The sequence below is a fragment of the Mercenaria mercenaria genome, chromosome 18 (assembly GCF_021730395.1).
Source record: "Mercenaria mercenaria strain notata chromosome 18, MADL_Memer_1, whole genome shotgun sequence".
Classification (NCBI taxonomy): domain Eukaryota; kingdom Metazoa; phylum Mollusca; class Bivalvia; order Venerida; family Veneridae; genus Mercenaria; species Mercenaria mercenaria.
The window spans coordinates 29,575,618-29,719,796 of NC_069378.1; the positions used below are offsets into that span (position 1 = coordinate 29,575,618).

At 35.4% G+C, this 144,179-nt stretch overlaps 8 protein-coding genes across 9 annotated transcripts; 1 reads left to right on the forward strand and 7 right to left on the reverse strand.

Moving 5' to 3' along the window:
• The first annotated feature begins 16,254 nt into the window (after positions 1-16,254).
• Positions 16,255-20,621, forward strand: LOC123537752 (uncharacterized). Its single transcript, XM_053529654.1, has 2 exons — positions 16,255-16,607; positions 18,631-20,621. Exons 1-2 carry the CDS (start codon positions 16,255-16,257, stop codon positions 19,955-19,957), a joined length of 1,680 nt encoding a protein of 559 aa, XP_053385629.1. The 3' UTR covers positions 19,958-20,621.
• Positions 20,622-42,190: 21,569 nt separating this feature from the next.
• On the reverse strand, positions 42,191-45,179 carry LOC128550535 (uncharacterized). Its single transcript, XM_053529757.1, has 2 exons — positions 44,839-45,179; positions 42,191-43,526 (listed from the first exon to the last, which is right to left on the reverse strand). The coding sequence occupies exons 1-2, from the start codon at positions 45,177-45,179 to the stop codon at positions 42,191-42,193; spliced, it is 1,677 nt and encodes a 558-aa protein (XP_053385732.1).
• Positions 45,180-48,989: 3,810 nt separating this feature from the next.
• Positions 48,990-51,279, reverse strand: LOC128546137 (uncharacterized). Of its 2 annotated transcripts, none has more exons than XM_053529662.1 (2): positions 51,095-51,279; positions 48,990-50,661 (listed from the first exon to the last, which is right to left on the reverse strand). In XM_053529662.1, exon 2 carries the CDS (start codon positions 50,181-50,183, stop codon positions 49,341-49,343), a length of 843 nt encoding a protein of 280 aa, XP_053385637.1. In that variant the 5' UTR covers positions 50,184-50,661; positions 51,095-51,279; the 3' UTR covers positions 48,990-49,340. Both variants share the same exon structure in this region, with proteins under 2 accessions (XP_053385637.1, XP_053385638.1).
• Positions 51,280-55,136: 3,857 nt separating this feature from the next.
• On the reverse strand, positions 55,137-59,465 carry LOC128550760 (tripartite motif-containing protein 29-like). The gene is made up of 2 exons (XM_053530493.1): positions 59,093-59,465; positions 55,137-57,947 (listed from the first exon to the last, which is right to left on the reverse strand). The coding sequence occupies exons 1-2, from the start codon at positions 59,443-59,445 to the stop codon at positions 56,921-56,923; spliced, it is 1,380 nt and encodes a 459-aa protein (XP_053386468.1). The 5' UTR covers positions 59,446-59,465; the 3' UTR covers positions 55,137-56,920.
• Positions 59,466-69,240: 9,775 nt separating this feature from the next.
• On the reverse strand, positions 69,241-69,645 carry LOC128550536 (uncharacterized). Its single transcript, XM_053529758.1, has one exon. It carries the CDS (start codon positions 69,643-69,645, stop codon positions 69,241-69,243), a length of 405 nt encoding a protein of 134 aa, XP_053385733.1.
• Positions 69,646-69,702: 57 nt separating this feature from the next.
• Positions 69,703-72,013, reverse strand: LOC123537753 (uncharacterized). The gene is made up of 2 exons (XM_053529759.1): positions 71,689-72,013; positions 69,703-70,567 (listed from the first exon to the last, which is right to left on the reverse strand). Exons 1-2 carry the CDS (start codon positions 71,769-71,771, stop codon positions 69,703-69,705), a joined length of 948 nt encoding a protein of 315 aa, XP_053385734.1. The 5' UTR covers positions 71,772-72,013.
• Positions 72,014-76,484: 4,471 nt separating this feature from the next.
• Positions 76,485-78,537, reverse strand: LOC123537751 (uncharacterized). Its single transcript, XM_053529760.1, has 2 exons — positions 78,197-78,537; positions 76,485-76,635 (listed from the first exon to the last, which is right to left on the reverse strand). Exons 1-2 carry the CDS (start codon positions 78,535-78,537, stop codon positions 76,515-76,517), a joined length of 462 nt encoding a protein of 153 aa, XP_053385735.1. The 3' UTR covers positions 76,485-76,514.
• Positions 78,538-82,898: 4,361 nt separating this feature from the next.
• Positions 82,899-115,909, reverse strand: LOC128550782 (uncharacterized). Its single transcript, XM_053530545.1, has 2 exons — positions 115,581-115,909; positions 82,899-83,847 (listed from the first exon to the last, which is right to left on the reverse strand). Exons 1-2 carry the CDS (start codon positions 115,637-115,639, stop codon positions 83,085-83,087), a joined length of 822 nt encoding a protein of 273 aa, XP_053386520.1. The 5' UTR covers positions 115,640-115,909; the 3' UTR covers positions 82,899-83,084.
• Between the last annotated feature and the right edge of the window lie 28,270 nt (positions 115,910-144,179).

Genomic DNA, 144,179 nt, shown 5'->3' on the forward strand with positions numbered 1-144,179 from the left:
GATAAGCAATGTTATTTGGAATATAGCTGGGTGAAAGGTTACTTGTTACGGCCATTTTCAAATAAAAATCTAGCAGTTTGATTTCTAATACCTATTTTTCAGGTTCCGTTGATAATTTGTTACTTATGTACTAAAACTAAGATCTAAAATTGTTGCAATTTCAGTAGAAAATTGTGGTTTCTTGAATTTAATTGATGTTACCATGGAAACGAACCCCGTGACCTATGTATCTAATGAAAAAATTTAAAAGCGTTGACACTGGTCTATTTAAGAAACACGCTTCGGCTTTTTATTTTCATTTCAACAATATTCATGAGAATAAAAGCCATGCTGAACGATTTTTCCATGAAAATTCCAGAGAGGGGTAAACGCTGTAAGTATTCTAAGCTGTGAAATTTGTTTGAATAAATGCAAATAAAAACGAAAATTAACTTACGTTAGAAAATATGTTTTAAAGCTACATCAACCAGAAAGATAATCTTTTTCAATACTTTTTATAAAAAAACTTTTTATAAAAAATTAGGACAAAAGCAAGATTAAGCTATTTTAAACATCTCTGTTGCCATGGTTATTTTAAAACTTTAAAAAAAATAGGGTACCATGTAAAGTGCTTAGTATTTTGCTGAAAAAATTTACCCAAATATTCCAGGTTGGTCATTAACAGAATTGCACTGAGGCCGTCGAAAACCCCTATTTTTTACATAGTTGTATAAAAATGAAGAAAATGCGTTACCATGGAACACGAGCCCCGCGACATATACATTTTAAGCTTATATTAGAAAGCAAAACGTGCATATTAGTAAAATTATCAATTATGCAACTTTTTACGGATATCGATGAAACTAAAATACACTGAAAAGTGTTAAAATATCCGTATTTTCCTTCTTCTTTAAATATGAAGTACCTTTGGGGGGTCATGTTTTTAAAACCCTGGAAAAAAAAATTAACTGAAGGGACAGAGACAAAGAAATGAGATTGTAGCAGTTAAAACTTCATATTACACGATATACAAAAGAATGCTGGGGTTCAAAATTTGAATTACCCTTGTAAACAAGGTAACCTACCTCCTAGTCAAAATGAAGAAAAACGTCTTACATTTTAAAAATTTAATTTTCTTGACAGTGATGTTAGATGTTGGATCTCTTTACATTTAATCCACTTTGATGTTATTGAAATTCTTTTTAATCTTAATAGTTGCTAAACTATATTCCTCAATATAAGACAGTTTCAATATAATGTCCCCAGTACATTTTTTTATCATAGAAATATCGAAGTATCAATTGCTTTCCCTTTCAGCTACATTTATTCATTATAAATCATCATCATTATTATCATAATCACCCCCTCGTTCTTCTTATTGATCTTCTTATGTTGCTTTATTATCAAAATCACACCACCTGCTTTGCAACATTAAAATGTGTTTGTTCTAAAAAAAAAAACATTTTTAAATTTTTGAATTAGTCAATATATCATTAAATTGAACTTTTCAGAGCATCAAAGCAGTCCCGAAAACTCAACCCTACCTTCATAAACACCATTGGAGCAATTCTCACGGCTCCCAGGGGGGGCCAGCTTAGCCCTTGGCCAGCACCCTACTGCAAATAACAAGTTTGGTCATATTCTGATACCTGTCCTGAGCTCTGATAGCAGCATTGGACTTGTAAGTAGCTTAATTGTAAAGCTAAGACATCTACAAACATTTTCATATATGGTTAGGTGGGTTTTCCTGGGTTGTAGAGACTCGAACAGGAGTCAAATCTAACATAGTGTCATTATCAGCTGAAATTCAGTATGAATTTAATACAATATCGTTCCTCCATGTATTACCTCCCCTGACACATATGGCTCACACAGGTTTTCGAACATGGTCTTAATCCGTAGCCAGGACCCATACCTAGTCGACTATGAACTACAAGGGTACAGTTTTATGTCAAAGGGCCCCAAACTTGGTCGAAAACCTTCCAGATATAGTCCAAAAAGCCTTTCGATCCTACTTCGTTGCGTAACATGGCCTTATACCTAATAATAAATGTATTACAGTTAATTGTAACTGTGTAAATAAAAAACTGGCGGCACTTTAGCAACCTACCCTATTTGTTAAGCATGTTACCAGAAACAAACTTTTTTGCCTAACCTTAAAGGCCATACCTTCACATTCACGTCATTTTTTCAGCGTCGAAAAATGTTACTGTAGTGATGCTTAAAAGTTATTATAGCCACAAAACGGCACGGTAAAACCTTCTGCTTTTTACTACATATTTACAGGACGTATTAGTGTAAAACATATTCAGTTTTGGTAAAAAAATTACGAATGGATTTTTCTTAATGCTGAGCGAAGCTATTTTTTGTGGAAAATTTAGGTTATTATAAAAGAAAACTCATTTTTGGCTCTCATTTTATTACGCGAAAATTTAGAGCAATTCCGATTAGATCATCGTCTGAAGTTTCATGTCAGCTTCATTTCATGTATAATTTAGGGGTTTACGTTAAAAATATTCCCGGGTACAAAAATTTTCAAGGCAGATTTTGTCCCCGTATATCTGACGTCAAAAGTGGGGGAAGTGGTCATTTTTGCAACGTCGTGGAACGTCACTGATGCATTAAACGTAAAAATATACCAGATTAAATCAGAAATATCTTCCAGTTTTTGTTGGTACAGTCAATAACGTGGGCTCTAAAATAGTATAGTGTGGTTCCTCCTTAACGCCGTTTTTCAACAGTATTTCAGTCATATAACGGCGGGCAGTTAACCTAACCAGTGTTCCTGGATTCTGTACCAGTACAAACCTGTTCTTCACAAGTAACTGCCAACTTCCCCACATGAATTATCAGAGGTGGAGGACTAATGATTTCAGACACAATGTCGTTTAGCAAATAGTCACGGAGAAAAATACGCCCCGCCCGAGGATCGAACTTGCGACCCCGCGGTCCGTAGACCAAAGCTCTTACCTACTGAGCTAAGCGGGTGGCTGTTTGAGCATTGTAAGCTCATTTGTGTTAAACCTATACACATATTTCCAGAACATGTTTTTGAAGTATAATTTTATTTTTCAAAAAATCATTTTTCCCTACGTTGTCAAATCTTCCAGCAAAGGGTTATGTCTTTCACTAGATTAAAATATTTAGTATTGTAATAGAGGTATCTTCTAAGCCATGTTATCTTCAAAGCTGACATGAAAACCTCCAGATATACCATTCGGAGTCCTCCATATTCATATGACTGAGTTATGATATTTATAGATTATTAGCTGTGTATCGGGAAATATGCACGAGTTCTTCAGCGGAATAATTGCGCGACTTCAGGAGCGTAATATTCTTTCGCTGAGGAACGAGTGCATATTTCCCGATGCAAAGATAATAACCTTTTTATTACATACGCATCTATACGTATAAATATTACGTAAATATCGTAAATATGTTCAATAGCCTGAATAGGATCGACAATACTGAACTAAAAGAAAAAATAGTGCAACAATAACACACACAGAATTACGTCACGCACCCGATATGAAATTCAGGCGTCAGTGTATGGAAAAATATTGACGTTTCCGGTACCAGTGTAACTGAACGGGGAATATAAGCGAGTATGTTATAATACGTTTTAATTTGTCTGGGCTCCAAGACCACAAACATTTGAAAAACATATTTGAGCCGTGCCATGAGAAAACCAACATATTGGGTTTGCGACCATCATGGATCCAGACCAGCCTGCGCATCCGCGCAGTCTGGTCAGGATCCATGCTGTTCGCTTTCAAAGCCTATTGCAATGACAGAAACCATTAGCGAACAGCATGGATCCTGACCAGACTGCGCGGATGCGCAGGCTGGTCTGGATCCATGCTGGTCGCAAACCCACTATGTTGGTTTTCTCATGGCGCAGCTCATTTTGAGTTGTATTGACAATTTCATCACTAGGGTTTGGTAGAACTCATAATTTAGGGGGTTTATTTTTGGTAATGCTAAAGTCTTAATCACCACATTTTGCCCAAAAAAGCGAATTATTTGAAACCACGAGTATAGGTGGAAGTAGCCAGCCAGACGTTTCATTCGGGTTAGATGGGTACTTTAATGTAGGACGTTTTGGCCAGCGGACGTTTTGACGCGTACGTTTCGGCCTAGGATCTTTCGGCCTAGGATGTTTGGCCAGGCGTTTTTTGGGGGTAGGACGCTTTGGCCAAAAAAAGTTTTTGGTTCCATACGTGCAAAATAATGGTCTGGGAGAAATTTTTCTAAAGAATGTTATAGTATAACTGAACAAATTAAACTGATAATAAAACATACTCATGGGGAATTTTATTTTTATTTTTTTATAATATTTTTATATGTATACATATAAACATATACACATTGTTGTGTTTGTGTATGTGAAAATATTTGCCCTTTTAAAACACGCCCAAAAGAGTTATGAACATAAATTTTATTCACATTTCTTTTTTAAAAACAGAATGATCAATTATTCTGTAAATATGATAACATATTAATGTCCAGATCATAATTTGCATGTAATGAAATAATTTTTTTTTGGGGCCCCCAAAAAATCCTACCTCAAAAAAATTTTTTTGGGCCCAAAAAGTCCTAGGCCGAAACGTCCGGGCCAAAACGCCCGTGGCAAAAACGTCGTCTTCTATGTTACTCGTGTAACACCGTAGTAAAAGGTCACGGGGCAGGACTACGGAGAAAAAAGTCTATCGTAGGCTCTTTCGAGGAGAGAAAGAAGAGAGTATCCTTCATAACTAGTCTCCTTTATTAAATTTGGGGACTGGACAGCGGGGATTAAATTTATCATCCGAGGGCCAGAAGATAGTTTTAATTATTGACTGACTGGCCATTTAGTAAGTGCTTTATTGCATGACATCAGGAAAAAATCAAAGATTCATTTCTAGTATTAGCAGTCATGAATTTGTTGACTGTAGCAACCTGTTACGGTTCGGTAATTTGGTATCAACAGCTATGTAAAAATCACATGACATCCCAGCTAACCAGGGAAGCTTTGGAGAAAAAGTCACACACAGTGGCAATCATGCTCAAGACCTGAAACCGTGAGCTTGACTGACCCGTTTCAACTCTGATGTGAATGTTCTTAACTGAGAACGTCAAATCAAACACATGTCAGCATGTAACCTAGGCTAAATACGCGTAACTCCTGGTAAAAAAATAAATAATAGTTTTTTTGTATCAAAGTCATACAGTCTTCTTACACTATAAGTTTTAGCCGTATTCATTAGTATCGCCATACATTTTTGCCAAACTCTAGTAAATATTAAGTAAAAGTATCTCTGTTCGTTTTGATAGTTCTTAGGGAGAATAAACATTTCATAAAAACAAAGAGAACTATGTTTTTTAGCTGGAGTAGAATGTGAGTGTGTAGTGTATGAAAAAGTACATATGTGAGGTGCACACGTCCGAGTTCAATATTGTCAGCTTTCCACTAAAAGTACACGTACCTCAGCGTGCCGTAATTGAGCTCATTCGTGAAATTAATAGAAATGGGAAACGATTATTCGATTAATCGTTCGTTTAGGCCGATTAATCGATCACAAATTGGAAGTCGATTAACGGAACAAAAAATAATTAAAAATCGTTTTTACCCTATTTCATCACAAAAAAAATCTTGGTTAAAAATAACTTAGACGTTGCTGCATTCAATACAGAAAGAATATCAAAACACCGACACGACTTGCTAAAACTTGTTTTTTTCCCGCAAATTTGTTTCCCATGAAGTGTCCCCTGACTGATACACATTGTCAAAGCGCATTGTTCCAATTGTAATTATGCCAGCACCAATTTAACTTTTCGATTTAGCAGTGAAAGGTGACGGTAATAGGTCCCTCCGAAATCCGACAATTCTCCTACGAGGGGGGTCAGGAAATAATAGCAGTTTTGGGTCGAAAATTTCGACCGATTTTTTGGCATCAATGGATGCCAGGATTGTCCTAGAGCCAAGTCACCAATTAACTTTTCGATATAGCATGAAAATGACGGTAATAGGACCCTCCCAAATCCGACAATTCTCCTACTGAAAAAATATGATTGTTGAATAAATTAATCAATGATCCCAACAATTTCTAAATCATTTAATTCAGTATCGATATAGAAGATAATTCAACAAGAGAGATTTTTGCTTGTTTATTTGTTTTGAGTAAGCGTCTTTTTTAAGTGCATTCATTATGTAACAGCGTATAATTAACCTTACCTTTATAAACAGATATGAATGAGAAAAAATGAATTGTTTTAATGTATCTCATATATATTAATTTCTGCTTTGTTATTATTTAACAGGTCTGTAGAATTATACAAACAAACAGGTAACATATTTGTATGTAGCCATAAAAAGAACAAGTTAAAATGATTAATAAAAAACACAAAGAGTGAGATTTTTCTTGTTTATTTGTTTTGGGGGTGGACTCCGTTGTTTCACTTGTATTTCCGTTATACAATAACCTACCAGTGTCTTGAATTTTTGACCAGTGCAAAACTGCTCTCCGCAAGTATATGATAACTTCCCCACATGAATCGAGATATCATGACGACAAAAAAAAATTGCAACACAATACTTTTAATAATAACAGGATAACATACGCTCTACCTCGGGGCTCGAACTCACGACCGCGCGGCTTTACCCTATAAGCTAAGCGAGATGCATGAGAAGGAATCTTTTTTCTTATCTCCCTTGATGTCCTGTCACTAAAAACGCAAGTAAGGGAATTCGATAATAATGTAGCATAGTAATAGTTTCGAATGGGCACGGGCACTGTATCTAATAAAAGTCGAAATGAAATTTACATGCATTGATATACACGTAGTTAATATAAAAAGGACTGAACTAAGAGAGCGAAATAGTGACAAAAAAATATGATAGTTACTGACATTCGTTAAATAATTTGTCACTTACTCGGTAGGCTTCTAAGTCTGAATCCGGAAACGGTTTTCCCAAAATAATACACATATATCCCTGATTTGTTATCTAACTATTAAGTTTAACCTTAGTAACATCATATATTTCTTTTGAATTGACATCAAACTGATACTGGTTTACTGAAGACAAATATGTTAACGTCAATAGTATTGGATTTATAAAAAAGGTTGAATTTTGTGTTCGTTTTTTTGAGTTTAATATTGATATATGTCAAGTACTAAACTGTGCCATCTATTTATAGAATGGAGCGTGTGCATGCATGTTGGAAATAACAGACGTAAACCGAGATCCGGAGTAAATCTATTGATATTTGCGAGTTTTTGTTGCGATGTCAAATCCCAAAACTGTAGTCTGAACGAGCTGGCGTTGTAGAGGGAGTGGACTCACGCCACGCCCATGTGGCGGCCATCCCGAGAAAAGTTCATAGCAATGGTTAGCTATGGTTAGCTAGCGGGTTTGTCCAGGCACATTTTAAAATGCATTAAGGTATCTAAGGCATCTAGCAGTAGATTCCGTGGCTATACCTGTAGAAGGAAGGGAGAGACACATATCGTTTCTGCTTGACTCTGTACCGCTGCGCTTCCGGAAGGCTGAAACGAATTGACCACGGCGTATATCTTAGGTCATTGCATCCCGACTTACTAAGGCTCTCATTATCGTTGAGTCCTCATTTTACGTAGTCCCTATGCGATAAGCTTTGTGGAAGCTCTAGTAGCACCCACACCGTATCACCATATTTTTTCATACGCAGCGTATAATAAACATTGCCGGTAAATATATGATTTACTCCGAATTGATACGTCACCCTTCCTAACCGTGCACCGAATCGCCATGTAACCCCTCAAAATGTAGATCAGAACATTGCCCTTCAAGGATACCATCCGTTCTGGGAGGGAGAGACACATAAGCCACAGCAGCGGCATTAAAACACACTTGTAATGCGATTATCGTTCTGCCTTGACCGTGTACCGCTGCGCTTTCGGAACTGAAACGAATTTACCACTGGCGTATATCTTAGGTCATAGCACCCGACTTATCTAAGGCTCTCAGTATCGTGGAGGTCCTCATTTAATCGGTTGAGTCCTATGCGATAAGCTTGTGACGCTCCTAAGTAATCACCCAGCACCGTATCTCTTATTTTCATATGCACGTAATAGAAAACATTTGCTCTGTAAATATATGATTTTTAACTCCGAATTGATACCGTCACCGTGCCCTAAACCAGTGCACCGAATCGCCATGGTAACCCTCAAAATGTAAGATTCAGAACTTTTTGGGTTTTGCCTTCAAAGGTAATACGGTCCGTATTCTGGAGGGAGAGACACATAAGCCACAGCAAGCCGACATTAAAACACACTTGTAATGCGATTTATCGTTTCTGCCTTGACTCGTGTACCGCTGCGCTTTTCGAAGGCGAAACGAAATGACCACGGCGTATATCTTATCATAGCCAGCCCGACTTACTAAGGCTCTCAGTATCGTGTGAGCGCTCATTTACGTTGATCCTATGCGGATAGCTTTGTGACAGCTCAAGTAATCACCAGCACCGTATCTCTATTTTCATATCAGAGTAATAGAAAACATTTTGCTCTGTAAATATATGAATTTTACCTCCGAATTGATACGTCACCGTGCCCTAACCAGTGCACGAATCGCCATTAACCGCACAAAAAGTAGATCAGAACATTGAGCCTTCCAAAGGTTACACCGTCCGTATCTGGGGGGAGAGACACATAATCCACAGCAGCCGACATTAAAACACACATGTAATGCGATTTTACGTTTCTGCCTTGACTCGTGTACCGCTGCGCTTTTCGAAGGCGAAACGAATTGACCACTGCGTATATCTTATTCAAGCAGCCCGACTACTAGGCTCTCAGTATCGTGTGAGGTCCTCATTTACTTGACATCCTAGCGGATAAGCTTTGTGAAGCTCTAAGTAATCACCCAGCACCGTATCTCTATTTTCAATATTGCAGCGATAATAAACATTGCTCTGTAAATATATGATTTTAACTCCGAATTGAGACCGTCACCGTGCCCCTAACCAGTGCACCGAACGGCATGTTAACCCCTCAAAAATGTAGATCAGAACATTGCCTTCAAAGGTATACCGTCCCCGTATCTGGAGGGAAAGACACATAAGCCACAGCACCGACATTAAAACACACTTGTAATGCATTTTCGTTTCTGCCTTGACTCGTGACCGCTGCGCTTTCGGAGCTGAAACGAATTGACCACTGGCCGTTAATACTTAGGCAATACCAGCCCACTTACTAAGCTCTCAGTATCGTGTGAGGTCCCTCATTTACGTTGATCCATGCGATAAGCTTGGTGACAGCTCTAAGTTAATCACCCGCACCTAATCTCTATAATTTTTCATATGCAGCGTATAATAAACATTTTGCTCTGTAAATATATGATTTTTTACTCCGAATTGATTACCGTCACCGTGCCCTAACCAGTGCACCGAATCGGCCATTTCAACCCCTCAAAATGTAATCAGAACATTGCTTCAAAGGTATACCGTCCGTATCTGGGAGGGAGAGAACACAAAAGCCACAGCAGCCGGACATAAAACACACTTGTAATGCATTTTTTCGTTTCTGCCTTGACTCGTGTACGCTCGCTTCGAAGGCTGAAACGAAGGTCCACTGGCGTATATCTTAGGTCATATCAGCCGACTTACTAAGCTCTCAGTATCGTGTGAGGTCCTCAATTTACGTTGAGTCCATGCGGATAAGCTTTGGACAGCTCTAAGTAATCACCCAGCACCGATCCTCTATTTTTCATATGCAGCGTATACTAAACCATTGCTCTTAAATATATGATTTACTCCGATTGATACGTCACCCTTCCCTAACCAGTGCACCGAATCGGCCCTGTACCCGCTCAAAATGTAGATCAGAACATTGCCTTCAAAGGTATACCATCCGTAATCTGGAGGGAGAGACACCTAATCCACAGCAGCCGACATAAAACACTCTGTAATGCGATTTTCGTTTCTGCATTGAATCGTGTACCGCTGCGCTTTCGGAAGCTGAAACAATTGACCACTGGCGTATATCTTAGGTCATAGCAGCCCCACTACTAAGGCTCCTCATATCGTGTGAGGTCCTCATGTACGTTGATTCCTATGCGGATAAGCCTTGTGACAGCTCTAAGTAATCCCCCAGCACCGTATCTCTTATTTTTCATATGCCAGCGGTATAGCAAAACATTTGCTCTGTAATATATGATTTTACGCCGAATTGATACCGTCACCGTGCCTAACCCGTGCACCGAATCGCCATGTAAACCCCTCAAAATGGTAGAATCAGAACATGCCTTCAAGGTAAACCGTCCGTATCTGGGAGGGAGAGACACTATAAGCCACAGCAGCCGGGACACTAAAACACACTTGTAATGCGATTTTACCGTTTTCTGCCTTGACTCGTTACCGCGCGCTTTCGGAAGATAAAACGAATAGACCACTGCGATATCTTAGGTCATAGCAGCCGACTTACTAAGGCTCTCAGTATCGTGTGAGGTCTCATTTACGTTGAGTCCTATGCGGATAAGCTTTGTGACAGCTCTAAGTAATCACCCCACACCGTATCCTCTATTTTTCATATGCAGCGTATAGAAAACTTTGCTCTCTGTAAATATATGATTTTACTCCGAATTGATACCGTCACCGTGCCCTAACCAGTGCACGAACGGCATGTAACCCCTCAAAATTAGATCAAAACATTTGCTTCAAAGGTATACCGTCCGTATCTGGGAGGGAAGAGACACCTATGCCACAGCAGCCGGACATATAAAACTCACTTGTAATGCCATTTTCGTTTCTGCCTTGACTCGTGTAACCGCTGCGCTTTCGGAATGGCTGAACGAATTGACCACTGGCGTATATCTTAGGTCATAGCAGCCCGACTTACTAAGGCCTCTCAGTATCGTGTGAGGTCCTCATTTACGTTGATCCTATGCGGATAAGCTTTGTGACGCTCTAAGTAATTCACCCAGCACCGTATCTCTATTTTTTCATATGCAGCGTATAATAAACATTTGCTCTGTAAATATATGATTAACTCCTATTGAATACCGTCACCGTGCCCCTAACCAGTGCACCCGAATCGGCATGTAACCCCTCAAATGTAATCAAACATTGCCTTCAAGTATACCGTCCGTATCTGAGATAGACACATAAGCCACAGCAAGCCGACATTAAAACCACTTAATGCGAATTTCGTTTCTCCTTAACTCGTGTACCGCTGCGCTTTCGGAAGGCTAAACGATTTTGACCACTGGCGTAATATCTTAGGTCATAGCAAGCCCGACTTACAAAGGCATCTCAGTATCGTGTGAGTTCCTCATTACGTTGAGTCCTATGCGGATACGCTTGTGACAGCTCTAAGTAATCACCCAGCAACCGTATCTCTTATTTTTCATATCAGCGTATAATAAACATTTGGCTCTGTAAATATATGGATTTTACTCCGAATGAACCGTCACCCTTCCCTAACCAGTGCACCGAATCGCCATGTAACCCCTCAAAATGTAGATCAGAACATGCCTTCAAAGGTATACCGACCGTAACTGGGAGGGAGAGACACATAAGCCACAGCACCCGACATTAAAACACACTTGTAAATGCGATTTCGTTTCGCCTTGACTCGTGTAACCGCTGCGCTTTCGAATGCTGAAACGAATTGACCACTGGCGTATATCCATAGGTCATAGCAGCCCGACTTACTAAGGCTCTCAGTATCGTGTGAGGTCCTCTTTACGTTGAGATCCTATGCGGAAAGCTTTGTGACCGCTCTAAGTTATCACCCACACCGTATCCTTATTTTTCATATGCAGCGTATAATAAACATTGCTCAGTAAATATATGATTTACTCCGAAATTGATACCGTCACCCTTCCCTAACAAGTGCACCGAAATCGGCGCATGTAACCCTCAAAATGTCGATCAAACATTGGCCTTACAAAGGTATACCATCCGTATCTGGGAGGGAGAGACCCATAAGCCACAGCAGCCGGACATTAAAAACCCACTTGTAAGCGATTCGTTCTGCCTGACTCGAGTACCGCTGCCCTTTCGGAAGGTCTGAAACGAATTGACCACTGGCGTATATCTTAGGTCATAGCAGCCCGACTTACTAATGCCTCTCAGTATCGTGTGAGTCCCTCATTTACGTTGAGTCCTATGCGGATAACTTTGTGACAGCTCTAATAAATCACCCCAGCAACCGTATCTCTTATTTTTTCATAGCAGCGTATAGAAAACATTTGCTCTTAAATATATGATTTTACTCCGAATTGATACCGTCACCGTGCCCTAACATGCACCGAATCGCCATGTAACCCCCTCAAAATTGTAGACATCAGAACATTGCCTTCAAAGGTTATAACCGGTCCGTATCTGGGAGGGAGAGACACATAAGCACAGCAGCCGGACATTAAAACCACACTTGTAATGCGATTTCGTTTCTGCCTTGACTCGTGTACCGCTCGCTTTCGGAAGGCTGAAACGAATTGACCACTGGGCGTATATCTATCATAGCAGCCCGACTTACTAAGGCTCTCAAGTATCGGTTAGTCCTCATTACGTGATCCTCTATGAGATAAGCTTTGGTGACAGCTCTAAGTAATCACCCAGCACCGTATCTCTTATTTTTTCATATCACGTATAGAAAACATTGCTCTGTAAATATAATGATTTTAACTCCGAATTGAATACCGTCACCGTGCCCGTCTAAAGAGTGTTTACAAGATTTTCCTTTGATCTGACCTAGTGACCTAGTTTTTGACTCTATATGATTCAGTTTCGAAAATGGCCTAAAGATCAGCAAGATAAACATTCTGACCAAGTTTCATGAAGATAGATTCATAAATGTAGCCTCTAGAGTGTTAACAAGCTTTTCCTTTGATTTGACTGGGTGACCTAGATTTTGACCTCACATGACCCAGATTCGAACCTGGCCTAGAAGTCATCAAGACAAACATTCTGACCAATTCTCACGAGTTTCAAAATTAAAATGTGGTCTCAAGAGTGTTAACAAGAATTTCCTTTGATCTGGCCTGGTGACCTAGTTTTTGACCCCACATAATCCAGTTTCAAAATTGGCCTTAAAATCAGCAAGATAAACATTCTGACCAAGTTTCATGAAGATAGGGTCATAAATGTGGCCTCTAGAGTGTTAACAAGGCTAATGTTGACGGACGACGGACGACACACGACGGAAAATGACCAGTCTCAATAGCTTCGTGCTCTGGTGAGCTAAAAAATCTGTCTAATGACAGCACGGATTGACACATTTCTTAATTCGATAGTAAATATCTCATTCGGTATTTCACATGTTACCGTAGAGGGATCGATCCCAATTTTCGTCGCTACGCTAGGAATTTAAAAGTAGATTTTGGAATAAAAACAACACTGCCAATATTGTATTGTATTACAGGTAATTTCCGCCCCTCAGATAGGCGCACCCACCGGAGAGGTATATCTATTTATATGAACTGTGCTCACTAGGTGATTTTATTTACAAGTATATATACCATATATTCATACTTGTACTGATGTGCAAGACGTTGCGGTTCGGACAAGTTATGTGGACGCTTATCAGGTACATGGCAAAAACGTATTCTTCCAAAAAATCCGAAGTCAGACGCTCTGTGCACGTGCCGGAAGTACACGATTTTAATTCGATAGTATATATCTCATTCGATATATCGCATGTTACCGTAGAGGGATCGATCCCGATTTTCATCGCTTCGCGACGAAAATTGATAGGATTTATTCCCTATGAAGTTTGAAGGCTTTGTATCAGGAAATATGCACGAGTTCTGCAGCAGAAATGTTGCGCGACTTTAGGAGCATATTTCCCAATGCAAAGGTAATAACCTTTTTATTACATACACATCTACACGTATAAATATAATGTAAATATTATGAATTTGTTCAATAGCCTGAATAAGATTGAAAATACTGAACTAAAGAAAAGAATAATGTAACGACTCACATTGTATAACGTCACGCACCCAATATGAAATTCAAGCGTCAGTGTATGGAAAAATATTGACGTTTCCGGTAACATTGTAACTTAACAGGGAATAGAAACGATTATGTAATAATATAACGTTCTACGTAAGTACAATGGTATGGGAAACGTCAAATTTTTTCTATACACTGACACCTGAATTTCATATTGGGTGCGTGATGTGAGGTAATGTATCAAACCATTACATAAATAAAAAGGGGCAATAATTCATGAAAAATTTCTGCAAGAGTGATGCACCACGAGTCATAGCATGACGCTAATAATGTGGAACAACCATTTTAAGTTTGAATCAAATTAATTTAGTAATAATTCAGTTGATTAATTTAGTAATAATTGAGATAGAGCAAAAGTGCCTCACAATTGAACCCGAAATTCCAAGTTTTGTTTGTTTTGGGTTTAACGCCGTCTTTCCACAGTATTTCAGTCAAGTAACGGCAGACAGTTAACCTAAGCTGTGTTCCTGGAATCTGTACCAGTACAAACTTGTTCTCCGCAAGTAAATGCCAATTTCCCCACATGAATCAGAGATGGATGAAGAATGTTTTCAGACCCAATGTATTTTATCAAATCATCAAGGAGAACATACGCCTCGTTCGGGGATCAAACTTACGACCCCATGAACTGTTGAGCTAAGCAGGCGAGCCTAAAACTTAAGTTAAAAATTGGGCATATCTCGTAATAAATTGAGGCCGGCGTCATGAAGTTGTGTCATATGATGTGGGTGACGATCCGGAACAATCATTTTAAGTTTGAATCAAATTCACATTATGTCTCGTGCGATACCAATTCAAATGCCAATTCGATTCCCACTGTTTTTGCTCTTTTTTTCATATTTATAACCGTTACACGGGTTTGCAGGGTAGCAAGATAAATACAAAAACTGATTAAAAATATGCTGCAAATATTCAGTGATGACGCAAAGGAATAAATTTATGTCTTTGACGAAATAAAGATTAAGTATGTAAGCTTCGCCTATATATATATCAAAGAATTTTCCTGTATTCCCTTAATATATGCATACAATTTTATAACTTTTCCGATGTGCGAATTGATACTATCAGCCGAACTGCGATTTGTCGCTATTCGAAAATGCAGAAAGCATCATTATTTCCGTTTAATTTGGAAGATATGATGACATATTATGTGCAATGCTCTTCCAAATGATGTGATTTATTTGTACTTGAGAGACTAGGCGGGACCCTATTTATCTACTCGTCCGTATGTTTTTACTCATGAACTGAATACACATAAAGGGCCCTTAATAGATAAGATGTATATCGAGATAAGATGTGGTGCGTTCGAGATGATATGTCGTGCGCATAAGATGATATGTCGATCGCACGAAATCAGATGTCGTGCGCTCGAGATAAGATGTCGGTCGCACGAGGTAAGATGTCGTGCGCACAAGGTAAGATGTCATTTTTCCGGCATAAAATATTTAACCTGAACTTTAAGCACTTATTTTATTGACACGTAACGCGTAATCGCCTTCTCAACACTTTTCATCAGAGTTTAGATAAGATAAAATCTAACTTCCATAAGGCATAACATTTTCTAACATTTGTAGTAGCTAATTATTAAATCTTTCCATCAAAATATGGTGTTGCAATGTTGAAACAAAAATGATTTTCATTTTTGTTTACAAATTGAAAATGTTAATATTTCTCAAAACCTTCCTCGTCATCTTTTGTAAAATAATCATTTTCCTGCAAAAGTTGAAAAAAAAAGCATCTACTTGTTAAACGTTTGAAGTTGCCTTGTCACTAGTGTAAATTATATTAACTTGTAATTTACCATACCCTGCGTATACAATGGTTGTCCATAATAGGACGTATTATTCACTAAAATTCCTGGTAGAAGGGTGGAATTCGTAAAATAACCCCAGCCCATTCCGTGAAAAGCAGAAACAAAATATCATATTTACAAAGATTTAGACATTTTCTATACTGTTTAAATATTCAGCGTATAGTATTCTTCAATAATTTTAACAAAATCTGTATAATGCCTCATTTAGCCAATGTCGGCGTAAAATTAAAATACGAAATGCATTTAAGATATAAATATAAATGCACACACGCACCTTGCAATTTAAAAAAAAAACGGCTACTGGAGATTCTCCATGGATGTCAAGCAATAAGATTTTAGATGTTTATTACATGCATAAATTTGTTAATTTAAAAGGCACATTAATTCAGATTTTGCGCCTTGTAAAACATCCACGAGGAAGTTTAAATAATATCAGGTCATGTTTCAAGTACATTGTGTAGATACGTGAATCAATACACCCACAAAATGGCTGCCGGTAACGATTTCACAAAATCTATCGCTGAAGGATCAGAGGAGATTTTCGACACGTGTTGTTCACCGTGTTCAGAATCCGGAAGGACAAAAGAAGCGGATAAATTCTGTGTTGACTGTGGATCATATTTCTGTGCTAAATGTCTGCTGGATCATAACAAATTCCCGGCGTTAAGATCGCACCAGATTTTAGACAAGTCCGGACAAGACAAACAAAAGGAAAACTACGAAACTGGAGTGAGCCTGCCGACAGAGCGATGTTCAATCCACCATGGAAAATTGGTTGATAAGTTCTGTAAAGATCATGACGAAGTGTGCTGTGCAGCTTGTATTGCTATAAAACACAGGTAAACAGCTGAGAACATAAATATATAACCCGTTTCGAAGGTCACATTTTTGTTAAATAAATGCTATAAAAAGATATTTTGAAAACAAAGAATGCAACCGAGATTAGGTGATGCTGAGCCTGTTCATGTCCGTTCATGAGAGGTAATGAAAAGTGCATCACCCCTCTGTACTGGCTTAAGAGGAATTCTATTAGTCTATTATTCTATTAAATAGATATTGAATGGACTCCATGATTCCAAATGACCAGAAAATATCCCAACACGTTCGCTATTGTTTTTGTCGAGTAATATTATCCTTTGCATTGATGGTAAAATGTAATTATTTGAACGCATTAGTGTGCAAAACCGAAGACAGGAACCGACAATGAATGATATATCAGTTAGGTAATTCAAGGTTCTGCAATGCAGTGAATTCGGCAATCCGATCGTCAAACGAATATCTATTTCGGACTAACATACATGGTACATACTAAATGTTCAAAGGCACTTTTGTACAGATGTTATATACTGGTTGGGAAGCAGTTTCCGGACAAGACCAATTTCGGACACTTGCAATATCCGCTTTATTTCGTTGTTATTCACGTGATTGTTTCATCTAGATCATTAAGATGTTTGTTCTTCATGTCTACAACAAACCACTATATTACAAGGCTGTATAATGTTGTGTTTTATCATGATACCTTACCTGTGTTTACAAAACAACTTTATGTCTTAACAGGGCATGAAGATAGCATTGCGCATGCGCTGTAGTTTACACTTGTCGAGGTATCAAGTGGGGAAAAAATAATTAAACTACATATTGATTGTCTGCTGATCACATGTGCTACTTTTAATTTCATGGTAATTGTTATATAAAATGCAGGTCTGTCAATTTTTGCACTAATTTTATTCTATATCTATTGGAATTATCAAGAATTCGTGTTAGACCAAATTCGAGGTTTTAATAGTCAATCTCGGTTTGATTTCGTACTAAGCTGCTATTGAACGACGGGTTATGTTTCGTGTGAATTTTTAAAGAGATTAATGATAAAACAATGTGTAAAAATAGTTTAATTACACATTTCGATATCAAAATAACAGCAAAACATCGTCAAAAATTTGTCCGGCTACTAGTTTACCTCAAGGGGAAAATAACTTCATTTAGTGACCCCATTTGAGGACCCATGGAACCCATATTTTACGTCACAACGCGATGGTGATTACAACATCGGATGCAGAAGGAGCTGAAGTTTGTGCAGTGTGGCCTTCATTTATGTCAAGTACTTTTTTTGGGAATAATGGAGCCGAAATATGAAAATGTGTCCGGGAAATGGTTCCCAACCAGTATAGATATTCATTTGAGAAGCATAACATATACTTCTAATGTGCATGACTTATTTCGAAGAGGAAGCATCAAACTTCGTTTTCAAAAATATGTCCTTTTCCCCGTTATGTTAATAATTATTGTGAAGCTTACACGGTCTCCCTAAATTCATAGTGTTAAATATTTAACAAAGCATACACATTAAATTATTTCTAAGTTTTGCAATATGAATGAAAAAAAATGTCTAAATTACGAAATGCTGCTTTATCTCAAATAAAGAACAAATATACCATTTTTTATTCCTCGTACTATCTAACCGGTATATTTTAGACAAACGGTTATAACAATCAAAGTATATAGACAGACAACACTGAGCTAAATATACGCAGAATCGTTATGATGGAAACTTTTATACATTTATTCTTCGTGAAAAAAATATTTTTGAGAAACTTGTAAGTGGCCTAATTATGACAGTAATGAAATTATAATATGGAAGAACAAATATGGTATGGCAAGACGTTTTACGGACGCCAAACAACACTTACAAACTGCAGTTGTATGGTTGATAAAATCTTTAGAATATTCTATGAAAGCCTTGTTCTTAAAGCCTTTCTTTAAAACGCACTAAACAAAATATTTATAACAACCGTGTTTGCCTTTGACACGTCTTTCGATCTAACAGTAAAATCGATGTTTATCAATTGCTAATTTCATTTTCAGGGCATGTGTAAATATAGACTATCTTACCGACATTTCAAAGGGTATAAAAGACAGTGCTGAGTACAAGGACACCAAACATTCACTTCAAAATATTCTATCCAAGATGAAACAGGAAAGAGAAGCAAGAAACAATAAACTGAATGATCTTGAGAAGCAAAAGAATAAGTTGTTAGAAGACGTAGACAGCTTCAAAGAAGAACTGATCAAGAGGATAAAAGAGCTTGCAGAAACTTCAAAGAAGCAAATACGTTCGAAGTATGAAGGATGTAAGAACGTCATACAGTCAGATTTAGATACTTTAGATACTGTTATTTCAACAACGACAACGAGTGAAAAGAAATTGTCCAGTAAAAACGAAGCGCAATTGTTTGTGAATATTAAAACGAGCAAAGTTTCAATAAAGGAGTGCGAAGCACTTTTGAGTGACATGTCAAAAGTTAGGACAAATGAAGAACTGAAGTTCACGTTAAATCAAGGCCTGAAGAAAACTCTGGATTCGCTGGGATGTGTAGTTGATGCTGAAGAAGATATTAAAGAATACAGAGCAACATTGTATGGAAAATTCAAGGTTGGTCCACAGCGCTGTGAAATAACTGGTATATGTACCATGGATGACGGAACATTCGTGATTGGCGATTGGACACATTCAAAACTAAAGAGACTGAACGAAAGCTTCACGGTCGAAGATCATATTCAGGTTGATGGGAGGCCGTATTCAGTATGCAGAACAGGTACAAACGAAGTCGCAACATTTCTAGATGGTAAGAATAAAATACAATTTGTGTCTTTGGGACAAAGAATGGAACTGAAAACAGCATTTAATATCGACAGTTCAGAAGTCGGAGTTTCCTATGATGTTTTACAAGGTTCCTTGTTGATTTGCGGCGGAAATCAAGTTTCTGTTTATACAAAATCAGGAGTATTGTTACAAGCATACAGTAAGGAAGAAACTGGTGACAAAATGTTCGTGTCAGCTAAACAATTGGCGTTTAATACACAAAATTTGTACATGTTCGTCACTGATGATAGTGATGGAAAAATTAAGGCTTTGGTCAAGGACGGTAAGACCATTTGGACATTCAGTGATCCCAAGTTACAAAGGCCATGGGGAGTGTGTGTCCTGCCGGGTGATATTATCTTGGCGAGTGGATTAGCTTCCAACAACGTTTTACAGATTGACAAAGATGGCAGAAAAATTGGAGAGTTGCTAGGAGCTTCAGAGCAGTTAAAGTATCCGTATGCTTTAGCTTTTGACAGAAAGAACTCTGGACTACTAATAGGAAGCAGTTCAAATAAAATACACGTGTACACATTATCTAGAATATAAGGTTTGTAATACCTACGCACAATCAAAACTAGTACATCATTGACCTTATGCTAATGAACACTGACTTCTTAGGATGGCAAACCATATTTCTGCAAAATATTATAGGCAGTTTTGTTTTCGACAAAATGAAGTTATTTAAAAATAGGAGTATAGGTCTAAGCAGGTTTAGCCAATTCGTCATATCATATCAAATGAAATCTGTAAAATGATCCTTCGGAAGCAAAGAATGCAACCAAGAAGAATAATAGCAGACTCGGTTTGATTGAAACAGTGGCATTTCATTCTCTTCTTCGAACTAGACACACTATTTTCTGATGTATAAACTTTTGATTATTTTCATCTAAAATGCAATAATTACAATATGATTTCGATGTGTAAATAACGACCATAACTGCATATATATCAGAATACACAAGTTATATTTGTCAATACTTTGTCTCTCCGAGTTTCTCTCATTTTTAAACATATGACATTATAGACACTGGTATTATTCTGGTATTATTCCTGCTCAAGTCTTTCTAAAGACCTAAGACAGACAGACAGACACAGATGAACTAAATTATACGCTCATTTTAAGACTGATAGACTTAATTCTTACAAGGGTTGGGGAACAAACGGTCTTTGATGAGCTTGCTGTCAAATAACTGGGAAATTAGTTGATCAACTTTGTATATAAATTTCAGCCATGTGTTACGCATTGTGCAGTAGGCTACACAGAAGTTAAATATGTATTTGTTTGTAAAATATGAATCCCTCCTCCGTGGTGGCTGCGCCCTCGTGAAATTATTACGCCCAACGCATAACCACCATCGTGCATAAATAGTATTAAAACACTCTTTTGCTATAAATTATTTAAGAAATAATATATCTCATTTAGTGATTCGTCGTTGAATAAATCATTGTTTGGAGTTCAGATGCGAAGGAATTATATCACGAGGACGCAGCCCGAGTGATATAATGATACGCATCTGAACGACAAACAATGATTTTATTCAAGAGCAAATCACTAAATGAGATATATTATTTCGATTCTAACATGTTACCAAGGACTTTAAAGTACATCCTTGACGGCATTCACTAAATATTTGCCCGTTTTCAATCGGTTTCTTTTCCAGCGCCGTTTGACGCCATGACGTAATAATTGTGACGTCAGAACAGTGATTTGTTGTATAATAATTCACTGTTTTCTGCCTTCTTTGTTTAATTGGAAAATGAATCGGATCGTGTTAGAAATCTTAATTAATGTAACGACGTTACGCACACGATGTGAAATTCAGGCGTCAGTGTATGGGAAAATATTGACGTTTCCGGTAACATTGTAACTTAACGGGGAATAGAAACGATTATGTAATATTCTAGTGAGTGAGTGAGTGAGTTGGGTTTTACGGCGAATCGACATAAAATGGTCATATATCGCCGAGAAGAAGTTTTATTGAAAACGCCAATTGTAAAGCATACCTTAAATCATTTATGTAAAAATGTAAAGCATATCTAAAATCATTTAATATGTAAAAATGTAAAGCACATTATGTAAAAATGTAAAACATATCTAAAATCATTTATGTAAAAATGTAAAGCATATCTAAAATCATTCATGTAAAAATGTATATACGTATGTGTTAAAATATCAGCTGCAAACATAATAATATTGCAAAAGATGTGAATAAAAATATGAAATGTCAGATTTTTTGATAAATTCTAACACGACTTGATTCATTTTCCTATTAAACAAAGAAGGCTGAAAGTTGTGTGTTATTTACAACAATTCACTGTTCTGACGTCACAATTATTACGTCATAGCGTCAAACGGCATAGCGGCGCGTTGAAAAGGAAACCAACAAAAACAGACAAATATTTTGACGGACGTCGTCAAGGATGTACTTAAAAATTCTTGATAACGTGATAGAATTAAATTGTTATATAAGCCTAATTCCTTCGCATCTGAACTCCAAGCAATGATTTTATTCAACGACAAACCACTGTATCAGATATATTATTAGAGTCTACATACCTAAAATTATTTTCCATTGAGTTTCAATGGACCGCGATCGTGCAGTATTTTTCCATATTGACGTGGAACGCTTTCATATCGGACGTGGAATGTTTTCTTAACGTTGTAATGGAAAGAATCACGTGACGTCCATGGTGTCCACGCACACGTTGCGACAACAAGTTTACGTCATTTTCGCAGAAAATATTAATGCGCGTCAGTTTGATTTGTTTATTACATTTTCGGAGAAATTCTTTTCGTATTTTCCTGTCCTTTCTTTCCGAACGATAATTTAGACATAAATTAATTATTTGATAGTAGGTATGTAATAAAAAGGTTATCAACTTTGTATGTGGATATATGCACTCTTTCTTTCGCAGATAATACTGCGCTCCTAAAGTCGCGCAATATTACCGCTGCAGAAATCGTGCATATTTCCACATACAAAGTTAATAACCTATACTTATTTCTAGCGTTCTAGGTAAGTACAAAGGTACGGGAAACGTCAATATTTTGCCATACATTGACAACTGAATTTCATATTGGGCGCGTGATGCAAGGTGAAGTGTATCAAACCATTAAATAAGTAAAAATGGGCATTATTCATTGAAAATTTCTGCAAGAGTAATGCACCACGAGTCATATTATGTGGCTAATAATGTGGAGTTTGAATCAAAATTGAGATAGAGCAGAAGGGCATCACAAATTGAACTTGTTGTGAACTTGAAATTCTAAGTTCTGTCTGTTTGTTTGTTTTAAGGTTTATCGCCGTTTTTTAACAGTCTTTCAGTTATGTAACGGCAAGCAGTAAATCTAACCAATGTTCCTGGATTCTGTTTCAGTACAAACCTGTTCTCCGCAAGTAACTGGCAACTTCCCCACATGAATCAGAGATGGAGGACGAATGATTTCAGACACAATGCCTTATATCAAGTCATCATTCACCCAGGGATCAGAATCACGACCCCACTAAATCTGCGCTCTCCCTATTAAACTAAGCAGGCGAGCCTTAGTTAAAAATCGGGCATAACTAACAACATATTTATGCTAACATTATGGACCTTGTGTCATATGATGTGGGATGATCTGGAATAACAAATTTACGTTTAAATCCGATTCATTTAGTAACAACAGAAATATGGCAAAAACAGCTTCAAAATTATACTGAAATTAGAAAATGCTTTTGCAGAAAAGCGCATGTCTCCCACAATGCATAGTCGTATAGACAAGAAGTAAATAGGGGACATGAGCGAAAGTCAAAGAGGGGTTGGCTGCAAGAGGGATCATCTACTTGGCATGTCCAGTCATCCCATTAAGTTTCAACATTCTGGGCCTAGTGGTTCTCAAGTTATCAATTGGAAACGGTTTCCCTGTTCAGGTCCCTGTGACCTTGACCTTTGATAGAGTGACCCCAAAATCAGAAGGGGTCATCATCTACTTGGCATTTCCATCCAACCCACTAAGTTTCAACATTCTCGGTCAAGTGGTACTCAAGTTATTGATTGAAAAGAATTGTCCTTGTTCAGTCCCCTGTGACCTTGACCTTGGATAGTGGCCCCAAAAACAGTAAGAGTCATCTACTCTGTAAGTCCTATCACCCTATGAAGTTTGAAGGTTCTAGGTAAATGGTTTTAAAGGGGTCATCTACTCTGCATGTCCAATCATCTTATGAAGTTTCAACATTCTGGGTCAAGTGGTTCTCAAGTTACTGACCGAAAATGGTTTTCCATGTTCAGGCCCCTGCGACCTTGACCTTTAACAGAATGACCCAAAAATCAAGAGGGATCATCTACTTGGCATGTCCAGTCATCCCATTAAGTTTCAACATTCTGGGCCTAGTGGTTCTCAAGTTATCAATTGGAAACGGTTTCCCTGTTCAGGTCCCTGTGACCTTGACCTTTGATAGAGTGACCCCAAAATCAGAAGGGGTCATCATCTACTTGGCATTTCCATCCAACCCACTAAGTTTCAACATTCTCGGTCAAGTGGTACTCAAGTTATTGATTGAAAAGAATTGTCCTTGTTCAGTCCCCTGTGACCTTGACCTTGGATAGTGGCCCCAAAAACAGTAAGAGTCATCTACTCTGTAAGTCCTATCACCCTATGAAGTTTGAAGGTTCTAGGTAAATGGTTTTAAAGGGGTCATCTACTCTGCATGTCCAATCATTCTATGAAGTTTCAACATGCTGGGTAAAGTGGGTCTCAAGTTATTGATTGGAAATGATTTTCCATGTTCAGGCCCTATGACCTTGACCTTTGATGGATTGACCCCAAAACAGTAGGAGTCATCTCCATAAGCCCTGCCACCGTATGAAGTTTGAAGGTTCTAGGTCAAATGGTTCTCCATTTATTAATTGGAAATGAAGTGTGACGGACGGACAGGGCAAACAATTATTCTAAACAAGAGCTCGTTGAACACGAAATGCACCCTCCCCCACCCCCTCAACTTGATGCATTCAGTAATTGCACAAGGAACAGAAATAATTTTGTCACTGTACACAAAAGTTCTACTGTTCTGGGTCAATGTGACCTTGATCTTTGATCTTTTGACCTCAAAATCAATAGGGATCGTCTGCTGGTCATGATCAACCTCCCTATAAAGTTTTGTGATCCTATGCCCAAGCGTTCTCGAGTTATCGTCTGCAAAATGGTTAAACTGTTCCGGGTCACTGTGGCCTTGACCTTTGGCCTACTGACCTAAAAATCAATAGGGGTCATTTGCATGTCATGACCAACCTCCCTATCAACTTTCATTCGTTCTCGAGTTATCATTCTGGTTTCATCCAGAAACCAGTGTTCCTGGATTCTGTACCAGTACAAACCTGTTCTCCGCAAGTAACTGCCAACTTCCCCACATAAATCAGAGGTGGAGGACTAATGATTTCAGACACAATGTCGTTTATCAAATAGTCACGGAGAACATACGCTTGTCACTGTGACCTTGACCTTTGACCAACTGACATCAATATCAATAGGGGTCATCTGCTGGTCCTGACCAACCTCCCTATCAATTTTCATGATCCTAGGAACAAGGGTTCTTGAAATATCATCCGGAAACCGTTAAACTGTTCCTGGTCACTGTGACCTTGACCTTTAACCTACTGACCTCAAAATCAATAGGGATCATCTGCTGGTCATGACCAACCGTCCTATCAACTTTCATGATCCTAGGCCCAAGCGTTCTTTAGCTATCATCCGGAAACCGTTTAACTGTTACGGGTCACTGTGACCTTGACCTTAAATCTACTGACCTCAAAATCAATAGGGGTCATCTGCTGGTCATTTCCAACCTCTCTATCAACTTTCATGATCCTAGACCCAAGTGTTCTTGAGTTATCATCTGGAAACCGTTTAACTGTTCCGACTCACTGTGACCTTTTCCTTTGACCTACTGACCTCAAAATCTATAGGGGTCATCTGCTTGTCATAAACAACCTCCTTATCAACTTTCATTCGTTCTCGAGTTATCATCTGGAAACGGACTGGTCTACCGACCGAACGACATACCGATTGACCAACATCTGCAAAACAATATACCCCTCCTTCGAAGGGGGGCATTATAAAAAAGGGTATAATTCATGAAAAATTGGTGCACGACTTAAATCCCTTGTCTCAAATTATGCGGGTGATGATGTGGAACAATTATTTCTAAGTTTTAATCAAATCCGTTCGATAATAACAGAGATAGAGTGAAAGTGCACCTGAAATTTTAAGCACAATTCTTGAATTATTTGTGCCACTGTTATAGTACGTTGTTCAAATGATGTGGGTGATGATGTGGAACAATAATTTTAAGTTTGAATCAAAATTTCACTTTTGTAATGACAGATATAGTGAAAATGCATCAAAATTAACCTAAAGTTTCATGTAAAAAGGGATATAATTCATGAAAAACTGGTGCCTCAGTTATGGACCTTGTGTCATATGATGTTGGTGATGATGAGGAACTACTGTTGTAAGTTTGAATCAAATCCATTAAGTAATAACCGAGATAGAGGGAAAGTACATCATAACTTTAAGCTGAAATTCTAAGCAAAAAGGGGGAAAATTAATAAAATATTGGTGCGAGTTATGCCCTTTGTGCCATATGATATGGGCGATGATGAGGAATAACTATTTCATGTTTGAAGCAAATCCATCATGTAATTACAGAGATAAAGTGCATCAAATGGAGTTCTTTATAGAAATAGTATACAGAGAATGGATCAAACATTCCTAAAAGCTTACTAAGCGCACTAGAGTAGTAGAGCTAAATGACTGGAATAAACTAAGAGCTGATCAAGCACAATGCCAGTGCACTTGACTATTTCGATGCTGGATAATGAAACAAGAGGGCCATGATGGCCCTATATCTCTCACCAGAGTTGATCAGGCTTACTGACCTAGTTTTTGATCCCACATGATCCAGTTTCGAACTTGACCTAGAGATCATCAAGATAAACATTTTGACTGAGTTTCAGAACGATTGGGTCACAACTGTGGCCTCTTATAGAATGTTAACAAGTTTTTCCTTTGATTTGACCGGGTGACCTAGTTTTTGACCCCACATGACCCACATTCGAACTTGACCTAGAGGTCATCAAGACATTCATGCTGACCAATTCTCACGAGTTTCAAACTTAAATCGTGGACTAGAGTGTTAACAAGATTCTCCTTTGATCTGGCCTACTGACCTAGTTTTTTACCCCACATGACCTAGTTTCAAACTTGACCTAGAGATCATCTATACAAACATTCTGACTAAGTTTCATAAAGATTGGGCTACAACTGTGGCCTCCAGAGTGTTAACAAGCTTTTCTTTGATTTAACCGCATGACCTAGTTTTTGACCTCACATGACCCAGATTCAAACTTGACCTTGAGGTCATCAAGACAAATATTCTGACCAACTCTCATGAGTTTCAAAATTAAACTGAGTGTTAAAAAGATTTTCCTTTGATCTGGCCTACTGACCTAGTTTTTGATCCCACATGACCCAGTTTCGAACTTGACCTAGAGATCATCAAGACAAACATTCTGACCAAGTTTCATAAAGGTGGCCTCTTCGAGTTCTTAACAAGGCAAATGTTGACGGATGACACACGACGGACTCCAACGGACGCCGGACAATGACCAGTCACAATAGCTTACCTTTTTCGTGCTCTGGTGAGCTAAAAAGGCCTTGTAATATATGATAGATGTGGGTACATGATGTGGAGCAATAGTTTGAATCAGATTCATTAAGTAATAACAGAGTGGCAGAGCATCAAAACTTTCACCCGTGATTCCAAGGATAAAATATTGGTGATAGCTATGGACTTTATGTCAGATGTGTGCGATGATGTGGAACAATTGTTGATGATAAGGAACAACTGTTCCAAATCTGAAGCAAATCCATTTTGTAATTACAGAGATTAAGTGGAAATGCATTTAACTTTACCCAAATCTAGATGAGGATGTGGATGCAATGGTAAGTAGGATGGCTCCCCATATACTTTATATAGTAGAACTAAAGGAAAGGTAGAAAGTATGGACCAGTCTTCAACCTGTCTGTGTACATGAATGGTGAAATCCTCGCCAGTAATCACGATTTCATTAAGAGCCTAGAAGTGACTGGTAATCAACCCTTATTATACTGGACACAACTGAGTCTGCCTTTGCAGCCAGTGTACATCATGATCAGCCTGCACATCTGTGCAGTCCAAAATTGGCGTGGCGTGAGTCCACTCCCTCTACAACGCCAGCTCGTTCGGGACTACAGTTTTGGGATTTGACATCGCAACAAAAACTCGCAAATATCAATAGATTTACTCCGGATCTCGGTTTACGTCTGTTATTTCCAACATGCATGCACACGCTACCATTCTGTAAATAGATGGCACAGTTTAGTACTGAAATATGTCAAAATAATAAACTCAAAAAAAAAACGAACACAAATTCAACCTTATTTTATAAATCCAATACATATTGACGTTAACATATTTGTCTTCAGTAAACAGTATCAGTTTGGCATGTCAATTCAAAGAAATATTTGATGTACTAAAGGTTAAACTTTAATAGTTTAGATAACAAATCAGGGATATATGTGTAATAATTTTGGGAAAACCCAGTTCCGGATTAAGACTTAGAATGCCTACCGAGTAAGTTGACAAATATTAACGAATGTCGTAACTATCATATGTTTTTGTCACTATTTTCGGCTCTCCTTAGTTCAGTCATTATAATAAATAACTACTTGAATATCAATGCATGTAAAATTCATTTTCGACTTTTATATAGATACAGTGCCCGGGCCACAATTCGAAACTATACTATGCTACATTATTAATCGGAATTCCCTACTTTCGTTTTAGTGACAGGACATCAAGGGAGATAAGAAAAAGATTCCTTCTCATGCATCTCCGCTTAGCTTAATAGGTAAAGCCGCGCGGTCGTGAGTTCGATCCCCGGGTAGAGCGTATGTTATCCATGATTATTTATTAAAAGTAATTGTGTTTGCAATTTTTTGTCCTCCATGATATCTGATTCATGTGGGGAAGTTATCATTTACTTGCGGAGAGCAGTTTTGCACTGGTACAAAATCCAAGAACACTGGTTAGGTTAATTGTATAACTGAAATACAAGTGAAAAAAGGAGCTAAACCCAAAACAAATAAACAAGAAAAAAAACTCTCTCTTTGTGTTTTTTATTTAACATTTTAACTTTTTTCTTTTATGGCATACATACAAATATGTTACACTTGTTTTGTTTGTATAATTCTACAGACCTGTTAAATAATAACAAAGCAGAATTAATATCTTTGAGATACATAAAACAATTCCATTTTTTCTCATTCATTTCTGTTTATAAAAGGTAAGGTTAATTATACGCTGTTACATAACTGAAATGCAATTAAAAAAGACGCTTAACTCAAAACAAATAAACAAGCAAAAATCTCTCTTGTTGAAAATATCTTCTATATCGTATACTGAATTAAATGATTTAGATAATTGATGGGATCACTGATTAATTTATTCAACAATCATATTTTTTCAGTAGGAGAATTGTCGGATTTGGGAGGGTGCTATTACCGTCACTTTCACTGCCTATACCGAAAAGTTAATTGGTGCTTGGGCATCTAGGACCATCCTTTCATCCATTGCATGCAAAAAATCTGGGTCCGAAATTTCGACCCAATACTGCTATTTTTCCTGACCCCCCTCGTAGGAGAATTGTCGGATTTGGGAGGGTCCTATTACCGTCATTTTCACTGCCTATATCGAAAATTTAAATTGGGTTTGGGCATCTAACCAACCCGGGCATCCATTGCATGCCAAAAATCGGGTCCGAAATTTCGCCCCAAAAAACTGCTATTTTTCCTGCCCCCCCTCGTAGGAGAATTGTCGGATTTCGGAGGGCCCTATTACCGTCACTTTCACTGCCTATATCAAAAAGTTAATTGGTGCTTGGCATAATTACAATCTGGAACAATGCGAATTTGCAAACTCGTGTCATCAGTCAGGGACACTTCATTGAACAAATTTGCGGGAAACAAAACAAGTTTTAGCAAGTCCGTGTCGGTGTTTTGATAGTCCTGTCTGTATTGAATGCAGCAACGTCTAAGTTATTTTAACCAAGATTTTTTTTGTGATGAAATTAGGGTAAAAACGAATTTTTAATTATTTTTTTTCCGATTAATCGACTTCCAAATTTGTGATCGATTAATCGGCTAAACGAACGATTAATCGAATAATCGTTCCCATTTCTAATAATTTCACGAATGAGCTCAATTACGGCACCGCTGAGGTACTGCTACTTTTCAGTGGAAAAGCTGTCAATATTGAACTCGGACGTGTGCACACACATATGTACTTATTCATACACTAACACTCACATTTCTACTCCAGTCTAAAACATAGTTCTCCTTTGTTTTTATGAAATGTTTATTCTCCCCTAAGAAATATCAAAACGAACAGAGACTACTTTTACTGACATATTTACGAGGAGTTTGGCAAAACTTATGGCCGATACTAACTGAATAGGGCTAAAACTTATAGTGTAAAAGACTGTATGACTTTGATACAAAAACTTTTAAATTTTTTAGGAGTTAGCGTATTTACCCTAGCTCTACATGCTGCAATGTGTTTGATTTGATGTTCTCAGATAAGAAACATTCACATCAAGTAGGAACGGTCAGTCAAGCTCACGGATTTCAGCGTCTTGAGCAATGATGATTACTGTGTGTGACATTTTTCTCAAAGCTTCCCTGGTTAGCCTGGGATGTCATGTATTAATTACATAGCTGTTTATACAAATTACCGAACCGTAACAGGTGCTACAGTCAACAAATTCATGACTGCTAAACTAGAAAATTAATCTTTGATTTTTTTCCTGATGTCATGCAATAAAGCACTTTCTAAATGGCGTCAGTCAATAATTAAAACTATCTTCTGGACCTCGGATGATAAATTTAATCCACCGCTGGCAGTCATCCAATAATAAAAGGGAAAATAGTTATGAAGGAATACTCTCTTTTTTCTTCTCTCGTAAGAGCCTAATGTAAGACTTTTTCTCCGTAGTCCTGCTCCGTGACCTTTCTATACGGTGTTACACGAGTAACATAGAAGACGGAAGTTTTTGCCCCGGGCGTTTTGGCCGGACGTTTCGGCCTAGGACGTTTTGGCCAGAAAATTTTTTTAGGTAGGATGTTTGGCCAAAAAAAATTATTTTCATTAATGCAAATTATGTCTGGACATTAATATGTTATCATATGTTACAGTATAATTGATCATTCTGTTTTTAAAAAAAGTAATTGTGAATAAAATTTATGTTCATAACTCTTTTGGCGTTTTGTAAATGGCAAATATTTCACATACACAAACACATACAAAGTGTATATGATTATATGTTTTCAATATAAAAATATTATAAAAAATAAAATAAAATCTACCATGAGTAAAGTTTTATTACATTTAATTTGTTCAGTTATACTATAACATTCTTTAGAATAATCTGCAGACCATATTTTGCACGATATGGAACCAAACTTATTTTTGGCCAAAGCGTCCTACCCCAAAAAACGCCTGGCCAAAACATCCTAGGCCGAAAGATCCTAGGCCGAAACGTACGCATCAAAACGTCCGCTGGCCAAAAGTCCTACATTCAGTACCCATCTAACCCGAATGAAACGTCCTGGCTTGGCTACTTCCACCTATACTCGTGGTTTCAAATAAATTCGCTTTAATTTGGGAAAAGTGGTGATTAAGACTTTAGCATTACCCAAAAATAAACCACCTCATTATGGTCTACCAACCTAGTGATGAAATGGGCAGTACAACTCAAAATGAGCTGCGCCATGAGAAAACCAACATAGTGGGTTTGCGACCAGCATGGATCCAGACCAGCCTGCGCATCCGCGCAGTCTGGTCAGGATCCATGCTGTTCGCTAAAGGTTTTGTCATTGCAATAGGGTTTGAAAGCGAACAGCATGGTTCTGACCAGACTGCGCGGATGCGCAGGCTGGTCTGGATCCATGCTGGTCGCAACCAAAATGTTTGGTTTTCTCATGGCACGGCTCAAATATGTTTTTCAAATGTTTGTGGTCTTGGAGCCCAGACAAATTAAAACGTATTATTACATACTCGCTTATATTTCCCGTTCAGTTACACTGGTACCGGAAACGTCAATATTTTTCCATACACTGACGCCTGAATTTCATATCGGGTGCGTGACGTAATTCAGTGTGTGTTATTGTTGCACTATTTTTTCCATTTAGTTTTAGTATTTTTCGATCTATTCAGGCTATTGAACATAAATTTTCGATATTTACGTAATATTTTATACGTATAGATGCGTATGTATAAAAAGGTTATTATCTTTGCATCGGGAAATTGCACTCGTTCTTCAGCGAAAGAATATTGCGTCTGAAGTCGCGCAATTATCGCTGAAGAACTCGTGCATATTTCCCGATACACAGCTAATAATCTATAAATATCATAACTCAGTCATATGAATATGGGGGGACTCCGAATGGTATATTGAGGTTTTCATGTCAGCTTTGAAGATAACATGGCTTAGAAGATACCTCTATTACAATACTAAATATTTTAATCTAGTGAAAGACATATACCCTTTGCTGGAAGATTTGACAACGTATGGAAATGATTTTTTTGAAAAATAAAATTACTACTTCAAAAACATGTTCTGGAAATATGTGTATAGGTTTCACACAAATGAGCTTACAATGCTCAAACAGCCCACCCGCTTAGCTCAGTAGGTAAGAGCGTTGGTCTACGGACCCCTGGGTCGCAAGTTCGATCCTCGGGGCGGGGCGTATGTTCTCCGTGCTATTTGCTAAACGACATTGTGTCCCGAAATCATTGTCCTCCACCTCTGATAAATTCATGTGGGGAAGTTGGCAGTTACTTGGAAGAACAGGTTTGTACTGGGACGAATCCAGGAACACTGGTTAGGTTTAAATGCCCGCCGTTAATGACTGAAATACTGTTGAAAAACGGCGTTAAGGAGGAACCACACTATAACTATTTTCAGAGCCCACGTTATTGACTGGTACCAACAAAAACTGGAAGATATTTCTGATTTAGATCTGTGTATATTTTTACGTTTAATGCATCAGTGACGTTTCCATGACGTTGCAAACATGACCACTTCGCGCACTTTTGACGTCAGATATACGGGGACAAAATCTGCCTTGAAATTATTATATGAAGGAACAAATGAAAACAAAAAAAACAGTAATTCTATTTTATAAATACATGCAATAGCAACGTCTATGTTGCAGAATCAATTAAGTTCGAAACGAAATTTCGTTTTATTGTACGTCAGCTGAAACTATAAATATATACCTTTATTGTCTTGCCCAATTAATATATTTTTGTTGTTTCAGGTGATTGAAATGGGATAGATCTGAGTCCGCTTAAGCCCGTGCTAGGGGGCGTGCTTGTCGGTTGTTGCACTTTTCGCTTCATAAATCAAACAGGGTATGCTATTATATTGCTGAGTTGCATTCGATGCTTCCAAACAATATTTTTGTTCTCTAAACAATCAAACGTGAAAGCATAGTTTCCTTTTTTTGTTTGTTTCAAAACAATGAAGATACTTATTATTTATGATACAGACATTAGTTTAGAAACCAAAACCATGCTCTAAAGTCTTAAACTTATACATGGTGTGTTATATGAATACAAAAAGTTACAGCTGTAGCCAGGCGAAGCGCATAATCTTTTTTTTTTTTTTTTTTTTTTTTTTAATTTTAGGTTGTAATTATGGTAACACATATTAAACTAGAAAAAAAAACAACAACAAACAAACCAAAAAAAACAACAAAACAACAACAACAACAACAACCAAAAGAAAAAAAAACCCTCAAAATGTCCCAGTTATGTTGTATCGCCACCATATACAAAATAGTTCACTGTAACATCAATCGGAGGCCTATCACATTTTCAATATTGTTTATAATTCAAAGAAAAATGAGAAAATTATGATTGTATGTTTGTACTTTTTTGAATTTTACTACTTAATCGAAAAAAAAAAAACATTTTAAAATTTTTAATACAATTAACCTTTTAAGTATGGCTATAATGTTATAGCATTATTGACACTTAAAATTATTATTAGAAATTCTTCAGTTCTCTTTAAAAAGACCCAAGTACTTGTGTGTAAATGTTTTATCCATTTCTCCAAAGATATAAGATAATACCATTTATATTATACAACATTCAGAACACGGGTGGTAGTAATAGGAACTCGTCAGATTTGAAAATATCTTAGAAGTTTTGCATTTTGTATCCAAAAAGTATTTTGCTGACTTTTTCCACTGTAAATTTCAGTCACGTCTGACAACAAAATATTTTTAAAATTCAATTTTACTTTATCAATTTAGTAAATTGATTGGTATTAATCTTTCAGACTGAGTTGATCTTATTTTATACATTATTCAACACAAAAGCAACATTCAATTTAACATGTTTGTTATCTTTCCAGAAATATATATTTTTTTTTCAAATTTGTAGCGTTACTAGATTTTAAAAATGAAAAATATATTTTTTTGCCAAACACTTAATATATAAAACAGTCCAGAATGATCTTGATCTTGTGTGTGTGTGTGTGTGTGTGTTTTTAAGTTAAATTCATTTAAACAAAATTACGTAAAACGGACATAGGCCTAACTAAACTAAAGAAACCAGCGTGGGAGCCATCTGGTCTAGTCGCGTAATGGCTGCCAGGTATTTGAACACTAATTTTTCACTTGGCATGGCAACAGAGGTCTAAATTAACGCTAGTTTCTGTTTAAATGTCATTGTGGATGTATCTGTGTCATTTTGGTAGGAAAAATGTGAGAGCAGGTTGTATTTGGTGAAGAGAATCTCAGTTGTAGTATGAGTAGTACTTCCAGGTCACAGCACTGTGATTTTTATGTCAGTTTACAGTAAGCAAATGTGACCAGAGAAATCTCTCTTAGAAGATACATGAACCCTACTTTTTTCTTCATTTTATATCAGTTTTATCACAACCCTTTAAAATGAGGTAAGGATTTGTTCTCTGAAATGGGTCTAGCTATGTTTAGTAGCTCTTTAAAAATGTCAGTTTTATATAGAATATATAGGGAAAACTATTCAGCTGGTTGTGACCTATATGATATTTCTAACTTTTTATTTTGAAACCGTTAATGCGGCACGCATTATATAGGATTACCTAAATGAAAAATAAATTTTCCTTTTAGAAAGGAATGGCTTGGCTAGTAGAGGTAAACAGCAAGCATTTAAAATACCCCTTAAAACAGTAAATGGAACCGTCACCACGTTTAGCGCATTTTTAAAAGTTTTGTCAGAAACTGTTACCCCGATGTTAACCTTTCACAAAGACTGTTCCAATTATTCCATTCTTCAAAAATGACTGCCAGAGCTAAATATAAAAAAACCAAGAAAATTTACTCCTGAGCAGTTGGTTAGACTTTTAAAATTAAAGCCAGACATGTAGCAGAATTCAAATGGATTAAAATTTACAGTCACCGTTTCCGTTCGGCTTAAATGATAATATTTATCAGGAAGGTAATATCTCTAAAAACCCCGATATCGATATCTTTTCTATTTTAGATATTAGGAAACGGAAATCCAGGTCTCATGGAATTAGACGAAATGGTAATGTTAAGCGCAAATCTAAAGTCAATACATTTTTGTATATCTGTTGATAGCTAAAATGCGAGTATGAGCGCATGAGTAATAAAGGATCTCCGTAATATTGCTACCAAAATGTCAAGTATAGGTCAACAATGAAGAAAAAACAGGAATGACTTACATTAAACATAAGAATGCCAATTTAATTGGGAAAATAATTGAGGATCTTTATGATCTGGGGAGGGCCCTAGATAATGTTGGAATAACTTTTGGACCAACCCATTTGTATGTATTTAATTTAATGCTTGTATTAAATGTGCTGTATACATGTGTGAATATATATATATATATATATATACAATAAAATATGATTAAACTAAAAAGGATCTTTATTCTTTCTGCCATTATCCGGAAGTGCTGCCAAATATTCATTTAGTACTATTTAGTACTATTGTTCCTATATGAAGTTTCATTTGAATGAGTGAAAACTTTAAGAGGAGCTGAGTATGTATTAAAAGTGTGACGATCGGACTGATGGGCTGACTGGCGAAGGAGCAGAATGCATTTTCCTGAAATAGTAATGCTATTGTCTGCTTTTCTGGAAGTTTTAGATAGTCCTCAAAATTATTAAAACACGCGTAAAGTGTGCACTGTTGCCAGAAAAACTTTTCTGCGTGAGTAACGCATTTTGAAGTAAAAAGGAGTAATTGAGCTGGGTTGTGTAAAGAAGTCACTTGTGTAATAATTGTTTTGATGTTAATCTGGATGTACACATCTTTGGGACTATGAAGTTAATTTTAACTTAAATACGGTTCACAATTACTTTTACATCCATGAAAGAATCTTTATTTATCTTCTGCTGATTCCTGCCTATGCCTAGGTTTCTAAGCCATTACATTTACAAAAGAACTGATCGAGCTTAACGATTCCGATAGGAAGATGTCCATTTTTTTTTTCAATCTTGAACTGTTTTACCCAGGGAAAGATTTTTCACTAAATCTTTAAATGCCGCTGTTAAAGGTGGCTATAACAGTTTTATAATGTAGCATTTGCTAAAATCGCGATTATCCGGGAAATCAAACGTTGCTTATGAATTCACATATTCTTAAAAAATCTTATTACCACTAGCAGTATGAACATTTAAGCTCTTTTAAAGCATTCTCGGATACCAGAAGTCTACTATAGTTCGTGTCGGATTTTAACGAACCTCTGATGGATGAGTAAGGTCTCTGTAATGTTCAATCTATATTCTGATCAAATAGAAATACCCCTTTCTTGCAAACCGGATTAACCCTATCTGGAATTGGTGACTGCTTTAATGTTGTGCACCCGTAATGACATTCGGCAATTTTGGTATGGTTAGGTATTTCCGTCAGGCGATTCGGCATTCTTCGGACTACGGACACATAATTTTCTATACTGAAACCGGAAATTGCCGAAATCCTATATATGGAGAGTACGTGATTTGCAGATTCTTATTATGGCTCCACTACTTGAACACACACATAGTTGTGATATAAGGCTATATACCAATAAAAGAAATTGGTCTTTGTTTCATATAAAATTCAGCTACTTCAGACCAATTTTGTTACAGTTTCTAGATTTTCACTCCGTCGTAGACCTATTTTCCACAAGATATCCATACATTTGCTTCAAGAAAACGAAAAGAAAAAGGGGTGGTTTGAATAGTATGCAGTGAAATGCAAGTCAACTGAAGTCAGGTACCCTCATATTACCGCATTTCAGAAAGCGGTCCGCAGAATAAACACCCTACTTTCGTTTTCAAGTTAACAACTCGAAAACATGCGAGTATTAGCATGAAACGTGTCCTATTTTATGTAAAATTCATTCCACGAGTGAAATAATGCCCATTTGGCTCCCGATTTACGCGCAAATGCGCGAAAAATGGAAAAATTAGGATCTATTTATTAGGGACTTCTTTCGACTACACCACGGAAGCACATTTTGGACCGAATTACTGCATTATAACCTATAAGGAGGAACATTAGCTTGTTACTTCCCTTGAATTGTTGAATGATAAAGCGCAAGGATAACCAAATATTACATTGGTCCCTTTCAGTTGGATTCCTCTGACGTTTTTCGTTATAACCTTTATCCAAGATGTTGCGGTTGGTCAAAATTAATATGCTTTTTATGAGTAGGTTCTAAATAAAATGGTAAATCCAACCTAAATTTAACATGAGGCCATAAAAAAACCTGTCCTTAATAATTTTCTAAGCAAGGCAATTCAGTTGTTACCTGACTGGCATGGCAATCCAGCCCAGGCAGCTTTCTTAATGAATATGCGGATGCCTTTTTTTATATAGTTTCTTCGCGCAATAGTTTAGAATATTGAGCGGTAAATCATTCAATAAGTGTAATGAGATTACAGAGTTAGGACGAAATTTTCCCGCTGTATCATGCTCTTTTTATTTTATGGTACACGGGAAAAGTTTCGCCTGGCCCGCACCTATGTGTAAGATCTGTGAAACAGATAAAAGTAATTGGTCAGAGCCAAAATCTTTAAAACCCCAAATGTTTTTGGTTTTACACATTTCGTCTGCTTTTAACACGGAAGCTAAAGACTTGCCAACTGATCTAGCGAAAAACGTAAATTAAGCCAAACATTTGCGACATCAGTGAACCGTCACTTGAGCACTTCGTAACTTTCTTGGGGAAAATGTAAACGTCAACCTTCTACACATATGCTCACCCTTTGTGAATTAATCAACGTGCAATTCAAGCATATGTAGCTATGGGCTATGTTTATTCACAAGTTGGTTCATTTAGCGCGGGGCTTTCACTCGACTACATGTATATTGTTATGTTAGCAGACAATACAGGACAAGTAGAAAAAGGTTCGCACATTCTTTGTACCTTCTTGTTTATTTTTTTCATTAATTTAATTCCTTTTTTCATTTGATTGATATTTTCTGCCTCTCTCTATTCCTGTAATGTACATTTGTCATTCAGTTTGGCGCTTAAATTTTTCACAAATATTTAGACGGCTAACCTGAAACGCAATAAAAAGGTATGCAAAAAGACTCAGTATCAAATCTTTCATTTGCAGGTCCAAGTGTAGACCACGCTGTATGGTGCATGATATTGAACCTCCAATAAGATTAGTCGCAAGTCGTCACTCCAGGCACAGCAGCTCTCCAGTGTTGACTTTTACTAATACATTAGACAGACCATAGAACATCAAAAAGTAAATAATTACTAACTTATTCATAGACATTATCAGACAGTCGGTTGCGATTTAGCAAATCGGAACTTTTTCCTTTTTAAGTAACCTTTCACCTAATTGTTGTTTTTTTGTTGGATTTAACCTTCGCACCGACACAAGATAGGTCATGGGGCGACTTTCCAGCTTTAATGGTAGAGGAAGACCCCAGTTGCCCCTCCGTGCATTATTTCATCACAAGCGGGCACCTGGGTAGAACCACCGACCTTCCGTAAGCCAGATGGATGGCTTCCTCACATAAAGAATTCAACGCCCCGAGTGAGGCTCGAACCCACATCGATGAGGGGCGTGTGATTTTACCTGACTGTTGTTAGTCTTCTTAGCTACATATATAAAGAACTTTTGCTTTTAAAATCAGCTTTAAGAAAAGCTTTTATGTTGCTAAATAATTCAAAATCCTTACTCCAAAATATTAATTTGACTGAGAAGTTGATCTAAATGAAATATAATGTGGACGGGACTTTCAGAAGCTGTAACAACTTAAATACGTATAATTTCCTTTATGAACATAAAATACATTAATTTCTTGTTAAATCCTATTTTTGACCGCTGTGTTCTAATATTTGTCAATAGGCTGAATATTGCTGTACATGATAGAGAGTTTATACCAAATCTGTTGTTTTCTATTACCTCCCTTTACGGCTCTTACTGTATAACTGTAATTTAAAATTTAATGTGCAGTATTAAAAGGAGCGTTTTTTTTATCACGTCATTATGCGTAGCATCTTTTTGGACAATTTTAGCTTATAATTTAAAGCCTTGAGGAAATTTAAAAAGAAAGTAGCAGATATTGTAAACCTGCACAACGTTTTCTTCTCATTTTCAGTTATGCTAAAAGGCAAGATTATTGTGAAGAATGGCAATGATGATGATGATGATGATGATGATGATGGTGTCGACGACGAACTCTGACGTGTCTTGGCAATGTTCAATCAGTGTATACAGATCTACGATGTTTGCCTTTGTTTCAATCATAGAAAAGAAAACAAGAATGCTTGTCTTAAAGGTAAACTTTTGTTTTGTAAAATCGGCCTGAACCAATGTTTTAGTATAGTCCGTTTTATTTGACCTTACAGGGCGGAGTTAATTTCTGGCTTACGCAAATAATGAAAATCTCAAAAAATTGGCAAAATAGGTAGATCTATAGTATGTAAGGTAGTCGGCAAGTGAAGAAGAAATCAGGTTGCCGAATATTCTACATATCCTGCATAATAATGCAGTGGACCGTCGCGAAACCACGCCCCGCCAGGTCGATAAAATGGACTATAACATATTACCTGATAGCTACCTGTTAGGCTACTAAATTGGCTTATAATTCGCTGATGCTGAGAACATGTCCAGCATCCCTCACAATGATTTCACACGTAAAAAGTACCAATAGAAGTAAAACCGCGTGATTATGATCATCTTATATTTATAGAAATGTTGACCTTTGAGCCTTCTTGATACATGTAATAGTTTAATATAAAGAACGTTTACATAAGTAGAAATATTTCATCCTAAACTTAAGGTAATGTAGCCTTTTGAAATACTATATTATAAACGTCATATTATAAATTAATGGTGTCATTAAACTTATTTTTTGAACACATTTTTTCATCCCGTATAAAAGCAGTTCGGCAAAAGACAAGTCAATATTGTAAGCTGGTCTATTGTTTGTCTTAAATTACTGTCGAAAATGTCAGTACTGTTAATGTTAAATCACTGTACTGTACTGTGCTGTGTTGTGCGCTGCACTCTATTCTATTCTATTCTATTCTATTCTATTCTATTCTATTCTATTCTCTTCTCTCCTCTCCTCTATTCTATTCTATTCTAAAAGATATTCATCATTGAACGTTTTATTGCGGATAATGTTAATTTCAAAGCCAAATGCAAAGTTCAATAGTCGACTGGTACATTTTGCAAACACATGATAATCGTTATGCATTTTGTTTGTGCTTAAATTTATTTATAGTCACCAGGCACGGGGGCTAGAACTCATGACTTCAAAAATGTGGTCCCCTTATACCCATTTACACAGGAGGTACTATTCACACATATATTGGGGGTCTTATGTTATGAAGGCCATTTTCCAAACTTTTAGCATGTGCAAAGACAGATATGGAAGGACAATAAGGCAAATAAGTATAAAGTAGCATTATTCAGAATATCACTATTAATTCAAATAATGTCTTGTAAACAATAAAGTATTAACCTAAAATGATATGAAAATTTTATTATTAATAAATGTCTCATTAATGTACATAAATATACTTAAAATTGAAACAGCACAGATATAACAAACTACGGTTTGTTCTGTTATCACATATGCTTCATCTGTATGGGGTACCGAAACGTTTACATACATAAATGCAGTTCAGAACAGAGCAAATAGATATTTTTCAAATATTGGTAGATATACCACAAATGCATCGGTCTGTTTGATTGATTGATTGATTTATTTCAGTACTAGTAATATAAAATACATGGTATGGTACAACACAAATTAAGAATTTTAAATATCTGTGGGGATATAGGATGCCCAGTAACAAGTTTATGTTGGAAAACTATGAAATTATATTGTTGTAAAGTAAATATAGATGGGACAAGGTTAAACAGGAAAGTTGTTAGATGGGCAAATAATAAAACTAGCAATAAATGTAAAAACTGGAATTTCCTTGTGTGTCAAAGATTTAAGAATATAATTATGACAGGGTTTTGTGATATTTGTTAATAAAAGTGATATTTTCGATGTAATCTTACCTTAGGCTACTACCTTAAATGAATTTGTAGAACAATTGCATTGTGATGTAAATCGTAATACTGATAGTAGCGATGTAGGTGGAAATAAGCTTAGACTGTATTATACATTTAAACAGAATAATTCTGAAGTAGAAAAGTATTGTAAGATTGTTTTATAAAAATCATATCAAGGTGCACTTGCTAAGTTTAGGAGAGGTGTATCTCCAATACATATAGAAACTGGAAATGGTAGGTTAATGGTCTTCCTGTTACTAACAAAGTTTGTTTTAATTGTTCCACTACAGTTGAGGATGAACTTCGTGTTTTATTACATTGTTCATATCACAATGCTATTCGTACAGAATTACTGTTAGAAGTTTGTAGAATCAATATAAATTTCACAGCTTTAAATCATAAATGATACTGAAAAAGTAGCATTTTGCTGACAAATCCAGAAATCACTTTATCATGTGCCAAAACCTGTTTCAGTATTTCAAGTAGAAGGAGAAATCTTTTATATCATTGATTAATTATAAATGTGTAAATACGTATGTAGGAAGTACTAACTTGGTCCTACAGTTTTAACAGAATTTACTAAAATGCTTTATGCTTATAAATGTAAATAGAAGAGAATTTTTAAGATGTTTTTACTAGTGAATAGATTAAGCAATGATAAATATCCAACAGAGAATTCCAAAGTCAAAGAGTCATTTGTTTGGGGTATTTCTGTCCTCTGATATTAAACACTCCAATGGTCGACTTGTAAAATACTAAGTCGGAACTGTACAACAGTTCAAAAAAACCTTGACTGACCATTGGACTCGGTACACAGTGAATTATTCTGATATTCACTGTTAGAAAGCAGCACTGAACAAAAGCTAAAATACAAGATGTACTATTCAGTTAGTTTAAGTAATCTTTAGATTAAAACGTATTAAATTGCAAAAAGCTGTCAAGAATGTGAACAATACTAAGTGGATGTAAACCAAAATTGTTACATGACGAATTGGCTAAACCTGCTTAGATCTATATACTCCTATGTTTAAATAACTTCATTTTTACGAACACAAAACTGCCTATAATGTTTTGTAGAAAAATGTTTACTATCAAAAGCAGTCACTGTTCATTAGCATAATTCAATAATTACCAGTTTTGATTGTGTACAACGCGGCATAGGTACTACAAAACATATTTTTTAGATAATGTGTACACGTGTATTTCATTTGAATTGTTTCCTATTAGCAGTCTAGCGTGTTTCCTGTCAAAAGTTAAAGAGAACGGTTGGTTTAATTTCTCGGAAGCTCCTAGCAACTCTCCAATCTTTCTGCCATTTTTGTCAATCTGTAATACATTGGTGGAAGCTAGCCCACTCGCCAAGATAATATCACCCGGCAAGACACACACTCCCCAGGGCCTTGTTAACTTTTGATCACAGAATGTCCAAATTGTCTTACCGTCCTTGACCAAAGCCTTAATTTTTCCATCACTTTCATCAGTGACGAATATTAACTGATTTTGTGTATTAAACGCCAACTGTATAGCAAACTTAAACAGTTGCTCACCAGTTTCTTTCTTTTCGTATGTTTTCAACAAGACTCCTGCTTTTGTATAAACAGAAACCTGATTTCCGCCAAACACCAACAAGGAACTTTGTAAAATATCATAGGAAACTCCGACTGCTGATCTGTCGACATTAAATGCTGTTTTCAGTTCCATTCTTTGTCCAACAGACACAAACTGTATCGTATTTATACCATGAAGAAATGCAGCAATTTCGTTTGGCCCTGTTCTGCATATTGAACAGGGATTTCCACCAACCTTAATATGATCTTCAACCTTGAAGCTTCCGTTCAGTCTCTTTAGTTTTGAATGTGTATAATCGGCAATCACATATGTCCCGTCATCCATAGTACATATACCACTTATTTGACAGTGCCGTGGATCAATCTTGAATTTTCCATACAATGTTGCTCTGTATTCTTTAATTTCTTCTTCAGCATCAACTACACATCCCAGCGAATCCAGAGTTTTTTTCAGACCTTGATTTAACGTAAACTTCAGTTCTTCATTTGTTCTAACTTTTGACATGTCACTCAAAAGAACTTCACAATCCATTATTGAAACTTTGCTTGTTTTAATATTCACAAACAATTGAGCTTCGTTTTTACTGGACAATTTCTGTTCACTTTTTGTCGTTGTTGAAATAACAGTATCTAAAGTATCTAAATCTGACTGTATTACTTTCTTACATACTTTATACTTTGAAAATACTTGCTCCTTTGAACTGTCGACAAGCTCTTTTATCCTCTTGATAAGTTCTTCTTTGAATATGTCTACGCCTTCTAATAACTTATTCTTTTGCCTTTCAAGATCATTCAGTTTATTGTTTCTTGCTTCTCTTTTTTGTTTCATCTTAGTTAGAATATTTCGAAGCGAATGTTTGGTGTCCTTGTACTCAGCACTGTCTCGTATACCGTTTGAAATGCTGGGAATATAGTCCACATTTACACATGCCCTGAAAATGAAGTAAGCAATTAATAATTGTACTAATAAATCGAAAGATGTGGCTGCAACCCACAAATATATACACTGAAACAAATGACAAAATATTAAGCAACTTTCTTTTTTCTGTTACATTTCGGCCCTGGGAACAAGGCTGTATATATCTTAATTAGAGAAAATTATATCTTCAAAGGGAAACACAATTGTTATAAATATTTTGTTTACTGCGTTTTGAAGATAAAAGGTTTTTAGAACAAGACTTTCATAGAATCATCTATAGATTTTATCAACCATACAGCTGCAGTGTGTAATGTTGGGTGACGTCCGTAAAGCGTCTTCCCATACTTGTGCTTCCATATTATAATTTTATCACTGTCATAATTAGGCAACTTATGTTTTCCAAAATTGTTTTTTTTCACGAAGTTTAAATGTCTAAAAGTTTCCATCATAGCGATTCTTCTTATATTTAGCTCAGTGTTGTCTATATACTCTGACTGTTATAATTTTTGTCTAAAATATACCGGTTAGGTAGTGCGAGTAATTAAAAATGATGTATTTGTTCCTTATTTGAGATACAGCAGCATTTTGTAATTTAGACATTTCTTCTATCATATTGCAAAAATTAGCAATAATCTAATTTGTATGTATGACTTCCGGGAGATCATGTAAGCTTCACAATAATATAAACATAACAGGAAAAAAGACAAAAAACAAAAAGCAGAAAACAAAGTTTAATGCTTCCTCTACGAAATAGGCCATGAATTTTAGAAGTATAATTATGTTATGCTTCTCAAATAAATATCTGTATATAACATCTGTACAAAAAGTGCTTTCTAATTCTTTCGAACATGTATGTAACATGTAATTAATATGAAGAGCAGTTGTTCATAAAGTATGTTAGTCCAAAATAAAAATTCGCCTGATGGTCGGGTTACCGGAATCACTGCATTACAGAACCTTGAATTACCTAACTGATATATCATTCATGGTCGGTTTTGCAAAACACACCCCTTCTAATGCATTCAAATACATTTTGCTTTACTCAAATATAAAAGATAATGTTACTCGACAAAACCATAGCGAACGTGTTGTGATATTTTCTAGTGTTTCGGGACCGCGGAGTCCATTCAATATCTTTTAATAGAATTCCTCTTAAGCCGGTGTTGAGGGGTGTTGCACTTTTCATTACCTCTTATGAACGTACATAAACAGGCCAAACAACACCTAATCTCGGTTGCATTCTATGTTTTCAAAGAATATTGTAAAAGATTTTATTAAACAAAAACGTGATCTTTATCAGTTTATTTATTTTCTCAGCTGTTTACCTGTGTTTCATTGCAATACAAGCTGCACAACACACTTCGTCATGATCTTTACAGAACATGTCAACCAACTTTCCATAGTGGATTGAACATCGCTCTGTCGGCAGGCTCGTTCGAGTTTCATTTCGTTTGTTTTGTCCGGGCTTTTCTGAAATCTGGCGTGATCTTAACGCCTGGAATTTGTTGTGATCCAGCAGACATTTAGCACAGAAATATGATCCATAATTAACACAGAATTTATCCGCTTCTTTTGTACTTCCGGATTCTGAACACGGAGAACACGTGTCGAAAATCTGCTCTGGTCCTTCAGCGATAGATTTTGTGAAATCATCAACGGTCGCCATTTTGTGGGTGTCTTGACTCGTTATCTACAATTTATCTGCTTGAAATATAACCTGATATTAATATAACTTCCCTTTTGATTATTAGGAGTCACTAAATCTGAATTACCTTGCCTTGTTTGGTAAATTATTTACTAATCAATATTCGCAAATTTGTACTAATCATATGTGTTAAAATACCCGATAAATACAGTCTTTTGACTTTTAATTAAACTGATACGTAAGAAAACAGACTGATTAGATAGAAAGTATACAGCTTTCTTCGTTGTGTATTATATTCGTTATTAAAGTCTCATCCATATACATTCAAGTTAAAATAACATTATAAGACATGCACAATGTATATGGCCATTCCAATCGGTATTACAAGAGACTATTATATACATACATAAAATTATTAGATGAGCTCTCATATTTTACACAGCAAACAACATTTAGATATGCAGATATTTGGCACGGCAAATGTCCAATAATTACGTTGACCCAGGTTCACGTTCGAAAAACAAGGATTGACGATCGATATACTAGGTTTTTCGAAAGTAAAACCAGGTTTTTTTGAATGCTAACTTATATTTTCGAGCGAAAACCAAAGAGGCGTAAAATATAGTTTACGCTCGTGCATCCAGGTTTACGTCCGATAAACTAGGTTTGTCGATTGAACTATAAATTTCGGTTGTTATCCTAAGTTCACGAGCGTGAACCTATATCTACGGGTGTAAACCTGGGTTAACGAGTGTAAACCATAGTTTACGAACGTGAACTTATGTTAACAACTGTGAACTTGGGTTTACGATCATGAACATAGGTTCATTTGCTCGTGAACATAGGATAGAGACCGAAAATCATAGTTTTGTTCGAGAAACCTAGTTTATCGAACGTTAACCTAGGTTCACGTTTGTAAACTATGGTTCACGGTCGTAAACCCAAGATCACGGTCGTAAACATAGGTTCTCGTTCGTAAACATAGGTTCACGTCCATAAACTATGGTTCACGGCAAGGCAATTATCAAATAATTACGTTCTTGGTCGGAAAACTAAGATTATCGAATACTAACCTATATTTTCAAGCGAAAACATAGGTTAATGGGCGTAAACCTCAGTTTACGCTCTTGAACCCATGTTTACTTTCTATAAACCAGGTTTTTCGATTGAGTAAGAACCTATGGTTTCGGGTGTGAATCTGGGTTTACGAGCGTGAACCATAGTTTACGAATGTGAACTTAAGTTTACGACCGAAAATCATAGTTTTGTTCGAGAAATCTAGTTTATCGAACGTAAACCTAGGTTCACGATTGTATACCCAAGTTCACGGTCGTAAACATAGGTTCACGTTCGTAAACATAGGTTCACGTCCGTAAATTATGGTTCACGTTTTATTATCCTAATGTATCAACCGTAAACCATGGTTTACGTTTAATAAACTAGATTTCTCAATTGAACCGCGAATTTTGGTCGTTATCCTATGTTTACGCTCGTGAACCCAGGTTCACGCTCGTGAACCATATTTTACGAACGTGAACCTATGTTTACGACCATGAACTTTGGTTTATAAGCGTGAACCTATGTTTACGAGCATGAACTACGGATTATGGCGTTATCCTATGTTTTTGCTGGAAAATATAGGTTAGTTTTCGAAAAAACTTGGTTTATCGATCGTTAATCCTAGTTTTTCGACCGTGAACCTGGGTTCACGTAATTATTCGACAATTGGCGTGCCATATATAAACGTACAGATTAGTTAAAGCCTCACCAAATTAAAAAGTTGTTCATCGGATTTGCCGCTCGTATATTTTCAGAAACACAAAAACACAAAAAAAATTTTTTTGTTTGTTTTTTGCTTGCGCTCGCCCCATTGAAAAAAATCAGTCTAAAAGTTTTTGGTGCGCTACTTTTTACGGACGTAAAAGTGTATAAATGCTTTTAATTCCAGTCCCAGATTGTTCTCAAAAGGATTTTAATCAAAATAAATACATAAATAAATTAACTTGAGAAAGTCACATTTGTTTTCTTTTTGTAATTATGCATCAATAATATTTTTGTACCTGCAGGTGTAAAAAATACATAGAATTTTAAAACTCCTTGTTTTATCTATTTACTTTTGACCTAAATGGGGAGTCGTCATATGTGATCTGTCGGTTAGCTGATTGGTTGCACCTTCATACATTCTATGATAACAATGAAGCATATTGGCATTATTTGGTACATGAGACTATGGCCGGTTATGACTGCAGCTTCAAAACGTATTGTGCACAAGATAAATAAGCAGGACGTTATTAGCACTTGGATTTTGGCATTTTTTTAGCCTCTGACAATTAATTCTAGTTGTTTTAATGCGTGCTTTTTCCATTTTATATTTTTCAAATTTTGTTTTAATTATGTAATAACCATTAAAAAATATGAAATATGTGCTTCCTTTAGTCGCTTGTTCTTTATGACTGCAGAAGTATGCTGAACCAAAGAGATAACCCGACATTTGGTATTTTGCTAATTAAATAGTAAGTACATTTCTTAAATTAAAGGGACAGTTAGATCGGTCTATCAATATTAACATATCAAAATACCAATGGTATTAAATTTCGCAAAAACATAATTTTATTCATTTTACTACTAAAGTCACATGAAAGATGCGTTTCTAGAAAATGAATATATACAATTAATAGAAATAAGCAAGTGTAGATTTTATTTTTTTTAATTGGAAATCTTTAAATTTCATACACATATTAAAAGCTCTTTACGATAGGAAATGACAACGGCATTTTTCTGTTTGTGTTGTCATTTTCTTCCCTCATAACACTTTTCATTAATTTGTAAATTGTAGATATTTTAGTGTATTTTGTGACGTTTCAAGGATTGGTAAAATGGGCTAATGTATATGATATCATAACTTGATTTTATTTAATCACTCATCAACAACACATTGTTCTAAGCGTTGAATTAATTTCAAAATTTTACGTTCAGTAATTTTAAAATTACTCGCAAAAGAACTAATGGCGGGTTAGCTGTTTTATCCAGTATATTTATTTTGAAATTATTTACGTTTCAGTAAAGCACTTTTCTCCGACTTTGTGTCTAAATTGTATTTTCCTTATTTACACAGACTGTATGTACATACTTGACAGTTGTCTATGGTGGTTGATTTAGAGCATTTAGTTTTGTCGCGTTGGTTTGCGCGTGGTTTATGTAGTACATTTCGTACAGTCATCCTTGCACGCGCCCCATCGCACCGTTATAAAATATTGAGAGATTTTTGTGTTGTTTTGGCGCGCGCTCCAACGCGACAAAAACCACACACAAAACTTTCAAAATTTCGTTTTGGCGCATTTGCGCGTGCGGCATGTTGACAGAATGTGCTATAAAAGACGTGCGCACTTCAGAGCGACATAATGAAATGTTCCAAATCAGCTACTATAGTTATCGACAATCTGTCATAAAAAAGAAGCCTATGTTAGAATATATTCTATTAGTGATCTAAAGTGGATTTGACCATTTCAAGAGACAAAACAGAAATCTTGGTTAGAACTAGGAGGATTTGACCATTTCAAAGGACAGTATGGATAAAGGTATTTGATTAAGAAATTTCAAATGTAATTGGAGATATTGTTCAGTACATGATTGTGTATATTTGTCTAACTTGTATGTGCCTTACATGATAAACTGCCTAACTGGTTTGAGCAGGAGGTATCCAAAATCAAATGATATTACTATCAGGTCGCAACGTATTATACTTTACAACTCCCGTTTAAAAATGTTTATGAAATTCTTGAAGGAGGTTAGTTTATATCATGAAGGAGACAAGTTCAAGTGAATAGTAAATAAAAAGTTATGTTAATTTTATATAAAATACCAATTTTATATGAACACCAAATCACAGTCAAAGCTTTAGACGTAAAAGTGAAATACATGTAACCGAAGATTCATTATCTTTTAAGCAATAAAATGACTAAATTATTCTGATGCTGAGAAATTAAAATAACTTACAATCTACACAAAACCGCTTATAACATTTAGGATAGAGATTCTTCACCAAACACTCATATCATTTTTGTTTGATTTAACCATATTTTATTGCCTATATATACATGTAAATAGATATATGAAATTACAACAAAACAGAAGCAAATTCATGCTACATACTACAGTAATTTCCTGTAAGTACTAAAGTATTTATTTTTTAGATAATATGTACACGTGTATTTCATTTGAACTGCTTCCTATTAGCAGTCTAGAGTGTTTTCTGTCAAAAGCCAAAGCATACAGAAATGCTAATTTCTCTGAAGCTCCCAACAACTCTCCAATTTTTCTGCCATCTTTGTCAATCTGTAATACGTTGTTTGAACCTATCCCGCTCGCCAAGATAATATCACCCGGCAGCACACACAGTCCCCAAGGTCGTCTCAATTCAGAATCACTGAATGTCCAAATGACCTTACCGTCTTTTGACAAGGCGGTTAATTTTCCATTTTCATCGGTCACGAACATGGAGTGATTGGATACATTTAACGCTAATTGTCTAGCTAACGTAAACAACCTATCACCATTTTCGTTCTTTTCGTATGTTCTTAACAGCACTCCAGACTTTGTGTAAATAGAAACTTGATTACTGTGACAAACAAACAATGAATCTTGCGTTGCATCATAGGAAACCCCGACTGCTGAACTGCCGACATTAAATTCTGTTTTCAGTTCCATACATTGTCCAACAGATATAAACTGTATTTTATTTATACCATAAAGAAATGTAGCAACCTCTTTCGGTCCCACACTGCACACCGAAAACGGGTGTCCGCTAACCTTAATGTGATCTCCAACAGCGAGGTTTCCGTCCAGCCTCGTAATTTGTAAATCTGTATAATCGGCAATCACATATGTCCCATCATCCATTGTACATATACCTGTAATTTCACAGGGCGTCGGATTTATCTTGTACCTTCCATACAAGATGGCTTTATATTCTTTGACAACTTCAGCAGTAACTACAAAGCCCATGCTTGTTAGGTTTTCTTTCATTTCTCTATTCAATACAAATTTCAACTCTTCAGTTTTCTTTCCTGTTGTTTGCTCTCTCAAAAGTGTTTCACAATCTTTTATCGATAACTTGCTTGTTTTTACATTCACAAACAATTGGGATTCATTTTTGCTGGAAAGTTTCTGAAGATTTGTCTTTGTTGTTGAAATTGCAGTACCAAGCGTATCCAAAGCGGACTGTACGTCTTTTCTTATATCTTCATACTTAGATGATATTTGTTACTTTGAAGTTTCTGCAAGTTCTTCGATCTTCTTGATAAGCTCATTCTTGAAGTTTTCTATTTCTGCAAATAACTTCTCCTTTTCATGATGAAGCGTCGTCAGTTTACTTGTCTTAATTTCTTTTTCCTGTTTCATTTTTGTCAGAACATTCTCGAGTGCTTTTCTTGTGTCGCTGAGCTCCGCACTCTTCTGTATTCCTTTAGCAACATCAGGTAAGTAGTCCACATTAACACATGCCCTGGAAAGGAAATGAAAAAACATTAGCATTTTGTTACGTAGTATAATGTACTAACTATTAAATGGCTGATTTTCTAGACATGCATAAATGGCCCTACACAATTACAATGACATACCATTATCAACAGGAATAAGTTACTAGTATGATTCTTCATACAGTCCTGAAAGCTGTATTGCTTAGGCCCAGGAGCCTGTTTTACAGTAGGTAAGTTTTATCCTTATCTCTTTCCTGGCTATCGTCTTTTAAAACGCATATTTTACTTCGATATAAATAATACGAAAGTTAGTGTTATTTCATGCACGTTTAGTAGTTAATCAGCTTGATAGTTAAGTCAAAGATATGCAGTTTGACGCATAATAGAATACGTTTAGAAAAACTAGAACACATAGTGACCTATCTCTCTTTCTATATATTTATATTTTAAACGACGTACCTGTGTTTAATAGCTATACAAGCTGGACAACAGACTTCGTCGTGATCTTTACAGAACATGTCGACTAATTTCCCGGGATGAACTGCACATCTTTCTGTCGGTAGGCCGGCTGCAACACCGTCGCTGTCATTTCGCCCGCTTTGTCCGGACTTGTTTAAAATCTGGTGTGACCTTAACGCCGAAACTTTGTTATGATCCACCAGGCAGTTAGTGCAAAAATATGATCCACAGTCAACACAGAATTTATCCGCTTTTTTTGTTCTCCCAGAATCAGAACATGGAGAGCAACAGGTATCGAAAATCTCCTCTGATCCTTCATCAATAGATTTTGTGACATTGTCACTGGTCGCCATTTTGTGGGTGTATTGATTCGCTTATCTACACAACGTACTTGACCCGACATTATTTTAACTTCCATGCAGATCTTTTACAAATCGGTACGCATTTTAAATATAATCAACATTTAAAACCTTAGCGCATTACATCTATTCTCTCGTGAAAAAAAAAAAAAAAAAAAAAAACAACAAAAAAAACGAGTGATGTGAAAATGGGGAAGCACCTCCGCATCATAATTGTAAGGTTCGTGTGTGCATTTTCACACGATTGACAGTATTTTGCTAAAGGAAGGCATTACAAAGATAATGCCAATGGTTATTTAAGAATATTATACGCCGAACATTTAAACAGTTAATAAAACGTCACAAAAATGTGTGAATCTTTGTAAAGATGAGATTTTATTTTTTGTTTTTCACGGACGGGATGGTTATAGGGTTGATGAGGGGCTGGGGTTAAACTCCATTTATTTTTTAAACAAAAATGAAAATTATAACACCATATATTAATGGTAGCTACTACATATGTTAGCAAATGTTATGTCTTTTATCTTAACTAAACGCTGATGAAAAGCGTTGAGGATGCGATTACGCGTTACAGGCCAATAAGTTAAGAGATTAAATGTCAGGTTAAATATTTGATACCTGAAAAATGTGTCACCGAAAGGTCCATTTAATAACCATACCAGCCTAATTATCTCGAGCGCACGACATCTTATCTCGTGCGACCAACATCTTATCTCATTCCCTCGACATCTTATTTCGTGCACATGACATCTTATCTCGTGCGCACGACATCTTATCCCGAGCGCACGATATCTTATCTTTATATATTTGGACCCTTTGCGTGTATTAAGGACATGACTAAAACATACGGACGAATAGATAAATAGGGTCCCGCCTATTCAGATGTTAAACTTCTCACAAGTGTATCACATCATTTGGAAAAGCAGTGCATTTAAGTGGTCATCCTATCTTCAAAATTAAACGAACATAATGGTGCTTACTGCATGTTAGAATAGCAACATATCGCAAATCGACTTATAGTATCAATTCGCACAATGTCAGAAAAGTTATAAAACTACATACATGAATTAAGGGGATACAGGGAAATTCTTTGATATATGGGCGAAGCCTACATTTGTCGAGGACATAAATTTATTCCTTTGCGTCATAACTGGGTATTTGAAGCCTTTTTAATCAGTTTTGTGTATGTAACTTGTTACTTACCTTGCAAACCCGTATAAACTTAGGTGGGCCGGTGGTCTAGTGGTAACACACTTGACTGTCAATCCAGACGTCCGGGGTTCGAATCCCGGTCCAGGCACTGGACATTTCTGAGATGCTCTTAAGTGTCTCCCCCTAACTAGAGGCCTGTACTGGTTCTTCCTTGGAAACGGCTTCGTGTGTATCGGTGCTATACACCGGGCACGTTAAAGAACCAGACTGTCTATTCGAAATGAGCTAGGCTAAGTTAGCCGGACACGTCTGTATCTGAAAAATTCTCTCTGTCTATTCTGGGGACTTTATCTCACTCTGTCCCTCTGGTCAGATCGCTCTGTGTCTGTACTAGTAGAGGATGATTCGCGCCCTGTGTTATAATAATAATAATAATAATAATAATGATAAACAAAACAAAAGCAAAAACAGTGGGAGTCGAATTGTACTGGGACATAATGTCGAGCGCTCAAGATAAGATCTGCGCACGAGATAAGATGTCGAACGAACGAGATAACCTGTCGTGTGCTCGAGATAACATGTCCTGCGCACGGGATAGAATGTCATGCGCACGAGATAAGATGTTGTGTGCATGAGGTAAGGTGTCGTGCGCACAAGACAAGATGTATTTGCTTGAGCTTATCTAACGTGTTCATACGAAAGAGCATTAGTGCCACGTGCTTGTTATTTCTTCACTCGAAATTTCAAGAAAGTATGTCGAAAATTCGAGTAGAGTGAGTCAAACTTTTGATTGTATCAACATTTTATCAAAATTACTCTACTATAAATCCATGTATAACCTATGTTAGCCTCTAGAGTTACTCCAGATTTCAAACTGTACCTATATGTCCATGTGGGGGTCTCCGAGGCCGAGTGGTTAAGGTCGCTGACTTTAAATCACTTGCCTTTCACCGATGTGAGTTCGAGCCTCACTGGGGGCGTTGAAATCTTCAAGGAAGCCATCCAGCTTGCTTACGGAAGGTCGGTGGTTCTACTCAGGTGCCCACCCGTGATGAAATGATGCACGGAGGGGCACCTGGGGTCTTCCACCACCATCAAAGCTGGAAAGTCGCCATATGTCCCATAAAATCGGTGCGACGTTACACCAAACATAACAAACAATTTATGTACATGTAAAATATGGATATATGTTCCCGTCTTAATGGGCTTGAACCAGAACTATTCGGCCATCTTCTACGACCCTCTATGGCCGCCCAAGGGCTACCCAAGGTACCTGATTTTAGCCAGGACCTATATATCTACCGTATATATAGCAGTAGGTAAGCCGAAGTTTAAAGGCCTAGATTTTGGCAGTGGGCCAAGGGATTTCTGTCTTCACCAGCACAGTTGGGGCCTAATGACCATCACAGTATGGGCCCAATAAACAAGTGTCATTGTTTATTGGAGAGTCAGTCTACCTTACAAGTGTATCAGTTAGTGAGACAGGGAAGCAATGTAATTTATTTTAAATTAATGAATAATTGATAACATTTAAAGTTATACAAGTTTCTTTTTGGCATTTTATGTAAAGAAAAATATTGTTGATCAAACACAATATTAAGATAATCAGAAACTTATTTTTACAATAATGAAAAAATGAGAAACTTACTTAAAATCGAAATATGCAAGTTTTTATTTTTTGTCAAATTCTGTCAGGAGAATTGTGATATTTCAGAAAATGTGACTTTCACTCATCTAAAGCTGGCAGAATACTGTAAATAACATTTGTCTAAAATTGAAAACAGTATGTGCATTTCAAAGTTACAAAGCCAAGCATGGAAAAAGTCACTTTTGGCAACAGAAAATGAAAATTGAGTATAGATGGAACACAATAATTTTATATTATATTGTTTGTTAGCATAAACATGACAAAGAACTCATGAAGTTTTCACTATACTTGTGTTTTTTATTATCATTATTATTTCCAATATTATTACTGTATCTTTTATCATCCTATATGTAATATAATAATAATAATAATAATAATTATTATTATATTTATTATTATTATTATTATTATAACATTAAAGTAATAGTTATTATCATCTATATAATATCAAAATAATAATTATTATTATTATCATTCCACATTCACTGAAGAAAAATTTATTTATTTCAACTCCACTGCACACATCTTCATGGTCAAGTTGGGGTCCCTGCTGTGCTAACTGCCCTCTAATCAGTTACTGTTACATAATCGCTGATAAGCAGCAGATAAGATGGGAGTTGTATATTGGATTTGGGGGTGGGGGGGGGGGACACTTATATAGTAGTGAATCTAGGCCTTTAAAGTCTTTCAAGGAAGAAAGTCAAAATGTTAAATAATAAAGTGCATCTGGCCCCGATCTAACGAACATACTTAAGTTTGTTAATTGATTTATGTACGTTAATTTAAGTTTTTACTTTTTTAAGCAAATTAATGTATTTTAGTCAATTAACAAACTTAAATATTTTCATGAAATCGGGGCTGTACGTTCAAGAATCATTAGGGTTTGAATTATTTTTTGTAAGGACTAAATACTGTCGATTTGCGCAAGGGGGTTGGTGGTTTTATCCGGGTGGTCGCCTATAATTATAACGATGCCTTGAGGGACACGAGGGTCTTTCTAAATGAGAAGGCATTTGAAATTAGTTGGTAATTTAATTAGAAACAAACAAAAAATATAACTAAAACTAAAATGTATTGAATGAAGTTCCATTATAAGTTATATATATGATATTTGCAATCATTTTACATGTTATTTTTCATAATGACACGAGATGCAGCTGATTTATCGGAATGGGTGCCGTCTGATTAATTTCATCAGAAATATGTTATATACTTTCCGTCAAAGATCAACTATGAATTACTAAATATCGCGAAAACTCAGATCCGTATATAATCTAAAACTGGTGTCCTTGATACAGTTACTGAGTAACCTCCGCGGGTCAGTGGGTAGTCTCACCCTACCTTATGTTTTTACATGGTAAACATGCAACAATATGATTGTATCATATGTTTCAAGTAAAAGATGACTTAAGCTTTCAGGAACTTTATTAAAAACAAAACATTTATAAGTGTTTATAAAATGACATGAAAATTGCATGTTTCTCCTAGTTTTCAGGGATCATATAAAATTCTAAAATTATCCAAAACTTCACAGGAACCTTCATACAAATATGAAGTACACAAATCAACCCAGTTATCTACCAAGTACGTTTTCAGGAACTTTTAATGAAAAAAAAAAATTCTTCTCTGTCATTTTTTTTTCCATACGTTTAATAAATTCCTTACTTTCTCTGGACAGAAGAATGATCAACACTTTAATGTTCTCAAATTTAAATGATTTGTTTGTCAACATCCACAAATGTTAGTTTAAAGAAAAAGACAACAAAATGTTCCATCGGTGTATTGGCCCTGTTTTGTTCTGACAGTGAGGACTAACACTAGCAAATCAAGAAGCACTTTACGGGACATTAAAAAATTGTTTGTGGTCCCAAAGCCTAACAGACGTAATATTCAGCAAAATATTACCTGTACAATTTGTATTTGTTCTGCATGCCATTATGTTTTCCCTGTAAAATATCACTTTTTGAAAAATCAGTCTGTTGAATATCTACATTACCAAAGGATAACTATAAACATATTACATATAGAATAAAACTTAGACCGTATGCAATAACCCTTCACATGTAAAATTAAAAAATAAACATTTGTAGGCAATACAGACAAAAGAAACGGTATCAAATACAATGGTCTCCCTGATCTCCCTGTATATAACGAGGAGGAATGATAAGTGCCAAAGCCTTTAAAACTTTATAAAGTATCGTTTATAATTTGTTAGCCGTTATTTGAACTAAAATCGCAAACTAATATGATGTCACCAGAAAGGACGCAAACGTCTTTTTGTTCCTAGTGACATGGGTCACTAAATGTCCAAAGCAAAAATAGGTGTGCTGATATATTTTGCTATTTTCTACATGTTTCTATTTTTTAGATAACGAGTACACCTGTATTTCATTTGAGCAGTTTCCTACTATAAGTCTATAATTTTCTTTGTCAAACGCTAGGGCCAGAGGACGTGGTATCTCTAGAAAGAGACCAATTTTCTTTCCACTGCTGTCAATTTGTAAGATGTTATTCGACCCGTAATCACTAACTAATATGATGTCACCAGGAAGAACGCAAACGTCCCTTAGTTCCTTCAAAAATGGGTCTGTAAATGTCCAAACCGCTTGGCCGTGTTTGTTCAATGCTTTCAGTTTTTTGTCCCACTTCTCGGTGACAAACATCACATCATTGGATGCATTGAATGATAATTGTGTTGCGGACGCAAACAATGCTATCGCCATATTCGTTCCAGTCGTATGCTCTCAACAACACTCCCGATTTCGTATAAACAGAAACTTGATTTAGGTTACAAACAAATAAAGCATCTTGCTTTGCATCGTAGGAAACCGATGCTGCTTGTCCATTAATAACAAATGTGGTTCCGGGTTTCATTTTTACCCCAACATCTACAAAAAGTACTTTGTAGTTGGGGTTCCATTGACTGTATAGAACTGTAGCAACTTCGTTTGGCCCTACTTTGCATGTCGAATACGGTTTTCCCCGAACATCAATACCAACCTCGACTGCGAAGGTTTCGTTTAGTTTCTTCAATTGTGAATTTGTATTATCTGCAATCACCAGTGTCCCGTCATCCATCACACATAATCCAGTTATTTCGCAATATTTTGGGTTAATAAGGAATCTTCCATATAATGATGCATCGTATTTCTTCACAACTTGAGCTACCTCATCAGACGACTGTACGAAACCAAAAGAAGTAAGGTTCCTTTTAATCTCGTGATTCAACACAAACTTGTACTCTTCAGTTGTCTTTCCAGCAGACAGATCGTTCAGAAGTGCTTCACAATCTTTTATTAACTCTTTACTTGTTTTAACATTCATAAACAACTGGCATTCGTTTTTGTCTAACAAGTTTTGCACACTGGCTGTCGCTGTTGAAATGACATTTTCCAGCACATTTAAATTGCATTCAATTTTGTTCTTGCATCTTTGGTGCTGCGAACAAATTTGCTCCTTTGAAGTTTTAGAAAGCTCATGGATCTTTCGAATGAGCTCTGTTTCGAGGGCATCTATGTCTTCTAACAATTTATCCTTTTGCTGATCAACGTTTCTAAGTTTATCTTTCCTTGTGTCTCTTTCCTTTTCCATTCTTGTTAGTACATTCTGCAGCGAAGTTTTGGTATCTGTATACACCTTACTGTCCTGTATGCCTTTAGCTATGTCTGGCAGAGATTCAACATGTTCACACGCCCTGCAAATGAATTTATAAATATATTTATTTATTCACGCTGAAACAAATATGTACACAACAAAACATGTTCTTAGTTTAGAATAAGAAACACTTTTGGCTTGAAGGTGCACTGTTGTTGGGTACTACAAATTTTTACTACAACCGCATTCGAAAAAGATATTGTTGCTAACACTGTACAGAATATACGTTAGAAAGGCAGACTGCTATATTTTTTTGTTATCTTGAATACAAATGGACGCAAATTGATACGAAGTAGAGTACACTTTCGAGTCAATAAAATAAGATTAAAATAGGGTAAGATAAGATCTGATGTTATCTACCATTGTCTGTGCAACTATTCAGGTGATCAATAATCGACTTGTACTAAAAGCTATTTTTTATCATTTTTTTTTATTATTTCAAACTGTAAGGTAATTTTAAACGGTTACAATTATATTGAATCGGTTATGCAGCGGTGAACAAGGATAAGCGAACGCTTAATATAATTTGTTAATTTATATTCACTAGAAAGCAAAAGGGCGTTTATTTTCGTACTAAAATCTTAAAGGACGTTTTTTTTTTCGCGAGATTGCACGCACAGTCTAGCTTCATTCACGAGAGAAACATGAGCAAAAAGCGTCTTCGAAAAGTCTTTGAATAGTGGTTACTTTAATTAAAAATCATCAACAACAACAACAACAGCAATAACAACAACAAGAACAACAACAAAACATTGAATTATAGTTTAAACTATTTTTTTTTCAGATGGTAACGACCGGAACTGAATCTACTCGACTGCATGTTTTTTTCATGGACTACGTTTCAAATCTAACGATATTTAAGGAAACAAACAACAACAACAACAAAACAAAAACAATGAGCTGTAAATTTATCGGACTGAAAGTGGGCGGGTCCCTTTGACTGTTATATTTAAATGTTGAAAGGTTCGATATCCATACATTTATTTTGATGGAAAGAAAACCACTTATTTTTGTTGCAAGCTACCATAAATATGTAAATTAAGCATTGGTTAATATTTCTATGCATTTATAAATACGGGTATAAACCACATTGAAACGTTATGGCAAACATCCAACAATCGATAGAGCAATACGGTTTTTACCTGTATAAATGTACATACATCTTCATTGTAAAAACAAACAAACCTGTGTTTAATTGCGACGCAAGCAGAGCAACACACTTTGTCGTGATCTTTACAAAACATATCAATCAACTTTCCGTTGTGGACTGAACATCTCTCCGTCGGCATATTCATTCCAGTTGTTTCGTTTTTAGTCCGTCCGCTCTGTCCGGTCTTATCCAAAACCTGGTGAGATCTTAACGCCGGAAATTTATTATGTTCTAGCAGACACTGAGCACAAAAATGCGATCCACATTCAACACAGAATTTATCCGCTTCTTTTGTCCTTCCAGACTCCGAGCATGGAGTACAAGACGTGTTTAAAATCTCCTCTGAACCCGTTTCAACAGAAATTTTGAAGTTTTGTTCCGTCGCCATTTTGTGGTGGTATTGATTTGTATTTTGCATTGCGCACTTTAAAGCGCAGAAGTTTAAAACGATCTACATTTAAATTGTCTTGTTACATATCAAATTACGTATTGAAAACTACTATATCTATACTATTATATGAAAGAAATCTTACATACTTTAAGTTTCGATTTAACATCTTTGTGCGTACTGGTTTTATGCACATGTAAGCAAGTACCTCATAAACCTATGTTATCGTAAGCTAGTTACTTATAATCATATATATAATCACGTGGCCAGTGCCTCATTAGTATATGTAATCCTGAAGCAAGTACCTCATAAACATATATAATTACTAAACCATTACCTTATGGACATATGTAATCAGGAAATCAGTACCTTACGAAGATATATTTTACCATGTGGCCCGGACCTCATAAACATGTGTAAACATGAACCAATACCTCATAAACATATGTAATCACGGAGGCAGTGCCACATAAAACATATGTTATCACAAGCCGGTACCTCATAAACTTAAAATCATGGAACCAGTACCTTATAAAAATATGCTACCATGTAGGCAGTATCTTTGAAACATATGCAATTATGAAACTAGTACCAACGTCACCAATATAACCAAGACCGACAGATCTGTGAAGTACATGATTATGCTATAAGATACCAGTAGTAGAGCAATACATCATATGGTCTACAGAAATGGCCACAATACTTATATGACGTTACTTCAGAATTCCAGAGGAAATACATCAAAAAATGTGCCATGACATTCTCGAGGTACTTTTTTCTGTGTTTCATTTCCTTACATACTACTGATTCTACACCAAAAAGAAAAATAAATCATGCTGAAATTAATTTCATTCCAAAAGTTAAAATGACCAGTCTACATACCAAAACCATGGTTAGAAAGTTTGAAATAAAAAATATTTGGGAGGTGCTTGTCACGCGTTTTATTCATAGTCAAATGTATTTTGGCAATGATACAGCATGATGTCATAAATACTTAAATATTTTGACTTGCACGATTTTACCTGACAATTGATAAGTATATAACGTTTACTCTACAATACTTAAAGACTTGAAACAATATGTAATTAATTATCCATTCATTTATGAAATATTAATGATTTTAACCTTTTTAAGATCTGATTATTTTAAAATGCAATGCCACTTACAGTATTCAAACTCACAGTGCCTCACACTTTTACTAATATATAAGAGGACGTGGAGCCACCTAGTACTTTTACTTTCGTTTATAGCTATCCTAACATAGTCTCTAGGTGGGAACTGGGGCTTGGGGCATAATACGTCAGTTAATTAAGGTAGACTCGTGGTAAGTCGATCGAACCCCGACTAAATTGAGTAATTAAAACAACAAAAGGCAATAGATGGCTTTAACTCACGCAGTATCAAACTTTGTACTTTGTCAAGCAAGCTGCATAGGTGAAATAATAATTAAGGTGATTATGCACATTTTGATAAAACGGAAGTCATGACGTGATGCCATTATTCCGGATAAAACAGAATAAATGTTGAACCCGGCGTACGGAAAGGAAAACCATTCTATGTATAAGTCTCATGCTGTATATACGTTTATAACATTACTTTCTTTCAAAATTGTTGACACATGAAATGATTTCAAATGATACCTTCAAATCCAGGTTTTTGGACCTTTTAGATTATGGACACATGTCGTAAAAACATGCACACAAGCCTATATTTTTCACTGGAATACCTGGAGCATATAATACTCAAAGTGTCGATTTATAATTTTGAAAAATCGTTCTATTAGCTAAAGGTCAGCAAAACTGTGTACTAATATGAAACCTTGTGTGTGGTCGAGTCACATTCTACACTGTAGAGAATATGATCCGAACGAGCAGAACTACCTTTTAAGGATGTAGTCTACACAAAAGTTTAAATTTGCGCATGTCCAATCGGAAGCAAATGTTGAGAATTTACGACAAGGAAAAATAAAATATTCTTCATCGCAGCATCTGAACGCGAAATTCGTTTGCTTAATGCCTCATGATCACTCTACTTTCAAAAAGGTCATCATTCATCCATGTTAACATGATAGTGTTTCATTTTTTATGTCACCTCAGTGACTTCAAAGGTTAACTGCATGGACATAAAGAAACAGCAAACCATTTTTGTACTGATGTGACATTTGTGCTAATGTACTCAGAAAGAACTGTAAAAGGAAGATAATTGATTTGATCAAAATCAACGACAGTAGGTTAAATATAACATGGAACTGTAGATATAGTTTGAAGTATATATTGTAGGCTGAAAATTAATTTCTTCAACAGGTAGCGGACCTACCTAAATGAAAAAAAAATAATGTATGAAGATAGATATTTAAGAGAACTTAAAGGTGTCTTATATAATTTTTCATGAAATGTATAGTTACCTACTTGTACAGCCGGATAGTAGCATTTCTGCAAAATAACCGATAATTTTCACTTGATGGATAATAGGACGTAACTCTTTATAGTGAGTTTCGCTTGAGGTATTGTCTTTCTATTGTCAGTATTCTCTGGAAAAGGGATTTTATTTCACCTTAAGAGTATAGTTATTTTAGCCAGTAGGTTATTGAATATTTTCTGTAAATTCCTGCAAAACAAGCTCAAAATTTGTAAATAACGGAATACTATTTCCTAGTTCTGAAAAACTTAAATGATAACTGTGTTGTATGAATTTATCTTTTTTTATGTGTGCATTATTTCTTTGTTAATAAACCTGCCTGTTATGTTATGTTTTAGAATACGGTTAGTAAATTTTCAGTGTCAAAGTTTTACATCCCTTTATTAATAGTATTATTATTGTTTTTTATCTTCACATAATTGCCCCCACTTTATTCTTTAAAGGTTATTTGTATAGGTCAACTTGTTTTCTTTTATAAATAGTTTTCTCATATTCTCATTTATCAGGTGATTGTAAGTATATTTCAGTGTAATTTTGTAAAATTTGATAAACTGATTAGATTTAGAAATAAATGCTAGTGTAATAAAAAATCTGCAATGTAATTGCCATAATGAATAATTTGATATCCTATATACATTATTTCTGTGTCACTGATATTGAATTTAACTGGTTTACCTCGGGGGAAACTGCAAACATTTCGCATTTAAGAAAATCATATTTCTAAAACTTTCCATGTTTATAAGGTACTAGTGACTGCTAATCCTGATTTTCACTGGTGAGTTGGCTTTGTTGCTTTTAAAGTTTAATCATGTGTAGGTTTGCCATATTCTATATTTTGTTCACACAAAAGTACCCATGTATCACTGGCTGTACAAAATTAAATTTCTCACTTCATTGTTAGTTTTTTAGTGAGATGAAATATCAATCTATGCTTCTAGGAAAGGACTTCCACAGCATTTTAAGGTTTGGATGTATTTAAAGAACTTCCTTGAGTGAACTAGCCTTAATTTGTTGATTTGCCCCAAATATTTACAGTCTGGATTTCAGGAAATACCACAATATGGGTCAGATGAATGTTTTTTTTTCAGATACAGCTGTGTGTAAGAGCTTTAGAGCACAAATTCATTATTTGTTAAAGGTCATTAGATGCCACTGTTCTTATACCAGTGTATAAAATGTATACATTGTATATAACTTACATATTTTCAAGTCATTTTTGTTTTTTGATGTGTTGTAAATACTGTATTAAATCATGGCATTGATAAATTCAGAAGTTAACTTACCTTAAAGTTGTGCTGTTTCTTTTATATCATTTTTGAAATATTGTTTTAATTATGTAAAATAAACACTAAGAAATATATAATGTTTGTTGCTTTCTGTTTTGTATGTAGTAATTTTGCCTGAAATGACTGTAGAAAGGTTATACAAAGTATTTATAAATTTTGAAATTATTTACCGTTTTGTAAATGTTTAACCCTAATCCTGCTAAATTTCTGTAATGTACTTGTCCATCTTTCAATTTGGACAGTACCATTAACTGTTAAAGGGGTGCTTACCAAAAGGAAGCCTGCCCGCTTAGCTCAGCTTATTTGTGACAAATGTACCAGTGGGGGCACACCCTGTGTCCTACAGACACATTCTAGTTACCATTGCGTCCACATCCTTCTCTAGATTTGGGTAAAGTTAGTCTCTGTAATTACAAAACGGATTTGCTTCAAATTTAGAACAGTTGTTCCACATCATCGCTCGCATCATTTAACATACAAAAAATGTATATAATTCCAGTATCCAGCATCGAAATAGTCCAGTGCACTGGAAGTGTGCTCGGACAGCTCTTAGTTTATTCCAGTCATTTTAGCTCTCCTGGCCACAAAATGCTCTAAGTGAGCTTTTAGGAATATTTGATCCATCATCTGTCTACTATTTCTGAAAAAGAACTTCCAAACCACCAAGCCAGTTTCACATGTATAGGTTTTAGGATTGTAAGATTGACTATACAAAGTATATGGAGAGCTGGTGTCCTCATCGGCGTCTTTTTGCGTCTACACCTTTGTGAAAGTTTTGATGCACTTTTTTTCTGTAATTACATGATGGATTTGCTTCAATCATAAAATAGTTATTCCTCATCATCACCCGCATCTTATGGTACAAGGGACATAACTCTCGCACCAATATTTTATTAATTTTCCCGTTTTGCTTAGAATTTCAGCTTAAAGTTATGATGCACTTTCACTCTGTCTCAGTTATTATGCCCCCCTTCGAAGAAGGAGGGGTATATTGTTTTGCAGATGTCAGTCGGTTGGTCGGTCGGTCGGTCGGTCGGAATGTAGACCAATCCGTTTCCGGATGATAACGCATGAACGCTTGGGCCTAGGATCATGAAAGTTGATAGGGAGGTTGGTCATCACCAGCAGATGGCCCCTATTGATTTTGAGGTATGTTTGTCGAAGGTCAAGGTCACAGTGACCCTGAATAGTAAAACGGTTTCTGGATGATAACTCAAGAACACTTGGGCCTAGGATCATGAAAGTTGATGGGAGGTTGGACCAGCAGATGACCCCTATTGATTTTGAGGTCAGTATGTTAAAGGTCAAGGTCACAGTGACCCTGAACAGTGAAACGGTTTCCGGATGATAACTCAAGAAAGCTTAGGCCTAGGGCCACGAAAATTGATAGGGAGGTTGTTCATGACCAGCAGATGACCCCTATTGATTTTGAGGTCAGTATGTCAAAGGTCAAGGTCACAGTGACCAGGAACAGTAAAATGGTTTCCGGGCAATAAATCAAGAACGCTTGGGCCTAGTGTCAGGAAAATTGATAGTTAGGTTGGCCATGAATAGCAGATGACCCCTATTGATTTTGAGGTCATTAGGTCAAAGGTCAATGTCACATTGGCCAGGAACAGTTAAACGGTTTCTGTTCTTCTTGTCCAAAACCATAGGGCCTAGGGCTTTGATATTTGGTATGTAGCAAAATCTAGTGGTCCTCTACCAAGATTGTTCAGATTATTTCCCTGGGGTCAAATATGGTCCCACCCCAGGGGTCACATGGTTTATATAGACTTGTATAGGAATTTTTTTTGAAAAACCTCTTATCCATAACCACAGGGCCTAGGGCTTTGATATTTTGTATATGACATCATCTAGTAGTCCTCTACTAAGATTGTTCAAATTATTTCCCTAGGATCAAATGTAGCTCCGCCCTGGGGGTCACATGGTTTACATAGACTTATATAGGGCAAAACTTTGAAAATCTTCTTGTCTAAACCACAAATATTTTGTAATGTAGCATCATCTAGTGGTTCTCAACCAAGTTTGTTCAAATTATCCCTCTAGGGTCAAATATGGCCCCATCCCAGGGGTCACATGGTTCATATAGACTTATATAGGGAAAAACTTAGAATCTTCATGTCCATAACTTACATCATTCAAATTTGGACCACATGTATAGTTTTGAGTGGCAAGATGAACCTTTACATGAGTTGACCTTGATCTTGACCTAGTGACCTACTTTACATTTCTGTAGCTACAGCCTTCAAATTTGGACCACATGCATAGGTTTGTGTGCTGAAACAAACTTTGACCTTGTTATTGACCTAGTGACCTACTTTCACATTTTTGAAGGTACAGGATACAAATTTGGACCACATGCATAGGTTTTTGTTCCAAAATAAAATTTGACCTTGATTTTGACCTAGTGACCTACTTTCACATTTCTCAAGCTACAGCCTTCAAATTTGAACCACAAGCATAGTTTTGTGTACTGAAATGAACTTTGATCTTAAGATTGACCTAGTGACCTACTTTCACATTTCTGAAGGCACAGGCTTCAAATTTGGGCCACTTGCATAGTTTTGTGTTCCGAAATAAAATTTGACCTTGATCTTCAAATTTTGACCGCATGCATATTTTTGTGTTCTGAATTGAAATTTAACATTGATTTTTACCTATTACCTACTTTCACATTTCTCAAGCTACAGCCTCCAAATTTGAAGCACATGCATAGTTCTGTCTACCAAAATGAACTTTGACCTTGAAATTGATCTACTGACCTACTTTCACATTTCTCAAGCCACAGCTTTCAAATTTGGACCACATACACATTGTTTTGTACCGAAATGAAATTTGACCTTGATTTTGACCTTTAGCTAGTCTTGAAATTTGGAACATTCAAAAATGGCTCAGTGGATGGCGCCAAAGGTCAAGGTCAGATTAAACCAGAATGGTAGAACTTTTGTTTACAGTGAGCATATAATTTCTGTTTCTTGTGCAATTACTAAATGCATCAAGGGGGGCATTTCGTGTTCGACGAGCTCTAGTTACTTAATAGATTCGATTCAAACTTAAAACAGTAGTTCCTCATCATCACCCCATCATATGACAAAAGGTTCATAACTGAGGCACCAATTTTTAGCTCGACTATTCATAGAATAGTAGAGCTATTGGACTCGCCCATGCGTCGGCGTTCGCGTCCCGATTTGGTTAAGTTTTTGTATGTAAGCTGGTATCTCAGCAACCACTAGTGGGAATGGATTGAAACTTCACACACTTATTCACTGTCATGATATGACATGCAGTGCAAAGGGTCAATAACTCAACTTCGCATTTTACAAAATTATGCCCCTTTTTCAACTTAGGAGTTTTGGGTTAAATTCTTATATGTAAGCTGTATCTCAGTACCCACTAATGGGAATGGATTGAAACTTCACACACTTGTCCACTGTCATGAGCTGATTAGCACTATGCAGGTTCCGTAACCCTATTTTGCTTTTTTACTATATTATGCCCCTTTTTCGACAAGGCTGTTGAATAGTCGAGCGTTGCTGTCCTCCGACAGCTCTTGTTCATGAATTATATCCCCCTTTTACTTGGAACTTCAGGTTAATTTTGATGCATTTTCACTCTCACCTGTTATTACAATTTGATTTAAACTTAAAATTACTGTTCCACATCATCACCCACATCATTTGAACAAGGCTGTAACACTGGCACAAATGTTTTATGAATAGTACCCCCTTTTACCGTTATTTTCAGGTGCACTTTCTTTATCTCTGTTATTACCAAACGGATTGATTCAAACTTATAATAATTGTTCCGCATCCTCCTCCAGATAATACATTTTGTAATTATGAGACAAGGGCCATAACGCATGCACCATTTTTTTAATGAATTATACCTTTTTATTTAGAATTTCAGTTTAATGTTGATGCCTTTTTTGCCATATTCCTGTTGTTACTAAATGAATTTGATTGAAACTTAAAAGGTTGTTCCAGATCATCAGCCACATCATATGACACAAGGCCCATGATTCTGACAGCAATATGTTATGAGCCCGATTTTAACTTAGAATTTTAGGCTCACCTGCTTAGCTTTATAGGGAGGGTGCAGATTGTGAGGTCGTGTGTTTGATCCCCGGGTGAGGCGTATGTTTTGCATGATGATATGATGAAAGAAATTGTGTGTGAAATCATTCTTCCTCCATCTCTGATTCATGTGGGGAATTTGGTAGTTACTTGCGGAGAACAGGTTTGTACAGAATCCAGGAACACTGGTTAGGTTAACTGCCTGCCGTTACATATTAACTGAAATACTGTTGAAAAACGGCGTTAAACCCTAAACAAACAAACAAACAAACAAAACTTAGAATTCCAGGTTCAAGTTTTGATGCACTTTTGCTCTATCTCAATTATTACTAAATTGATTTGATTCAAACATGAAATGGTTGTTCCACATTATTTGCCACTTAAAAGGACTCGTGGTGCAGTACTCTTGCCAGACTTACAAAGTCTGTTGAGATCAAATAATCTGTAATAATATTAGTTTCTTCATACTGACACTGATATTTTCTCAGAAAAACATTTTCTCTCTAGGCTCATCTCAACAGACAGAGGCAAGAGATATTGTATTTTTTTTCGAGAAAGTGGTATCAGAGAGGATTGATTTTATGGCCTGTGCTTTACATTTTATGACTCTAACGACTGATGCCAGTCTATACTCTTGCAGAATCTTTCAATGAGTAATGCCCCCTTTTTACTGGTTTCATACTCCTTCCCGCTGCTGTAACGTAATTAAACGTAATAGCGTCTGATGGCCCTTTCACGCTTCCGTAGAATCAACATTTATTACACGAAATTCACTTTGAAAATATTTCTGAAATGTCTAGGTCTGCAGCTCACAAATACGGAAATATCTTACATCCGAGGCATATACTGATACTTTCGGACAACATCAAAAAGGACCTTATGAGCGATTTGATGAAGATGTACCCTTGCTCCGTTATGGACCCCTGTAGGATTTATGTTTATCCCGAGCTCAAATATGTTTTCGTAGATGAAAAGCTGACATGTCCTGCTAAAGCCCAGGTAATTTCAAATCGTTAGAAACTCACCGTGTCCAACGTGTATGTAGCAATTACGGCGGGTACGCTAAAAGCACGTTTTATTGTACGTTCCATTATCGGCATTTCCTGAAGTCGCGCAATATTTCCACTGCAGAACTCGTGTATATTTCCCGATACAAAGCTTATAACCTATAAGTATAACGCCTTCAAACTTAATAGGATGATTACCTGTGTTCAGTGGATGACTCTAATTGTGTTCGGGGCCAATAGGCCAATGGATAAAGTCACAGTGATCTCGGGACTTAAAATGTGACAAGCTTATCATGAAGGGGGATTCATGTTTTACAAACAGGTATATATTTAACAGTGTGTAACACATGGTTGAAATTTATACATAAAGTTCAACTTATTTCCCAGTCTGTAGACTATATCAATTATCATCTTCCTTATTTGACAGCAAGCTCATCACACGATTGTTCTCCAAACCTTGTTAGAATTATGTTTTAAAAAGTGCGCACAATTGAGTATATCTGTCTGTCTGTCTGTCTGTCTGTCTATGGGTCTTTGTCATGAGTTAGAAAGACTTGAGCAGGAATAATAGCATAGTTTATAATGTCATAACATAAACTACCCTTCTTTAAAAAATGAAAGGAACTCGGAGAGACAAAGTATGGACAAATAAAACCTGTGTATTCTGGTATAGGCCTATATACAATTATGGACGTTATTTATACATCGAAATCATACTGTAAGTATTGCATTTTAGATGAAAATTTATACAGTTTATACATCAGAAAACAGTGTGTCCGATTCGAAGAAGAGAATGAAAATTGAAAATGTTTACTCTGTGTCTTTGATACGACATGACGGATTAGATTTACACTCCTATGTTTAGATAACTTCATTTTGTCGAACACAAAACTGTCTATAATATTTTGTAGAAAAATGATTTGTCGTCCTAAGCAGTCAAAGTTCATTAGCATAATGCCAATAATTTACTAGTTTTGATTGTGTACACATGACAAAGTACTACACCACTTACATTTTAGATAATGTATACACGTGTATTTCATTTGAACTGTTTCCTATTAGCAGCCTGGAGGTTTCTCTGTCAAAGGCCAAAGCCAACGGATCGTTTAATTTCTCGGAAGGTCCAAGCAACTCTCGAATCCTTTTGCCTTTCTTATCAACCTGTAACACATTGTTGGAACCTCGTCCACAAACCAAAATATATTGACCCGACAACACGCAAACTCCCCAAGGCTGTTTTAACTCTAGATCACTAAATTTCCAAATGATATTACCGTCTTTGGTCAGAGCCTGCAAATTTCCAGCATCATAATCGGTGACGAACATGAACTGGTTAGATATACTCAATGCTAATTGTGTTGCTGACTTGAACAAGTTGTCACCAGATTCTTTTTTTCCGTATTGTTTTAACATCTGTCCGGATTTTGTATAAACAGATACTTGATTTCCCTTACAAACCAACAAGGAGTCTTATGAAACATCATAGGAAACCCCGACTGCAGAACTGTCGATATTAAATGCTGTTTTCAGTTCCATTCTTTGTCCCAAAGACACAAATTGTATTTTTGTCCTACCATTTAGAAATGTTGCAACTTCGTCTGTACCTGTTCTGCATACTGAATACGGATACGATTCAACATTAATGTGATCTTCGACCGTGAAGCTTCCGTTCAGCCTCTTCAGCTTTGAATGTGTCCAATCGGCAATCACGATCGTCCCATCATCCATGGTACATATACCTGTTATTTGACAGTGCTGTGGATCAATCTTGAATTTTCCATACAACGTAGCTTTGTCGTATGTTTCGGCTTCCTCAGGATCAACTACGCTTCCTAGCGAATCAAGATTTTCCTTCAGGCATTTATTCAACGTAAACATCAGTTCTTCATTTGTCCTAACTCTTGACATGTCACTCAAAAGTGCTTCACAATCCTTTATTGAAACGTTGCATGTTTTAATATCTACAAACAACTGGGCTTCATTTTTAATGGACAATTTCAGTTCACTCGTTGTCATTGTCGAAATAACAGTATCTAGATTATCTAAATCTGACTGCACGACTTTCTTACAATCTTCATACTTCAAAAATATTTGCTTCTTTGATGTGTCGGCAAGCTCTTTTATCCTCTTGTCAAGTTCTTCTTTGAAGCTGTCTACGTCTTCTAATAACTTTTCCTTTTGCTTCTCAAGATCATTCAGTTTACATTTTCTTGCTTCTCTTTGCTGTTTCAGTTTGGTTAGAATATTTTGAAGTGAATTTTTGATGTCCTTGTACTCCGTACTGTCTCGTATACCCTTTGAAATGTTGGACAGATAGTTCACATTTACACATGCCCTGAAAATGTAATTAACAGTGGTAAATCCTAAGCTGTGGCTAAAACCTACAAATAAATGTACAACTAAAATAGATAAGTAAACTGGTGTAACACATAAACAAACGTATAACAACCTTCAAAGTTTATGTGTATTAAGTTATATTTCTGCATTCAAGAAGAAGAATTGTATTTCATTATGGAGAAAATGTTTAAATGCATCAAAGAGATTCTTGTATTATTTTTGTCAGTTGCTTTCTGATTTGACATGATCTCTACAAGAATTTGAAAGTCCAAAATAGACCGACCGGGTAGAGCGGGTAACAAAAATGAAATAGTAGCATTTTGTAATTTAGACATTTCTTGTCATATTGACAGTTTAGCAATTATTTGAGATGTACATGATTGTCACACATTATCACAGTATCTACCCCGAGCTTGCAAACAAGACGGTAAAAATGTCACATTCAAATATGCAGTCGCCAATACATCCCTCCACATGGAAGTAGGTGTATGTGTAAATACGCACGTACACTGCGGCTGAGCACATTACATATTAACAGATACGAATGATAATAATGCAATAACAAAAACACGTAAGCAGGAAATAGGAACATACACATAAGCTACTACACAATAATTATAAACATGCTGAAAAAAGAAGAAATATTTTTCGAAATGGAACTGTGATGTTCTCTCTATGAAATAAACAATGGCAGTAGATATTTGTTTCATCGTTAAAAGTATATTTCTTTATAACATTATTACAAATGGTCTCTTCTTTAAAATTTAGTAGTATATGATATACAAATATTAAGAGCAATTGTGTATTAAGTACCAAATTCCAAAATAACATCTTCTGGAGTGTAAGTTACTCAACTTAACTACACTACAGAACCTTAATTTACCCAACTGTTAGGTTAATGCAAGTTTTCAAAACATACGCACTCTGATGGATTCAGCGATATCTTGAATGAATTTTGATAATTAAGAAATGTAAACTAATGTTATCTTTTCATTACCTTTCATAAACAGAAAACCCAGTCTTAATCTATGCTTTCGAAGCATCCTGTTAGACATTTTATAAAACAAAAACAAAAATGACCGTTGAAACGGGTTGTATATCTTTCCCCCAGCTGTTTACCTGTGTTTTATGGCAATGCAAACTGCACAGCAGACTTCGTCATGTTCTTTACAGAACATGTCAACCAACTTCCCATGGTGCATTGAACATCGCTCTGTCGGCAGGCTCGTCTCAGTTTCGTAGTTTTCATTTCGTTTGTTTTGTCCGACTTGTCTAAAATCTGGTGTGATCTTAACGCCGGGAATTTGTTATGATATAGCAAACATTTAGCACAGAAATATGATCCACACTCAATACAGAATTTATCCGCTTCTTTTGTCCTTCCAGATTCCAAACATGGAGAGCAACACGTGTCGAAAATCTCCTCTGATCCCTCAGCGATAGTTTTAATGAAATCGTCGCCTGTCGCCATTTTGTGGGTGTATTGATTCGTTATCTACAACAACGTACTTGAAACATGACCTGAATTTAACTTCATTTTTGATTATTACAAGGCGCTATGCATCGTTTGATATAATATTTAGTAGGAAATATTCACATATTTGCACTAATCACATTCCTTCTAAAGCTTAATGAGTACATTATTAAGACTTTAGATTAAATTGAAAAATAAGACAACATACAGATTAGATGAAGAAGTATACAGTATAACCTCTCTTAGCGGCACATCGAAGGAAAAAACACCTCTATAAAGACATACAATTTCTTTCCCATCACATAAATTTCTTAGAAAATTAACCTATTCATAGTGGCAACATCTATCAATACACACAATTTAGTTTCCCAAAGGTGTTCGTTCTATAGAGGTTGCCTGTAAATGCAGTAACTAGTAATATAATTGCCATAAATGGCCAGATTTATGTATAATTTCGGTTAATGACATCACTAATACCGAAATTAAATTGTGGTAATGTTGTACGTGTACTACGGTGTTCCGTTTGGACCATTGAGATTTTTATTTCTGAACCCGATACCTCGAAAGTCGAAACCATGATGATAATAGTCGAAACCACGATGCTGAAAGTCGAAATCACGATGATGAAAGTCGAAACTACGATGGTGAAAGTCGAAATCACGGTGCTGAAAACACAAAACCAAGATGGTGAAAGCGCGATATGACATCGCGTCTTTATCATCTTGGTTTCGTGATTTGGAATTTCACCATCGTACTTTCGAGTTTTCACCCATCGTGTTTTCGACATTCACCATCGTGCTTTCGACTTCTGTCATCGTAGTTTCGAGATATGAGGTTCAGAAATAAGCATATAAATGATCAAAACTTAACACCGTAGTGTACCTACATTCACATTGCATGTATTTTACGCTCTATCGTCAACCTTAAGAAACTCGAGATATTTGCTCGGCCTTAAATTTGCACCCGCCACAGCTGGGCTTGCCTGGCAAACTCAAATTACGGGAATTAGCGGATAATAAAAATGTATTTCATTCAATGCGAAAACAACGGTAAAATGAAAAAGTCTCTGGAAACAATTACTAATCATAATAATAGCATACTCGGTTTGATCGTTAAGTAATGGAATGTTCAAAAGTTATTTTGATGGAGAATTTAAAACTGGAATATATTCTGTACTTATACGACATTTTTATCAATAGTTTAATATAAAGTACGTTTACATAAGTAGTAATATTTCATCCTAAATCTTAAGGTATGTAGCCTTTTGAAATACTATATTAAATATTATAAATTAATGGTGTCATTAAACTTATTTTTTGATCTCATTTTTTTATCCCGTATAAAACCGGTGTTGACAAAAGACCAGTTGTCTGTCTTAAATTACTGACGAAAATGTCAGTACTGATAATGTTAAATTACATGCACTCTACTATACAGTACTGTACTATACTGTACCTTACCGCACATCACCGCACCGCACCGCACCGCACCGCACCGCACGGCATTCTATTCTATTATATTAAGATATTCAACAATGAACGTTTTGTTGCGGATAATGTTAATTTCAAAGCCAAATGCATAGTTCAATAGTCAATACTGGTACATTTTGCAAAACAATGTAACTGCTAAGTATTTTGTTTGTGTTTAAGTTTATTTATAGCCGCCACCAACGTAGGCGACTACTTCAGAAGTCTGTTAGTATTTTTTTCAGTTCGAGGACAGTGCAAAAAGAGCAGAACATTGCTAAGCTTTTCATATTGTTCATAAAATGACTGAGAAGTTTATTTTTTGAGTTGTTAAGGCTGCCTTAAATTACTAAGACTGTGTAACACTTTTTTTTCAGATGTCCACATGGATTGTGATATGCCTTAATCCATTCCGTAAGTGTGCCTCAATTCCAAAATCTTCCCTGGTTCAGTAGCGTGCCAGGTGTAAAGCATTCATACAGGCGACTTATGCCAATTTAAGCAATTTTAGTTGTAAGAGCGGGGCTCAAACTCATGACTCCTGGTGATTGTTATAAAAATGTGGTCCTTTTTACCCTTTACAGAGGAGGTACTATATTGGGGGTCTTGTGTTCATATGAAGGCCATTTTCCAATCAATGATATTATATTGTTGTAAAATAAATATGGATGGGATAAGGTTAAATAGAAAAGCTGTTAGATAGGCAAATAATAAAATGAGCAATAAATGTAAAAACTGGAATTTCCTTGTGTGTCAAAGATTGAAGAATATAATTATGACAGGGTTTTGTGATATTTGCTAATAAAAGTGATATTTTCGATGTAATCTTACCTACTAGTTTAAATGAATTTGTAGAACAATTGCACTGTGATGTAAATCGTAATACTGATAGTAGCGGTGTAGGTGGAAATAAGCTTAAACTGTATTATACATTTAAACAGAATTCTGAAGTAGAACAGTATTGTGAGATTGTTTTAAAAAAATCATATCAAGGTGCACTTGCTAAGTTTAGGAGAGGTGTATCTCCAATACATATAGAAACTGGAAATGGTAGGTTAATGGTCTTGCTATTACTGACAAAGTTTGTTTGAATTGTTCCACTACAGTTGAGGATGAACTTCGTGTTTTATTACATTGTTCATATCACAATGCTATTCGTACAAAATTACTGTTAGAAGCTTGTAGAATCAATATAAATTTCACAGCTTTAAATCATAAATGATACTGAAAAAGTAGCATTTTTGCTGACAAATCCAGAAATTACTTTTTATTATGTGCCGAAACCTGTTTCAGTATTTCAAGTAGAAGGAGAAATCTTTTATATCATTGATTAATTATAAATGTGTAAATGCGTATGTAGGAAGTACTAACTTGGTCCTACAGTTTTAACAGAATTTACTAAAATGCTTTATGCTTATAAATGTAAATAGAAGAGAATTTTTAAAATGTTTTTACTAGTGAATAGATTAAGCAATGATAAATATCCAACAGAGAATTCCAAAGTCAAAGAGTCATTTGTTTGGAGTATTTCTGTCCTCTGATATTAAAGTCGGAACTGTACAACAGTTCAAAAAAACCTTGACTGACCATTGGACTCGGTACTCAGTGAATTATTCTGATATTCACTGTTAGAAAGCAGCACTGAACAAAAGCTAAAATACAAGATGTACTATTCAGTTAGTTTAAGTAATCTTTAGATTAAAACGTATTAAATTGCAAAAAGCTGTCAAGAATGTGAACAATACTAAGTGGATGTAAACCAAAATTGTTACATGACGAATTGGCTAAACCTGCTTAGATCTATATACTCCTATGTTTAAATAACTTCATTTTGACGAACGCAAAACTGCCTATAATGTTTTGCAGAAAAATGGTTTACCATCAAAAGCAGTCACTGTTAATTAGCATAATGTCAATAATTTACCAGTTTTGATTGTGTACACGCGGCATAGGTACTACAAAACTTATTTTTTAGATAATGTGTACACGTGTATTTCATTTGAATTGTTTCCTATTAGCAGTCTAGAGTGTTTCCTGTCAAAAGTTAAAGAGAATGGTGGTTTAATTTCTCGGAAGCTCCTAGCAACTCTCCAATCTTTCTGCCATTTTTGTCAATCTGTTATACATTGGTGGAAGCTAGCCCACCCGCCAAGATAATATCACCCGGCAAGACACACACTCCCCAGGGCCTTGTTAACTTGGGATCACAGAATGTCCAAATTGTCTTACCGTCCTTGACCAAAGCCTTAATTTTTCCATCACTTTCATCAGTGACGAATATTAACTGATTTTGTGTATTAAACGCCAATTGTATAGCAAACTTAAACAGTTGCTCACCAGTTTCTTTCTTTTCGTATGTTTTCAACAAGACTCCTGCTTTTGTATAAACAGAAACTTGATTTCCGCCGCACACCAACAAGGAACTTTGTAAAATATCATAGGAAACTCCGACTGCTGATCTGTCGACATTAAATGCTGTTTTCAGTTCCATTCTTTGTCCAACAGACACAAACTGTATCGTATTTATACCATGAAGAAATGCAGCAATTTCGTTTGGCCCTGTTCTGCATATTGAACAGGGATTTCCACCAACCTTAATATGATCTTCAACCTTGAAGCTTCCGTTCAGTCTCTTTAGTTTTGAATGTGTATAATCGGCAATCACATATGTCCCGTCATCCATAGTACATATACCACTTATTTGACAGTGCCGTGGATCAACCTTAAAATTTCCATATTATTTTGCTCTGTATTCTTTAATTTCTTCTTCAGCATCAACTAAACATCCCAGCGAATCCAGAGTTTTCTTCAGACCTTCATTTAACGTAAACTTCAGTTCTTCATTTGTTCTAACTTTTGACATGTCACTCAAAAGAACTTTATACTTTGAAAATACTTGCTCCTTTGAACTGTCGACAAGCTCTATTATCCTCCTGATCAGTTCTTCTTTGAAGCTGTCTACGTCTTCTAACAACTTATTCTTTTGCTTCTCAAGATCATTCAGTTTATTGTTTCTTGCTTCTCTTTTTTGTTTCATCTTGAAGTGAATGTTTGGTGTCCTTGTACTCAGTACTGTCTCGTATACCGTTTGAAATGCTGGGAATATAGTCCACATTTACACATGCCCTGAAAATGAAATAAGAACAACAACTTTCAAATTTTCTGTTACATTTCGGCTTTGCGGACAAGGCTGTATATGTCTTAATTAGAGAAAAATTATATCTCCAAAGGGAAACACACTTGTTATAAATATTTTGTTTTCTGTGTTTTAAAGAAAAAAGGTTTTTAGAACAAGGCCTTGTTCTCGGTGCTTCCGAGGGATCTACTTTCCAGATTTTATTTACTTCACAACAGCGGGTGTTAAGTGCAGTGTGGCGGCCGTAAAATGTCGCCCCGACTTCATCTCTGTGTTGAAATATATTCTCTGGTCCTTCGGGATCATTGATTTCAACTTTAGATTTGAAGACTGGATTCTGCTTAAGCCGGTGCTAGGGGGAGTGGGCAGTGTAGCATTTTCCATTACTGCTCATGAACAGACTCAATCAAACCGAGTCTGCAATTTTCACTGTTTGCCTTGTTCTCGGTGCTTCCGAGGGATCTACTTTCCAGATTTTATTTCATATAATCATCCATAGATTTTATCAACCATGCAACTGCAGTTTGTAAATGTTGTGTGACGTCCGTAAAACGTCTTCCCATACTTGTGCTTCCATATTATATTTTATTTCTGTCATAGTTAGGCAACTTATGTTTTCCAAAAATATTTTTTCACGAAGTTTAAATGTCTAAAAGTTTCCATCATAGCGGTTCCATGTATATTAAGCTCAGTGTTTTCTGTCTATATACTTTGATTGTTATAATTGTTTGTCTAAAATATTCCGGTTAGGCAGTGCGAGGAATAGAAAATGGTGTATTTGTTCTTTATTTGAGATATAGTCGCATTTTGTAATGTAGAATTTTTATTAATATTACAAAATTTAGCAATAATTTGATTTGTATGTTTTGTTAAATATTTCACACTGTAACTTCTGGGAGATCATGTAAGCTTCACGTGAAGAGAAATAGTAAATATATTTGAAAAAGAAGTTTGATGCTTCCTCTACGAAATAAGCCATGAACGATAGAAGTAGCTATATATCTTACGCTTCTCAAATAAACATCTGTATATAACATCTGCACAAAAAGTGTCCTCTATTTCTTTTGAACATGTATATAACATGGAACTAATATGAAGAGCAGTTGTTCATAAAGTATGTTAGTTTGAAATAAAAATTCGCCTGACGGTCGGGTAACCGATCGAACTCACTGCATTACAGAACCTTGTATGACCTAACTGATATATCATTCATGATCAGTTTTGCAAAACATAACCCTTCTAATGCATTCAAATACATTTTGCTTTACTAAAATGTAAAAGATAATGTTACTCGACAAAACCATAGCGAACGTGTTGTGATATTTTCTGGTCATTCGGGACCATGGAGTCCATTCAATACCTGTACAGAATTCCTCTTAAGCCGGTGCTGAGGGATCTTGCACTTTTCATTACCTCTCATGAACGGACATGAACAGACACAGCAACACCTAGTCTCGGGTTGCATTCTATGTTTTCACAGAATCTTTTAAAAGTTTTTATTAAACAAAAAATGTGACCTTTATCAGTTTATGTATTTTCTAAGCCGTTTACCTGTGTTTCATAGCAATACAAGCTGCACAACACACTTCGTCATGATCTTTACAGAACATGTCAACCAACTTTCCATGGTGGATTGAACATCGCTCTGTCGGCAGGCTCGTTTGAGTTTCATTTCGTTTGTTTTGTTCGGGCTTGTCTGAAATGTGGTGTGATCTTAACGCCGGAAATTTGTTATGATCCAGCAGACATTTAGCACAAAAATATGATCCACAATCAACACAGAACTTATCCGCTTCTTTTGAACTTCCGGATTCTGAACACGGAGAACATGTATCGAAAATCTGCTCCGGTCCTTCAGCGATAGATTTTGTGAAATCGTCACCGGTCGCCATTTTGTGGGTGTCTTGATTTGTTATCTACAAGTTATCTGCTTGAAATATGACCTGATATTAATATAACTTCCTTTTTGATTATTAAGAGGCACTATATCTGAATTACCTTGCCTTGTTTCGTAAAATAAACAATATTCGCAAATTTGTACTAATCATATGTGTTAAAATGCCCGATAAATACAGTCTTTAGACCTTTAATTAAGTTGATAAGTAAGAAAACAAACTGATTTGATACAAAGTATGCAATTTTCTTTGTTGTTTATTATTAAAGTCTCATCCATATACACTCAAGTTAAAACAATGTATATGACCATTCCAATAGGTATTACAAGAGACTATTATATACATATATGAAATAATCACATGAGCTCTCATATTTTACACAGTAAACATGATGTAGATATGCATACATATGGCACGGCAATTGTCAAATAATTACGTGGACCCAGAATCACGTTCGAAATACAAGGATTGACGATCGATATACTAAGTTTTTCGAACGTAAAATCACGTTTTTTGAATGCTAACCTATATTTCCGAGCGAAAACAAAAGATAAGGGCCAGGTTTACGTTCGATAAACTAGGTTTGTCGATTGTACTATGAATTTCGGTCGTTATCCTAAGTTCACGAGCGTGAACCTATATCTACGGGTGCAAAGCTGGGTTCATGAGTGTAAACCATAGTTTACGAACATAAACTTATGTTAACAACCGTGAACTTGGGTTGACGACCATGAACATGGGTTTACGACCGTAAACATAGGTTCTTGCTCGTGAACATAGGATAGCGACCGAAAACCCAAGTTCACGGTCGTAAACATTAGTCTACGCCCTTGAACCCATGTTTACTTTCGATAAACTATGTTTTTCGATTGAGCAAGAACCTATGGTTTCGGGAGTGTACCTGGGTTTACGAGCTTGAACCATAGTTTACGAACGTGAACCTATGTTTACGACCGAAAATCATAGTTTCTTTCGAGAAATCTAGTTTATCATACGTAAACCTAGGTTCACACTTGTATACCCAAGTTCACGGTCGCAAACATAGGTTCACGTTCGTAAACATAGGTTCACGTCCGTAAATTATGGTTCACGTCCGTAAACATAGGTTCACGTCCGTAATCATAGGTTCACGGCCATAAACCCATTTTCACGCCCGAAATTCATAGTTGATTTTATTATCCTGATGTATTGACCGTAAACCATGGTTTACGTTTGATAATCTAGGTTTCTCAATTGAACAACAAATTTCGGTCGTTATCCTATGTTTCCGGTCGTTATCCTATGTTTACGCTCGTGAACCCTATTTAACGAACGTGAACCTATGTTTACGACCATGAACTTGGGTTTACAAGCGTGAACCTATGTTTACGAGCGTGAACTATGGTTTATGGCGTTATCCTATGTTATCGCTAGAAAATATAGGTTAGTTTTCGAAAAACCTGGTTTATCGATCGTTAATCCTAGTTTTTCGACCGTGAACCTGGGTTCACGTAATTAGTCGACAATTGGCGTGCCATAAATAAACTTACAGATAAAACTAAAAGGAAAATACTAACTCAGAAAAAAAAAAAAACAACAGTGAAAAGACAATGTCCCTTGAAATCGTGTTCCGAAACATGTTCTTAAGTCACTGATCAACCACAAGCTAGATCGAGGATGACTTTATTAGCAGTTACTTCTCATGTATAATAAAAAGTACTTTGCATGGTATTGCATCAAAGCAGAATGATTATTTACATAATTGTCTCCTTAGAATTAAAAAAACAACAACAGGTTTTGGCTAAATACTTGATAGTTTGTAAATAAATGAAATAATAGTTTAAGTTTGTCTCCACTAGACAAAACATTTGGAGCAGAAACTACAGCTTATTCAAAAAAGACACTTCTCAATGCATTATACATGCTACATTCTAGTAATGCATGACTTTCATTTTCAATTGTATTGACCCTACAACATGGACTAAAAGCGTCAGTAAACAGACATACCTTCCATTTCTTCCTGTTTCAGTGCGTAGTGGGGCAACTCCACACCTACATTTACACAGTGCTAATCTCTATGACTCTTTGGCATAAGACATTCGAAGTATTTCTCTACACTACAATCTTTTCTTTCTAAGTTTATTTCCGCCTCTACGAGAGGTACCATTATTAGAGTTTATTCTATTGAGCTAATAAACTTTGTACTCATCGAACAATTACGATATTATAATTAGAGATCAGTCTTGTTAACTCAGAATAATGTGCAAGATCACAATGAAATAAATGCTTACGTACAAAGAAAAACCGATTTTTACAGTTTTCAGGCCTGGTGTTGGCCAACATTACTATCCGTTTGTTTACTCTTGAAGAACTGGTGTAGTAAGCGGAGCGGGCCCAGTAATTAGCCACAACTTCCCATTGGCGAATAAAAACTAGAGTCCAAACCATTTCTCCTGAAACACCCGAATTATGAGTATATTGGCCATAGGAGAAGTATTTTTGTCACCAAATGTCTGCCCCATAAGCTATTACCGGCCAAACCACCGATTTATAGTTTAGTAAAAACTTGTATGGAACTCACCAACCACTTCCACTACGGCGATAAGCAAACCTAATGCCCGGCTTAAACTCTGACTCACCATCTTTGCAGTTACATTAAAATCTAAAATTTCAGTTAATACGAAACCTAGATATTTATAGAAACTGGCATATTCGCGTTGTAAGCATTTTTGAGCTCGACTGCCAACCTTAAGAAACTCGAGATAATTGCTCGGGCTTAAATTCAGCTTGATTCATAAATTCACACATGTACGGCAAACCTTAATTACGGTAATTAGCAAATGATCAAAATGTATTTCTTAATTGCAAGTCAATCGTTTCGTTGAGAAGGTCACGTTTGTTTTGTTTTCTTTTTGTAATTATGCATTAAGAATAGTTTTGTAGGTGTAAAAAAAAAATACCTGCAGGTGGTATTAGCACTTGGATATTGGTATTTTTCGCCTCTGACAATTAATTCTAGTTGTTTTGATGCGTGTTGTTTTCCATTTCATATTTTTCAAATTTTGTTTTAATTATGTAATTACCATTTAGAAATATGAAATATGAGCTTCCTTTAGTCGCTTGTCCTATATGACTGAGAAGTATGCTGAACCAAAGAGATAACCCGACATTTGCTATTTTGAAAAATTTAAGTACATTTCTTAAATCAAAGGGGCATTTAGATCGGTCTATCAATATTAACATATCAAACTATCAATTGTATTAAATTTCGCAAATTTTTTATTTTATTTCTTTTACTACTAAAGTCACATGGAAGATGCGTTTTTAGAATATGAATATATACAATTTATAGAAATAAGCTAGTGTAGATTTTATTTTTTACCTTGGATTTTTTTTTTAATTTCACACACATATTAAAAGCTCGTTTACGATAGGAAATGACAACGCCATTTTTCTGTTTGTGTTGTCATTTTCTTCCCTCATAACGCTTTTCGCTAGTTTGTAAATTCTAGAATGATATTACGATCAAGGTCGCAACATATTATACTTTACAACTCCTGTTTAAAAACGTTTATGAAATTCTTAAAGGAGGGTAATTAATATCACGATGGAGACAACTTCAAGTGATTAGTAAATAAAAAAATGAAGTTATATATTTTAAGTTAATCTTATATTAAATATTAATTCATATATGAACATCAAATCACAGTCAAAGCGTTAGAAAGGAAGCAGAGTCGTAAAAGTGAAATACATGTAACCGAAAATTCATTATCATTTAAACAATAACACGATGCTGATAAATTTAAATAAATTAAAATCTACACATAAAACCGCTTATAACATTCAGGATAGAGAACCTTCGCCAAACATTAAAACCAGTTTTGTTTTATTTAACCATATTTTACTGCCTATATATACGTGCAAATAAATACATAAAATTACAGTACAACAAAAGCATGCTACATACTACAGTACTACAGTAATTTCCTGTAAGTACTAAAGTACTTATTTTCTAGATAACGTGTACACGTCTATTTCATTTTTATTACTCCCTATTATCAGTCTGGAGCTTTGTCTGTCAAAAGCTAAAGCATACGGATATTTAAATTTCTCTGAAGCTCCCAACAGCTCTCCAATTTTCCTGCCATCTTTGTCAATCTGTAATACATTGTGGGAATCGCATCCACTCACCAAGATAATGTCACCCGGCAGGATACACACTCCCCAAGGCCGTTTTAACTCTGAATCACTGAATGTCCACATTGTCTTACCGTCTTTGGTAACAGCCTGCAGTAATCCAGTATCATAATCCGTGACGTACATGAAATGATTGGATGCATTTAATGCTATTTGTCTAGCCGATGTAAATATTCCATCATTATTTTCGTTCTTCTTGTATGCTCTCAACAGCACTCCAGAATTTGTGTAAATAGAAACTTGATTACTGTGACAAACAAACAATGAATCTTGCGTTGCATCATAGGAACTTCCGACTGCTGAACTGCCGACATTAAATGCTGCTTTCAGTTCCATATGTTGTCCAACAGACACAAACTGTATTTTATTTATACCACTAAAAATGTAGCAACTTCTTTTGGTCCTACACTGCATACCGAATACGGATTTCCACCAACCTTAATATGATCTTCGACCGTGAAGCTTTCGTTCAGTCTCTTCAGTTTTGAATGTGTATAGTCGGCAATCACGAACGTTCCGTCATCCATGGTACATATACCACATATTTGACAGTACTTCGGATCAATCTTGAATTTTCCATACAATGTTGCTCTGTATGCTTTAATATCTTCTTCAGCAACTACACATCCCAGCGAATCCAGAGTTTTCTTCAGGCCTTGATTTAACGTAAATTCCAGTTCTTCATTTGTCCTAACTTTTGACATGTCACTCAAAAGTGCTTCACAGTCCTTTATTGAAACTTTGCTTGTTTTAATATTTACAAACAATTGGGCTTCGTTTTTAATGGATAATTTCTGCTCGCTGGTTGTCGTTGTTGAAATAACAGTGTCTAGAGTATTTAAATCTGACTGTATAACTTTCTTACAATCTTCAAACTTCAAACATATTTGCTTCTTTGAAGTGTCGGCAAGCTGTTTTATCTTCTTTATCAGTTCTTCTTTGAAGATGTCTACGTCTTCCAATAACTTTTCCTTTTTCTTTTCAAGATTATTCAGTTTACATTTTCCTGCTTCGCTTTCCTTTTTCATCTTGGATAGAATAGTTTGAAGTGAATGTTTGGTGTCCTTGTACTCCGTACTGTCTCTTATACCCTTTGAAATGTCGGGCAGAATGTACACATTTACACATGCCCTAAAATGTAATTAACAGTGGTAAATCAAAAGATGTGGCTAAAACCTACAAATACATGTACAACTAAAATAAATAAGTGAACTGGTATAATGTATATATCTGCTTCCGGAATAAAAGAGGATCTTCCGGTCTGTCCCTCTTTTTTGCCGCTATACGGAGTTTTTACTGGTGAAAATCACAGCAAAAATTGAAGAAAGCGCAGACCACAGCAACAGAAAATCAAAATTTGTTCGTACGTACGAACAAAATTCCAAATAAAATTTACAAATTCTTGTTCATTTCTCACATTCTTAAATGCAATTTGGAATTTTGTTCGTACGTACGAACAATCCTGGCTGTTCGTACGTACGAACAATAATCCATATTCTGTATTATTTTTCAGTTCTGACATGCTGTTCAAACAGCTCAGATTTGTTCGTACGTCCGAACAAAATTCCAAAATAGCTTTAAAATTTCTTTTTCATTTCTCACTATCATTTGTTCATACGTATGAACAGCCTGGATTTGTTCGTACGTACGAACAAATGAGAGAACCAAAAAAGAATTTATTCTTAAAAAAATGCAATTTGGAATTTTGTTCGTACGTACGAACAAATCCTGTCCATATTATTTTCAATTCTGATATTCTGTTCAAACAGCCCAGATTTGTTCGGACGTCCGAACAAAATTCCAAAATAGCTTTAAAATTTCTTACTCATTTCTCACTATCATTTGTTCATACGTATGAACAGCCTGGATTTGTTCGTACGTACGAAAAAATGAGAGAACCGAAAAAGAATTTATTCTTAAAAAATGAAATTTTGGGAAATTTTGTTCGTACGTACGAACAAATCCTGTCCATATTATTTTTTAATTCTGATATTTTGTTCGACAAGAATTTTTTCTTAAAAAAATGCAATTTGGAATTTTGTTCATACGTACGAACAAATCCTGTCCATATTATTTTTCAATTCTGATATTCTGTTCGAACAGCCCAGATTTGTTCGGACGTACGAACAAAATTCCAAACTGCTTTAAAAATTTCTTTTTCATTTCTCACTATCATTTGTTCGAAACGTACGAACAGTCTGGATTTGTTCGTACGTACGAACAAATGAGAGAACAGAAAAAGAATTTATTCCTAAAAAAATGCAATTGGAATTTGTTCGTACGTACGAACAAATCCTGTCCATATTTTTTTTCAATTCTGATATTCTGTTCAAACAGCCCAGATTTGTTCGGACGTACGAACAATATTCCAAACTGCTTTAAAAATTATTTTTCATTTCTCACTATCATTTGTTCATACGTACGAACAAATGAGAGAACTGAAAAAGAATTTATTCTTTAAAAAATGCAATTTGGAATTTTGTTCGTACGTACGAACAAATCCTGTCCATATTATTTTTCAATTCTGATATTCTGGTCGAACAGCCCAGATTTGTTCGTACGTACGAACAAAATTCGAAACTGCTTTAAAAATTCTTTTTCATTCACAATCGTTTGTTCGTAATGAGCAGCCTGCATTTGTTCGTACGTACAAAACAAATGAGAGAACTGAAAAAAAATTTAACTTTTAAAAAAAAAATCAATTTGGAATTTTGTTCATACGTACAAACAAATTTCCAAATTGTAATAAATTCTTTTTCATTTCTCATAATCATTTGTTCGTACGTACGAACAAATGAGAGAAAGAAAAAGAAATTTAATTAAAAAAAAAATACAATTTGGAATTTTCTGTTTGTCTGGATTTATTTGTACGCATTTGAAAAATATCCAAATATAAACAAATGTGAGAACTGAATAAGAATCTGTATACATTTGGAATATTGTTCGTATTTATGGACAAATGCCACTTAATATCATTTTGCAAAAAAATACAAATATCACTGAAAATTTCAACACATATTTTAATCTATTTATTTAAAAAAAATACCAAAACAAATACTTATGAACATAATAAATATAACACCAAAAATCTAACATAAATAAACAAGAGTGCCAGAATGTCACAATAAAACGCCCGTCACAGCAAATTTCTTTACACTAGCAACTGTATTTTCAAATGGAATTTTAATTTTGTGGTAGTGATTATTGTAATTCTTTTGTTTTTCTCAATCAACATAAAAACTCCTTACCAGGTAGAGATACCTTAAAATACACCTAAAATTTGAAAGTAGCATCTATGTTGTACCACAGAAAAGTGGTCTTGGTTTTTCCCTACGGTCAATTATAAAAAAGTTACAATATAAGTTATTTATAGTAACAACTAAGGGAAGTTAATCTTTAAAAAAAAAAAAATCCCAAAAAAAATTGTAAGTCCACACAAAAATTTTTACCAGGTAGAGATTGGTCAAAATACACCTCAAAATTGGATGTAGCATGCATGTTGTACTACAGAAAAGTGGTCTCGATTTTTCGCTACGACTAGTAATGAAGAAGTTACAATATAAGCTATTTATAGTAACAACAAAGGAAGTAATTCTAAAGAAAGGAACGCGAAATGACACTTCCTCTCATGATGGTGTATAATTGTGCCAAGTTACATCAAAATCCCTCCTTGCATGAAGAAGAAATGCTTCGGACAAAGTCATTCTTGTATCTGACCTTTGGCCTCTAAGTGTGACCTTGACCTTAGACCTAGGGACCTGGTTCTTGCGCATGACACTTCGTCTCGTGGTGGTGAACATTTGTGCCAAGTTATATCAAAATCCCTCTATGCATGAAGAAGAAATGCTCCGGACAAAGTTTTCATTCTTGTATCCTTTGACCTCTAAGTGTGACCTTGACCTTAGACCTAGGGACCTGGTTCTTGCGCATGACACTCCGCCTCATGGTGGTGAACATTTGTGACAAGTTATATCAAAATCCCTCTATGCATGAAGAAGAAATGCTCCGGACAAAGTTTTCATTCTTGTATCCTTTGACCTCTAAGTGTGACCTTGACCTTAGACCCAGGGACCTGGTTCTTGCGCATGACACTCCGTCTCATGATGATGAACAATTGTGCCAACTTTCATCCAAAATCCCTCCATGAATGAAGAAGATATGCTCCGGACAAAGTCATTCTTGAATTTGACCTTTGACCTCTAAGTGTGACCTTGACCTTAGACCTAGGGACCTGGTTCTTGTGCATGACAATCCGTCTCATGATGGTGAACAACTGTGCCAAGTTTCATCAAAATCCCTCCATGCATGTAGAAGATCTATGCTCCGGACAAAGTCTGTGGACGCAGCCCGCCCACCAGGGGCGTTCCCATAATACGTCTTGTTTTTCAAACGGGCGTAGAAAAAGGATTTGCCAAAGAAAAACAAGAGCACCACAATGCAGGGCAATATACACAGAAAACAAAGTCACATGACCATTGACCCCTAAGTGTGACCTTGACCTTAAAGAAAGCCATCCGAAACATGTGCTCTGTAACATCGTCTCAATGTGGTGAACATTTGTGCCAAGTTTCTTTAAAATCCTTCAAGCAGTTCAGGAGTTACAGAGCGGACACGAAACAAAGTCACATGACCTCTGACCCGTAAGTGTGACCTTGACCTTGAAGGGAGCCATCTGAAACATGTGCTCTGCATGTCGTCTCGATGTGGTGAACATTTGGGGCCAAGTATGGTTTGAGTCAAATTATTTTCAAATCCCTTGAAAACTGACAGACAAGCAACACCTTTGACTTTTAAGTGTGATCTTGAACTTGTAGCTAGGGGTATGTGTCTTGTGTATGAAACCTCATTTCATTATGGGATGCCAAGAATTTTCAAAATACCTTTAACAACGACAGAGTAATGGACAAGATAAGAAACACAGCATGTTAACATTAACCTCTAATTGTAACTAGGAGTCTGGATCTTACGCATGACATATCGTCTCATTATGAGGAACATTTTTGCCAAGAATTTGGGGGGAGGGTGGGGGGCGGGATAATGAAACGGGCACATCTGAGAAACTGGAGCTGTCACTGGATTGTTTAATGATTCCAAGTGTGGAGGAAGATATTGCACAATAGCTTTAGACTGTTTTCAAAAATATTAAGAAATACTTGATATATAGGGAACATATTTGTTGTGACAATATTATGAAATTTACACATGAAATAAGTAAAAGGTTAGAAAATTACATGAAACCACTACATACAAACAGAATTGTTTAAAATCTGTAAAAACCCATCTTTAGTTAATTAATTAATTAGTCCCATAACGGGATCTGGCCAGTTCAAGAAAGGAACCGAGATCTTATGGTGATACAAGTTGTGTGCAAGTTTGGTTAAAATAAAATCATAAATGAAACCACTATCGTGCAGACAAGAAATTGTTGACGGACAGACGCATGCACGCACGGACTGACTACGGACGAAGGGTGATCACAAAGCTCACCTTGTCACTATGTGACAGGTGAGCTAAAAAAAGGATCTGCCAAAGATAAACAAGAGCACCGCAATGCTGGGCAATATACACAAGAAACAAAGTCATATGACCTTTGACCCCTAAGTGTGACCTTGACCTTAAAGCGAGCCATCTGAAGAGAAAAGTCGTTTCAAGGTATTTCCATTTTCAGCCCCTAAAAGGGGCCAAGTGCCCCCATTTGAACAAACTTGAGAAAGACCTTATAGTGATTCTACAGATCAGGTTTGATGAAAATCAATCGAACAGTTGATGAGAAGTTGTTTAAAGGTACTTCTATGTTTAGCTCTCGCAGCCCCTAAAAGGGGCCAAATGCCCCCATTTGAAAAAAAATTGGCAAGGACCATATAATGATGATGCTACAGATCAAGTTTGATGAAAATCAATCAAGCAGTTTGTGATAAGAAGTCATTTAAACATATTTCTATTTTTAGCTCTAGCAGCCCCTAAAAAGGGCCAAGTGACCCTTGATAGAGGACCATATAATGATGCTAAAGACTAAGTTTGATGAAGATCTATCCAGCGGTTCATGTTAAGAAGTCATTTAAATGTATTTTTCTTTTGATGAAGATCTATTTGGCAGTTCATGAGTTGTTTAAAGGTATTTCTATTTTTAGCTCTAGCGACCTCTAAATTGAACAAACTTGATAGAGGACCTCACCAGGATGCTACAGACCAAATTCGGTATTAGTTTGACACGTAGTTTCAGAGATGTTTCAGTAAAAATGTGGACGACGGACGATGGACGACACATGGCCATCCACCCTATACTAATAGCTCACCCTGAAAAAGCAACCAATGTCCATACTTCCCATATTTATGAAGAAGCTAAAAACACAAACTAGCTCATAAATTAAAGAACAAAATATAAATTTTATATTCAAAAATGATGTGGAGGGTGACAGAAATTACTAAATACACAACATCAACACACTAGATGTAAAAAATTGTGGGGTTAGCATAATTATGATAAATTCTGTAAAATCATTAATTTTTGTGCAGGACTAATTTTAGTGGATTTGTGGTTGATTAAAAGCACAAAATTAATTCCTATGAACAAATAAAATTCCAGTTGTCAAAACATGAAATTCATGAATTCATTAAATCCCCATGAAATAATCCTTCTGGTTAAAACCACGAAAATTCATGCCCACACAATGAGCTGATTTCGCAGTATTCCAATATGTTTTTAATTTTTTTCGGGTTTAACTCCATTTTTCAACAATATTTCAGTTATGTAACGGTGGGCAATAAATTAACCAGTGCTTTTGGATTCTAGCTGTACCAGTACAAACTTGTTCTTTGCAAGTAACTGCCAACTTCCGAACATGATTGGAGGAGGAATGATTACAGACACAATGTCTTTTATTAAATAGTCACGGAGAACATTTGGCCCGCCTGGGGATCGAACTCGCAACCCCGTCATCTGTAGATCTGCCCTTTCACTATTGAGCTTAGCGAGTGGGTTCAAATATATATATATATGAACATTTCTTTAACTTACAAATAAATTTCAAAGATAAACATTTCATCAAACAAACATACATTATATGCAAAAATCACATTAAAATAATATTGTTTTCATATTTTCAAAAGTAAAAGCATTAACTCTAAGAAACAACTAAAATGTCAAGTTGTAAAACCACAAAAGAAATGAATGTCCAACTAAAACAGATTTATCTATAAAGATCAAAGGACAGTCTGAATAAGGGAAATGAATCCAGTCACTAATGTCCCTTCATTTATAAAGCAGGTTTGCTGCAGACTCCTGTTCTTGGTGTGTTTGTCTATATGAATATGTATGTTTATGAGGCGAGATCCGCCATAACACATTCTTATCATATAGTACTTGGTTGTACTAGAGTCAGTTTATAGGAAAGTTTTAACACTAGATGCCCACGGTCAACATGTCAAGCCCGCCAGCTGTCAAAAGGACTAGGAGTTGCACATGACACCCTGTCTCATTAAGGCAAACATTTATGCCAAATAAAAAATGATTGCAAAAAGTTACAAAATACGTTACCGGTATTCATAGTAACAACAAAGGGAAGTAAATCTTTAAAAAATCTAAGTCCACACAAAAATCCTTACCAGTAGATAGGTCTAAATACACCTCAAAATTGGATGTAACATGCATATTGTACTACAGAAAAGTGGTCTTGATTTTTCCCTACGACCAGTAATAAAAAAGTTCAATATAAGCTATTTATAGTGACAACAAAGGGAAGTAATTCTAGGTTCTTGCACATGACACTCCATCTCATGATGGTGAACAATTATGCCAAGTTACATCAAAATTCCTCTATGCATAAAAAAGAAATGCTCAGGAACTTTGATCTCTAAGTTTGACCTTGACCTTATAGTTAGACCTAGGGTCCTGGTTCTTGTGCATGACACTCTGTCACATGGTTGTGAACATTTGTGCCAAGTTACATCAAAATCCCTCCATGCATGAAGAAGAAAATTAATGCTCCGGACAGTCATTATTGAATTTAACCTTTGACCTCCAAGTGTGACCTTGACCTTTGAGATAGGAACCTGCAGTTTGCGCATGACACTCTGTCTCACTGAGGTTAACATTCATGCCAAATATAAACGAGATTGCTCCACGCATATCAAAGTTATGGTCAGGACAAACAAATCCTGACGGACGGACGGACGCACACACGCACATACACAGAACAGCCATTTGGACATCTATCTTTGCTTCCGCAAGCGGGCTCGACAAAAATGAAGATATAACTGTTTGCCAGTACATCTGACACAGGTACTGTCGATAAATATTTGAGAACAAAGTATCTGCAGCTGAATTAACATCACTGGAGCCAGCATATGAAATGAGTGTTTTGTTGTCTTGTTGATGTGTTTAAGCCAGCATACGTCTTTGCTTACAATTTTAACAACTGGAACAGTTGCAATATTTTGGACTTTCCTCAGATTCACCTAAACACCGAGAACTGAAAGAAATAAAGCATAAAGTAAACATAAAAAGCTAAAAACACAAAGATTTTTACTTGGGATTTTTGTTTTCATTGCGATCTTCACGGCGATTCTCAAAAAGAGTGAGTGGGTGAGTGAGAGAGTTGGGTTTTACGGCGAATCGACACAAAATGGTCATATATCGAAGATTCTATTCTAAAATTTCTCGTTTATTTTCAGAATGTTTCTGATTAATTTCAAATTATCATGAACTGTCATGTTATATGATATTTAAATCACTGCTAACCTTAGGCTCTTGTGGCCTCTAGAGTGTTAACAAGCTTTTCATTTGATTTGACTGGGTGACCTAGCTTTTGACCAAACATGACCCAGATTCGAACTTGGCCTAGAGGTCATCAAGATAAACATTCTGACCAAGTTTCACAAAGATAGGGTCATAAATGTGGCCTCTAGAGACTAGTAGAGTGTTAACAAATTTTTTCTTCCATTTGACCTGGTGACCTAGTTTTTAACTCCAGATGACCCAATATTGAACTCGTCCAAGTTTTTTTAGGGTAACATTCTGACCAAGTTTCATTAAGATTGGACCAAAACTGTGACCTCCAGAGTGTCACGGACGACGGACGACAGACACAGGGCGATCACAAAAGCTCACCTTGAGCACTTCGTGCTCTGGTGAGCTAAAAATCTGGAGGTGTTCAGCTACAATATCTGCCATTTATAAGTCTCTGTGGTCAATTTATTTTCGAGAAGATTACTGCAAAAAGTGAACCAAACAATGCACAGTGCCTTGAACATTTATAGGCCTCTCCTCTACCTACTTGGCATAACTGAAGTTGAAGACTACCTGTCTACCAAGTACTTTTTCCTGAGCCTATTTACTGTTTAAAGATAAATCTGCAATCTTAAGAGTAGCAGTCAACATTCAATTCTGTAGTTAAGGCCAAAGTTAAAAATATGTTTGTTTGCTGTCTCCCTACCTACCCACTTAAAATGCTGCGCCCCAAAAGTTTTTATTGGACAATGCTGGTCAAATTTTTTCTTTAAGTTGCGATTGACAAGTGCCGCATATTTTTCAAGTACATGTAAGCAAAACAATATTAAAGTAAGAAAGTTTTAAATTGTACTATTTGATTTCATCCTTTTATACTACATATAAAGATTTGTCTTATTTTCAGAAGAAATATTCTGTAAGAAACGATCATATATATATACTGGTAAACGTATAATCCCAACACCAAAAAAAATATTTAAAAAAATTGCCTACCTACATGTACCTACCCAACTTTAAAAAGTAGGGTCGGGAGACAGCAAACAATTTTAAATGTGGCCTAAGTATCTGAGTGACTTCAGGACACTAATGCGGTTACTGTCAGCTGAATGCTTGTCAGGAGTTTCAAAATGTCTATATTAAAATAAAACTTTCACAAGACAGCATTTTTTAATGTTATTTTGAAGGTGTCAGAGACAAATTTACCTTTATTCTAAGATTATGACTCCATGGCTGAAATACTGCAACTGCTAGGTAAGTATAATTTGCTTAGTGTCTGCAGTATCTATTATCTGTTAATCAAACAGAATGCTTTGCAACATGTCATACCTGAAATAATAAAACAAAAATCGTGGCAATTCTAGGAAAACCAGGTTTTCAATTAAATCGTTAAATAATTAAGTTGTAGAAATTAAAACATTAAAATTACCATTGTGTTATAAAAAGATATATTCTGTAGTAAATACATCAAGAAATATTACAATTAATTGCATAATCAATCTAATTTATGGCAAATTTGCTAACACCACCAGAAAAAAATAAGGATTTATTTGAAAATTGAGTAAAATGCTGATAGTTTCGTCAATATGCATTCAAATCACTTGAAATTTTCAGTTTGTCAGTTTTGTACCATTCCTGTCTAGAACACAGGCACGGGTCCAGCGTATATTTTTTTTGTTTAATATAAAAAAAATCTGAGTTTTTTCACACAAATATACTTTATATAGATCTATGTTAGTCAAATGAAAAAAATATCGATGACAAAAAATCCGGTCACAGTATCATATATATTATGTATAAATAAAATATACTGGTTTCCCAGTAGTTTCCGGACCCAAGAAGTTTTCCGGACCTTTTACATTTCGTGCTGTATAGGCTTTACGATGTCGTAAAGCATCTGGGTAACAATATCATATCATCTAGACCTTTTTTTGCTTTTACATAGCGAAAACCTAGCATTACCGAACTTATTTATTATTTGAATATCCCGGTTGTTTCAACTTACATCGATGTAATGTTTACGCAAGAAATTGCCAACTGCAGGGGAATTCCAGTTACAGTGCGCATGCGCAAAAATTTTAGGCCCCTTGAAGGTAAACATCAGTCAATTGATGCTCCCATTTACAGATGATACAGTAAAAACATTCCGATAGTAATAAAAATAAACAATGAAAGTCAGAAAAAATCGACCTATTCACACTACGGCATTAAATTATCGATTAAAAATAGGAACCAAAATAGACAGGGATTTACCTATGATACCGTCTATCAATCAAATGTCTAGCAGCAGTGTCCGTGCCCGAGTGGCAAGGGCGTTAGACTACCAATTTTAAGACCGGTCTTGTTCTTTTTTTAAAGTTGTTAATTATATTAAAAGTTCTTAATTTCTTTTTTGTAATATTACCAGTCCACTAAATACGTCCCGTACTTTTAGCGAGACGTTGCAAACGTCATTCAAACGTAATTAGTCGTAACTGTTATGAGCGTATTATAAATCTGGTATTTGTTAAATTCTTGAAATATTCTTTTCAAATCATCATCACGCCTTAGAATTATGCTTAAATTTTGAATATATATAACGAAATCGGAAATCTTTGCTTTTACAGAAAGCTTACAACTTTTACAATGAAAGGTCCGGAAAACTACTCGGACTAACTGAGATATTAATGGAATTAACTGCCCCGTTTGAGGCCTCATCTACATTTGTGTTATGAACCAAGTGAAATACGAATTTTGCATGGTGTTAACGAAGAACCTAGCTTTTTTCTGTGAAAATTTTATGTTTCTACTCTGTTTTGTTTGGAAGTTACTGGCACAAAATAGCGATTTCGGTCCGGAAACTACTGGTAACATCTACATCTACATCTACATCTTTCACCCAACCGTCGATTTCCGACTATCACTGGGCGGCGCTGTCAGAGAAACAGTTGTTAAAGAACTGATATGTTACAATGTTAAAAGAATAAAAGCTAAAAAAGACAGTATGCTACAGTTAAAATGGGACAGAGGCAACAGAATTACATACTGACCACCGCCAGCCTGTCTCTAAAGATACTGAGACTGGGGCTAGATTTAACATGAGTTGGTAGGGAGTTCCAGAGTCGGATGGTCCTAGGGAAGTAGGAGTTAGAAAAGTACTGAGTGTGAGACATGGGGATTAAGTAATTTAGGTTTCTAGTTGGAATAAGATGAGATTGGTCGACTGCAACTGTCTGGGTCCTTATTTTATAAAACATTACTAATGAATTGGTAACCTTTCTTTAGGGTGTTTCCATTTAATTTTTTTCAGATTTGTGTAACATAGGGGTTTGTAATGTAGTCATACATGAGTACCTAGCAGCTGACCTTTGGACATTTTCGATTTGCTAGTGGGGTTTTTTTTGCCAAGGAGCAGACGCTTAAACAGTATCAAGTTGAGGGCGGAATAGGTGTTTAGGCAGCTTTTTGACCTTTTTTTTACAGTTTTTGACATTTTTTGTATGAAGCGAAGGTGGGAAGTTGCTTTGGAAGTGATACTGCAATGTTTTTTGGCCCCGTTTTGATCTTTAAAAAATGGTTATGCCTAAGTATTTAGCTGCCCACATTTTTTTAATTATTTTGTGAATTTTTGTGGGGGTAAAACCCCGGGATTTTTTTTCAAAAAAATTCAAAGGACTTCACACTTGTCCGGGTTGAACCCCATGGACCATGTCTCCCCGGGTTTTCAAAGCTAATCAGGTCTTGTTGCAGAGATTACTATCTGAAATGGAGTTGATGGTAAGGTTATTAGGTGTCCTGCAAACTTCTTGCGTTAATTTGGGAATCTGTAAGTCATTTATATCCCAGGAAGAGAATGGCCCAAAAAACAGCCCCGGGGGGAATCAGACTACGGAAGTTCACGGGAAAAAATGCCCATCAACAGCGATTTTTGGGAAAGCGGTTGGAAGGAAAGATTTGACCATTTGGTTTTTTGGGGGTTAAACCCCAAGGCTTTGTATTTTAAAAAAATTATTTAAAGTGATGCCCTTGTAAAACGCCTTGGAGAAGTCCATGAAAAAAACATCTTTTTTGTTGACCCTGTTCAGTGTTATTGTAAATTTCCTGAGTGAAATTAATGATGAGTCTCACAATGTGCCCTGTCTAAAGCCGTGGGGGAAGGGCCCAAAGTAGTTATGCTTGTAAAAATTGGTCATAAGTTTGGAAACAAAAATGGGGTTCAAGGGTTGGAAAGCAATGCAAGTTAGGGAAATTGGGGCGATAGTTACTGGTTTTTTGACTTGGGCCCTTTTTTTAAATAGGGGGGCTACGGTGGCTTTTTTCCAATCACTGGGTCGGGCCAATTCGAGAGAAAACCCCTGTTATAGGGAAAGACGGAGCAATTTCATGGGGGGGTTTTTTAGGAGGTGGGGGAAAATTCATCAGGTCCTGAGGCTTTAGGGGGGATGGCATAGAGATTTTTCCACCCTTCAGTGGTGACTGGATCATTCATCAGGAGAGGGGGTGAGGGACGTTGGAACATTATGCTTCAGACTAAGGGGGGGGGGGAGGGGGAAAAAAAAAAAGACAGTTTTCAAATTGTTTTTTAAGATAGTAGCCTTTTGGATGGGGTCTGTGTGGTAAGCCCATTGATTTAAGGGGGGCAATCCCGACATTTTTTTTTTTGTTGTGCTTGATGAAGCTGTAAAATTTTTTTTTTTTTCCCAGGTTGTGAGTAGGGTAAAATAGACATTTTCCCATTTTGACAGTTTTGGGCTCTTTTTTGCTTTGGATAGAAGATTTAAGGGATTTGAATCTTTGGGGGGGAGGAGGGGTTTTTGTGTAGTTTTTGTACAGTTTCACGCTTATGTATGCCTGATAATTCTCGGGGTTAACCTGGCAAGTGGGCCCGGGGGTTTTTTAAAAGGGACTTTTTAAGGGAAAAAGGTTTTGACTGGGTTTCATAAGGCACCCTTTGAATGAATTCCAGCTTTTAGGGTCTGAATGGTTTTCGGTGAAAAAGCTAGCCCAAAAAGCCTTCATGTCAGATTTTAGCCTTCCCCAATGCCTTCGTGTAGAGTTTATAGGGCGTTGGGTTTGGGTTTGTACATGTAGATACGTGATGGGGTTTTTTTTTTATTTGACTAACATAAAAAAGGTTTAATTGTGTAAAAAAAAAAGGGTTTTTTTATATAAAAAAATATATATACAGGGACCCGTCCCTGGGTTAGAAAAAAAAAACTAAAAAATTTTTTGACAACTTGAAGGCAAAAACGAGAATATGAGAAACCGAGAATCGAAAAAAAAGGGATACACGTGTTTAAAATTTTTTTTGATAAATGCTTTTTCTTCCCCAAGCTCCCTCTGGGTAAAACATCCTTTCCATAAACACAGAGCTCTGTATATTCTGAGCCGTATTTGGGTTTAACCATACACAAAACCGCTTTTTTGAAGGATGTTTTCTTTTATTTGTACAGGGGTGGGGGGGGTGTCATCCAATTTTAAAAATTGTAGTATCTACCGATATTAAAATAAAATGGATTAAAAAAATTTTTTTAAATTTGTATAAAGTTTTCAAAATGTTTGTTATTAAAAACCCCTACAACCCTGATTGAACTTAATAAGAAATGATGCATTACCAAAGCTGACCCCCTAATCTTAGGTGTATAAAATGGACGCGTCGATTCAATTACACATGGGGTTTCAGGGATTCTGAGATTTGCATTATGATTCGAAGAGTGAAACGGTACCAGTCAATACTACAACGCGTTTTTTTTTTTCCTTTGTGTTTTGGAAATTATTGATGGCCCTTCTGCCCATGTCCGTAATTTAGCGGAAAGTTTATTTTTATATGTAATAATTTTTAGCATAACAAAATCGTTTTTTTTAATAAATTTGTTTTGATTTAAAAGATTTGGACTAAAGAAAAGGGACACAGTTTTTTGAAAAATTTCTGTCGTCTATGATTGTGGATAATTTGTCCCCTTTGCAGGCATTTAAAAGTTCATTTGTGGATTTCGAAAAAAGGCTGATTTATTGCGCTAGATTCAAATGACTAAGGGGGCCACATTCTGATATTTCTCCATTGGATACAATATTCATGCGCGGACCAGGGGTGGGGTCCGGGGGTCCAGCCCCCCCCTGGGTTTTTGGGAAATTTTAATGTAAATAAATTTTTTTTAATGTTATTTTGTATAAAAGTGTACTAGGACCCCTCTGCAGAAAGCATAAAATTTTGGCCCCCCTTGACAGAAAATGTGGATCCGCATATAAATTTTGAGCCGTAAATTTATGGGTTGTTCTGGTACCATAACTTAACTGACGTATTTTTTTTTCTGGGGTCGCTTTCCATGCAGAGATCCATAACAGATAAAAAAATCTTGGTAAATATTTTTTGCTAATCTGGGTTTACCCAATTCCCGGGGGTCTTATATTCAGTGGACTCTTAATTTAACAAAAACATTGACATTTTATGAAAGGGTAAATTCTATTCTGTTTTAAAATTTATATTTTGTTTAAACTTTTGGCAAAAAATCTTCAAAACACCAAGTAAACGTTTCCCCTATTATTCAAAAAACAGGGTGGGGGAAATTTTAAAGCATTTTTGGCATATACTATTACCCTGAATTTTAAAATTTAATCTAAAGGTTTTTAAAAAAAGATCAAGCAAAAGAAAGCATTTTTTTTTTACAATGGGGAAACAAAATATGAAAAAAATATGGCAGAAATAAGCAATTCACTGAAAAATTTCGGTTTTAAAAATTGCGAAGTTTAAACATTGAATACACTTAGCTAAAATTTCCCTTTAATTTTTGGGATAGGGGTGAAATAAAAAGAAAGAAATCCAATTTTCAAAAATGTTTTGCTAAAAATCTAAGACATTTTAGCATGAAAAAATGAGAGGGAAAAATTTGTAAAGGTTTCATGTTTAAGTGTCAAAAAGGACACACGGTATAGTATATCCCCGGGAATTGGTTTTACCCGTATATTCGTTTCAGGTTTTAGGGGGTTTATAAAAAATTTTTCTTTTTAATTTTTTTTTGGTTTTGGGTTAGTTTTAAACCCCTGAATGGCACTGTTTGACTTGCATACATACTGGTACTGATCTGATAAACCCGGACAGAAAATGGGTTTTTTTTCTGTCATTTTTTATTTTGCAAATTTTAAAAAAGGTCGGTATCAAATTAAAGCCTAACATTTCTGAAAACTTTATTTTTTTCAAATTTATACTTAGTAAGCAAATCACCCCAGAGTGAGGCCGTAAAGGGGGTTTTTAAAATGGGGGGCTGTACGAAAGTTGACTGATGATACATTCGCCCCTTTTTCATTTACAAATTTTCATCGTTTGAAATTTTTGAAATTTTCCCAAAAAAGGGCTTTCAAAGTCATTCCTGATCAAAAAAATGAAAGTGAACCGTGTCAGGGGTTCAGTTTTTTCGAAAAGTGAGCATCTCAAAAAACCCCCCCTTTCCCCCTATGCAGTAATTTTCGATAATATTTTTTTTTTAGAAATGTAAGTCATTTATTTAAAGAATATTTTCCCAATTTTTTTTTTTGTTTAACCAGTGGTGTTGTAAGTGGAATATTAGACGGGGTTCAATTTTTTAAATAACTGATTGCAATCAAATATTTCCAAGGTGGCAACTTTTCAAAACAGGGGTTTATCTCGTACCGCGTTGAAAACTGACAGAAAATCCCAGTTTGACTGGGCATTTTTGGGCTTTATATCAAGCAACTTTGAATCCCCATGAAATTTTCACCGCTGCGATGCTTTACAAAAGTATAGATTTTTAAAACCCAATTTGGGTATTTTTAAAAAATGGAATATAGTGAGATTAGTACGTACGAACTGGTACATAATTAGGGGAAAAAAATATTGTTAGGCAGACGGAAGCTAGTGGTAGGCCTCGCCCCTGTAAACGTGGGGGGGCCCGGGTTTGAGCCGGGTGGTGAAAATTTTTCTCACCCTGTGGCATTTTTCACCCCAAAGTGGGACGTTTTCTTGTAAGTTTACACCCCGCAATATTATGTACCTGGGCTCCGGAAATCGAGGACAACTTTCAATTTAGGGGGGGGTGTATTTTAAAATTAAGGGAAGAAAATTGGTCAGGCGGTTTGCCAAGTTGGGTTTGGGAAAAAGCCCCGTAAGCAAGGGGTCTTGGTTGAGCACCGGACTGACTGACTTTTTTCACCTGTGTCAAAAAGATAGAAAAAATAAATTTTATTTGAGTCGGCAAAACGAGTAACAATTTATATTTTAAAAGACTCACCCTCTTTTGGGGTTCTAACGACCAATCAGGATCAGAGCGATTTTCGAGTACCCCGCCAGTTTCCACTTTGGGATAACAAAGTTAAATTTTCAAGAACATAATTATATAGTGACTTTAAAATAAAAAAACAATATTTAAAAAATCAAATTTGTTAATAGCTAAGTTTTAATGCTATATGCCCCCGATGATGTACAAAAAAACAAAAAAATCTGCAGTTTTCTTGAAATATTATATGGATTTAATTATACCCTTTTTTTTAGTTTTTAAAAATTTTGGGTTTTCACAGGGAGTTTGATAAAATCCGGGTTTTAAAAAGAATCTTTCGAAGTGAATTAGCGGGTTTGGGAAAAACCTGGGTTTTAAGCATATTGCTAGTCCAGTGGTTTAAAACTGGGAAAAAAACCCGGGGGGTTTTGGGCAATATAATATTTCAGTTGCAATTACTCCCCAAAATACATATTTCAACACTTTAGTTGACAACAAAAACCCAAAAGTGATAGCAGGACACCCGAGCCCAATTATAAAAATCTATTTAATGCATATTTTGAGATAATTTAGCATTTATTGAACAAGTTGGGGATTAAAGTTTGAACAACTTTAAAAGCCATTTTCTCTTGAAAATAACTTTCCAAAAATCACTTGTTTTATTTCATCCTATTACCACGAAATGAGATGATTAAAAAGGATTGGGAAAAAAGTGAAGATGTGGCAGTGTGGTTAGTACCAAAATTTAGATGAAAAGCTCATAGACTTTTTTTCAGTGTGTGGTTTTTGATCAGCCTTAGACCACTCGTGGGTAGTAGCCCAAACCTTCTAGATATCTGGCTCAGCTGTGAGCAGGGGGGGTTTTTTCAAAATTTTGGGATTAAGACAACTCAAAAAAACAGATTGGGTTAAAAGCTACAAAACTTGTGTTCATTTACAGAATGTTTTTGAAAGAAGAACTAGATACCCTATGTTAAGAAAAATTTTAAAACTATAGTTGGCTAGAGGATTTTTCAAAAATTTGGGGTGGGGTGGGGTGTGTAGATTTAAAAACGTCAATTTCAAAAATTTAAAACGGGACTGTGTCCCTTTTTAAATTAAAATCGTAACTATAAAAGTTGAAGGGTGTTTCTTTCACAGGAAAAAATTTTTTTTGGGTTAAAAATTTCTAAAAAAAAAATGATAATTTTGTTAATGAAATGTTGTTGTTTACCTATCATTTACCAAAGGTTTCAAAGTAAGAAAACTTAAGTAAGAATTTGCTAATTTTATAAATAGAAACTAAAAATTTTGGGGAAAAAAAAAAGAAAAAACTTTTATTGCCCGTATTGCCAATTATTTTTTTAGGAGTAAATTTTCCAAACCCCGGGTTTTCCCAGGCGGGTTTACCCACCCTGGGCTGGTAGTCAAAAACCTGGAAAAAAAATTGTATCATTCCGCAATAAAGGGAAGTTTTGGGGCGTGTTTAAAATTATGAATACAAAAATGAGCATTCCCGGAAATGAGGGAAGCGTACCCCAACGTACTTTGAAATTAAATAGAGAGAAAAATTGCACCAGAGGCCCCCATTTCATGTATGATTATGACACGTATAATTATATCAATAACTTTCAGGGAGGAGGACTCCACTCTTACCCCAAATATAGACAGAGGCCCCCCCCCCATACCAGGTATCTCCTCATGATGCTATGCACCTCGCTGGTGACAATCAAATATTCTAGATCCGGACCTCACATTTTAAAATGCTGTACACTATTCTACTGTATTCTTCAGGAGGTTTAAGTTTTGCACCTTTGGTAAAACATATATTATTAATAAAGCACATCAAACATTTTTTCTATTCATTTTAAATTCTCATTTATTTACAGATTTGCCAAGAAAAGCAGCAGATGGAAATTTAGAGCAGACCTCTTTTCTCGACTGCAGTGGCTTGGCATTGGATGCCCTAATAAGAAGATTGACTTGACTTTTTAATGCGATTCCGTGTATCACACAACTTACAAGACAATATGTTTCATTATATATCTATGATCATATTTAGGATACATGTTAATGGCCTGGTGCACAGTAAAGTGCCCAATTCAGCAAAAAATCATGTACATAGCCCCATCTTTCAAACAATTCATGATGAACTATGAAAAAAAAGTTTAAAAGTAAGGTATGATACAGATGTAGATGTGGAGGTGAACATTTATCATAAAAATTTAGAAAAAAAGTAGTGCAACAATTTTTAAGTAGGAAAAAATTAGCCATTTTTGCATGTAACGGGTTAGCATCTAAAATTTCATCATTTTTTTGTAAGCTGTCTCACAGAAATTCTGTTCTTTTTACATCTTCACTATTAAATTTTGTGAAAAAAAAAATATCTTTGCTTTCATTTGATATATAACATCATGTTCTTCTGTAATTTTGTTCTGAGAATCATGGTTTGAACCAAAGTTGTATGGATTGAAACGCCCTAGAAAACGGGAAAATGCTATACTTAAAAAAAGTGAAGAAAAAGTAGTATTCTTTTGGTGCTAGAACATGTGAGATGGCCTTGAAAAGTTTGAAAAAATATGCAAGTTGAAATAGTCAAAGTATCATTTCTGTACATCAAGTCGGGTAAATAAATATAGCCGAATATCTCATCAAAGTTAGTTTGTGACAAAAATCCGTAATGTCCGTCCCCCTACCATAAACTTCATTAAGTGTTATAAAACTAGAAATTTGCAGCACATTTTTATTACATATGATAAACATGAGTACATTTCCAAAAGTTGTTGAAATCCATCAAGCAGTTTTTTAGTTTATTGACAAAAGTGTAAAAGTTATCTGTAATGTCCGTCCCCGTAAATGTCCGTCCCCACTTATCATTGATTTTGAATGTTGTATAAAATTTTTAAATTTTCTATCAAATTCAATTCCTTTTATTTCTGTTTTACCAATAAGAACTGAAATTTTTAAAAAAAAAAATGCTTTTAAAATCCATTTAAATACATTATTTTGTGATTTTTTTCTTAAAAAACAAGTGTGTGTAAAAAAATGTCAAAATTTGTTGAAATCTTCAGCAAAATGAAATCAGTTTCATACATGAATTTTACTTTCATATAAAGAACTCGTGAAAAAAAACATGAAAAAAGACTAATGAGTATATATATAAGGTAAACTTTGCCAAATATTATCTATAAGCACATTTAAAGTGTTGGGGACGGACATTACATTTTTGTACTAAACTACATGTTGAAAAAAAGAAAGTAGAGTTTTAGTCTTCTGTCATCTTGAAATTTATAGTGTTGTAATTTTTAGGTTTTTAACCATCATATCGAGAAAACTATGCCCTCTTTTGTCCCTTAGTAATTACAAAAACGTTTTTAAATGCTACCATTAACACTTGATCCCCTCCCTAGTGCCCCTACTGTATATTTCTTATCTCTTATTTTTCTCTTATAATTTCATCTAAAACAATAAAATGGTCATAAGATTTCATCATAATCATTCCTTAATTAAAACAACATAAATTTAAATTTGTGACCTATTGAGATGGCAACAAATGCCATAAAAAAACAGGTGGCCATAGAAGATCACAAAATCACACTTTCTCAACAGGGTGCCAATATACAAGGGACCATAAAAACCCTAAACTGGATCTTAATTGATCATTATGGAATCTTTACCTAAAACAACACTCTCTGATGTAAGTGTTATAATCTGTGTATTGTATAAAAATTAAAACCCTTAGTAAGGATATATTTTGCCTTTTTGCCAAGGACTTCCCCTTTAAAAAAAAACATATAATTAAATTAACGGGAAAAATAAAAGACTGGTACAAGTATACAAAAAAAAAAATAAATAAAAAAATAAAAAATTGTTAAAGTGTTATATTTTTTCAATCATAGAACATTATTATGTTATCATTATTTCATTTTGTACCATTAAAAACAGCACTGATAGAAAGCTAAACTGATACAGTAATGTTATGGTCATCTACATTTAATATGCTTTTATTCTACTGGGAAAGGGTTTTTAGGTATGGATTAGTTTTATGGGAATGCTTGTACTGTTTCGTATGTTTTTTTCTTTTGAAACAGAAAGTACTTGCATATATATGATAATATGCAGTGAAAATTGATTGTAAAGCTGATTTTGCAAATATTGCTTAATACTAGTAGAATACTTTTTGCAAATAAGTAAAAAAGAAATACTTCAATCTCGCTCGCTTTTTAACTGCTATTTCAATGAATGTCTGAAATGGAATTTTCCCTTTTTCATTTAGTAAAACCATTTACTATATTTATAGACATATTACCTATTGAAAAGACACAAATGTTCCCTTAGTTAAGAAATTTGAATTTTTAGAGTTTAAATTTTTTGTTCAAAGTAGTTATAAAAGCTGAACCAGTCATTTTATGTTTAAAGTCCGTCCCCCGTTTCCGGCCCCTTTTTTATTTATGATATTTTCGCTTAAATGTAATATAATAAAGAGTATTTATGTTTCTACTTTGTTTGTTGTATTAATTAATTGCTTTTAAAAAATGTTTTCCTGCTGTAAATGTTCCATTTTCCAATTTTATATTAAAATGGGAAATTTTTCGATTAACAGAAAATAATCGTAATTTCAAAGAAATTAGCTATTTTTTTTAAAAAATGGAAAAGCAAAGAGTTAAGGCTTATATTTTCTTGATCTGTGACCTCAAACTATTAAAAATACACGTAAAAGAAACTGGTTTTGTATAAAACATTTACAGTAGGAATCTAATTTAAATGAAGGTGTAATGTCCGTCCCAACCCGACATGGCAACTTAAATCCACTTTTTTTAAAAAAATTCACAAAAAGTTAAACTATTTGGGTACTGATCCTTGTGCACAACATGTTGAAGTGTAGAAAAAAAAGGTATTTTCAAGGCAAAAATAAAACTTTATTTTTTGACTTAGATGCTAACCCAATTGGGCACTTTACTGTGCACCAGGCCTAATGACCATTGTAAGATTGTGTGTAACATACAAGACTTGGGCCACTTGCATCAAGGTCAAGTTCAGATATAGAATTCAGCTGCATACAGTCTACCACATAGCTAATAAACCCTATGAAAGGAGCTGTCGGTATTTCCATGGTGCAGCTATCACCAGTTTCAAAATGGAAACAGGTGAGTAAATTTATATTTTACATTATATTTTCATTGATAAAACCACAGGCCCAGATTTGTGACAATATCTCTATGAAACTTGGTTAGAATGTTGATCTTGATGATCTATAGATCAAGTTTAAATCTGGGTCATGTGGGGTCAAAAATTAGGTCATTGGGTAAAAAGACTTGTTAACACTCTAGAGACAGCATTTATGACCATATCTTAATGAAACTTTGTAGGAATATTAATCTTGATGTTCTTTAGGTTAAGTTCAAATCTATGTCAGTAGGGGTCAAAAACTAGGTCACCAGGTCAATTCAGAGGAAAGGCTTACTAGTTAACACTCTAGAGGCCACATTTATGACCATATCTTAATGAAACTTTGTCAGAATGTTAATCTTGATGATCTTTAGTCCAAGTTCAAATATGGGTCAAGTGGGTTCAAAAACAAGATCACCAGGTCAAATAATCAAAGGAAACGTTTGTTAACACTTTAGAGGCCACATTTATGACTGTATCTTCATGAAACGTGGTCAGAATATTAACCTTGATGATCTTTAGGTCAAATTCAAATCTAGGTCAGGTGGAGTAAAAAACTAGGTCAGCAGGTAAAATCAAAAGTAAAATTTTTAAAGTTTGAAACTCATGAGAATTAGTCAGAATGTTTGTCTTGATGACCTCTAGGTCAAGTTTGAATTTGGGTCGCATGGGATCATAAACTAGGTCACCAGGTCAAATCAACGGAAAAGCTTGTTAGCACTCTAGAGGTCGCATTTATGACTGTATCTTCTTGAAACTTGGTCTGAATTTTATTATTGATGATCTTTAAATCAAGTTGGAATCTGGGTCATGTGGGTTCAAAATCTAGGTCACCAGATCAGATCAAAGGAAAAGCTATATAAACTGTAGAGAGACCACATTAATGACCTTCTTAATGAAACTTGACAGATGTTTATCTTTAACCCCTGCTCCGCGGTGTTCAAGCTTGTTAACCCACGATTACAATAGGTAACATTTAAACGGCCACACACCAAACATTAGCATGAAAATCCCAGGAATCTGGGTCATGTGGGGTCACAAACTAGGTCACCAGTTCAAATCAAATGAAATGCTTGTTAACACTCTAGAGGTCACATTTATGACCATATCTTCACGTAATATGGTCAGAATGTTATACTTGGTGTTTTGGGGTCCTTAGGTCAAAGGTCAAGGTCACATGGATCTGAACATTGAAAATGGTTTCCGCTCAGTCAATTAATGGAGAAGGGTTTCACAGGTACATTGTTCTTGATGAGTAGATAGCCCCTATTGATTTTGGAGTCACTGGGTAAAACGTCAAGGCCACAGGGACATGAACTTTAAAAATGATTTTCTCTCATTAAATAGAGATGCGTTCCACCTAGTCCCTTTGGGAACTTCACGGGGTTTATTGGTTTTGATGTGTAGATGACTCCTATTGTTTTGTGGTAAATGGGTCAAAGTCAAGCTCACAGGGACCTGAACATTAAAAATGGTTTTCTGCTCAATAACTGGTGAAGGGGTTTTAAACCCTAGGACCTTAAAAACTTAATAGGTTTATTGGTCTTAATGTGTACATGACCCTATTTGATTTTGAGGTCACTGGATCAAAGGTCAAGATCACAGGGACCTGAAACCTAAAACGGTTGTTGCTTCATTATACTTCTATGAATTCAAGAATATGCAGACACTGTTTATCTATTGCAGATGGTGAGTCTCAAGCGAAAAAGAAAAGTGGACCTCTCCTAACAACTTAAAAGGAGAACATTATCTTGCATAGCATTTTTCTCCGAAGGGATTGATTCAAACAAGCACATTGTGACAAGTATCCCACTGAAGGCAAGTTCTACAACAAGGAGACGGTCCCCAATATATCGACGTTCAAAAGGGCTTAAATTTGTTTCCCGATTCAAAACATGCCATAAGACATGAATCACCCTCCAATTAAAACAAAACATATGGAGAAGGTCAGTCACTTTCAAATCAGTAACAATTTAAGATATGAGACGATTCTAATGCGACAATGAATATGGAGAAGTATATGTACTTAAAAATGTTTAATGGAAAAAGAGGAATGTGAAACTTCTTTGTATTTATTTGGTTCTCATGAAGGCTTTGTCATTGATAAGGCTGGCAGATAAGTTGATTTATTTCTTTGTTTTAAACAAAGAGAAAAGTTGAAAGAAAGCATTTTGGGTACAAAAAGATGTTTAGAAATATTTGAGATAGAATGTAAAACTGGCCCTTCTTAGGGTTGCTAATTTAGGGCTAAAAAAAAATAAAAAATATAATTGATTCTTTTCGTGAATCGATTCATGGATTTTTTTCTGTAGCATTATTATAGGTCCTCGCATTAAACCCGGTTGGGGTTATAGGATGGTCTCCTTCTGACATATATGAGCCATATAACTCAAACCTGACTAAAAGATTTTTAGCAAACCCTTAGCACAAAGTGCTCAAAGGTGGCTTTTGTGATCGCCTGTGTCTGTGGGTCTCAACAATTTGACTGTTAACACTCTAGAAGTCACAATTTTGGTCTAATCTTAATGAAACTTGGTCAAAATGTTTACCTCAATAAATTTGGGGCATGTTCGTAATGGGTCATCTAGGGTCAAAAACTAGGTCACCAGGCCAAAACAAAGGAAAAGCTTGTTGTCCCCCACTGGTTGAAAACCCGTTTCGGGGACTATAGAACGCACTTTTCCGTCATTCCGTCTGTCGTCCGCAATTTTGTGTCCCGGGCCATAACTCTGTCTCCATGAAGGGATTTTAATATTAATTGGCACAAATGTTCCCATGTGAGACGACGTGTCATGCGCAAAACCCGGACCCTGCTCAAAGGTCAAGGTCACAATTGGAGGTCAAAGGTCAACAGGGTTTTTTTCCTGTCCGGTCCACAACTCTCCCATCCTTGAAGGGATTTTAGTATTACTTGGCACAAATGTTCCCCATGATGAGATGATGTGCCAACTGATATCTAAATCCTGTTTTGCATGACAAAGTTTTAGACTGGACAGGAAAAAAATCCTACTGACCTTTGATCTCAAAGTGTGACTTGACCTTTAAGCTAGGGTACTGGGTGTTGGCATGACATGTCATTCATTTATGGGGACAATTATGCCCAAATGATATTGTAATCCCTTGACGGATGACAGAGTTCTGGATTGGACAGGAAAAAAAAAAAATTGACCTTTGACCTCCAATTGTGACCTTGACCTTTGAGCTAAGGGTCGGGATTTGCACACGGACACGTCGTCTCATCATGGGGAACATTTGTGCCAAGTTAAAATTAAAATCCTTAATGAATTGTCAGGTTATGGACGGACACGAAACAGGGCCCCGTTCATGCTATGTTAACATTTGACTGCTAAGTGTGACCTTGACCTTTGAGCTAGGGGTTTGAAAGTTGTGCATGACACATCGTCTTATTATGAGGTACATTTGTGCCAAGTAATATTAAAATCCCTTCATAGATGGGAGAGTTATGGACCGGACAGGAAAAAAGCCTTGTTGACCTTTGACCTCCACTTGTGACCTTGACCTTTAAGCTAGGGGGTCCAGGTTTTGCGCATGACATGTCGTCTCCTCATGGGGAAAATTTGTGCCAAGTAATATTAAAATCTCTTCATGGATGGGAGAGTTATGGACCGGACAGGAAAAAAGCCCTGTTGACCTTTGACCTCCAATTGTGACCTTGACCTTTTTTTTACACTTTCATTTTTAGCTCACCTGTCACATAGTGACAAAGTGAGCTTTTGTGATCACCCTTCGTCCGTCGTCCGTCCGTGCGTCAGTGCTGACATGCGTCAACAATTTCTTGTCTGCTCGATAGTGGTTTCATTTATGATTTTTTTTTTAACCAAACTTGCTCACAATTGTATCACATAAAATCACGGTTCCTTTCTTGAAACTGGCCATTAGGGGGTTTCCAGAGTTTTTGGCCCTGAAAGGGCCAAAATTAGCTTTTTGACCTTGTCTGAACAATAGCGCTTTATTTATGATTTGATTTTAACCAAACTTGCACACAACTTGTATCACCATAAGATCTTGGTTCCTTTCTTGAACTGGCGAGATTCCATTATGGGTTCCAGAGTGATGGCCCTGAAAGGGCCAGAATTGCTATTTTGACCTTGTCTGCCAATAGCAGCTTTATTTATGATTTGAATTTAATCAAACTTGCACAAAACTTGTGTCACATAAGTCTCGGTTCCTTTTTTGAATCGGCCAGATCCCTTAATGGGTTCCAGGTTATGGCCCTGAAAGGGCCAAAATTAGCTATTTTGACCTTGTCTGCACAAAAGCAGCTTCATTTATGATTTGATTTTAACCAACTTGCACACAACTTGTTATCACCACAAGATCTTGCTTCCTTTCTTCAATGGCAGATTCCTTCATGGGTTCCCGAGTTATGGCCCTTAAAGGTCCAAAATTGGCTATTTTGGCTTTTGCAGCCATATAGAGACTTCATTTATGGTTTTATTTGATACAAACTTCAAAAAATCTTTAAGAACAATTAATCTTGGATTCCATGACAAATCAGATCCAATTGTAGGTTCCAGAGATATTTTATTTGATTACCCCCCTGATTGTAATCAAAATGGATTTAATATCAGTAAGTACTTACAGGACTTTATTTGAAATTTCATTATTGTTATTGTTGGACTGAGACAATCAGGGTAGATAACTTGGACTTATTTTATGTCAAATTACCCCCCTTTTTAGCTCACCTGTCACAAGTGACAAGGTGGCTTTTGTGATCGCGCGGTGTCCGTGTCCGTTTGTTTCCCTCCGTGCGTGGTGCGTCCCTCCGTTAAAACTTTTGTTGTGACCACTCTAGGGTCAATTTTTCATGGAATCTTTATGAAAATTGGTCAGAATGTTCATCTTGATGATATCTAGGTCAAGTTCGAAACTGGGTCACGTGCCATCAAAAACTAGGTCAGTAGGTCTAAAAATAGAAAAACCTTGTGCCCTCTCTAGAGGCCATATATTTCACAAGATCTTCATGAAAATTGGTCAGAATGTTCACCTTGATGATATCTAGGTCAAGTTTGAAACTGGGTCACGTCCCTTCAAAAACTAGGTCAGTAGGTCTAAAAATAGAAAAACCTTGTGACCTCTCTAGAGGCCATATATTTCTAAGTCTTCACGGAAATTAGTCAGAATGTTAAACTTGAATTTTATTTAGGTCAAGTTCGAAACTGGGCCCATGCGGTCAAAATTTGGTCGTAGGTTAAAAATAGAAAAACTTTTGTGACCTCTTGGAGGCCATATATTTCACAAGATCTTCATGAAAATTGGTCAGAACGTTCACCTTGATGATATCTAGGTCAAGTTCGAAACTGGGTCACATGCCATCAAAAACTAGGTCAGTAGGTCAGATAATAGAAAAACCTTGGGGACCTCTCTAAAGGCCATATTTTTCATGGGATCTGTTGAAAGTTGGTCTGAATGTTCATCTTGATGATATCTAGGTCAGGTTCGAAATGGGTCACGTGCGGTCAAAATAGGTCAGTAGGTCTAAAAATAGAAAAAACCTTGTGACCTCTCTAGAGGCCTTTATATTTCACAAGTTTCTTCATGAAAATTGGTCAGAATGTTCATCTTGATGATATCTAGGTCAAGTTCGAAACTGGGTCACGTGCCGTCAAAAACTAGGTCAGTAGGTCTAAAAATAGAAAAAAACCTTGTGGCCTCTCTAGGGGCCCATATATTTCATAAGATCTTCATTGAAATTGGTCAGAATGTTCACCTTGATGATATCTAGGTAAAGTTCAAAAACTGGGTCACGTGCCTTAAAAAACTAGGTCAGTAGGTCTAAAAATAGAAAAGCTTGTGACCTCTCTAAAGGCCATATATTTCATGGGTTCTGTATGAAAGTTGGTCTGAATGTTCATTTGATGATATCTAGGTCAGGTTCGAAATGGGTCACGTGCGATCAAAAACTAGGTCAGTAGGTCTAAAAATAGAAAAACCTTGTGACCTCTTAGAGGCCATATATTTCATGAGATCTTCATGAAATTTGGTCAGAATTTTCCCATCTTGATGATATCTAGGTCAAGTTCGAAAGTGGGTCATGTGCCTTCAAAAACTAGGTCAGTAGGTCAAATAATAGAAAAAACCTTGTGACCTCTCTAGAGGCCATATTTTTCATGGGATCTGTATGAAAATTGGTCTAAATGTTCATCTTGATGTTTATCTAGGTCAAGTTCAAAACAGGGTTATGTGGGGTTTCAAAAACTAGGTCAGTAGGTCTAAAAATAGAAAAACCTTGTGACCTCTTTAGAGGCCATACTTGTGAATGGATCTCCATAAAATTGGTCAGAATGTTCCCCTTGATGTTATCTAGGTCAGGTTCGAAACTGGGTCACTTGCCTTAAAAAAACTAGGTCAGTAGGTCAAAGAAAAAAAAAAAAACCTTGTGACCTCTTAGAGGCCATACTTTTCATGGGATCTGTATGAAAGTTGGTCTGAATGTTCATCTTGTGATATCTAGGTCAAGTTTAAAAACTGGGTCAACTGCGGACAAAAACTAGGTCGTAGGTCTAAAATTATTAATCTTTTGACCTCTCTAGAGGCCATATTTTTCAATGGATCTTCATGAAATTGATCTGAATGTTCACCTTGATGATATCTAGGTAATTTTGAAACTGGGTCACATGCGGTCAAAACTAGGCCAGTGGGTTTTAAAAAATTAGAAAACCTTGTGACCTCTCTAGAGGCCATTTTTTTCATGAGATCTTCATGAAATTAGTGAGATGTTCCCTTGATGATATCTAGATAGTTCAAACAGGGTCACGTACCTTCGAAAACTAGGGTAAATTTAGGTCAGATAATAGAAAAACCTTGTGACTCTCTTGAGACCATATTTTTCAATGGATCTTCATAAAAATTGGTCTGAATTTTTATCTTGATAATATCTAGGTAAAGTTCAAATGGGTCACATGAGCTCAAAATAGGTCATATGTAAAATAATAGAAAAAATGACGTCATACTCAAAACTGGGTCATGGGGGAAAGAGGTGAGCGATTCGGGGACATCATGGTCCTCTTGTTTCAAATTAAAATGGGTGTATCCCCGTAACTATGAAGATACTGATCTGAAATTTCATTTTGTCAACAGATTTATTTGGCAGATCCTTCTTTTGTTCACTTACAATATTTTTTTCGAAATTTTATTTCCCTTTTTTACGTTACTTAATAGCTTTTTTTAGTAACTTTTTTATTACTGGCCATAGGGAAAAACGAGACCACTTTTCTGGGGTTTACAACATGGATGGTACCCCCAAATTTTTTTAGGTGTATTTTGAATATCTGTACCTTGTAAGAATTTTTTTTTTTTTTTTGGTTAAATTTCGTCATTTTGTTGTTCCTGTCCTTTGGACTTAGATATTTTTTCTGAGGACCTTCTTGTCCTCAAGTGCAATGATAACAGGTGAGCGATATAGGGCCATCATGGCCCTCTTGTTTTCTTTTTTTGTGCATACGACTATTAGCATACTTGTGGGTGGAGGGTGTGCATTTGTCACTTACAGCTCTTGTCAATGACAGCTCTTGTTTTTTTATGTTTGACTTTTGTGTTATATTTATTATGTTCATAAGTATTTGTTTTTTTTTTTTTAAATAAATAGATTAAAAAAGGGTGTTGAAATTTTCAGTGATGTTGTATTGTTTTCAAAATGGATTAAGTGGCATTTTTTATGAACAAATGATTATGAGAAATGAAAAAGAATTTTTAAATGCAATTTGGAAATTTGTTTTTTCGTCCGAACAAATCTGGACTGTTCAAACAAAATGTCAGAACTGAAAGTATCTTTTGCTACAGACCCTGGATTTGTTCGTTTGTACGAACAAAATTCCAAATTGCTTTTTTATTTTAAAAGTTATTCTTTTTCAGTTCTCCATTTGTTCGTACATATGAACAAATGCAGGCTGTCATTACTAACAAATGATTGTGAATGAAAAAGAATTTTTAAAGCAGTTCGGAATTTTGTTCGTACGTACAAACAAATCTGGGCTGTTCGATCAGATTGAAAAATAATATGGACAGGATTTGTTCGTACGTACGAACAAAATTCCAAAAATTGCTTTTTTTAGAATAAATTCTTTTTCAGTTCTCTCATTTGTTCGTACTTTATAAAACAAATGATAGTGAGAAATGAATGAAAAAGAATTTTTAAGCAGTTTGGAATTTTGTTCGTACGGCCGAAAAATTGGGCTGTTTTGACAGATATCAGAATTGAAAAAATATGAAGAGGATTTGTGGAACAAATGATAATGAGAAATGAAAAGAATTTTAAAGCAGTTCGGAATTTTGTTCGTCGTCCGAACAAATCTGGGCTGTTTGAACAGAATATCAGAATTGAAAAAAATATGGACAGGATTTGTTCGTACGTACGAAAAAAATTCCAAATTGCATTTTTTAAAGAATAAATTCTTTTTCGTTCTCTCATTTGTTCTACGTACGAACAAATCCGGGAACTGTTCGTACGTACGAACAATTGATAGTGAGAAATGAAAAAGATTTTTAAAGCAGTTTGGAATTTTGTTCGTACGTCCGAACAAATCTGGGCTGTTTGAACAGAATATCAAAATTAAAAAAAAAATATGGACGGGGATTTGTTCGTACGTACGAACAAAATTCCAAATTGCTTTTTTTTAAAAATAAATTCTTTTTCAGTTTCTCTCATTTGTTCGTACTTTACGAACAAATGATAGTGAGAAATGAAATAAAAAGAATTTTTAAAGCATTTTGGAATTTTGTTCGTACGTCCCGAAAAAATCTGGGTGTTTGAACAGAATATCAGAATTGAAAAATAATATGGACAGGATTTGTTCGTCGTAGAACAAAATTCCAAATTGCATTTTTTTAAGAAAAAATTCTTTTTCGGTTCTCTCTTTTTGTTCGTACGTACGAACAAATCCAGGCTGTTCTTACGTATGAACAAATGTTTAGTGAGAAATGAAAAAGAAATTTTAAAGCTATTTTGGAATTTTGTTCGGACGTCCGAAAAAATCTGGGCTGTTTGAACAGAATATCAGAATTGAAAAATAATATGGACAGGATTTGTTCGTACTTTACAAACAAAATTCCAAATTGCATTTTTTTAAGAATAAATTCTTTTTGGTTCTTCATTTGTTCGTACGTACGACAAATCCAGGCTGTTCATACGTATGAAAAATGATAGTGAGAATAAAAAAAGAAATTTTAAAGCTTATTTTGGAAAATTTTGTTCGGCGTCCGAACAAATCTGGGCTGTTTAAACAGAATATCAGAATTGAAAAATAATATGGCCCAGGATTTGTTCGTCGTACGAACAAAATTTCCCCAAATTGCATTTTTTAAGAATAAATTCTTTTTTGGTTCTATATTTGTTCGTAGTACGAACAAATCCAGGTGTTCATACGTATGAACAAATGTTTGTGAGAAATAAAAAAAGAATTTTAAAGCTTTTTGGAATTTTGTTCGGACGTACGAACAATCTGAGCTGTTTGAACAGCTGGTCAGAACTGAAAATAATACGGAATATGGATTATTGTTCGTCGTACGAACAGCCAGGATTTGTTCGTACATACGAACAAAATTCCAAATTGCATTTAAAATGTGAGAAATAAAAAGGGAATTTGAAAATTTTATTTGGAATTTTGTTCGTACGTACGAAAAAATTTTGATTTTGTTGCTGGGGGTCTGCGCTTTCTTCAATTTTTGCTGTGATTTTCACCAGTAAAAACTCCGTTATGCGGCAAAAAAGAGGGACAGACCGGAAGATCCTCTTTTATTCCGGAAGCAGATATATCAACTTTCAAATTTTATGTCGATTTTGTTATATTTTCTTCATTAAAAAAGAAGAATTGTATTTCCTAAGGGAGACAAGGTTTAAGTGTCTTAAGTTTTCCATCAAAGCGATTCTGCTATTATTTTTCTCAGTTGCTTTCTGATTTTTCATTTGATCTCTATATTTGAATTTGAAAGTTGTAATTGTGTGTCAAAAATAGACCGACTAGGTAGTGCGTGTAACAAAAATGATATAGTAGTGTTTTGTAGCTTAGCCATTACTACTGTCGTATTGAAAATTTAACAATTATTTGAGATGCACATAATTGTTTATCACGCATTATTACGGTATCTACCAGGAGGTTGTATACACGAAGGACAAAAGGCCACATTCAAATAACGCAGTAGGGTTAAGTGTAAATATATACACGTACACTGCGGCTACGCACATGTACACATTTTCAAATAAGAATAAAAAAAGCATAGAATTAACAAACAGGCACGTACATACACATAAGCTACACAATAAGTATAAACATACTGAAAAGAAAAGAAAATATTTTGGAAAAGGAACTTTTATGATCTCTTTATGAAATAAACAATGGACAGTAGAAGTATTTGTTACATCGTAAAAAATATATGTAACAAATTTTCTCTTCTCTAGAATTTAGTATATAATATACAATTATAAAGATCAGTAAGTTGTCTATAGAGTATAAAATTCCAAAATAAAATTCTCTGGAGTGTAGGTAACTGAACTGAACTATACTGTAGAACCTTAATTTACCTAGCTGTTAGGTTAATGAAAGTTTGCAAAACATATGCACACCGATGAATTCAATATTGAATTTTAATAATTAAAAAATGAAAGATTGTATTTATTTATCTTTTCATTACCTCTCATTAACAGACTCAATAAAACTTAGTCCTGGTTGCTTTTTATGCCTTCAGAAGATCTTGTTATAGTTTTTATTAAACAAAAATGTGACCTTCAAACGGGTTGTGTATCTATTTTCTCAGCTGTTTACCTGTGTTTTATTGCAATGCAAACTGCACAGCACACTTCATCATGATCTTTACAGAACATGTCAACCAACTTTTCATGGTGTATTGAACATCGCTCTGTCGGCAGGCTCGTCCCAGTTTCGTACTTTCCTTTTGTTTATCTTTTCTGGACTTGTGTAAAATCTGGTGCGATCTTAACGCCGGGAATTTGTTATGATCTAGCAGACATTTAGCACAGAAATATGATCCACAATCAACACAGAACTTATCCGCTTCTTTTGCCCTTCCGGATTCTGAACATGGAGAGCAACCCGTGTCGAAAATCTTCTCTGATCCTTCAGCTATAGATTTTGAGAAATCATCACCGGTCGTAATTTTGTGGGCATATTGATTCGTTATGTACTGTACTTGAAATATGACCTGATATGAATTTAACTTCCTTTTTGATTATTACAATGCGTTTTGCATTGTTTGATAAAATATTAAATAGAAAATATTCACATATTTGCACTAATCACGTGCCTTCTAAAGCTTGATAAGTACATTTTAAAGACTTTAGATTAAATTGCAAAACAAGAAAACACACTGATGAAGAAGTATACAATATAACATCTCTTAACGACACCTCCTATGAACAAACACCTCTATAAAGACGTACAATTTCTTTTCCATCACATAAATTTCTTAGTAATTTAACATCTTCAGAGTGGCAACATCTATCAATACACACAATTTAGTTTCCCAAAGGTGTTCGTTCTATAGAGGTTGCCTGTAAACGCAGTAACTAGTAACAAAATTGCCATAAATAGCTGGTTTTTACATAATTTCTTTGTTAATGATATAACTAATACCGAAATTAAACTGTTTTTTTCCCCCTAAAGGAATGTTGTACGTGTACTACGGTGTTCCGTTTGGACCATCGATATTTTTGTTCCTGAACCCGATACCTCAAAAGTCGAAATCACTAAACTATGATGATGAAAGTCGAAACCACGATGGTGAAAGTCAAAAGTCGAAACCACGATGGTGAAAGTCGAAATCACGATGATGAAACTCGAATCAACGATGACGAAAGTCGAAAGCACAATGGTAAAGTCGAAATCACGAAACCACGATGGTGAAAACGCGATATGATATCTCGTTTTCATCATCTTGGTTTCGTGATTTCGAATTTAACCATCGTAGTTTCCAGTTTTCACCATCGTGATTTCGACTTTCACCATCGTGCTTTTGACTTTCGTCATTGTGGTTTCGTGATTTCCACTTTCGAGATATGGGGTTCAGAAATAAAAATGTCAGTGGTCCAAACGGAATATTCGCATTGCATGCATTTTCACGCTCGGTCGTCACACACGATATATTTGGTCGGGCTTAAATTCGCACCCGCCACAGCTGGATTTATGAATTCGTGGTTGTGTGGCAAACTCAAATTACGGGAATAAGCGGATAATAAAAATGTATTTCATAATTGCCAATAAATCATTTCATTGTTATTTTCAATTATGCTTCAATGCGAAAACAAATGTAAATGAAAAAATCTAGTAAGGCAAAAGAACGCTACCAATCATAATAATAGCATTCTCGTTAAGTAATGGAATGTGCAAAATTTATTTTGATGGAGCTGTTAAAACTGGAATATATTCTGCACTTTTGCGACATTTTTATTAATAGTTTAATATAAAGTACGTTTACATAAGTAGAAATATTTCATCCTAAATCTTAAGGTCTGTAGCCTTTTGAAATACTATATTATAAACATCATATTATAAATTAATGGTGTCATTAAACTTATTTTTGAACACATTTTTTCATCCCGTTTAAAACCAGTGTTGGCAAAAGACAAGTCAATATTGTAATCTGGTCTATTGTTGTCTTAAATTACTGTCGAAAATGTAGGTACTGTTAATGTTAAATCATTGTACTGTGCTGTGCTGTGCTGTGCTGTGCTGTGCTGTGCACTGCACTGCACTGCACTGCACTGCACTCTATTTTATTCTATTCTATTCTATTCTATATACTGGTACATTTTGCAAAACATGATAACCGTTATGCATATATATTTTTTGTGCTGAAGTTTATTTATAGTCACCACGCACGTACGCGACTCCTCCAGAAGACTGTTAGTAATTTTTCAGTTAGAGGACCATGCAAAAACAACAGAACATTGCTAAGTTTTTCACATTGTTCTTTAAAATGACTGAGAAGTTTATTTTTCTTCAGTTGTTAAGTTGTTAAGACTGCCTTAAATTACTTAGATGTCCACATGCATTGTGATATGCCTTAATCCATTCCGTAAATGTGTCTCAATTCCAAAATCTTCCTGGTTCTTTAGCGTGCCAGGTGTAAAGCATTCATACAGGCGACTTATGCCAATGTTAGCAATTTTAGTTGGAAGAGCTTGGGCCTGAACTCATGACTTCAAAAATGTGGTCCACTTATACCCATTTACAAAGGAGGTACTATTCACACATATACTGGGGGACTTATGTTATGAAGGCCATTTTCCAAACTACTACTTGTGCAAAGACCGTTATGGAAGGCCAATAAGGCAAATGAATATAAAGTAGCATTATTCAGAGATATCACTATTAATTCAAATAATGTCTTGTAAACAATAAAGTATTAACTTAAAATAATATGAAAATTTTATTATTGATAAATGTCTCATCAATGTACATAAATATATTTACAATCGAAACAACATAGATATTGCAAACTACGGTTTGTTCTGTTATCACACATGCTTCATGTGTATGGGGTGCCGAAACGTTTACATGCATAAATGCAGTTCAGAACAGAGCAAATAGGTATTTTTTAAATATTGGTAGATATACCCAAAATGCAGCGGTCTGTTTGATTGATTGATTGATTTATTTCAGTTTATAAAATACACGGTATGGTACAACACAGATTAAGAATTTCAAGTATCTATTGGGATATAGGATGCCCACAAAAAAGTTTATGTTGGAAAACTATGATATTATATTGTTGTAAAGTAATTATGGATGGGACAAGGTTAAATAGAAAAGTTGTTAGGTGGGCAAATTATAAAACTAGCATTAAATGTAAAAACTGGAATTTCCTTGTGTGTCAAAGATGGAAAAATATAATTGTGACAGGGCTTTGTGATATTTGCTAATAAAAGTGATATTTTCAAAGTAATCTTACTTACTAGTTTAAATGAATTTGTAGAACAATCGCATTGTAAATCGTAATACTGATAGTAGCGGTGTAGGTGGAAATAAGCACGTTTAAACAGAATTCTGAAGTAGAGCAGTATTGTAAGATTGTTTTAAATAAATCATATCGAGTTTTTTTGCTAAGTTTAGGAGTTATATAGCTCCAATACATATAGAAACTGGAACTGGTAGGTATAATGGTCTTCCTGTTAGTGACAAAGTTTGTTTTAATTGTTCCACTACAGTTGAGGATGAACTTCATGTTTTATTGCATTGTCCATATTGCAATACTATTCGTACAGATTTACTGTTAGAAGATTGTAGAATCAATATAAATTTCACAACTTTAAATCATAAATAAGAAAGTAGCTTTTTTTTGCTGACAAATCCAGAAATTGCTTTATAATGTGCTGAAACCTGTTTTAGTATTTTAAGTAGAATGAGAACTCTTTTATATCATTGATTTATTATAAATGTGTAATTGCGCATGTAGGAAATATTAACTTGTTCCTAAACTTTTGATAGAATTTACTGAAATGTTTTATGCTTATAAATGTTAGTCTGTAAATAGAAGGGAATTCTTAAGATATCTTTACTAGTGAGTAGATAAAGCAATGGAAAATATCCAATAGAGAATCGCAAAGTCAAAAAGTCACTTGTTTGGCGTATTTCTGTCCTCTGATATTAAATAGTCCAATGGCCGACTTAAGACTGTACAACAGTTCTAAAACGCTTGACCGACCATTGGATTGGGTACGCAGTGAATTATTCTGGCTGCATGTTCAAGGAAATATACAGACCGTATACACGTATACACGCACGGGGACTGGCGGGTGTGTGAATGGCATGGCTATGTTTACAAGCATTTGTAAATGCAATTATCTAAACTTGCTGTGAAGTTTCGACACCGCATGCTCTTATTTAAACATATTATAATAACGGAATATCGTTTAGGGATATGTCCCCTGCCTGTCCGTACACGTGTTCGTAACAGTACCCAGCCTCTTCATTACTGACTGTACTATTTCAGTATATATACAGTATATATATATACTCAGTTTTGTTCATTATAATAAAATAAATGATATTATTTTTACGCGTGTTATAGTCTGCCTATATATCCAGAAAAGAGGCCTAGAAATTGCCTTTGATGGCATTTTTTGTTAATGCCCGACAGCCATGTTCATTGTTAACTTTATAAAATTTGGAAAAGTGTCAGGAGAGCTGTCGCCTTTTAGGGGTGATAGTAAGGTCACAGCACAAGGTCAAAGGTCAATAAGTGCATTTTTGTTATAAACGTCAAATTTTCGCCATTTTTGCTACCTTTCTATAAAAACTTGCAATTTTTCGGTGATAATGATGAATTTTAAAAGTAAAATAAATTACTTTTTGTAGATTTATTGCATTTGGGACTGGCAAAATTCAAAACGATTAAAGTCATTTCTAAAGAATGAGCAAAGTTTTCGTACGCTCTGATACTTTGTGTATTTATGAAGGCTATCTTTTTCATGTTTCTGAAACTTCCGTTTTCTGGCTAACAATTTCCAAAAAAGCTGGTTGATTGCCTGTAGGATTGTCTGTATGAACAGTACAGGTAGTTAAATCTACGGCGCGTATTTTTATAAAGACTGGTATAGCCAAACTTCATTTGCTCGAATTCGGATTATTCGCTTACTACTCTTGGCTCGAACTCGTCAGGTCTATATAATGTATACTTCACGCTGGCTTTACTACTGATACCTCGAACACATATTGCTTGTCTCGTCGAGCTCTGGTGAACATAGTTTGACTTTGACTGTACTATCTGTTGACAGATCTAAAGATTCCTTCGGAAGCATAGAACTCAAGGACGTAAAAATAGCAAACTCGGTTTGATTAAGTCTGTTTGTGAGATATTATGAAATGTGCAAATTCTCTCAAGCATTATCTAAAATACTCTATGCTGTCAATTAGAACTCTATTCCAGTGGTTTACGCATGTGCTGTAGTTGTAGTAATTTCAGGCATGTGAGGGCATTTAGAAATACCATTAATGTACAAAAATTAAGCGATATCAAAGTTTAAATGTAGATATTAGATAACCGCAAATGTTATGTTTTTTTTTTTATTCCATTAGCATAAAAATGGTACTCTTCATATTTTTAAGTCAGCTAAAATAGTTCTTTGCACATTAACATTAGGCTATTATGAGAACTTGAACCGCTCTTCAAATGTTTTCAATAATTACAATTTTGTAACTATTTGTTTATGTTGGTTCTATATATGGCAGAACTTCAAAAAGGCTTAATAATTGTCAGTGAATTTGGAAGTATATTTAATATTATTAGTATGATCTTTATGACTGTGAATATAGGGGTAAAGATGTTTTGTTTTCCTGTTAAAACACCTTTAGATTTCCGAGTGATTGGTTGGTGATAGAACCGGGTAGAGCAAATGTATCGATGTATCACGAAGGAATCTACTGATGTTATAATATGAAACAAATGTGACCTAACGCTACTGTAGCCTTAAACGTGTTAAAAATAAATATATTGTCAATTAAATTCAGTGCGGAATAATAGAATGAACTACCCTTATATAAAAATAACTTCTTACCCTTATTTTTAAAAAAAATGAATAAACCCCATAATAGGCTCACTTCAAAAGCCTGACATATTCAATCGGCAGAATGTGTTTAATATTACAAATCCATCGTTCTGAATTTCAGATCTCTTCTTCATGCTCTTCTCATCCTGCAGGAAGTTATTTTTACGCATTGTATATATCTAAGTTACTATCGAACCAACCCGCCCGCTTAGCTCAATAGGGAGAGCGTCGGTCTATTGATCGCAGGGTCCTGAGTTCGATCCTCGGGCGGGGCGTATGTTCTCCGTGACGCTTTGACAAAAGACACTGTGTCTAAAATCACCCGTCCTTCACCTCTGACTCATGTGGGGAAGTTGGCATTTACATGCGGAGGACAGGTTTGTGCTAGTACAGAATAAAGGAACACTGGTTAGGTTAACTGCCCGCCGTTACATGACTGAAATACTCTTGAAAAACGGCGTTAAACCCAAAACAAACAAAAAACAACATATTTCATCATTTTGATTAGCTGAACCATCATCTGTCAGGAATCATGAAAAAATCGAAATGTATATCGGTATATATCTGTAATATTTCAGTTAATGTGCCCTTATATTGCTATTAAAAAATCTAAAGCAACCTTTCTGATGTTTTTATATCTTTATTTTTACATTTTTTTCGTAAACATCTAAATTTGACTAATGTTTTAGTTCCAAGATACTGCTTTGTTTTCCCCGTGTTATAAAGGGCATCCTGTCTAAAACCCAGTGTCAGTGTGTAAATTGTTACGATCTGATTCGTTTTAAACTTTTGTTTTGAACAGAAAGTGAGAGTGTGAAGCAAGGCCAAAAATAATAAGAATCGAAACAAAAAATTGGTGCTGAATTTTCAAAATAAAATAATGAAAATTTATCGCATTAAGAGCTTCGGTGTTTGGGTCTTGAAATGTATTACCTTATTACAAATACATTAAATATGATGATAAATGTCTGACCGATAGTAAAAATAGAAAGAAATTACAGCAAATCAAAGACATGGTGTATAGATTAACTAGTTGAAATCCTACAGATCTGTTTTGTATATTACCGTACATGTGCTGTGTACACCTCTAATGTGACCAGTTTTTCAGTTATTCTTCTAAAATAGTCCTATCAAATCATCACCGCATGGTCATATCAACATAGATATATATCATATAATGAATAATCGCCAGTATTGAAATCATTTCGTAAGGAGCTGGAGAAGCATTCCATATATGTAAATGTTACTTTCAATAGTATTTCAGTCATGGAACGGCGGTCAATTAACCAGTGTTTCTAGCGTCTCTACAAGTTTTAGCCTTTCCCCGCAAGTAACTGCCAACTTCTCCATATGGTTCATAAGTTGAGGAGGAATTACTCTTAACAATGTCTATTATCAGATTATCATGGAGAACATACACCTCTCACGGGGATCAAACTCACGACCCCGCGATCCTTAGATCTACGCTCTCCTTGTTGAGCTAAAAGTACTTGGCTGTATACATGACAGTAAAGTTATCTTAACTGTTTATGTGTGATTTTTTATATATTTATATGTAATTCATTTTCCATTGCAGTTTTCTCTTCAAACCCTACCATATTTTCTCTTTCGCACACATTTATCAAAAGGTGTACAATATTTAAATATTTTTGATAGTCAGTTTAAAGCTTAAATTCAAATTTTATTGCCACCTGAGGTGGAAGACATGCTGTGTCATTTTATAATCATTTACTCAACAATTTTTCTAACTCGACAACTGACTTTTGCCAAATCTTAATGGATTTGAATGACAATATGACACATAGTTTAATGACCAGTTCAAGTAAATAAACATAACAGCGACCTAATCTGTGCGTACATTCATTGAGCCATGACAGTTCAAATAAGGTAACCCAAAAACAAAGTCACAGAATTAATGCAACTTGGTGCTGGTCTCTATGTGGCAAGTACTGCAATCTGTGAGATTAAAATTTTGTCATTAATGTCATTAATGACGTCACAAAACTGATATAAAATTATATTGAAAATATTGACGGATGTTGCATTTCAACTAAACATAGTTGAACATTCAGAATATAAAAAATTGAATTGTATTGAATTCAAACTATGAATGACAATAATATTATTAATAATAATAATAATAATAAAATCTTTATATAATGAAGGTAACATGCAAAGTGTACATAACATGAAAATGAAACGTAAACTTACTTTCGGTATGGCCTTCAGTTAACAACAACAACAATACACATGTATACAAACATTTACGATAAATTTCACAAAATCATATTTAAAAAAAAATGTATAATATGAAAGTGTACTGTTGGAATTTACTAATTATGTGACTTTTAATTCAATGGTAAACTTATTGTTACCCTTACGGTTAAATAAATAAATATCAGGCTATGATTGTTTTTTATGTTTTATTATAATAAAAATAATCATTAACATTGTGTAAATCATTCATTCAAATCTGTCAAAATTTGGCGATAAAAGGAAAAAAAACAGGTGGGGAGTTAGAAATGTTTTTGAGTATATTGTTAATATACGCACCATTTTGATTCCTTTAATACCTTAGAAGTCATTTTCAAAATATTAGTTTTGACCTTGACATGTCTGTGACCTTGAAATAACATTAAAATGACCATTGGATATGACAGTACCAAAAATATTTCTGCAGTTGATCCACATAATATAGATTAGTAAACATGTAAATTATAGCACACTTTGCCATCGTATGCCATTTTTCACAGAAATATATTATTCTATATAATATAATATATATAATATATATTTTCAATATTATCATCAGTTTTATTTGCAAAATATCAAAGGGAGTTGAGACACAATATTTAAACTAATTTAAACGGTTATATGAAAATAAAACGAGTACACAGTGGCATAATTTATTTGTAAATGCACTCATTTGACCTTTGACCCCATTATACTGTAATGAGGAACCCTAAAAGGCGACAGCCCCTTTTAAATTTCATGTTTGTTCCTAAGGAACACTTTTATGATAATATCCGAGCATTAACAAAAAATGCCATCAGAAGTCACATTTTTCTCAGATATTGGCAGACTATTATAAGCAAACGAACTATGCTATATACAGCATTTCTGAGAATGTAATGTACTTGTACTGCTTGCATTTTATTATGCAGCATATGCTTCGAAAGGATCTCTTTACAAATTTTATTCTAATGACAACACATAACTTGAACTTTCACATAATTTTGTTGATAGATGGGACATTACTACCCCACAAAATTTATACAGGAGCTTACCAGTTATTCCCCTAAGTCAAACTCTGACATCACGTTCTGTTAACCATATTCTACGTATATGTTAATGTTAACAATTTTTACCGTGGTAAAAATTTCTAGCACATACAACTTCATAAAGTCTGGATTTGATAAAATACAACATATATCATATTCCTACATTATATAATTGATGATGTACAATTTTGGGCAGATTTAAATTTGTATATAATACAGTTTCAATTACATGTGATATGATATTGTTAAATATTTGTATACTAGGTGTCTTATATGAACATTGGACCGGATGTTGTGTTAAAGCTATGTTAATCGTTGCGTTGTAAGCATGCGTATTTTCAAATGGAGAATAATCAGATTGTTAAATGTACATAAATCGCATACCAGTTACTTTCCTTGAAAAAAAGTACTTCAAGTAAATAAAGTTTAGTATCAATTTACACTTATGGATTATAAACTCAAGGAAAACATCTGATCTAATCTACGTGGGATGAAAAAATCGTCTGCTAAGAAGATGGTTGCTTTAATGAATAAAAGTCTATTAATATAACTGGAGACTCATCTTATAGCATAGTTAACTGCATATTTAATGCTTATAAGAGTGTTGATATTGTTTTTGTTCCCTGAAGGAGATTATATTATCTATATTTTGTTTTCCCTTTCGTTTCAAATTCCCCTTGCACAAAGAGCTTGCATTCTGCGATCAACGTCTTTGTAGCTAGACAATTCTCATTTCAGTCGTAGAGCATGAGATGTATCAGTCGGTGTTATACAATTATTTCCACTAACAACAATTAATGTTTTGATGGAAGGGTCTTCTCGAAAAATCGTTTAAAAGAGATAAATAGGAAAGTCTGGTCTGAAACAGTGTCGGATCAGACAGAGGGTCGTTTAATTAGCCAAGTTATACATGTATAGGAAATTACGTTGGGTCATCTTACAGTTCAGCGCAGGGGCACTTAGACTGTAAATAGGAGCCATCATATGTTGTCGACCGGTTGGCTGACTGGTTGGATGCACCTTCATACACGTGATAACCATGAAGTACATATATGTGTGCCTTTTGACATTAATAGGTACATGGGATTTTGTGGCCGGAGTTATGACCACAGTTTTAAATGGATAGCAGTAAAACATTATGTGCACTAGGTAGATATGCATGACGTAATTGTTTAGCGTCAGCTGACGTATTTCAGAATTATTGGCATTGTAACGTTGACTTGTCTCTGCAAAGCGGAACTGCGGCAGTATTAACTCAATATTGTATATATTGTATTGATAATGTAGGAGTCAACATATCTAAAAATCGTGTTTTTTTCATTTTTTTTTATTTTTTTTTATTTGAACAGTGGAATGAGCAGAGATAAATATGAAGTATGTATTTCACTTTGTCTTCTGTAAAGTCATCCTTCCAGAAACGATTGCATACGTTTTGTTTTATCATTTACAGTTCAGTTAATAACTTCTGTCTTTGAGGTAATCAGAACTATGATATCCTTTTTTACACAGATGTACATTAGCAACTGTTTGAATATACTTGACGGTTATGGACACACTATAACAAAACTGAAACCAGGAGTAGAATTTATCTAGCCTCTTCAATGGATTACCGATAAAGAAATGTATAAGAAAGGAGATATTTTCAGTACATGTGCATATATTTTTAACTTTTGTGTGGCATACAGATTAAACTGGTTTGAGCAGGAGGTATATACTATCAAATGGTCGCAACATATTACACCTACTACTCCTATTTAAACAGTTTATGAAACTCATAAAAGATGAAAATTAAGATGGATACCATTTTTTTATTATCCAGCTTCGAAATAGTCAAGTGCAGTGCACTGGCATTGTGCTCGGACAGCTCTTAGTTTATTCCAGTCAATTTACCTTAGCTGGCCGCAAAGTGCTCTTAGTGAGCTTTTAGGAATATTTTATCCATCCCCTGTCTACTATTTCTATTAAGAACTTCCAAGCCACCGGGCCAGTTTCACATGGTTAGGTTTTAGGATTGTATGATTGGCTATACAAAGTATATGGAGAGCTATCCTACTGGACCTGGCGTTCACTTTGGCGCCCTTTTGCGTCCAAACATTGGTTGACGGTTTGATGCACTTTCTCTCTATCTCTATAATTACCTGGGGAATTTACTTCAAACTTAAAATAGTTGTTCCTTATCATCACCCACATCATATGGCACACGTGGCATAACTCGCACCAATATTTCATTAATTATACCACTTTTTACTAAGAATTTCAAGTTAAGGTTTTGATGCACTTTCATTCTTTCTCAGTGATAACCAAACAGATTTGATCATCAAACTTAAACAGTAGTTCCACTTTATCACTCATTGAACAGGTTGCACATTTTTTTCATTTATTACTTTAGGTTGTTTGATGCTTTTCACTATATCTCTGTTATTACAGAAGTGTTTGATTTGCTTTTTAATTGTTCACATCTCCTGCATCATTTGACCAAAGGGCTGCAATTCTGGCACCAATATTTTATGAAATGTGCCCCTTTTTACTTAAAAATTTAGGTTAATTTTTGAAGCACTTTCACTCTACCTCTGTTATTATCAAACTTAAATGGTTGTTCCCGGTCATACCATATATGCACATGGTTTTTCATGATGTGGCATAGTATGTATGAATTTTGCCGATATTACTTGAATTTTAGGCCTGTTTCGGTGGAGATCGCAGATTACGTTGTGGGGTCGTGAGTTTTATTCTCGGCGAGGCGTTGTTCTCCCTGATGATTTTATAAAGACATTGTTTTTTGAATATTCGTTTTTCCATCTCTGATTCATGTGGGAAGTTTGGGAACAGGTTTGTACTGGTACAGAATCCGGAGCATGGTTGTTAACTGCCTGCTGTTACTAACTGGATACGTTTTACTGCTGAAAAACGGTAAAACCCAAACCCAAAACAAACTTCATTTCAGTTCAGTTGTGATGCATTTTTTTCTATCTCAGATATTACTAAATTTATATGATTTGATTCAAACTTGTAATAATTGTTCCACATTATTAGCCACATGATAATAAAATCTGGAAAGTAGATCCCTCGGAAGCACCGAGAACAAGGCAAACAGTGAAAATTGCAGACTCGGTTTGACTGAGTCTGTTCATGAGCAGTAATGGAAAATGCAACACTGCCCACGCCCACTAGCACCGACTTAAGCAGAATTCAATCTTCAAATCTAGATGAGTTGAAATAGACTTATGATGCATTACTCTTTCAGAAGTTTTCCATTTTAACTTATTTAATGTTTTGATACACTTTATACTCAACATCATTATCCGGTCATCAATAATTTCGCGGATTTGAGTTGCGCCCCCTCGTGTATTACGGGGAAGTTTGTGACCTATTTTACTCATGCTGGCGAAAAATGTTCCTACCCGCAGTTTCCTTGCTAAATATCTGGGCAATATTTATTAAAATCGTATTTTTCACATATCTTTTGCAAAATCCCTGAATTAGCAAATATAGCAATGTTTATAGTTGTTCCAGCCCGATTCGGGGATTTGTCCTCATTAATTATGCGAAATTAAGGGCCCCCTTAGGTTAGAGGCACAAAATTTTTCGTAACTCCCCAGCTACACAAAAATGATGAAAAATCGGTATCAGGCGAACATCAAAACGTCTTAACTCGCGATTTTAAGGGGGAGGAAGGGTGGGGGCCCCTGACCATCTCCTCAAAATACACCCATGATACTGAGCAGTGAATTTTAACATGTTAGATAATATCAAATAGAAATTTTAAGTAAAGTACGATTCTTGGCTCCCCTACATTTGAAACGCCCGCGAACTTGTGATTTAATTGCAAATATCTGGTGTGTCCTGCCCCGAGGAGAATATTGTCGATAGTGCCAATGTAAACAGATAATATAAAAAGTTTTATTTGGCGTTAATGACTTTTGAGTGTTCTAGTGTCTGACTTGAAGTTTTCATGTTTGAATTTTATTTGTGTTTTTAACTATGATTTTGACGACACAATTGTTGACCATGCCGCGAATTAGTGTGTTTACGTCACACGATAACAATGGCTGACTGTTGTTGTTCGAGTACACTGGATGTTTCTTGAAATGATCTTAATTTATTTTCACACAGTTATTGATGCTATGACATGAAATATTGTGGTAAAGACAAGAAATACACTGTTGTGTTGTTTCTGTTTAATGTGGTTTTCGTCAAATGTCAAGTTTCCCCCGACATTACGAGAACGGTATACCTCCTAAGAATCTTTTTTTGTTGCTAATCGTTTCTATTCCCGTAAGTTACAATCGTATCGGAAACTATTTTTCCATACATCGACGCCTGAATTTCATATCGGTTGCGTGACGTTATTTAATGTGTCGTTTCATTTTTCATTTATCTGTTAGTTTGTCAATCTTATAGGTATTGAAACAAATTATTTATTTACATTACATTTATACGTGTAGTTACGTTGTAATATAAGGTTTATCTTCTAAGTCGCACAATATTTCCCCTCAGGAATGTGCATATTTCGACCTATGCTTTTTAATGTTTCAAACTTATTAGGAGTGCCAGTGTTCAGTGGAGGCCTTTTTGTGTTCGTAGTTTAGTAGGTCAAAGGGTAAGGTCATTGTGACCTTGGGACTGGAAATGTGACAGGCCACCACGGAGGAGGGATTCATATTTTACAAACAAATATATTATATATTTAACTTCCGTGTACTGCACAGTGCGTAACACATGGCTGAAACTTATACACAAGGTTGATCAACTAGTTTCCGTTTTTGACAGCAACCTTCAAAGAACGTTTGTTCCCAACCCTTGTAAAATATGGGTTTTAAAAAGTCTTAAAATGAGGTTTCAATTTAGTCATCTCTGTTGTTGTCTGTCTGTCTTAGGTCTTTAGAAAACCTTGAGCAGGAAAATACCAGTGTCTATAATGTCATTGTTTAAAATTGAGAGAAACTCAGAGGACAAAATATTGCAAAATAAATTGTGTATTTGATATATAGCCAAATTTGGTCGTTATTTACACAGAATCATTTGTAATATATTGCATTTTAGATGAAATAATAAAAGTTTTATAATCGAAAATAGTGGGTTTGTTCGAAGAAGAGAATGAAATCCACGTTTTCAAATCCAAACGGTTGTATTTTCTTCTTGGTTGCTTCTTGCTTCCGAAGGATCATTTTAAGGGTTCATTTGATAAGGGTATGACGAATTGGCTAAAACTGCTTAGACCCATCTCCTATGTTTAAATAACTTCATTTTGACGAACAAAAACTGCTTTAAATTTTGCAGAAAAATGTTTGCCTCCAAAGAGTCAGTGTTCTTTAGCATAAGGTCAAAGATGTACTAGTTTGATTGTGCGTAGGTTTACAAAACCCTTTTTATTTGATAATGTTACACGTGTTTTTTTGAATGCTTCTATTAGGTCCTGATCTTTCTGTAAAAGCCAAAGCGAACGGGTTTTGAATTCTCTGAAGCTCTAGCAAATTTCCCAATTTTTCTGCCCCTCTTTGCAATCTGTAAACGTTGTTGGAAGCTATCCACTGCAAAGATAATATTTTCCCGGCAGGACACAATCCCAAGGCCTTTTTAATTGGATATGAATGTCCAAAAAAATGGTCTTCCGCCTTGACCAAAGCCATAATTTTTCCATCACTTTCAAACAGTGGCGAATTAACTGATTTGTGTTATTAAAGTAATTGTGTAGGTGATTGAACAGTTGTCACCCTTTCTTCTTATCGTATGTTTTTTAAAAAACACTCCTGTTTTGTATAAACAGAAACTTGATTTTCGCCGCCCAAAACCAAAAGGACCTTGTTTAAAATCATAGGAAACCCGATGCCCTACGGCGACTGAATGCTGTTTTCAGTTCCTATGTGTCCCAAAAGACACAAAACTGTATATTTTTATACCATTTAAGAAATGCAGCAATTTCGTTTGGCCCTGTTTGCCCTACTGAAAACGGACTCCGCAACATTATATGTCTTCGACCGTGAAGCTTTCGTTCAGTCTCTTCAGTTTTGAATGTTTTATAAGGCAATCACGAACGTCCGTCTTCCATGGTACATATACCAGTTACTTGGCGTTTGTGGATCAATCTCAAATTTTCCATACATTTGCTCTGTATTCTTAATTTCTTCTTCAGCATACTACAATCCAGCGAATCCAGTTTCCTTAGGCCTTGATTTTAACGTAAACTTAATTCTCTTTTGTAACGGTTTTACATGTCACTCAAAAGAACTTCACATCCTTTATTTGAAACTTTGCTTTTTTTAATATACACAAACCAATTGGGGCTTCGTTTTTATGGATAATTTGTTCGCTGGTTGTCGTTGTTGAAATAAAAAGTGTCTAGAGTATTTTAATCTGACTGTATAACTTTTTACAATCTCAAACTTCAAACATATTTGCTTCTTTGAAGTGTGGCAAGTCTTTTATCTTCTTTATCATTCTCTTTGAAGCTGTCTCGTTCTTTACAACTTTTCCTTTTGCTTCAAGATCATTCAGTTTATTGTTTCTTGCTTCTCTTCCTGTTTCATCTTGGATGAATAGTTTGAAGTGAATGTTTGGTACCCTTGTTATCAGCCCGTCTTTTATTCCTTTGAAATGTCGGAGTAGTCCCATTTCCATGCCCTGAAAATGTAATTAACAGTGGTAAACCTAAATGTGACTGAAATCCTACAATTAAAGTACAACTAAAATAGATTAGTGAACTGATATAATGTATAACAAATTTCAATTTTTATGTCAATTGGTTTTACTTTCTTCATTAGAAAGGAAATTTATTTCCTAAGGAAACAAGGTTTCGTGTCTTAGATTTTTTATCAAGCGATTTTTGCTATTATTTTTTCTCAATTGCTTTCTGATTTCCATTGATTCTATATACGAATTTGAAAATTATTATTTGTGTGTCAAAATAGCGTTACAAAAATGTATAGTAATATTTTGTACTTTAGCATTTCTACTGTCGTTTTTAAAATTTAGCAATTATTTGAAATGCACGTAATTGTTGGTCACGCATTATCACGGTATCTAACTTGAGGGACAAAGGGCCACATTCAAATAACGCAGCCGCCCATTGAAGTAGGTATATACGTGTAAATGTATACAACTTACAATGCGGTTTTTGCAAATGTAAACTTTAAATATAATTTAATAACCCCAATAACAATAGCACAGATTAACAAACATAACGCTACACAAAACAAAACATTTTTAATACTAAACAATTGGAAAGGATTTTTTATGATCTCTTTATGAATAAACAATGGGCAGTAGAATTTTGTTACACGTTTTAAAAGATATTTTATATAACTTGCTAAAATTGTCTCCTCTTTATAATTTATTATTTAAATTTCAGTTATAAAAAGCAGTTGTCTATAAAGTATAAAATTCCAAAATAAAATTTTCTAGAGTGTAGGTATATTACTCAACTTAACTCACTGCAGAACTTAATTTACTCGTGTTAGGTTAATGAAAGTTGCAAAACAAAAGCACTCCGTGGATTCTGCTATATCTTGATTATTGAATTTTAAATAATTAAAAATGCAAGATAATGGGTTTTTTTTCAATTTCCTTTTGAATAGAATTTATAAAACCAGTCTTGTATACGCTTTCAAAAACATCCTGTTAGATTTTTTTAAACAAAAAGTGACTTCGAAACGGGTTGTATTTTTTTCCCAGCTGTTACCCCGTGTTTTATAGCAATTTCAAATGCACAGCCATTCGTCATGGGCTTTGCGAAATGTAACTAATTTCCATGGTGCTTGAACATCGCTCTGTCGGGAGGCTCGTCCCCGTTTCGAGTTTTCATTTTGTTTGTTTTGTCGGACTTGTCTACAATCTGGTGCGATCTTAACCCGGGGAAATTTTTTATGATAAAACAAACATTTGCACAGAAATATGATCACATCAACAGAATTTATCCCCTTCTTTTGTCTTCTAGGATTCGAGCACGGAGAGCAAACACTTGTCGAAAATTCTCTGATCTTCAGCGGGGAGATTTGGGAAGTCGTCACCCGGTTTGCCATTTGGGGTGTATTTATTCTTATCTACAACAACGTACTTGAAACATGACCTGTATGATTTAACTTCTTTTGATTATTACAAGGCGCTATGCTCGTTTGATATAAAATTTAGTAGGAAATTTCCCTTTTGCACTAATCCATTCTTCTAAAGCTTATGAGTACATTTTTGACTTTGATTAAATTGAAATTAAGACAACATAAAAGATTAGATGAAGAAGTATACAGTATAAACCTTCTTAGAGGCACATCGAAGGAAAAAAACACCTCTATGAAATTTTTTTCCCTCATAATTTTTTAGTAAATTAACTATTCAAAGTGGCAACATCTATACAAGACCCCACAATTTTAGTTTCCCAAAGGTGTTCGTTTATAGAGGTGCTGTAATCAGTAAAATAGTATAATAATGCCTTAAATGGCTAGATTTATTAAAATTTCGGTTAATGACATCATAAAACCGAAATTTTAAAATTTTGGTAATGTTGTACGTGTACTACGGTGTTCCGTTTGGACATTGAGATTTTTATTTTGAACCGTACTCGAAAGTCGAAAATTACGGGAAATCGAGATGAAAGTCAAAACCCAATGGTAATAGTCGAAACCACGATGCTGAAAGTCGAAATCCCATTTATGAAAGTCGAAACTACGATGGTGGGAAAACGAAAAACGATGCTGAAACACAAAACCAAGATGGTGAAAGGTGATTAAAGACCATCGCGTCTTTATCATTTGGTTTCGTGATTTGGAATTTCCCATGTACTTCGAGTTTCACCCATTGTGTATTTCGACTTTACCATCGTGCTTTCGACTTTGTCCCTGTAGTTTCGAGATTTCGAGATATGGGGGTTCAATTAAACATATAAAGATCAAAAATAAAAGTCCCCCACGAATTGAATTTTCCTTTGCATTTTAAAATTTAAATCGAAAGGGCCCCCCCATTGAGTCAAAACTGTGGCCTCTAGTGTTCAAAAGATTTTCCTTTGATCTGGCCTACTGACCTAGCTTTTGATCCCACATGACCCAGTTTCAAACTTGACCTAGAGATCATCAAAACAAACATTCTGACCAAGTTTCATAAATATTGGGTCACATATGTGGCCTCTAGAGTGTTTACAAAGCAAATGTTGATGGACGCCGGATGCCGACAGATGCTGGACAATGACTGGTCACAACAGCTAATCTTGAGCACTTTGTGCTCTGGTGAGCTAAATATCCCTACCTACCTACCCACTCCCAAATATCAGTCGGGCACTATAAACAAAATATTTTTTTAATTATGGCCTAACTATGAAGATACTATTCAGACCTGGCTGGTAATCAAACCTGACCTACATGTAGGTTTTAATAGAAACACACCTTGTTAAAGTTTGCTTCAGTTCTGAGAAAAAACTCTTAGTTACTGAGCAGACATTGATTTTATCTGCCTGCCCCCACACATGTAAAGGGTGAAAACTGGTGACAACCTGGTGGCCATGCTTTATGTAAGCAAGAAAAAACTGAACAATCATAGTACAGGGCTAATGATGGCACATTTCTGTGATATTTCAAAATCCAACCAGCAGTTTCTCAAGAGAAGATTTGTAAAGCTTGTGAAACCTTCTAGGGAAAAGTGACCATTCCCTTCGGTGGCCATGATTTTTGGTTCCTATACGGAACATTTCATTTTCTTTTTTTCAGGCCGCAGGGCAGTATTGATTTCAGCTTGTTTATATCTGGGGTGAAGGTCATTTAACAGCTGATTAAAACTGAACATTCTGATTGGTGGATGAAAAATTCCACAGGTTTCCGAATGGAATAGATAATATTTTCTTAAAGGATGTGCAGGTGCTCTGAGCTATACTGTTAGACAGTATAATCCGTTGCAAGGCTCCTGTGGAAATAGCTTGTAAAATATCATAAACATAAATCTCCTGCTCTGATAAGGAGTGATCTCCCGTAAACGATTTACAGTCAACTCGTCCCCATGTCAACTCCAACCCCACATTTGGGTAATTTCGTATCCCTTGATGATTTCAAAAATCGTCATTTCACCCCCTCTTTTCAGTCTTATTTTTTGTCAAAGTTTCCTAGATTATGATTAATATGATTATGATGTAAAATATGTGTTCTGTAAAATATGTTCTACATAAAAATCGTGAAAATTTTACTTTAAAAACTACATTTTGTTTTGCTTTATAAATACCCAATTGTGTGTAAAAGTGCAGAGTGCATGCACGTTTCGTAGCTTAAAGGGTGCATTGACTAATGTGACCATGAATATTTTTAATCAATCAGGGACAGTTACTCCGGAACCTATGGTTGGATTTGATGAATTCATCATGGAATCCAAGATCTATTGTTGTTAAAGATATTCTGCAAGTTTGTATCAAATCAAACCATAAATGAAGTCTCTATATGGCTGCAAAAGCCAAAATAGCTCATTTTGGCTCTTTAAGGGGCTATAACTCTGGAACCCATGATCGGATCTGGCCAATTTTCGAGATATTACGCCAATACAAGTTGTGTGCAAGTTTGATAAAAATCGATCGCAAAATATGGTTTCTATCATGTTCACAAGAAATTGTGGACAGACAAAGGGCGATCACAAAAGCTCACCTTGTCACTACATGACAGGTGAGCTAAAAACATGGCGGGCAGGGTCAGCTTATTTTTCCTTGTATGGCCTTCGTGAGATTAAGATAATACAACTAACCTTCCTTACTTTCACCCTTCGCATCACCGCCACCTACATTTTCACCGACTGGTTCATCTATATCCATCTTGCCATCGTCATCCATGGTCGCCATGGCAACGATCTTCTTTACTATCAGCTACAAACTGTAACAGACATGTCAAATATGCTGAATACCTTTTAACTAACAAAGAATTTGATTTACACATCTGATATTGAGAAATAACGAAAGGACAGGAAGTTTATATTAAATACTTTTGAAAAAAATCCTTCCAGATCTGTTTTTGTACTTTGTTAGTCAGCAAAACTACTTAAGCCCACATTTACAAAACACAAGTTAATTAAGTTTTGAAGAGGATTTTAAAAAAAATTTGAGCGAGACTTGGGTGACCTATTAAAAGCTAAGAATTCAACTAGTTTTTTTTTAGAATTTTTTCCTCAGGCAGTATGTTGTGGCAGTTTTCCATACAACAAATGATTGGTCAAACAAAAACAACAAGCTGTAGGATCTGCTGACCACCGTGTGCATGTGACAACATGTTTACTAGCACTTCTAAGGAGTTGCTTGTTGCCAACAACTGCCAAAGAAGACAGGCAGTAGTGTAAGTGATTCAGAACTATCAAAACTATTCGATTTAACCTTTCTTAACTCCAACAAATATTGCTGTTTCTTATAAGACAGAGGGCATCAAGCCCATTCATATTTAGATTTTAAAAAGGGCATTCATCCATATTAGTAAACACACATTGGTGTTTTAGATGACGTTTCTATGTATCAAATGAGCAAAATTCTTATAATAAATTTGATATGTTACTTGAAAAAATGAGTATTATTCTGGACCTATGAATTAACATCTTTGTCAATATCCCTTTCAATAAAATTAAAAATCAAATAAAATTTGCATCATCTTTGAAAACCCCGGGAACAAAGTAGAATCATTAATGTTAATAGTACACAACATTGAAATACGCCCCAAAACCTCTACCTGAAACAAAGACAAAATCGGATCATCTGAAATATTACTGCTGAAAACAAAATTTCAACTAAATCAGTACTTTTTGACTGAACATCTTGCTGTACTTCGTAGTTTGAGATGAAACAAAATCACTTCCCTTGCATTCTGTATACTAAGGCTTTGAAAGTACTTCGTTAGTACAGTAAATCACTACCTGCTCGAGTTTGATACTCAAGCAACCCCAGACTCCCCGGGAGTCACATGATCCACTGCCATTTTACTAATACCTCTTATATTTGGATTGTTCTAAAACCTGTGTAACTAGATAGTTTACTTAAACCCTTGTGACTTTGAGCAGTTAGTGTTTTACTGGAATAACATAAACTGATAGATGAAGATACATTATCAGAGTTTTGAATATACAATTAATTTAAAAACACAGAATAATTAATTTTGTGAGAAAAGTTACAAACCTTGTCAAGTGGCAAAGCTCCATTTTTGAATGCAACTCTCTGAGAGGTGACTCGTCATGCCAGGAACAACAAATCCCCCTTTGGTGATTTTTGAACACATATTCAACATATTTCTTTAATGCGTACAACAGTCCGTTATTTTTAACTTTCAGAAAACTACTTAATCTATCTTACAATATAATAATTTTGACACGATAAAGAAGTTTTTCTATTAAAACAAATGTTTGTAAGTTACACTATTTTATAAATTTCTTTATAATCTACTTTAAACCGAACATGGGTTTAAAAGTAGAAACTGATACATAATTCTGCTAACAGAACTGAACTGCAGTTTTTTGACCAAGTAAGGAAAAAAGCACGAAGGGTATGTCATGCATGGAATAAACACCTGTTTACATGACCAGGGAAACTCTATCCATCTGAGTTAAAATTTTCCGAACTTTACCAAAAACGAGTGTAATCAGACATAGTTATTTTAAAATTTCTCTTACCTTTTGATTTTCTATGCAATATGTGAAGCTTTCTTGACCTTTTAGATAATCCAACCTACTCTGTTCATCACTTGGTTACAAAATTTAGATCTTTCAAGACAAACTCAAAACAAATTTAAAAAAATTGAGACATACAAAAAAGATTCTTCTCATGAAGTTACTTTAAAAAGCCATTAAAAAACTACAAATAAGTGAAAAGCAGTCTATATTAGTCATGAGCAACTGAGTAAAACTTTCTCCGATGGTTTCAGGTAAGTCAAGAGCATACATTAAGAATTTAGAGTTGTATTAAATACAATGTAACAATAATGGTTTTTAAAGGGATTAACTTCTTCACTTTGTAGAGTAACCACCTGCATGAACCGCTGGTGTATTAATTAGAGAAACTAAATAACTATACTTTCTCAACACTTACCAGATTTCTGTATACTTGCAAAAAACATTTGTCTACATTTTCATTTTCTAGTTAACAAGTACCAAGAAAAAAGATTGAAGCCAATGCCTAGGTGGGGTAGAATAGCTCTCACCACTCATTGAATAGTAAAGCAAAAAATTACCCATGTACCTACCTTTTTTTTTGAACAAGTAATCCTAAACATAGGTAATTTTCTTTCTAGCCTAATTGCCTAATAAGTTTAACATGGACCATTTTACATACCACTTAGCACCTGAATAACATAGCAGGTAACAAAAACCCTGCCAATGAAAAGAACCTATCCAAAAGTTAGGAAATGGTTCCATTGGGGGCCCAAGTTGCACTTTTCCCCAACTTCTTGTGTGCTTTAAAGTCACATCAACAAGGGTCATACAGCGACTTTCCATCAAGATTCCATGTACCCGACGACTATAATTTCTGCACAGGTGGACACCTGGGTAGAACCATCAACCTTCAAATGACTGTTAATTACCACGAAAAGTGTTTTACTACACAACAATGCAATCTCAGTACATGCCACTTTCCGAGCCACTGAGCTTTCGTTATTTCAAGCTTTTCTTCAATAATATTCATGGTGGACTTCATTCTTGTGGACTTTGTGGTTGCATTAGTCCAAATAATTAAATTGGTGGCTTTCAACCTTGGAAAAACTTACCTCTGCCATTTTTTTAGCATTTATTGCTTATATAAATAGCGTTTATAAATTTTTATACTTGCCTCGATTTAAAGGCACTGGCCTCCAGCTCTTACAAAATCAAAAAAAGAAAAAAATTTAGATGCCAATTCCCCTTTAGAAAGTTTTAAAAATTTTGTTACAGACAAATTTATTGTTATGGAAACAAATTGTCTTTACTACTTTTACTATTCAAAATTGAAAACCATTTGTAACTGGATACCAGAGGTAAAAATGCCTTAACTATAAGAATGCTTTTGTAAAAAAGCGCATGTCTCCCCCAATGCAAAGTCGTATAGGGAACAAGAAGTCAATAGGGTCAGGAGCGAAAAAAGAGACACTGATGGGCGGCTACAATAGGGATCATCTACTTCGCATGTCCCGTCATCCCGCTAAGTGTCAACATTCTTGCCTAGTGGTTCTCAAGTTACTGTTCAGGCTCCTGTGACCTTGACCTTGATCAAGTGACCCAAATAATAAATAGGTCTCCCACTCTGCATGTACAATCATCCAATTAAGTTTCAACATTCTAGGTCAGGTGGTTCTCAAATTACTTTCCGGAAATGATTTTACATGACCAGCCACTGTGACCTTGACCCTTTAATAGACTGACCCAAAAATCAATAGATGTCATCTACTCTGCATGTTCAATCTCCTATAAGTTTCAACATTCTGGTCAAGTGGTTCTCAAATTATTGATCGGAATGGTTTTCCATGTTCAGGCCCCTGTGACCTTGGGCCTTTAACAGATGGATTCCAAATCGCTAAGGATTCATCTTACTCGCCATGAACAATCATCCTATCAAGTTCAACATGGTTCTGGAACTGGTCCCCGTGACCTTGACGCCTTTGATGGAGTGACCCCCAAAAAAAAAAAAAATAAAACAATAGGATCGTCGACTCCAGCACCCTACCCACCCTATGAAGTTTTTGAAGGTCTAGGATCAAATGGTCTCCAGTTATTGATCGGAAATGAAGTGTGACGGACGGACAGGCTCAAAACATATGTCCCTCCCCCATATTATTCCGCCGTGGTTAATTGTCAAGAAAACAGGAAAAATATTTATTGCCGTGTGCCCATGTTCAATTCCCGGAGACTCTGGCGTGTTTTACTTAATTTGCCATTTTATAGGACCATTTTAATAAACAAAAACACCTATCAGTTGTCCTTAGTGTTCCATAACATGACCAAACTTCAATTTTAAAGAAAAATCATTTTTAGTGAAAATTCTGGAGGCCAGTGCCTTTAACAGTGATAACCTCTGACCTTGATTCTAACAAACTCTATAATCACGAAGCGTGTAGGGCATATATCTGGCACATTTCATTTAAATTACATAAACGCTTACCCGTCTGAAGTGTACCAATATTGCAGTCATGTCTCAAAATATACATAAACGAAGAATCCCATAAGGGTCTCTGATAAAACCTAACTTTGTGAAAAAATTTAAACACCATTAAAATGGTAATAATTTACCTGAACTTTTTTCTAGAACTGTACTGTTCACCATTCAGTTTTGTAAGAAGATGAATATATTTATTAAAATGTAATATTTTTGACTTTTATCGAATAATGACCATCGACTGTGTTTCTTTATACATCACTTTTTAATAACAAGATAAAATGGTTTAGACTTCTAGGGCACCTACCTTTCTGGCTGTTATTTCAAATAAAATCAGACAAATAACAGATTATAATTTGGTGAAGCTTTTCCAATAGCGTCTAAGCAACATGTTAATAAAATTAAGTTTACCAGATCGCCAACAAGCTAACAGCTGGCTACATTCGATATACCAAGGTCTTTCTAACATTATTATAACCTGTGTGGTATGCCCATGTTTAAATCAGCCAAAAGAAGTCATTTAAACATATTAATATTAAATACCGTGTCTTGGCATAGTTAACACCACGCTCATTTGGGAGTATAATGCACAACCCAAATATTTTAAGACTTCTCAATACTATATGTCATACATGTCAGTGACTTGCTTTTCTAATATCCTTCATGGTTAAGCGTTCTACTTCACAAACCAGATTGTTGCAGTTCGAACCCCTCCAGGGTAAACGATTTGATCGTAGACACTACAGTCATAATCGGACCGAACCCCACCAGGGTCCCAAAATTTGATCAACCCAACTAGGGACATGATCTGACCCTAGCAAATAGGTCCACAATCGGACCAAACCTCATCAGTCGAATCAAATCCAATCCGCTCAGACCACAATCTGACCATATGCAATTCAAATATTTTAAGTGGAGTAAACTCTATATGTACAATTCAAATAAGGTTAACAAACGAGCGGAAAAACATCAGAGTAAAATAACTTGTATAGTATAAAACCGTACTCTTTCTGCACCAAGCAGAGTCAAAACTCTTGAAAGTTGCCCTTTAATAGTAACTTGTTTAATATCAAAGCTTTAAAGAATAATTTTATAACAGCAATTTTACAGCGATACATGTAAACTAGTTGTTTATTAAATAGTAGACGTTGAGATTTCAAATACTGGCAGTTATATACAAGATCTCATTTATAGTAACAGTGGTCGGGAGATGGATAAGTGTTAGTAAGAAGCAATGTCAATAGCACTAAGATGTACAAAGCAATAGACTAAAAAAGAAGAACTTGGTTGTGGAAAACCCAGCGCAGCTAAAGTCAGCACAATGTATACAACACATCGAAGGCCACAAGTTTGATCCCATGGCGAGGGTGAATGCTTTCAGAAATGGAAATCTTGAAACAAAAAAAAAGACAACCTGCCATCATGTACCTCTGATTTTAACCATGATGAGGGCGAAGTTGTCAATTACTTCAAGAAGTACAAGTATGTTCTTAGTCCTACGATACTGCAGATTACAAATCTGTTAATTTGTATAAAAGGTTTCATCTGCGTATGCCCCATTGAGTAACAGCAGGTAGACCAGGCTTCCTGCTCTATGGGACAATACTCGTTATCACTCTCATAAAAACAGAACATGTAAATTGCTCAAAGCTAATAAGGCTTTTATAGAGACATAAATTCGACAGTTAAGCAATGCCATAATACTAAATAGTGTTGAAACATTGTGCTAAACCTAATCTAACATATAAAGACAATTTTAGTGGGAAACATGCTTATTACATGAAAGCGATCTACAACACATATGCCTCACATTTCTCAATTCTGTTGTACCATTTTCTGGCTGCTCTGTTCTTGTTTACTAGATTTGTTTAAGATAAATCTTCTTTTTACTTTTTAAACCCTTGCACAGTTTCGCAAGAATTGTAAGAACCATACCAATGCCTTTAGAAACAACAACAACAAATGTGTTTGAAACATCGACAGGGAGGTCTTTTGGAGGCAAACTTATCTATAAATTCACTGTGGCCAACTGACACATTCTCCAAACATTTTGGTCTGAAAATATCATTAACACAATAAATTAATGTCCCAACGTCAAATCAAAACCTAAACATGTTATGTTTAAATAGTTGAACATAAAAATATGGAATGAAAGAACAAAGATTAGCTTAATATTACTGAATAAAGAATGTAGAAAAATAATAAATTAACTTACCTTAGACCAGAGAAACATCTACCATCCAGATATTGTCTTACATGTCCATTGTACAGCCTTAAATATTCGAACATTTCATTCCGGCCCAACGCAAAAACTTGCGTCCACAAAACTGGTACATCTTGTTTCAAGTGCGTCTATGTCAACGCATAATAATTCTGTCTACTTACTACAACTTTCTTTTTGTGAATTTGAATGTTGATCTTTTTAAAATATAATGAAGAAGTATGTGTTCAATTTAAAGAGACATCATGACTGAAAAATAAAATATTTAATCGTTCCCCATGTCTATAAATTTCGTTTGGTGTCCAGCGAATGCAAAGCCAACTGTTTTTTGTTAATTCAGTTAATAACAATCTGGACAAAAATAATGTTGCTTGGAAACAAAAAAGAGTTTATTTTCGTTTGTCAATGTTCTCATAAAATGACAACCGATGACCACCGAAAGTACAGCACAATTATCCAGAGGAGAAGACATTCTACAAACATGTACAAAAGTCTGCATTTATAACAAATGAGAACGTTTGTGATTTTCAAAACACATGCCGTAAGATTTCTGAAAAAACAAAAATAGACGACGATAGTGAAAGTGTTAATTTCTTCTTCATTGTCATGGTTCCAGTGCAACATGACTGCCTGTTGTTTAAAAAAAAGGCTCCTCTTAAACTGAAACAGCTAACACCTGAAAAAAAGACTACGAGAATTAACATTTTTTGTTAAAGAACAACGGAAATTAATAAAAAAAAAATCAAACAGGGCGGCGAGACCATCAAGGAAAAATTGTAATCCTTGGCTCATGATCCACATGCAAGCAGTCAGCAAATAATCTTATTTTGCCCAAAGGCACTTAACTTATATTACATATACGGTATGACTAAATATTATTCTTTTGTAAGGAGCATGCATTTTTTTTTCCAGGTAAGAACAACTGCGAGTACCAAGAACATAAGAACAAGGAATTACTGCAAAGATAAAAGAGGGAAACGAGAAGGCATAATGGCCTATTTCCAGCAGAAACATTAAAACAAAAGTGTATCAAACATTACCTATGCTGTCCTCTCTAACAATTTATATTATTCATTACAGGATTGATCAGGTCTGCGTGACTCACTCCGGTAGCCAATCGATTATCAAATTAACTTGGAGTGAAAGCAGGACCTTCTCGCACTTCGTAGCGAATTTAACTAGCGTGTGGTTGTGAGGTTTTAGTCTCAAATAAAACAACTCAAGAGGTCATCTTTTTGTCATCTGCAGTCCTTCGCTATGGTACAATCTATATTATTTTTTCACCAAAAAAAGTAGGGTTTTTGTGATAATTGATTTTGTGGCATTTTAAAACGGTCCTGGAAAAAGTGACAGATTATTGTTTGTTCGCTCTTCGCGCTAACGACAGATCAGCCTACAAGGCGATTTGAGCGTATCGGCGCTTAAAGTCGGCCACTTCCGCCTATTTATCGCCCTCCGGCGAAATGCCCAAATCGCCAAGTTTGTGCCACGGTTATTATCTGTTTACTTAAGTTGCAAAACTTGATGGCATATGCTAGATTAAATATCGATAAATGCCATAGTCACCCCCGCCCTACTCGCCTGTCCAAAAAACTTCACCAATCGTAGCGTTAAAATCTAACAGTGTCCAATCATAAATATGGTAAGCCGCCGCCATTTGAAAATTTTCAAATGATCGGCGGTGTAAAAGCCGATAAACTTAACGCGAGCAAGAGTTATGCAAACAATTGTATATTATTCTTCCTCATTATATTAAAGATACTTTCAAATTTTATTTCAATTACCAAATTACGTTCAATTTCTGTAAAATGAACGGCTCGGGACTGGTGGATAAAAAATGATTTCGCGGACTCAGACCTGCCGTACAAATATATTGTAAAAAGAATCGCCATTAACTACGAGTTGGTATTATTTTCGAAAAAAAAAAATAAATTAAATGTATAATCTGAACAAGTTGGTGCAAAAATCGGGCATTATAAAAGTACGAGGAATCGAAACTAAATGAAATTTTCAAGAAGCCGTTTGATCGAGCACCTGTTTAAATTTTACGAATTTCGGACATGTAAAGTTTCGGATAAAAATTTAAAGGCGACTATTTTCATAACTAAGTTATTACTTTATTTAGAAAATTCATGAAATGGATATGCAAGAATCAGTTCTTAATACTTACTGTTTATAAGTTACAGCTAGACCCACAGAAAGTGGATATATATAGCAAGAAACTGAATGGCAATGCGATGCTTCTCCTTAAATTGTCTCAACTTCTCCCTAAATTCTGTGAGGGAGAGTCCACTTCTCCCT

Bases quoted from the DNA above. Each gene is read 5' to 3' on its own strand.
- LOC128550782 (XM_053530545.1), bottom strand. From the start codon at position 115,639: ATGTTCTGTAAAGATCATGATGAAGTGTGCTGTGCAGTTTGCATTGCA. The intron at 83,848-115,580 runs GTAAACAGCTGA...ATTACATTTTAG, and splicing joins TGCATTGCAATAAAACACAG to GGCATGTGTAAATGTGTACA.
- LOC123537751 (XM_053529760.1), bottom strand. From the start codon at position 78,537: ATGGCGACCGGTGACGATTTCACAAAATCTATCGCTGAAGGACCGGAG. The intron at 76,636-78,196 runs GTAAACGGCTTA...TTTCATTTTCAG, and splicing joins TGTATTGCTATGAAACACAG to GGCATGTGTAAATGTGGACT.
- LOC128550536 (XM_053529758.1), bottom strand. From the start codon at position 69,645: ATGTTAAAACAATACGGAAAAAAAGAATCTGGTGACAACTTGTTCAAG.
- LOC123537753 (XM_053529759.1), bottom strand. From the start codon at position 71,771: ATGCACCATGGGAAGTTGGTTGACATGTTCTGTAAAGAACATGACGAA. The intron at 70,568-71,688 runs GTAAACAGCTGG...TTACATTTTCAG, and splicing joins TGCATTGCCATAAAACACAG to GGCATGTGTAAATGTGAACT.
- LOC128550760 (XM_053530493.1), bottom strand. From the start codon at position 59,445: ATGGCGACGGAACAAAACTTCAAAATTTCTGTTGAAACGGGTTCAGAG. The intron at 57,948-59,092 runs GTTTGTTTGTTT...ATTCATTTGCAG, and splicing joins TGCGTCGCAATTAAACACAG to GGCGTGTGAACATGTTGAAT.
- LOC123537752 (XM_053529654.1), top strand. From the start codon at position 16,255: ATGGCTGCCGGTAACGATTTCACAAAATCTATCGCTGAAGGATCAGAG. The intron at 16,608-18,630 runs GTAAACAGCTGA...TTTCATTTTCAG, and splicing joins TGTATTGCTATAAAACACAG to GGCATGTGTAAATATAGACT.
- LOC128550535 (XM_053529757.1), bottom strand. From the start codon at position 45,179: ATGGCGACCGTTGATGATTTCACAAAATCTATCGCTGAAGGACCAGAG. The intron at 43,527-44,838 runs GTAAACAGCTGA...CTTCATTTTCAG, and splicing joins TGTATTGCAATGAAACACAG to GGCATGTGTAAATGTGGACT.
- LOC128546137 (XM_053529662.1), bottom strand. From the start codon at position 50,183: ATGAAAGAAAACCTAACAAGCATGGGCTTTGTAGTTACTGCTGAAGTT.